Below are 110,405 nucleotides of genomic sequence, written 5' to 3'. Positions count from 1 at the left end.
ATATGTGTATACACACACATATGAGAGAGAGAACCATAAAACAGGAGTTGTTTCTTTGTATAAAGGCTTTTATTTTTTGTATGTTTCTTTTGGCAGCATGCAATTAGGTGAGGATACCATTGTCATGACTGCCCTTGCTTGGAGCAAGCTTCACCACTCCCTCTGACTTCTTAGAACACTACCACTCTCTTGAGACTCTAGTATGAAAAGTTCATTTTAAACTTTAGTAGAATTTGACTATATCCCCGCCCCACCCCTATTTCCTCCTAGATAACCCAACATCTCCAGCATTTCATGCTATTTCTTCTGTAATATTGTCACCAATTAATTGCCCTGAGGAACTCAAGGGTGGGTTTGGAAGCATCTAACTCTTTTTCCAAATTGTTTTTTTTCCCTTTTATTATGTTAAGGAGACGCAATCATCAGCTACCCTGAACCAGACCAAGCCTCACCAGAAGAGCACTGCCTATGACATTTGCCTGATATATTTTTTTAAAGATTGACACCTGAGCTAACAACTGTTGCCAATATTTTTTTTTTCTGTTTTTTCACCCAAAATTCCCCCAGTACACAGTTGTATATTTCAGTTGTGGGGTCTTCTAGTTGTGGCATGTGGAACACCACCTCAACATAGCTTAATGAGTGGTGCCCTGTCCACGCCCAGGATCCGAACTGGAGAAACCCTGGGCTGCTGAAGCGGAGCGTTTGAACTTAACCACTCAGCCGCGGGGCAGGCCCCCTGCCTTATTTTTAATGCTGAGATCTCTCCAGGAGGAACTTAGGCTTTATTACCATAACCTGCAGTGTACCTGGATGCATGTTTTCCAACTGAGCCTGCACAAGAGAATACCCACCTTTCCCTTTTGAATATTCATTCCCCAATTGAATAAAAGGTCCCTACTTCCCTTTGTTCAGGGACCCCATGAGTTTGGAAATGATTCCACATGGTCTCCTATTTGCTGCAAATATACTCTACCTTAGGAGGCAACTACTTCTAGTAGAGAGTCTGATTCAACTCACCAGGAGGCAAACCCACTTTGGTTTCAGTAACAATATTTCTCTTACAGAAAACACAGATGGTTTGCCTACCTTGCTACTGCAAACTTTGATTCCTTGCCTACCTCACTCTCGCAGAGCTTTGTTCCAATATTTAATTCATCTTCCATTAAAAAAACTCACAGTCAGAGAGTAACATACCAATTGAGGTTGTTGCCAAAGTTCTTTCCAAGCAAAAGAAGAGAACTATGCTAATAATTTGCTTTCAGAAATATGAGCCCTAATCATAAGAAGGGAGGCACGTGACTCTTTGGGTAACAGTGTCAAAGAAAAAAATAAAACAAAAAAGAACAAAAATGGAACTTCTATGTTATGTAACCAGTTTCCTAACATACTGTATTTTAAGCTCTCGAAGCTTGTTTCTACATCTATGAATCTATAGAGATAATGAATCACTCTCAGAGGGCACTTACAAGGACTGAGTGAAATAATCCTTTCAAAGGACTCAGCACAGTGTCTGGCTAATAATAAACTCAGCAGATCCTTGCCTACTATCAGGAGCTGGATAAGTGAGCATTACTTGGTAATTTCTAAATTTAAGGACTTCCGAAACAATTTCAATTTTTACACACTTGGTTCATTCTGCAGAATAGATATTTATCATTGTTCTCATTTTTCTTAGCCCTTGTTTGTTTTCTTTTTAAACCATAATTTTGTTCATTTAAATTACAACCTATTAAAAAAATCGTAAAAAAAAATTCACAAACTACTACAATTTTTCCCCTGACTATCACCACCCTTACTGCTGCTTTTCTATCCAGAAATAACCATCAGTATTAATTTAAAAAATGTTTTGATAGGAGTGACATCAGCATCATGGTGGAGTGAGCTTTCCCAGTAATCTCTCCTTTCCACCATACAACGAAAAGGACATTCATACTTCAACAGAGAACATCCAAACACAACACAAAAAAAGTCTGAGAGGGGCCGGCCCTGTGGCCCAGTGGTTAAGTTCATGTGCTCTGCTTTGGCAACCCAGGGTTTCGCCAGTTCGGATCCTGGGCACCGATATGGCACCACTCATTAGGCAATTTTGAGGCAGCGTCCCACATAGCACAACTAGAAGGACTCACAACTAAGATATGCAAATAAGTACTGAGGGAATTTGGGGAGAAAAAGCAGGGGAGAAAAAAGATTGGCAACAGTTGTTATCTCAGGTGCCAATCTTTAGATAAAACAAAAACAAAAATACGTCTGAGAGACCCATGCAGCCATACAATGGAGGGCCAAGAGGCTGGAGTCCCCCTTGGAGGAGGTGGAACAAAGTAAGAGAAAACTTTGCTCCCTCCCCTGAAGATTGAGATCTGGGACCACAGGAGGCCTCTGAGAGGAGGGGACATTCGTTGGCAGGAACATCAAGGATCCCCTTGCAGACTAGAGGGAGGCCCTCTACCAGGGCGAAAACTTTTGCAGGGAGTGACTTCATCAAACCAACACCCCAGGAGAGCAGATAGCTAGAGCAGAGCAAGAAAACCCTGAGAGCATGCAGGAGAAACACCCCACGCCCCACCCACCCAGCACCAGCTGCAGCACCTGGGATCTCTGGGGAATGCAGAAGGCTCAGAGTACGTGGCTCTTGACCACCACCCAATGGCAATAGGCATTAACTGTGACAAAATAACACCAGGATGTGAAAAACAAAGCCACTCCCTCTAGCAATATCAAACATTATATTAGATCTCCAGACTAGAGAGAAAATGACAAGTAGCCAGGAATCAGTCCTGAGGACACAGAAATATGTAATCTACTTGACAAAGAATTCAAAATGGCTATCATCAAAAAACTTACTGAGTTAAAAGAGAATGTAGAGAAACAATTCAACGAGCTCAGGAGCTACTTCACAAAAGAGATTGAAACTATAAAGAAGAATCAATCAGAAATATTAGAGATGAAAGACACAATGGAAGAAATAAAACAAAATATGGATTCCCTGAACACTCAAGCAGACATCATAAAGGAGCATATCAGCATAATTGAAGATAGACATGTTGAAGTGCTCCAGATAGAGGGGGAACTAGGACTAAAAAGAAATGAAGAAAGTCTTCGAGAAATATCCAGCTCAATTAGGAAATACAACATAAGAATTATAGGTATTCAAGAAGGAGAAGAGAAGGACAATGGAGCAGAAAGCTTGTTCAAAGAAATAATAGCAAAGAACATCCCAAACTTAGGGAAGGAGATGGAAATCCATGTGGAAGAGGCTATCAGATCTCCTAAATATGTCAATGTAAAAAGACCTACAGCAAGGCATATAATAATGAAACTGACAAAAGTGAACGACAAAGAAAGAATTCTAAGGGCAGCAAGACAGAAGAAAGTAACCTACAAAGGATCCCCTATCAGGCTTTCAAAGAATTTCTCTGCAGAAATCTTACAGGCTAGGAGAGACTAGACTGACATATTCAAATCTTTGAAGGACAAAAACTCACAGCCAAGAATACTCTATCCAGCGAACATATCCTTCATATATGAAGGAGAAATAAAAAATTTCCCAGACAAACAAAAGCTAGGGGAGTTCATAGCCACGAGACCCCCCTCCACCACAGGAAATCCTCAAGAAGGCCCTCATACCTGAAAAAAAAAGGAGAAAGAGGTTACAAAGCACAGAATAAGGAGATAAATAGGTAGACAGAATTAGAACAGGTTAGCAAATACTCAAGTATAGCATTAAAGACAAAGGGAAGGAAAATGCCAAAAACAAAGATAACCTTGTCATTTTAACCACAAACTCACAACGCAAGATGGAATAAGATGTGAGAAAAACATCTTAGGAGGGGAAGAGGAAAGGGACTGAATCGTTTTAGTCTAAGGAAATAAGAGGCCATCAGAAAATGGACTGTCTTATCTTGGAGGTTTTGAATACAAACTTCATGGTAACCACTAAACAAAAAAGTAGAACAGAGACACAAATTACAAATAAGGAGAAAACAAAGAAACACATCATAGAAAACTACATAATTCAACTAGTATACCAAAATACACAGGATGAGAAACAAAGGAAATGCAGTAGAACCGGGAAATGAGTGATAAAATGGCAGCATTAAGCCCTCATATATCAATACTCACCCTAAATGTAAATGGATTGAATTCTCCAATAAAAAAACACAGATTGGCGAGATGGATTAAAGAGCAAGACCAAGAAATATGCTGCCCCAGGAAACACATCTCAGCTCCAATGACAAACACAGGCTCAGAATGAAGGAATGGAAGATGATACTCTAAGCTAATGGCAAGCAAAAGAAAGCAGGTGTTGCAATACTTATATCAGACAAAGCAGACTTCAAGATAAGACAGGTAAAGAGAGACAAAGAGGGGTAGTATATAATGATCAAAGGGACACTCCATCAAGAAGAAATAATGCTTATAAATTTCTATGCACACAACACAGGAGCACCAAAGTACGTAAAGCAACTATTAACAAACCTAAAAGAAAATATTAATAATAACACAATAATAGTAGGGGACCTTGACACTCCACTCACATCAATGGATAGATCATCCAGACAGAAAACTAGCAAGCAAACAGTGAAATTAAATGAAAAGCTAGACCAGTTGGACTTAACAGACATACATAGCACACTCCAACCAAAAATAGCAGAATCCACATTCTTCTCAAGTGTGCATGGAACATTCTCAAGGTTAGACCATATGTTGGGAAGCAAGGCAGGCCTCAATAAATTTCAGAAGATTGAAATAATAACAAGCATCTTTTCTAATCACAATGCTATAAAGCTAGATATTAATTACAAGAAAAAAGCTGAGGAAGGGACAAAGATGTGGAGACTAAACAACATGCCATTGAGCAAGCAATGGATCACTGAAGAAATTAAAGGAGAAATCAAAAAACATCTGGAGACAAATGAAAATGAAAACATACCATATCAACTCATATGGGATACAGCAAAAACCATATTAAGAGGGAAATTCACTGCAATACAGGCTCACTTTAACAAACAAGAAAAATTCCAAATAAGCAATCTCAAACTACACCTAACTGAATTAAAAAAGAAGAGCAAACAAAGCCCAAAGTCAGTAGAAGGAGAGAAATAATAAAAGAGCAGAAATAAATGCTATTGAAACAAAAAAGGCAGTAGATAGGATCAATGAAACAAAGAGCTGGTTCTTTGAGAAGATAAACAAAATTGACAAACCCCTAACCAGACTTACAAAGAAAAAGAGAGAGAAAGCTCAGATAAATAAAATTAGAAATGAAAGAGAAGAAATAACAATGGATACCACAGAAATCCAAAGGATTATAAGAGAATACTATGAAAAACTACATGCCCACAAAATGGACAATCTAGAGGAAATGAATAAATTCTTAGACTCTTACAACCTCCCAAAGCTGAATCAAGAAGAAATAGAGAATCTGAGTAGACTAATCACAATTAAAGAAATTGAAACAGTAGTCAAAAGCATCCCAAAGAATAAAAGCCCAGGACCAGACGGCTTCCCCTGGGAATTCTACCAAACTTTCAGAGAGGACTTAATACCTGTCCTTCTTAATACTTATTCCAAAAACTTAGGGAAGATAGAACACTTCCTAACACATTCTACGAGGCCAACATCACTCTGATACCAAAGCCTGACAAGGACAATACAAAAAAGGAAAACTACAGGCCAATATCACTGATGAACATAGATCCAAAAAATCCTCAACAAAACATTGACAAACCTAATACAGCAATACATCAAAAAGATCACACATCCTGACCAAGTGGGATTTATACCAGGGCCACAGGGATGGTTCAACATCTGCAAATCAATCAATGTGATACACTACATTAACAAAATGAGCAATGAAAACCACGTGATCTCTCAATAGACGCAGAGAAAGCATTTGACAAGATCCAACAGCCATTTATGATAAAAACTCTTAACAAAATGGGGATAGAAGGAAATTACCTCACCATAATAAAGGTCATATATGACAAACCCAAAGCCAACATCATACTCAATGGGTAAAAACTGAACGCCGTCCCCTGTGAGAACAGGAACAAGACAAGGATGTCCACTATCACCACTCTTATTCAACATAGTACTGGAGATTTTGGCCACAGCAATTAGGCAAGAGAAAGGAATAAAAGGAATTCAAATAGGAAGTGAAGAAGTGAAACTCTCGCTGTTTGCAGATGACATGATCTTACATATAGAAAACCCTAAAGAATCCATCAGAAAACTATTAGAAATAATTAACAACTACAGTAAAGTTGTGGGGTACAAAATCAACCTACAAAAATCAGTTGCATTTCTATACTCTAATAATGAACTTACAGAAAGCTAACTCAAGAATATAATTCCATTTACAATCACAACAAAAAGAATAAAATACCTAGGAATAAATTTAACCTAGGAGGTGAAGGACTTATACAATGAAAACCATAAGACATCACTGAAAGAAATAGATAACGACATAAAGAGATGGAAGAGATTCCATGCACGTGGGTTGGAAGAATAAACATTGTTAAAATGTCCATACTACCCAAAGCAATCTACAGATTCAATGCAATCCCTATCAGAATCCCAATGACATTCTTCATGGAAATAGAAAAAACAATCCTAAAATTTATGTGGGGTAATCAAAGACCTCGAATTGCTAAAGCAATCCTGAGAAAAAATAACAAAGCTGGAGGCATCACAATCCCTGACTTCAAAATGTACACCAAGCCATAAGGATCAAAACAGCATGGTACTGGAACAAAAACACAGATCTATGGAACAGAACTGAAAGCCCAGAAATAAAACCACATATCTACCAATAGCTAATCTTCAACAAAGGTGCCAAGAACATGCAATGGAGAAAAGATAATCTCTTCAATAAATGGTAGTGGGAAAACTGGACAGCCGCATGCAAAAGAAGGAAAGTAGAGCATTATCTCACTCCATACACAAAAGTAAACTCAAAACGGATCAAAGACTCGAAGATAAGTCCTGAAACCATAAAATTCCTGGAAGAAAATATAGGTAGTACACTCTTTGACACCGAACTTAAAGGATCTTTTCGAACACTATGGCTTCTCAGACAAGGGAAACAAAAGAAAAAATAAACAAGTGGGATTTCATCAGACTAAGAGCTTCAGCAAGACAAAAGAAACTAGGATCAAAATAAAAAGACCAATTGGAAGAAATTGGGTTCACCAATTGGGAGAAAATATTTTCAAATCATATATATGACAAGAGGTCAATCTCCATAATATATAAGGAACTCACACAACTGAACAATAGAAAAATAAACAGTCTGATCAAAAAATGGGCAGAGGATATGAACAGAAATTTTTTCCAAGAAGATATACAAATGGCCAATAAACACATGAAAAGATGTTCAACATCACTAATCATCTGGGAAATGCAAATCAAAACTATACTAAGATATTACCTTACACCTGTTAAAACGGCTACAATCACTAAGATTAAAAATAGCAAATGTTGGAGAGGGTGTGGAGAAGAGGGAACCCTCATACACTGCTGGTGGCAATGCAAACTGGTGCAGCCACTATGGAAAACTCTATGGAGATTCCGCAAAAAACTAAAAATAGAAATACCATACGATCCAGCTATCCCACTACTGGGTATCTACCCAAACAACTTGAAATCAACAATCTAAAGTAATATATGTACCCCTATGTTCGTTGCAGCACTAGTCACAATAGCCAAGACATGGAAACAATCCAAGTGCCCATCGATTGATGACTGGATAAAGAAGATGTTGTATACATATATACAATAGAATAGTACTCAGCCATAAAAAAAGAGAAAAATCATCCCATTTGCAACAACATGGATGGACCTGGAGTGAACTATGCTAAGCAAAATAAGCCAGGCTGAGAAAGACAAACATCAGATGATTTCACTCATATGCGAAATATAAACAAACATGTAGACAAAGGAAACAGTTTAGTGATTACCAAGGGAAGGGGGGTGGGAGATGGGCACGGGGGTGAAGGGGAGCACTTATATGGTGACAGACAAGAAATAATGCACCACTGAAATTTCACAATGATGTAAACTGTTATGAACTCAATTAAAAAACAATAAAAAATAAATTTTCAAAAAAGTTAAAGTTAACTTTCTGCTCTTTTAAATCAACTAACGAAAAGCTTGAAGAATCAAAAAAAAATGTTTGGATATACACAAAGTCTAAATTTGTTTTTTTTCCAGTTTTTCTTCATGCTCCTTCATCCTCTTCCTCTCTGCATATTGCCCTCTGCCCCTCTCCGGGATATTCATGTTAATTACCTAAGAAGCAGCCTTTCTTGCTGTTCTAGGGAAAAACATATTTTCTCATGTAATCTCATACAGACACACAATACATAATAAAATCATATTTTGGTTGTTTTCAATCATTATTTTATAAAATTAGGACCATGTTATGTACATTTTTCTGCATTTCTGTTTGCTCATTCAACTATGCCTCAGGAAAACATATCCAAGACATTTGTTAGAGCTATAATTCCTTATTTCACATGGATGAATATTTCCCATTCTGTTAATATATTAAGTATTTAGCAAATTTTCTATCAAAGCATGCTATATTTTTCTCCATCTTTGGCCATTAAATCATTTCTACATCAAACATGATTGTCCATTTGTCCTTATATACTGTTAGATTCTTTTCTATGGGAAAGATTCCTAAGAGTAACAGCTCTAGGTCGAGAAAATATGCCATTTTTAGTAGCCATTGCCATATTTTTCCCCAGAAAGCCTGTAATACTTTGAATTTCCTCCAGTAATCTCTGAGTAGCCTTTTACCTTCATTCTCATTAGCAATAGAATTCCATTATCCTTTTTCTTCCAATCCGGTGAAGAGTTTTATCGTTACTTTAATACAACCTTCTCTATTTGAGAATTTTGTCATATTTTCTATACCTATTGGTCATGTGGATTTGCTGTTCTCTATATTGTCTATTCCTATAATTTGTCATTTTCCTATTGGGCCATTTGTGGGGTTTTTTTTTTCAAATTTGTTAAAAAATTGTTTTTTCTATTTAATAGATCCTTATCTTTTTCAGAATTATAAATAAATGTCTTCCAAATCTACTCATCTGGAAAAGAAACTGAAATGAATTTGCATATTATAGGACATAAAAAATAAATATTTATTCTGGCAGGATTAGAGACGCTAATATAAAAAGAAAGAAAAATTTAAATCTTACAAGAGTATATACACAACCTTGAGTTGAAGAGAAGCTTAAGGAATCAAGCCTAGAAATATAAAAAACCATGAAAGAAAAGATGGATCTATTGTCTCTATATTAATTTTTTAAACTGTTTTACGTGAAATGTATCATAAACCAAATTAACAAGAGATTATCTTAAGGTAAATTAAATAGAAGTCTATTTTCTGATACGGAAATATAGAAATATAGAGAATGTTACATGACCTCAGATGGATTCTTAGAGAATTTACACATGGAATAAAGAATTCCTTCCTGAAAGAAGTGGCTTTAGAGAAGTCAATGAGTAGTTTACAAACGAATACTAATCTCAATTCAATAGCACAAAATTCAAACTCTGTTTGATGTTTTAGTCCCCATTGTCCTTCCTATTGTCTTAGAGTTGTTGAAGATTCAGTCCCTGGAGGAAGAGTTTGCTGAGCAAATCAACGGCAAAGAGGAATATCACTTCAGAGATCTCCTCTCTCCTCCCATTGGGTATGCGGTGAATTACTATAAACTATGGGGGAAGAGTTTGCAATTTATTGTTTAAGATTTCTGCCAGAGACCAAAACCAACAGCAATAGTGTTGATAGAGACAGTGTGCCATACTTTGATCCATTTTGCGAAACTGGTTGGAAAAAAACCTCTGAAAACAGCAGTGGATGCCCTAATTCCAAGTGATGTGATTCCAGAACACCACATTCTGGCCATCTGTGACACCGTCATTCTAGTTGTGTCTGAATGGAGACCTCATGACTTGCCATAAATTGAGTGTAATTAAAAGAAGTTGAATGAATTTCATCAAACCAGTTCTACAACTAAATAATATATGATGACATTATTGTATCTGTGAACTTTAAATTAGTCTTATTCGAATTCAAGGCTTCTTGGATATAAAAATAAATTGAGCTATCACCAATGCTTAAAATGGAGGTAAGTAGAACACATTTCAAAAAATCACTATGCAAAATCTGAGTGCTTTAAGCACTCAATTCATGTTCTGTATATGTTTTAAATCTAAGCAAAGACAAAATTATCTGCTAGGAAAAATCTGATTCATTCAGCTTCAGCTTCTATGAATATATAAATATATACACTCTTCATATATATATATGTGTATTATATATAATGTTATTTTGAATGTATTTGTATTCTCTATGGGAAATAAGAACTTTATAGCAGGTCAGTCTTAGGTTCTAGTCTTCAGTCTGCTACTTACCAGCTCTAGGACCTGGGGAAAGTAACTTCTCTGAACATATAAATTCAGTTTCTGCTCACAAAATTAATCTTTCATGAACAGGAAAATTTCCTTTTACAAACTTTCTTGTATTGCTAAGCTAGGTTACAATGTATCAGCTGTGACAATCACTCTTATCGTTCATCCTTATACTCCAGCAAGAAGACGGTATCTATGTGAAACTTAGAAGTCTATGTCATAGGGATATGAGATAATTTGAGAAAACCTAAAAGTAAACAGTTTTTATGCTGAAAGGAAAATATCAACCCCATCATGTTACAGAAGATAAAAGTGACATCCAAAACTTTTAGCTAATTTGTCCACTTAATGACTCTCTGGCAGATTTGGGCCTAAAACTCTTGTTACCTCTTCTGTCTTGATACTCTGTCCATAGTGCAGCTTACAAAGATGCTTCCAAGGCTCTGTTGAACCTTCTCTTTTTGAATGTTCAAGTTCAGATACGGAATGAGAGAATTCAATAGAGAGATGACAGACATAAGGTCAACCAATATACAGGTTTAAAAGGTGGTGATGACGTGTATTCACCTAGGCAAGTATTCTAAACTATGGGTTTAGAAATTTTAGAAATATAGTAGAACGTTTAAAATGTGTAAGAGTAACAGAAACAGAATACAAGAGAATAAGCAAAGTTGATACTTTAGAGTCAATAAACTTTCAGGCAAGAAAACTGAAAATCACATGTATACATATAATTCTGTCAATTCTAAAATGCCATTAATTGCAAGATTAGTAGCTTTTGATTATGACAGCTTTTTGACAAGATGCAATATCACATTAAATGTGTGCATTGATTGCTTGACCTATCCAAATATCAAATATATTAAAATATGAATAATGGAGTTCAGAGAATTTACTTTACACATACAGAGGAACATTTTCCCTGTACAATATGCGCATTTGCCTGTAGGTATGTGTGTGTGCCTGCACATGCCTATAAACACACTTGTCAATAGTTTTTCAGCCAATTAGATGCAAAATGCCCCATCATCCTTTAGAAAAGTTCCTTACAGATTCAGACTTGATGTTAAGAAAGTATGAAGTTAAATTTCTTTTAAAGGTTTGTACCCTCGGGGATCAAAGTCTTAAACAAAAGCAATGCTAATCTGAGAGCAGGGTACAGACAGTAAATTGGTGAGTGGGGAGATTTTAAACAATGTATTATGAGAGTAATGTCTGCTTATTAAAAATTAGAAAGAAGAAAAACAGGTAAACTTACAAATAACGCCTCGTTTACTCCTACTCCTCCCCATTTCCCAGGAGTAGTACTTCCTTCTCTATTCTTCAGCGTAACTTTTGATTATAAATTAGTACTTCTCTCTGTATGTATATATAAAAATATGCTTTATTTCTTTTTTAAATTGAGGGTATCATGCTTTACAAATGTTCAATATCTGCCTTTTTTCATGTAAACATACATTTGAACATCATCTCCCAGCTGTATCTGTGACTATGTATCTCAGATTTCTTAGATGAGAGCAAGGGGACATTTTTTAGGGGACTAACAGTTCTAGAATAAGTTCAACAAAATTAAAAGACATTGCTAACGTTTTGATGAACATGAGTTATAGTGAAAAATGTATATTTTCATACTGATAAAATAATAAAATAATTTAGAGTGTTCTGTTAAGATTTCTTTGGAATGAATACATTTCAGCAGGTAGAGTTGACAGATTGGTACCTCCAGAAAATGCAGGGCCCTTAATAGCCTTTGCCCAAAGCACTCCAGAGTTCTTGCATCGATACCACTATTTACAAATGAGGAGCTTGAAGATCAGAGGATAAAAAACACTCCCAAGGTAACGCGACTATGTAGGCAGACTAGACATATGAGCCCAGGCCCATCCACTTCAAATTTCATGTTTACTCCATAAATAATCCTATAAGAATTCTGAGTTTCCAAAAGAAAAAGGATATATCTGTTTAAATTGTGTCTGATAACTTACTAGATTCTGTCTACATTGTTTTTTTCAAGAGGGGGAGTAAGATTTAAACAATTTTAACAAATTCATACAAACAGGTAATCTTATTGGCATTAAGGAGAAATTAGAATGAATTCAAGTGACAGGAACTGTGTCTATGTCTACCTAATAGTAGGGATCTAGGTAGAAGGAAATGAGAACAATGAACTTAGAAAATAACAAAAGGTCAAAACAAAACAAAAGGTCAAGGGTCAATTCTGTGAATGTGGAAACTGGCGATATGCTTTAAAATTTTTAAATTCATTTTGCTCACGTGCTATTATACAGAAACACTTTTGAAATACTTGGAAAGATATTTATTTTGTTATCAATACATTTTTCACATTATTAATAGCATCAGTCTGTAAATCTATGCAAATTCTTGGCAAAATGATTATAACTGACAATAAAGAAATATGTTTATGAACTCACTGAGTTTATATTTCAGGGAACCAAGAGTTGAAGCATTTAACATGAATCAGGTAAATGAGAGTGTCCCACAAGAGTTCATCCTCTTAGGCTTCTCAGATAGACCGTGGCTGGAGCTTCCACTCTTTGTGGTATTCCTGGTTTCCTATATCTTGACCATCTTTGGCAATTTGGCAATAATTCTCGTGTCACGTCTGGATTCCAAACTCCACACCCCCATGTATTTTTTTCTGACTAATCTCTCACTCCTGGACCTTTGCTATACCACAAGTACAGTTCCACAAATGCTGGTAAACATATGCAACAGCAGGAAAGTAATTAGTTATGGTGGCTGTGTGGCCCAACTTTTCATTTTCCTGGCCTTGGGTTCCACTGAATGTCTTCTCCTGGCCGTCATGTCCTTTGATAGGTTTGTAGCTATTTGTTGCCCTCTCCATTACTCAGTGATCATGCACCAAAGACTCTGCCTCCAGTTGGCAGCTGCATCCTGGATTAGTGGCTTCAGTAACTCAGTATTGCAGTCCACTTTGACTCTTCAGATGCCGCTTTGTGGCCATAAAGAAGTGGATCACTTCTTCTGCGAAGTCCCTGCTCTGCTCAAGCTGTCATGTGTAGACACAACAGCAAATGAGGCTGAACTATTCTTTATCAGTGTGCTATTTCTTCTAATACCCGTGGCACTCATTCTTATATCATATGCTTTTATTGTCCAAGCAGTGTTGAGAATAAGGTCAGCTGAAGGTCGACGAAAGGCATTTGGAACATGTGGCTCCCATCTAATTGTGGTGTCACTTTTTTATGGCACTGCTATCTATATGTATCTGCAACCACCATCCCCTGCCTCCAAGGACCGGGGAAAGATGGTGTCCCTTTTTTACGGAATCATCACACCCATGTTGAACCCCCTTATATACACACTTAGAAACAAAGATGTAAAGGGAGCATTTAAGAGGTCGATTGCAAGGGCCTCATCAATCAAGAAATGGGAATATCCAAATAATAGGCCTCGTTAAAGACTTGAAGTTTACTTATTTTAAAAATGTAATTCTCTCCACATTGCTTTATTCTCACTACTCTTAGAACTATAATGGCGATCTTCCTCAAATAAAATGTCATTGATAGAAAACTACATTTATTTTCTACTGTCTAAATATATTGATTGCACAAGTCCTGAGAACTGGTCTGTTATGACCCCCTAAAATAGTGTAAACTTACAAGATCTCAAGCTTTATACCACTGGTTGGTACACTTGGAGAAGAGTCTTAAACTTCTGTGAGACCATAAAAAAAGCTGAAGAAACAAAACATTTTTATACACATGCAAATGCATTCACACACCATGAACTTTTTTTCAACTGTAGGAGTCTAACAGAAGTCCCTAAAACCATCCGTACTCCCCTCCTCTTGATTATAAATATAAGGTCCATAGCCCTAGCTTAAATTTTTAACACCGTTCCCACATCAGCGTAATACTAAAATCCACAATGATTTTTCCTCCACAGTTTTGCCTAGACCTTTCATTCTCTTGTTTGTATATTTTCCACTCCCAAATTGAAACATGCTATTCTATTTTATCTACCAGATAAAATTGTAGCTACATTTTAGACCTGAACCAAATCTGTGTTTTTTGAAAATTTTCTCATGATTCCCCTATTGTCTGTGTTATTTCTCTCCTTTTAACTCCTAGAGCACTTAGAGTTTAAATCGTAAAAATAGCACATCATATAATGATTTCCATTGCTTGTTTAATGCATTTTTCTTGTGCAAGAAGAACAACTTATTAAGTCCCTTTTTGTTCCCTTGAGGTAGCATAGACTGTAATTTGTACTTCTTCCATGTGGCCTTCAGAGCTCACCAAAGTGCTAAGGAAAAAACACACTGAGTTGGTTATTTTGTTGGTTTTATGATTTGTCACACTGTAATCATTTTAACTGTTTTCTTCACTATCCTTTTTCGCATTTTTTTCTTCTGCTAAATATATTGCAAAAGCAGAAAATACAATAGCTGAAATATACAATACACACATTTCTCCTTAAGACCTTACAGAAACAACAGACCTTGCTGCCTCAGTGTAATTCTAACACAACACAATGGATCTTGAAAGTTTAACGTGCATCAGACTCACCTGAATGGCTTTTAGCATTCATATCATTGAGAGTCACCCCACCCCCACGCCCAAAGTTTCTAAGGCAGAGGGGGCAGGGAGGGCTGGGAATTTGCGTTTCTAATTTCTAATTGAATTAATGCTGACAAGGGACCACACTTTAAAGACTGCTATGCTAATAATTAAAATAAATAAAGATGCCTTGTTGAGTTCCTATCTTTTATCTTTATCAATGACAATTATCATTAAAGGGAAAATAAAAACAAACACTGAAAGAGTGCATTGAAATTTGAGAGGACATTCCCCAATGAAGAAGTGTTCATATTTTGAAATCCAAATAAATCACATACTGGACCTCCAGAGATATATTTTGATGTGATCAAAGTCAGCGTCAGTGACCGTTAAAGAATTGTGAGAAAATAGCAATGAAACTAGAGTACTGGAAATCAAGGTATTTTACATTTTTTAAAATGATCCACTAATTGATTCAACTTACCACATTATTTACTGGGAAGTTTTAAAATGATTTTAACAAAATTCTACAAATATTTTACTATCAGTTGCTTTGAGATTTTTAAATGTAATATATAAAAATATATGTGTTATATATAATTAGAGTGTTTTATATATTTTAAAATATGTTTTAATTATTAAATATATTATTTGATGTACTATGTTATTTATTATTTAATGTAATATACTATTTAATATATTATTTAATGTACTTGATATATCATTTAAAAGTATACATTTATTATATATATTATATATAACTAGAATCTACTCTGGATTCATTTAGGTCAACAAATAATAACCTCACTTTGTCTATTTTCATAGAAGTACTAGACTGAAATAGTAAGGAAATGTTATATATGTATAATACATCTCAATTTCTGAGAAGAATTTGAAAACAATTACTATCATATAGTTTTGTATAATATGGAGCAATAATGACTAAGATGGTAAAGTAGTTCTATTTGTTCTTATCTGCTTGTAAAACCTTCACTCAAAAGGCAATTGATAAAATGTTATCACTCTGGAAGGAAGGTACTATTGTTACAGGACTTATATTTTTTCACCCTACTAGAATATGCACTTATCAATAACTTGTATGAACTTAAAGACGACGGGCATAATAGACCAAAAGAGACACTAAACTGAGAGAAATTGATAATTCTATAGAAGTCAGAAATAAAGTTTAAAAATAAAAGTAATAAAAAATGAGTGAAATTTAACATAAATTAATACTGTATAAATTAATATAATTCATATTCTATACTACAGGATAGTAGAAATATGACTCACAGTGAGTTCTATAAAATCTCAGCTGAGAACATACTGATGGTAAAACATGTTGATTTTTAGAGGCTGGCCCTGTGGCCTAGTGGTCAAGTTCAGTGTGCTCTACTTCAGTGGCCTGGGTTTGGTTCCTGGGCTTAGACCGACCCCACTCATTGGTGGCCATGCTGGGGCAGCAACCTACATACAAAATAGACTAAGACTGGCAACAGGTGTTAGCTCAGGGCAAATCTTCCTCAGCAAAAAATAAATAAATAAAAATGCATATTTTTGGCTTCAGTTCTAGAATTCACATTTTAAGAGATACATTGTAGAAATAAAATGCTTCTGCAGAATAATGACCAGAGAATTGAGGAATCAGAACATCATTCCTCTTGATGAATTATTGAAGACATAGATTTGTTTAAACAGAGTAGAAAATGCTTTGACAAAGCATGATACAATAGTTCTCTTTAAGTATTTAAAGGGCAGTCATGCACAGAGTATAATTTGTTCCATAAAGGTTAGAATTCCTACTAATGGGTAAAAATAAAACAGATTTTAGCATGATATAAGAAAGAACTCACCAAAAAATTAACATTATACCATGATGAAATAGTTGAACACTTCTGGCGATGTGGGAAAATAGAAACCTATATAAAATAGAGATCAAATTAAATAATCTATCTAACACCTTCTCTCTTTAAATTCTGTTTAGGAATTTCCTATAGTTAAATCACATTTGCCATAACTATTTCTGTTAATGACCAAAGGAACAAAAATAGACATAGAGAAAGTGATAGATATAACCAAGCCAAGTTTGGGGAAATGTCATGTAGAAGAAATTGAGTTGATTCTTGTGGCTTCTGAGGAAGGAGCTAGGCAGAAGTTTCTCTGATTCAACATATGAAAGTCAACACTGGAAAAAATGGAATAGCTTGAATCGGTAAATATCTCTGTGGAGATATAATTTTCAAATCCTGGAGGGAAGTTGGACTACATGACTTGTAAGATCCTTTTTAACCCAAAAAGTCTACAGCTCTGTCAATAACAGTATAGGAGGGATTTGGTTAGATATAAAAAATAACTTCCTAAAGATAAAATTTGTGATATAGTGAAATATTTAAATAAAGGTAACAAGGAAGTAGTCAACTGTATTAGTTCCCTAGGGCTGTCATAACCAATTACCACATAACTCATGGCTTAAAACGACAGAAATTTATTGTCTCACAGTTCTGGAGGCCAGAAGTCTGAAATGAAGGTGTCATTGTTGTCATACCCCCTCTGGAAGCTGTGGGAGGTAGGGAAAAGATCTGCTCCTTGCCTTTTTCAGTTTCTAGTAGCTGCTAGACTGCCTTGATATTCCTTGATTTGTGGTCGCATCGCTCTCATCTCTGCCTCCACTTTCATATCTCTTTCTCCTCTGTGTGTGCCCCAGTCAAATCTCCCTCTGCCTCTCTTATATACATATGACGGCATTTAGAGCCACCCAGGTAATCTAGGAAAAACTCCTCTCCTCAAGCTGCTTGACTTAATCACATCTTTTGCCACATAAGGTAACGTTCACAGGCTTTAGGGATTAGGAGGTGAACGTATCTTTGGGGAGAGTCATCATTCAACTTATTACGCCATCTATAACCTTCAAGACTATGTAGCCCAGCATCCCCTGAAGAAAGGAGGATAACGTTAACTTTTAAGAGGGGTTTTTTTTTAGATTCTTAAGCAAATTAGCAAGAAGCAAACTTTATTCCTACTGCTGGCAAACTCACTATCTTATTATCATTAGAATTTTTAAACTATATACATTTTCCTCTTTAAAACCATAGAACAGACAGATTATATTTTTTCAGTACATACATTGAATTGGCCATTGGGGAAAAGTTGGTGGAAAAATAAAACTCTTGTGCAGATATGAGAAATTAATATAATTGATATTGTTTTTAAAAGTTTTATGAACATTAGAATCATATAGATAGCAGTTATTAAAAAGATAATAGAATTTGTGTATTTGTGTATAATTTAAACATAGACACAAAATACACTGTTGTATTTACACTTTCACTTGTCTCCATTATGTATGTTAATAATAACAATCATAGTCACTGTAGGGACCTGGAATTGGCCACACCAAGATATGTGTCTTTGGCATCAGGATTATTTGAGGCTGATTGCTTTTGATAAACTGGGACAGGGAAGGAGGCTCTGAGGAATGGAACTTGCCCTTTGTTAGGACACATTTACATTTGTAAGGTAAATCTCTATCTGTAAAAGGTGCCTCCCACTCTGTACTAGGAAGAAGAAAGGAGATGACCTTCTCTCTAGAAACTCTTAATCAATACCAAAGGCAAGGACTTAAATCTGCATTTTATTGTGCTTCTCTGGTAACCTCCTGTAACTGACTTCTCTCCCCCTCCCAACGTTGGGCTCTCCTTAAAGATTAAGCATCTTTTTTTCAGGCTGGGAACCGATTGTGGCTCTCATCTGTGACCCCCCCAGCCTGAGGCAACACACCTGCCATCCTGAGGCGTTCACTGGGACAGCAGACCTATCTGTCGTTTCCATCCAGCGCTGTGCTGACAGAGCAGCCTCGTGACTATTGTAAAAGGGACATTTCAATCATATGTGAAGCACCCTGTTTGGGGGTATATAACCACTCTGTGCACCCTGATGCGGGGTCGGTGAGCCGAGGAGTCGAAAGAAAGATTTCTTAGACTCTTAAGATCTGGCAGTAGTGCTCTTTTATTTAGAGACTAGAATAGCATAGGGACAGGACCCATGAGCAGTCAGAGCTTCTGCTGCTGCCATGGGAACATGACCCATGGGCAGTCAGAGCTGCTGCATGGGGACAGGACCCACGGGCAGTCAGAGATGCTGCTGGCATGGGGAGCTGCTGCTGCCACCGCTGGCATGGGGACAGGACACATGGGCAGGCAGAGCTGCTGCCAGCATGTTGCTGTTGCTGCTGCCACTTCTGCTGCAAAGTTGGGTGGAGAGTAAGGCTAAATTTAAGGCATAGGTATGTGAGTTATCTCTTTACAAGACAAAGGAAAGAATATGTAAAAAAGTTAAAATGGTATCAGTGCCTGTAGGGTCCGGCCATTTGGCGGTCCCACAACTTTTAGATAAGAATCAAACCGGATTGAGTAAATGGCAGAAGTCACCGCTTGAATATTATCCTCAGCTAAAGACAAAGGAGGATTTGGGGGGGCAGGGGTCAGTTACATGAGGTTGCCAGACAGTAAACGACTTAAGTCCTTGCCTCTGGCATTGATTAAGAGTTTCTAGAGATAAGGCCATCCCCCTTCTTCCTGGCACAGAGAGGGAGGAATCTTCACAGATAGAGGTTTCCCTTAGCAAGGTAAATGTTTCCCAACAAAGGGACATGCAAATTCCACACCTCGAGCCTGCTTCTCATCTGTAGTTTTAAAACTAACCAGCCTAAAAATCCTCATCACACCCCACTTCTTCGGTGCCCTTTCTTCCTTTGGGAAGAAAGGCCCCGGGCCATGGTTCCTCATAAAGCTTTGTTTAATTTTCTCTTGCTATTCTGTCTCATGTGAATTTAATTCGTTCTCCAGCCAGACGAACCCACATTTGGGAAGAGGAAATGTCTTCCTCCCCTACATCCCACAGACATATAATAGGTTTTTTTTACTTCATTTTCAGTACCAAAGTTTGCCCAATGTTATACTCCAAGGAAAAGACACAGATTGTTAGGTTGAATTTAAAAAGCAAGACACATTGTATGCTGCCTATAAAAAATATACTTTAAATAAAAAGACATAGGTAAGTAAATAGTAAAAGATTGGAAAAAAGAAAACGATGCTAACACGAGTCAGAAGAAAGCTGGATTGGCTATATTATTATAAGACAAAGTAGATTTCAGAGCAAGGAATATTTCCAAGAGCATAGAAAATCATTTGGTAATAATAAAGGAGTCAATTCATCAAAAGGACATGTGAATCCTAACATTATATGTATAACAGAACTTCAAAATTCATAAAGAATAATCTGATAGAAATGAAAGAAGTAGACAAGTTCACAATTATAGTTGGAGATTTCAGCATCCTTCCCTCAATGATTGATAGAACAAGCAGAGAGAAAATCAGTAAGCATATAGAAGGTTTGAACAATACTATTGTAGGGGAGGAAGACACTTCCTCTTCCCAAATGTGGGTTCATCTGGCCAGAGAACGAATTAAATTCACATGAGACAGAATAGCAAGAGAAAATTAAACAAAGCTTTATGAGGAACCATGGCCTGGGGTCTTTCTTCCTGAAGAGCACCGAAGTGGGGTGCACAGAGTGGTTATATACCCCCAAACAGGGTGCTTCACATATGATTGAAATGTCCCTCCCACAATAGTCACAAGATTGCCCTGTCGGCACAGCGCTTGATGGACACAGCAGGTAATGGGTCTGCTATCTCGGCGGGTGTAGCCGGAGGCAAGTCTACTGTCTTGAGCTGGGTGGCCACAGGTGAGCGCAGCAATCAGTTCCTAGCCTAAGGAAAGATGCTTAATCCTTAAAGAAATGCCAATCTTGGGAGGGGGAGGGAAGTCAGTTACAGGAGGTTACCAGAGAAGCACAATAAAATGCAGATTTAAATCCCTGCCTTTGGTATTGCTTAAGAGTTTCTAGAAAGAAGGTCATCTCCTTTCTTCTTCCTGGTACAGAGAGGGAGGCACCTTTTACAGATAGAGATTTACCTTACAAATGTAAATGTGTCCTAACAAAGGGCAAGTTCCATTCCTCAGAGCCTCCTTCCCTGTCCCAGTTTATCAAAAGCAATCAGCCTCAAATAATCCTGATGCCAAAGAGACATATCTTGGTGTGGCCATTTCCAGGTCCCCTACACTATCAACAAAAGTGATCTGTTTAACATTAATAGACAACTCCACCCGACAACAGCAAAATATACATTATTTTCAAGTGCACACAGAACATTTACCATGATCCAAATGTGTCAATATATTAAAAGCATTCAAATCACACAACATAGGTCCTCTGACAACAATAAAATTAAATGAGATATCAATAGGAGGAGGATATCTGGGAAATCTCCAAATTCCCAAATATTTGGAAATTAATAACACATTTCTAAATAACACATGGGGCAAATAGAAAAATTAAAATGGAACTTAGAAAGTATTTTGAATTGAATGAAAAGGAAAATACAACATATCAATGTTGAGACATGCAGATCTCTTTTTTTTAAGAATGAGAGAAAGAGGGCGTAAAATTTTTGCCATCTTCATATTTGCTGCTTTCTGTAAAATCTGCACCGTAATTTTTACCATGTCACTACTTTTCTAGACTAATATTGGCAAGTTTAGAACACATTATCTAACTCTTGAATATGTTAATGACTGTTACTAAATATTTTAGAATAAGTTTGTAAAACTAGGAAAAGATAAAGCTTTCTGATATGTGAACAACCCATTTCACAATTTTCCTCAGTGTTGAAGCATGTTCTTCAGTTTTGCTATAATACAATTTGTTGCTATGAAAATCTGCTTAAGACCATTTCCTATAATAGCCAATATAACCCAACTCATTACATCTAACAGAACCTCAGAATAAGGTTCCTTTTCTGAGTTTATCCAGATGGATGGTCAAGGGCAGAATGGTAAAGAAGTGGCATGTTCTGCAGAGGTTGACTGTGGCCTTGGACATGTTATTTAACCTGTCTGTTTTCTTGTCCCTAAAAGGTTGCATTATGTATGATGTGGTTTGTTGATTGAGCTCAATTGTTCATAGATATATATATGTAAAGTTTTCTTTATAATTTTTTGTCAGCTGCTGAATTTTTTTAGGTTACATTAGAGTTTTAATTAAATAGGTTACTTTAAAGTTTCAAATTTTTTTCTGAGGGCACATGGTGTATTTATTACCTCCTGAGCATTTGCTGATTGAAGTACAATAATATATCTCTTTCTTCTTCTCTCTCCATGTTTTAAATAAAAATATTCAGGTCTGGTTAACAAGGGGAAATTTTTTTGTAGCTCACCCAAAACCAAGAGAATGGATCTTAACTACTGAGCAGTGCATTTGTGGGGACCTGGAATTGGCCGCCCCAAGATATGTCTCTTTGGCATCAGGATTATTTGAGGCTGATTGCTTTTGATAAACTGGGACAGGGAAGGAGGCTCTGAGGAATGGAACTTGCCCTTCCTTAGGACACATTTACATTTGTAAGGTAAATTTCTATCTGTAAAAGGTGCCCCCCTCTCTGTACCAGGAAGAAGAAAGGAGATGACCTTCTCTCCAAAAACTCTTAATCAATACCAAAGGCAAGGACTAAAATCTGCATTTTATTGTGCTAGTCTGGTAACCTCCTGTAACTAACTTCCCTCCCCCTCCCAACTTTGGCATTTCTTAAGGATTAAGCATCTTTCCTTAGGCTAGGAACTGATTGCTGCGCTCACCTGTGACCACCCAGCTCCAGACATAGACTTGCCTCCTGCTGTCCCCACCGAGATAGCAGACCATTACCTGCTGTGTCCATCAAGCACTGTGCCGACAGGGCAATCTTGTGACTATTGTGGGAGGGACATTTCAATCACATGTGAAACACCCTGTTTGGGGGTATATAACCACTATATGCACCCCACTTCTTTGGTGCCCTTTCTTCCTTTGGGAAGAAAGGCCCCGGGCCATGGTTCCTCATAAAGCTTTGTTTAATTTTCTCTTGCTATTCTGTCTCATGTGAATTTAATTCATTCTCCGGCCAGACGAACCCACATTTGGGGAGAGGAAATGTCCTCCTCCCCTACACATTAACGAGTACATAAATGAATGAAAGCTAAATAAATTTTTAAGGCAAAGAGGTTTAAAAATTACAAGATAATTCCACTTATAAATATTTATGAAATTATTCATATAGCTTACATGAAATATCTTTTGTAAACAATAAACAATGTTATGACTTCCAACACTCCCTCACATTTCATAAAAATCACAAAGCTCATGAAAATCTCTATTCAGGCAACAGAGTTGGTGATAATATCATCCTGGTGCATGATTTGTCCTACTTCATCTTCAGCTTTTTGAAGGGCGTTGCCCATAGGCGCAGTGACTATGGGAAAACACGTATTAGGTGTTGTAAGCATAAGAGAATTTTAGTTCAGTTATAGATGTTTGTTTCCATGGCCCCTAGTTTATATCCCTGAATTTCATAAATACCCACATGCACAATTTTTCATGTTTAACTTCTCTAAAAATTATGGTTCATCTCATAATCACTGTTGGCCAGGAGGCAGTCATGACACAGTTGCTATCGCAATTGTGAATTGCAATACGTGAATTTCATTGTTACTCCTGAAAGCCTAACTGGATAGCCTCACATGTTAATAGGAGTGGGCTTACCTTAGACCAAGATTTATTAACTTTGGGTCCATGGAACCCTACAAGGCCCATGAGTGGACTTCAAAGGGTCAGGGAAACCCTCAAAAGATGTGCACACTTTTATGTGTAGTTAGAGTGACCAACAGTCTCAGTTTGCCCTGGACTCTCTAGGGTTTAGCATTGAAAGTTCTATGTCCTGGGAAACCATTTGGTCCTGGGAAAACGGGGGTAGTTGGTTACCCTATGTGTAACTAGACATATCTCTGGAGAAAACATCAATAATTTTCATCAGATGACATCAAAATAGTTTAACTTTTTACTTAGGCTCAACCCCTGGCTACTATTCTTCAGGAAGAGGTTGGATTTTTCTGATTTTCAAGTTACCTCTTTGGTCAGGGCCAGCTTCAGCCATCTTTGATAACTGACATTCAAATAGGTATACTTGTATCTGTTTCTACGTACATCCTTCGCAGATACCTCTAACCTCCCATACACACACACATCAACTTATGAGTATTTAGACTAACTTATGAATATTCAGTCTCACAGATCTGAAACCTGAGTGCCTTTACTGAGAATTAGACTGGACAAGAAGATATTTGACAGATACTTTGTAATCCAGTTGAGTTAGTAGTCAAATTTTAAAAAGTCAGCTGAAATCTAGGAAGAAGAAATCACATATAATATATAACCAGGTAGGTGATGGAAAATCCATCCAAGGTCACCTTTATGACCTACATTAAGTGAGGTCATAAAGGTGGGTGGGGCCCTGATCCAATTGGATTGGTGAGGTTGTAAGAGACACTAGAGTTCTCTCTCTCTCGACACACACGCAAAGAGGTCATGTGAGCACACAGATTAGGTAGCTGCCTAAAAGCCAAGAGAAGGGACCTCGGAATAAAGCCTACTTTACTAGCACCTTGATCTTGCACTTCCCAGCCTCCAGATCTGTGAGAAATAAATTTCTGTTGTTTAAGCCACCCGGTCTGTGGTATTTTGTTATGGCGGCCACAGCAGATTGATACAATGTTCAAGGTCTGCCCATCCTTCTGTATTCCCTGTCCCTGAAAACGGAAGCGGTTTCCTCTCAGTGGCCCCCGTAGGAAACTTGAAAGTCAACCTTTACTGGTTTCTGCAATTTAATTTTGAAACTGTCTTTTCCAGAGTTTTGGCCTCTCTTGACTGACCAGCTGCCCCTATTCTCCATGAATTTCTTCTTCTGAAGTCAACACTGGATGATCTTAAGGATATAATATGCCGATTTCTTGTGGGAATAATGGAAAGGGACATAAGAGATAGTCTATAGTTTAGATTCTAGACCAACTTCCAAACGGTATGGTTGCGGTAACCAGAATCTAAAAAGAGAAATGAAGCTATTCTAAAGAGAAGCACCAGGATTTTCTTCTCAGTGTCACCCCTTAGGACCCAATGATCTGAGTCAGGGTACTTAACTTTAGCGAATCCTCGTCTTTTCCTTTTGTTTATTTTGGTCATCTGGAAAATGGAAGTAATATTTGTGTTTCAAGGTTGCCGTGAGGATCACGTGAGGAAATTACCATATATGTGATTTGCACACAGGAGTGCACGAGAGAAGTCTAGAAGGATAAACAGCAAAATAACTTTAGTAATGGTTATTCCTGGGTGGTGAATTTCCAGTCATTTTGGGAGTAATTTTATCTCTTAAAAGATGTTTTTCTGTAGTCGATATGTGTTACATAATAAAAAAATAAAACAATAAAAGAAAAAGGAAAAGTGTGCAAGGGATATGATCAAAGTTTTCTCAAATTATAAAATGTTTTCTAAGAAAGAGAAAAAATGTTTAACTTCATGGGCAAGGAAATGCAAGCGATGAAATTCTACTTTTTAAAGTTTTAACTTAGCAAATATATTAAATGTGAAACCCTATGCAGAAGAAGCTGCACTTGACATAATTACCAAAAAACATGCTGTTGGGGCCTTTCTTGTTCAAAAGAGAATGCTCACTCAGATCCTCTTGACACTAAACACAAACAAAACATCTACACACTGTCACAAGAAAGTTCTCAAATGCCCTTCAGATTGATTTCACCTCCTCTGTAAAGACTTCTTCCTCTACCCTTGTTCACACGCGGGCATCTCGCAATACTTTACACTGTGTCTTTTAAAATACTGCATAGCCATCACTTCCCAGATGCCTCTTATCCCTAAAACTGAAGTCACTTGAAGTTGAAACTGTCTTCTCTTCATCACTCATTTTGTGACTCCTCTGTGCCTGGTACAGGGCTTCAGACACCCTGGATCTCCATAAAGTTGAGTGGCAATTATGTATTTTTATATTAATAAGTGTCGACACAAAATAACCAATAACCATTCTACAGGTAAGAGAAATAAGGTGAGTTTATTATGAGCCAGAGTGAGGATTATAACCCAGGAAGGCCTCAGAAAGCGTTCCAGAGAAGCATGGTTTTCAGCACAGTCTTATATTTTTTAGAACAAAAAGGATACATTAAATACACCCAGGATACATTTTCAAAGCTTCAAAGAGGTCTTTAGTTGCAAATTAGCAGGTCAACATGACCCTGATGTTGGGAAAGGGACTGATACAGGCATTACCACAGGGCATAGGAGGGGAGGTATGGTTCTCACGTTAAGAGAGTGCATTCTTTACTTTAATGGTTAAAGCAGATCTACAACCTATGTTTGATAGGCCATAAGGCAGCCTTCTTTAGTTCAAGCTGAATCAGTTTGAACTTGAATAGTTATCCCATATACCTCAATATGTGAAAATCTCTTGACATAAGGTATAAATATTCCTATATTCAATTCCTGATTTCATTCATTATCATTGAGTGACTGAGGACAAGTGACTTAACCTCTCTACTCCCTCAACTGAAAAATTAGGACAGCAATCCTGGCTTTGGAGGGTCTTTTAGAGGTGCTCAGGGAAGTACGCACTGAGTGTATTTTACGTGGCCAGAACTTCAATGGCATTTTCCTTTTTTTTTTTTTTTTTCACTGAATAGTATGCCATTTTATGGATGTATTATCATTTGTTTATCCATTTTCCTGTTGGAGGACATCTTGGTTGCTTCCAGTTTTCGGTGCTCATGAATAAAGTTTCTATAAACATTGATGCACAGGTTCTTTTTTAAAGCTCCAGTCACCCTGGGGATGTCAACCTAAATAAAGAAGTAAACTGAGGCAAGCCCAAATTACCAGAAATTGAGTTTACTTGGGAATAGCAGAGGAAATTGATGTCAGGAAATGTATGCTGTAGCAAGCTACAGGCAAGTTCATTAAGGGTTTAGGGTGGGCTGTATTTATAGCAAGGAGGGCAAAGAGGAGGAAGTCCAGCCAGAGTTCAAGCAGTAAGTTCACTGGTTTGAGGATGGGGAGAGATTCTTGGCCAATGTTCATTGGTCAGGAGATAAGTCTTGGTCTTCTTCAATCAGGCATTTATGGGAAATCAGTCTTTCCATTCTTAAATTTCCTTCCTCTGAAAGTGTATGCATGAAATTCTCCATTGCATATCCTCTGGCTCCATTTTAGATTGAAATCCTCTCACAGGGACAAGGATTTGAATCTCACCACCGCCCAGGGGTCCTGGGACTAAACATGCACATTCCCTGACCTCTGGGATTTTCACTTCTTAGAAATTTTCTCCTTGTCCATCAGCTTGTTACTGAACCAGGTTCATTTTTGCCCACCTCCCAGAAAGCCAAACACTGAGATGACGAGATTGCAGCAGAGAGAGGATTTACTCACATGGCAGCCACATGAGGAAGCGAGAGCATGAGCCTCACATTCACTTCCCCGAAAACAGGGACTCAGGGATATTTATGGGATGGGGACAAGGTGGTCTGAAATGTGGAGGTAGGTGATTGGAGGTGAGAGGTGAGGTAACTGATGATCTGAGCAAGCGTAGTCAGACTCCAGGCCTCTTCAGAGGGCACATGCTCACAAAATGGTGGCGTTAGCATGATCTGAGGGTGGAGTTTTTAGCCTGTTGACGTCAAAAGGCCAACTATCAGACCTCTGTGTGGGCCCAGTTGATGAGTTGGTGGTCTCGCCTGGCCTGAAGTGGACAAGCAGTTCTAATTCCTGAAAAACAGGTCATACATCCATTACCATGGTGACCCAGGCTCCAGGAAGATGTTATCCAAAGGAGCCTAGTGGGAGTCAGATAGCATATTCCTAAACAACACAGTTAACAATGGGCAGATTAAACAGCTAAAAGCTATAATCAGTAATTGCAAAAAGGAAAAAAACTTCAGTTCCTAGCTACTTAATCATCAACGGTTATTTGCCGGTTTCAAGCTTACCTCCTCAGATTAATGAAGACCAAGCCTGCCCCAGGGAGAAAAGCCCAAGGCATCCTGTCCTATATACTGATCTATGTCATCCTCCTGGGAAGCATAGGATGTCCTGACCTGATCTGATCTGATTCTTATCCAAAGTTATAGGACCCCTGATAACCAGACCCCACCTGCACTGATCCCATTTTAAAGAATTTTTTACATGATCTTTCCTTTGTCTTCTAAAGAAACAACTTGCATACCTATGCCTTATAAATTTAGCCCAACCCTCAACTCATTGCAGCTCTTCACTGCCCATGGATCCTGTCCCCATGTTACTCCCTGCTACTCTCTGAATAAAGGAGCACCACTACCAGACCTTGAGAATCCAAGAAATCTTCCTTTTGACTCCTCGGCTTGCTGAGCCTGCATCAAGATGAGCCTCCCCCACACCTGTAAATTCACTGTCTTCCACCTTTGAGCACACTTTTCTCTCTCCCAAGGGAACTTCCTATTCAGCATCCAACAGACAGCAAAATTATTTCCTCCACATTTTTGCAAACCTGGTTTCCACTGCCTGGATGCCTCTGGGAAAGAGAAAGAGGCAGAGCAGGGTTGGGAACAGGAAAAGCTCCTCTTTCACCCTCACGGAGTAGAAGTTACTCTTTCGTAAGAGAAATTTACATTTATAAGATAAATCTCCATTTGTAAGAGTGTCTCCCACTCTGTCCCATGAACAGGAGAATGACAAAAATCTCTGGAAAGTCTTATCAATGGAGAAGGCACCAACATAAATCTGCATAACAACCTTATCCTTCTTTATTGTGCTTTGCCTGAAAATCTCCCATAACTAGATTCCCATTCCCCCTCCAACATCTTTCTTTTGTCGTTAGCTGCAGATGGTATTTAAGGTGGTGGCTTGAGTCACTTCTGGGACTTACTCAGTTTTCCTGGGTCTCTCCCCTGTATACAGGAGGTATACATGTTATTAAACTTCTGTTTGCTTTTCTCCTGTTAGTCTGTCTTTTTATTACAGGGGTGTCTCAGCCAAGAACCTAGAAGGATAGATGGAAAATTATTTCCGCCCCTCTACAGGTATGACAGCAGGGAGGCTGGTGTGCCTTAGTGAAGTGAGCAAGGGAGAGAAGAGTAGGAGGCAGACTAGAGGTAGAGGTATGAAGATGTTGATGCAAAATAATCAATAACCATTCTATAGATAAGAGAGGTAAGGTGACCTTGACTTGAGCCAGGCTGAGGACTATAACCCAGGAAGGGAGTCTTCACAAAGGAAGAAAGCATTCTGGAGAAGCATGGTTTTCAGTACAGTTTTATACCTCTTTAGAACAAAGAACATACATTAAACACTCCAAGGATACATATTCATCAAAGTTTCACAGAGGTATTCAGCTGCAAACTAGCAGGTCAATATGACCCTGATGTCCAGGAAAGGGAACTTACCTTCAGGAGTATTAATACGGGCATTACTGACACTGGTGGGCATAGGAGGGGAAGTATGCATCCTTATCTTCAAAGAGGGCATTCTTTACTTTGAGATAATGTTTAATGCATTCTTTACTTTAATGGTTAAAGCAGATGTACAATGTATGTTTGATAGGTCATAGTCAGGCTTTTTAGTTCGAGCCAAATCAGTTTTGAACCAGAATAGCTACCTCATATACCTCAATATGTGAAAATCTCATGTCAAAGGGAATCAGAATATGCCACCTCAAAATACGCCACTTTAGTATATGGATTATTTTGTGCTGAAGGCAATGGAGAATCAACAGATGCAGAAAGAAACCTTGGAGTTTCCCTTAGCTGACTAAAAGCAGAAAAATCTGAGAAATGAGGACTGCCATAAAGCTCTACTCTGGGGGAATTTTATGGCCATGAAGAAGATGGAAAGTCAGCACCAAGATGAGTCTGCACAAACAAACGTTACTAAAACAACCTTTATCTTCTGTTAATTTCCCCATATATTTCCTTTCCACAATTTATCACTCCTACAAGCCCAAACCTCTCTTTCGTTTGTCAAGTTATTTCTCCACCATTTTTCACCCCTTTTGAAATGATATATCAGCTTCCATGTCTAGCTACTTCCTTGGCTTTTTCACTTATTTTCTGTGGAGCACCTGTGCACATAAAATTAAAAATAAAATCTGTGTGCCTTTTCTCCTGTTAATGTCTTTTGTCAGTTTAATTCCATCTTTGAAGATAAAGATGCATACTTCCCCTCCTGTGCCCTCCAGTATCAGTAATGCCCGTATTAATACTCCTGAAGGTAAGTTCCCTTTCCTGGACATCAGGGTCATATTGTCCCAGTTACTGAACATAAGAGGGTAGAGGGAAAGCTTTTTCCTCCCCTTCAGGTAGGATGGGCCACTGTAGGATTTGTCTTTCACAGTGGGTGAGAGGGTGCCACTGGAAGTTATGAATAGAGCAGGGACATGACAGATTATAATACAAACAGGGCAGAAGCAGGGAGAGAAGTCAGGAGAGTATTGCAATAATTTAGGTAAGAGATGCTGGTGGCATGGACCAGGGCGGTAATGATACAGATGGTGAGCAGTGGTGAGATTTGGGGTACATTTTGAACGGAGAGCTGACACTGCTGAAAGATTAGACATGGCCTATGAGAGAAAGAGAGGAGTCAAGAATAATTCCAGTTTCCAGATATCCTCTTCTCAAGTCTGTGGGGATGACTGAAGAGGAGCAGACTATGCCAACCCAAAATATGCCAGTTTGGCATATGGATTTTTTTTTTTTTTGAGGAAGATTAGCCCTGACCTAACATCTGCTGCCAATCTTCCTCTTTTTGCTGAGGAAGGCTGGCCCTGAGCTAACATCCGTGCCCATCTTCCTCCACTTTATATGCAGGAGGCCTGCCATAACATGGCTTGCCCAGCGGTGCCATGTCTGCACCTGGGATCCGAACCAGCGGACCCCGGGCGGCCGAAGCGGAACGTGCACACTTAACTGCTGCACCACTGGGCTGGCCCCATATGGATTATTTTTAATTAAAGGTATTTGAGAAACAGCCAGTGGAATAAGGACACTCCTTTTACTCTGTCTCATGTCATTTTTACTGTTAGACCAGCAACAGAACCTAGAAGGGTAGAAAGAAAATTTTTCCTCTTCTACAATCATTTCGAATTAAAGTTAATTAAGAAATAGCCAGTACAAGAAGGACATTCTCACACTCCTTTCTCCCCCTGAAAGCAGGAAATAAATCTCCCATGTGAAAGATACCCTCCTTTGTACCGGAAGAGTAGAAGGCATCCTTATCACCAGAAGCAGGGAATTTAGGGCCGAGAAGGTTGTATAAACGCACCTTGTTACTTCGTTAATTTACTACCCCAAGCCCAAACTCTTTGTCTTGTCAATCTTCACAAATGTATTGTTTCTATTGTCTAAAAGATATAAAAGCTGCCTGCTTTGGTCATTTCTTTGAGTCTTATATCTTTATGGGGCTCCCACATATAAGAAATTAGTTTTTCTCCTGTTAATCTGTCTTACGTCAATTTGCTTATTAGACCAGCCAAAGAACCTAGAAGGGAAGAAGGGAAAAGTTTTCCACCCCTACACCTGCATCATGGCTCACGTCCAGTAGAAGAAAAAGGAAATCTCTTTCAGTTCTTCAGTAGAAGTCCTTATCTTCAAGGTGAGTAGGTCGACATGAGTATGTGCCCATTTGGACCAAAGACAATACAGCCGGGGGAAGCCCTGCATCGAGTAGGTTAAGCCTGGATTTCTGAAGCAATTACTGCCAACAGGGTATGGCAGTGCCCTGATTATGGTTCTTTAAGTGTGGTATGACCTGAGAATTTGTTACAAATGCAAATTCTTGGGCCCTACCCCAACTTACTGAATTAGAAACTCTAGAGTTTGTGGCCCAGCAATCTGTGTGTAACTGATACCAGCTCAACACAAGGTTGACATAAGGGAAGCCACATTATAGAAAAGAGACCATATTGTAACTTTGAGTGACCTCTGACTAACTAACCCAACTGGATTGGCACCCTCCAGGAGATATACATGCTCTTTAGATTTCATGGCCCCTCCCAGCTGCAATAAGGTGATCACTTTGTTCTTTTGAGTTCCCTGGTAATGTGATGACCCCCAGACAGAGATTCTATGCTAATATCCAGGACAACTGAAAGATCTGGTGTGGCCACTCCCAGTCTGCAAAACCAGAGGGTCAACATTCCTATCCCCCTCCCCTATAACCCACTGGCCTATATAACTGCTTCAAGATCTGTGGACCCCCTTAAGGTGGCTCTGAGTTAGTCCCCCATCTTCCTCCTTGTTGGCAAGCTATAATAAAAACCCTTTCTCTCCTACCACCTTGCCTCTCAACTGTTGGCTTGTCTTGTGCTGAAGAAGACCCCCTTTCATGGTAACATAACAAGCCCTCTAGGGGATTCTGATGTATGCTGAAGTTTGAGAACCACTGGTTCAAACTAATTGGAAGATCTTGAGGTTGGAGCTTTGTATTGTTAATTTGAAGAGGCAAAAGATGAATGCTGAGGAGTCAATCAACATTGTGCCCCTCAAGGGTGTACTATATGTACTGTTGGGGAAGTGGGAGTACCCCCCCCCCCAACTTTTCCTTAAGGTTCTTATGGCTGGTCAAATAATTAAAGAGGCAGGTTAGCAGGAGAAAATCAAACGAAGTTTAATAGCATGTATACATGGGAGAAACCCAGGGGAAACTGAGTAACTCAGCCATCTGGCTAAGGGTGCTTGTTTAAATATCTTCAGCTACAGACAAAGATGATATTGGGGCTAGTGATTTGGAATTTCAGAGGGGAAGCCAATTTACATGGAGATGGAATGCAAATGTTTGTTAAACAGGTTTTTCTGGGCCCAAAAACGGGTTTGTTAGTGTCTTTTTATCACATCTATATTACATTATACTATAGCCATCATATGGTATGAGCTCCTTCCTGGAACAGGCCTTCTATGTTAAATTCTTTTAGGTAGTTTTTGGGGGGAGGTCGGATGCTCTTCCTGAGTCTTCTGAGCTTTTATTGTCTTCAGCTCAACATAATGCGCATACATGAGTGGTACATCTTGGGGCAGCCTGCCCTAACGACATCATACAACACCAAGATAAGAGGCGCAAATTCATTCATTTGTTCAACTGATAAATACTTACTGAGCATCTAGTAGGTGCCTGCATGGTTTCAGGCATTGTAGATACACCAGGCATCTGTTTGAGGTCTCTAATCTGGTAAGAGGACAGAAAATAAAAGTAAAACTTATGGTATGTCAGAAGGAACTAACTGCTATAAAGAAAAGCACAAAGCCAGAAAAAGGGGAGGATGTGTATGTTTTTCTGAGGGAGGGTGTTGTCTGTCAAATAGAGTGTTCAGGAAAGCCCTCAAGGATAAGATGACATAATTCATAATAATAATGACATAATAATAATAATAGACACTCTTAAAGAGGAGAGAGACTGAAGGAGATGAGAGACCTGGCTAAATATCTGGGGGAAGAGCTTTATGGGCATAGGGAAGAGACACTGTAAATGCTTGTTCTGGGCTTGTGCTTGGAGGGTTCTGAAGAGCTGCATGGTTCCTCATGGTTGGAGCCCAGTGAACAAGGCCTGGAGTGAGAAGAGATGAGGTGTGTGTCGGGGGAGGCAGGCATGGAGTGCCTTGTGCATGACTTTAAGGAATACAGGTTAACGTATATCCAGTTACACATTATCTCCTCCTCTCCCCTAATCTAAGCTGAGGCCCCATGTGTTGCCTTCATACAGGAGAGGCTGCAGCTCCTGAAGAGGGTAGGAGTGAGAATGAATGAATGAGCAGCACGGGGAGGATGGTACTTAACGAAGACAACCTTCCCAGTTAAGAGGGAGAAGAGAGACACCAGAGCTACTGGAGAAGAGATTCATCCTCGGCCCAAAGCCTGAAATTGAGTGTAAATGCATGTGTGTGTGCACAAGCTTCTGGGGAGTGTGTCCAGATCTTTTATCACATTTTTGCAGGGATCTGTGTACCCACATGTTAAGAACTTCTCACTCTAAGGGAAGATGATCAGAAGCAGCAGACCAGCGCCCTTGGCTTTGAGCAATGGTGAGCTTTTAAAGGTGTGTTTAACTTCTGAGTTTAGCCCTTGTGTTTGTACTCAGAGACGGCAGAATTTCCCTGAAAAAGAAAAGGATTGCTGGGAAAATTTGCACTTCATGGGAAAATTACAGCATACCCTTCTGTGTCACCTGATTCTGGTTCTAGGGGAGCTATTTTACAACTCTGTAAATTGTAGGTAACTGACAGCAATAGAAAATAATTCGTGTCTATACACATGCAAATTAATTCTGTCCCGTGATGGGACATTTTCCCCCTTCCCAGCTCCCTTGGGCCCCCCTCCCCGCTACTGAAAAGCCAGTTTTGACCTTATTTACGCATTCTTTTCAGTATTCCTGATGTATAAATGACACCCATTCTTTGCATTCTCCTGTGAACTGGTAGGACCACCTCATCGGTTACCCCATTAATCAGTAAAGTAAAATCTTGTAAAAGAGGTTCCTTTTTATATTTGTCTGAAAGTCATGATCGTACCTTTATTGGGAAAATTATCTTTTAACGAGACTTTTGTTCGCGATTTGACTGGAAGGAGTTTCTCGTGCCACCTCCATAACCGTGGCAACCGAAGCAGACGGCAAACCCACAGAATTCCTTAATCCCCAGTGATCAACAGACAACAACGCTGGGCTCCAGTTTCCCTTCCCCTTCCCTCTGGCTCCTCCCCTCCCTTTGCTCCCCCTTTCCCCTCCTTCTTCCTCTCCTCGGGTCTCTTCCTCTTCGATCCTCCTCTTCCTTTTCTTCTTTCTGTCCCGCCCTTGTTCCCCGTTTCTTCTACTCTTCTTCCTTTCAGGAGCTGCCCGGGCGTGGAGCCTCCTCAAAAACACAAAATATTCCCCGCCTCCCGAGCAAACTAGGGAATTAGGCATCCAAGGCTTCCGGGGATGCTGAAAAGTCCGGAGCCTCAGAGCACTCCGCAGTTAGATACCCAGGGCCCTCGAGCGGCGGCGGAAAAGATGCCGAGGGTGCTAGATGCCTCGCTAGTTGCGGGGCCGAGGGGCTAGTGTCGCCGGAGTGGTCCGAGGGCGCCGCTGAGACGCGCCAGGGACTGGCCGCCCACGCCAGGGCCGGTCGACCCTGTCGCGGGGGACGCTCCGAACTTGCAGTGAAAGGGGGATTTTCCTGAGAAGAAACGAAGAAGGAGCATTATGAGGTTCTAGTGAATAAGAGCGAAAAAGGAAGCATCTTTTTGTAAAGGAAATATGAATATTTCGATAAAAATAAGAAGGAGAAAACATTTCCATTCTTAGCAGGGAGGTCCCCTCGCCGAGCATTGGTGGTTCAGTGGTAGAATTCTCGCCTGCCACGCGGGAGGCCCGGGTTCGATTCCCGGCCAATGCAGCGGTGTGTTTGAGACTTTTTTTTTTTTTTTTCCCTAATTCTCCCAATCATCTTGGAAAGGCTCCAGTTTAGAAGACGAATACTTTTTACATTTGAATTTTGACCTAATCTTACGTTCTGTGACAATAAGACCTGGCTCGATTCTGCCAGGTGAAAAGGACAGGTTGGCGACGGGCTGTTTTCCTAATAGGATGGTCGAAATTTTGCTTTCAGAATATTTGAAGTCAATGTACTCTGGATTTATCTACCTGTTTGAAACATGAGTATAACCAATGAATGACGTCTGAATTAAAAAAAAATCATTTTTTCACATATGGAAGCAGCAACCTTTAAAGGAACATAGAATAAAAGACTTACTTCAAAGCCACTGTCGCGTGTCTAGCAGAGTGGCGCAGCGGAAGCGTGCTGGGCCCATAACCCAGAGGTCGATGGATCGAAACCATCCTCTGCTAGTTGTTTGTTTTCCCCCTGGAATATATTGGAAGTATTTAAAATGTAATCGTCCCAACTCTGTACCTAAAAAGACCTTGGGCAACCGCAGGGCAAGTATATTCAGCCCACGGATGGCTTGTGGTCAAAATAATTCACAAATCGGAAAGTTTTTAATTAAGAAATGTCAAGTGCTCCGTCTCAGAAAGCAGAGAATTAATAATAACTCATCAGCTGCAAGGTCTCCATTTTTGCCTGCTCCCATACTGTAAACAAGAATGCACATTTAGAGTTCAAAAGAACCGTATATCACTAATTTCAGTTTTAGAGACTCAGTTATAGGGAGTTGGGAGTATTTAACGACTCTCCCAACAATCCCTCCCTTTTTGTTCCGTTTTCCTCCTTAGCACTTATCACTATGTAGTATACAGTATATTTTATTTATCCATTTAGTATTTTCTCCCCCATGGGACATAAATTCACAAGAGCAGAGATTTTTGTCTGTTTTGCCACTGTGGTTGCTATAGTATCCAGAACACAGTGTGGCTCATGTTAGGCGCTGGTGATTTGGTAAATATGTTAAAAGTTGCAATTTCTAATACACCAAACACCAATTTTGACATTATTTTTCACCTTCTTCTTCTACCTTTTAAAAAATTACAGAAGAGTACAAAAATGACCACACAGAATTGATCTACTATTTAACATTATGGCATATTTGCTACAAATCTCTCTTATATTTAAAGAAAAAATAAACCCACATAAAACTGAAGTACTCTTCAACTGCTTCCCCACTCCTAATATCCCCTTTCTCAGGGCAAATCTCATGAATTTGATGTGCATCTCTCCCATTTCATTTTTTTTTAATGACTAATTTTCATTTGCAAAGAGGCTAGGAACACCTAGCATGAATGCTTTCATTTAAATAACACAATGTTTATGTTCAAAAACATTTATTTTATGAATATCCACATCAAAGGCTTTCCTTTACAATGCTGTTGATATTAAGTCTATTTCTGTGTGTTAATTTATGACAGATTACATACAAGCATACCTAATGTTTACACAGGTGTCTAGAATGGGAGGTCAAAGGGCTATATTTGATTTTCAGTCGGTTACAAAATGGAGGCAACGTCTTTATCAACTTGGCAATACAGGTTTTAGAAATCCTGTCATTAAAGTTCTTTTATTGACTGTATTTAATTGTTTTGTCACATGAAATTCCCATCACAGTAAAGAACCACACTATTCAGTTTAGGTGCTAGGTGAGACCCCATTCCATTTTCACTTTGCCTACATAATATGCCCATATAATTCCCACCTGAAATGAATTTTAAAACACTATTCTCAGTGAGAAGCTTTCTACTCTCACAGATCACCAGAGGCACATGTGATTAATCTAAAAGAAAAAAATTGCCAAGAATGATGAAATATTATTCGCTATTTTCTCCTGGGTTCTTTTTAAGAAATGGATTTTCAGTTTGTTCTTGGATAATGTAAAAATAGATTGAGCATCTTCTCAAAGAGGTAAATTATTTACCTCCTAATCTTCTACAAGGCACTAATTCTGCTCTCTAAGAAGAGTTTCTTATTAACAAGCATAAAAATGAAAAGAGAACACCTGTATTAAGATAGTCATTTTGAAAAGAACCAGAGACCGTGGGGCCTCAAAGCACACTCTCTGTATATAGCACTGCTTTTTCCCAAGATTGAAACGAAGCTCGCCATATGTTACATTTGCTAGCGACAGTTAACAAATAACCCTCATGAGATTGATTTATGTTTACCACCAGATTATTTCTGCTAGAAGAGACTTCTAAGATCACTTTTAGTTGAGGAACAAGGGACCAGGAAGATCAGACAACCCCTTCCTTGCAGCTGCAGAGGAACAGATCCTGTAGGGCTTCATAAAACGGACCTGGCCACTGATGTTTCTGATGAAGGATTTTCAAAGACATCAACTTCAGAGATTGTTACTATGACCTATGGAAGTAACATTTAAATTCTGTCTGTACGTGATTGTTTTTCTCTTTAAAAATATATTGCCCTAGTAATAAGATGCTAATTGGCATCTCCTTTTTGCCTCAAGATCATTATCTTTGTGATATTTCTTTGTTAAATCAGAAGAAGACAATTGATTCTTCCTACTTCACCCATATGTGTGGAGGTAAAATAAAAAAAATTAAATAAAATCAATGACTCACTAGATAGATAGCTGATTTAAACAGAATTCGAGAGTAGAATTTGAGAGCATATGCTTCATTTAAATAGACATAAGGGGCTAAAAAGGGAGGAAGAGAAGCTGGGTTCAGGGAACAAGGGTAGATCATTTGCGGCAGGCAGGGATACTAGGCAGGGAAGAGGCGGAGCTTCAGTTTAAGATCCTTGTGGCCTCTACCTTCCTCTTTCCTCTTACTCATTTTGTTCAGAAGAGATGGGCAGGAACACTAAAGAAAAGGGAGGGAATTTTGAGACAGGACCAAAGAAAAGTAGGTAGAGGAGAACATATTACAATAAGACAAATGTAGCATAATTAGAAAAGAATAGGTTTATTTATTCAGATAAGTATTCATCCACAATAAACAACGCGAAACACCTTTCACCATTTTTACCTCATTACTGGTGGTGAGCTTGAAGAATTTTAATTTTTTTTAGCTCACTTCTTTATCCATTTACTTAACTTGCAGAAAGTAGCTCTTGAATGTCTGCTGTGTGCGTGAGCCCGTGCTCTGCCCAGAGCTGCCCAGTGAGGAACAGATACTTTTCAGCTGAGGAGTTAGGAAGCTGCGGACATCTGGGCATTGGACCTGGGCTGTGGTGGCAGGGAAAGTATACTGGGCAGCTTGTCATGGGCACCGAAATCCCTGTTAATGTCCAGAGATCTCCAGCTGTGAGATTAACGGTTTGATGAAGCTTGCAGACATTTTTGGTTTACTCTGCACCATGTTACATATTTTTTATTCATCACCCATATTGAAAATTTAGAATATTCCTTATTAAAATGCATATCCTCTTGGAAAACTGAAAGACTCACTGTCCCTGGGCCTGCAGCCCCACAAGGCAACAGTCAAGAGAAATCGCGTTGCACGGGCTTCGTATTTCTCAGTTCCCACGTGTTAGCTGGCATTTATCAACATCCTTGGCCTCTGGTTGTTCTTACAGCAGTATCAAGATAGGAAACTATGCTATTAAAATGGGGAAAATGAAATACAGTGTCGAAAGTCTGTGTGCTTCAAGAAAAATAGCAAAGAGCTCCTTTGTGGAGATGAGGCATGGATTCTAATATCCAGCCAGTTTTGCTCTTGTCTGCTGGGCCCTTGTGAGCATTTGACTTAACCACCAGTTTAGGGAATATCACAACTATCTCTTTAGCCCCAGTTTAACTTAAATGTAGACATTTTATGAAAGACAATTTGGAATAGAAGGTTGAGATCAAAGCATGGAGAGTGGCCTTAAGTGTTGAACTGTGTTCCCCTCAAATTTATGTTTGAGCCCTAACCCCAATGTGACAGTATTTGGAAATAAGGCCTTTGAAGAGGTAATTAAGGTTAAATTAGGTCATAAGGGTGGGATGCTAATCCACTAGAACTGCCGATGCGCAGACAAAAGACCATGTGAGGACACAGCAGGACAGCCAGCTGCCAGCCAAGGAGACAGGCCTCAGGGGAAACCAGTCCTGCCAACACCTTGTTCTTGGACTCCTGGCCTCCAGAACTGGGAGAAAATAAATTTCTGTTGTTCAAGCCACCTGGTGTGTAGTATTTTGTTGTCGCGGCCCCAGCAAACTAATACATGCATTTTAATAGACGTTTGGACTTGGCTAAGCAGTAGACACTGTCAAAGGAGGACTAAGAACAGAAACATTTGGAAAGGAAAGGAAAAGTCTCCCTTCAAAGAGGGCAGAGCATTAGACTTTGGGGAAAAAACACACACACACACACACACACACACACACACACGGGCAAACACACACGTATTTAAGGGGGAGGGAACCTGCAAAATGACCAAGGTTACCAAGTTTACATTGGCCTGTTTATGGTGGAAAAATTGCAAGTTAGTCACCTCATAATTATAAGCCCTGACATATCTTCAAAGAGCAGCCCAGCAAACATTACGGGTATCATTGTTTTGTCAGGTGTTTAGGTTTACAGGAAACGTTCAAGCGTTTACTACTTTGAGGACCAGAACTAGAGAGCACATAACCCTATCATTTTTAATTTATTTTAGTGTGCACAGTATTTTGGTTTTTGATTTTTTTTATTTGGACAGCTCTGACCAAACCACAAAACTCAACACGGCTTTCACCCTCTCTCACCCCCTCTCATGCCCACGAGTCAGTCTTGGAGAAAATGAACTCCAGTGGTTGAAGGGAGACAGAAATGGCAACTCTCACCTACCCCAACTCACTGATTGTCAGCGGAAAGTTGCTGTTAGGAAGGAAGCGTTTCGATTGGATCTGGAAAACACAGCGCCTTGGACCTGTGCTTCTGCCTTTTTGCCACAAGATGGCAGAAGAGGGCAATAGTTCTATGCCGTCCACACTGAGTGTAATGATCTCTCATGATCTCTCAAGGACGGAGGGAAAAAAATCTGTCAGAAAGAGAGCAAAGAACAAAAGGAGGAGATGAGTATGATGCCGACGAGTGCAGGAACACGATGAAATTAGGGGACTGCTCTCCACCAAGTTGGGTAGCTGTCGGTAGGCTCTGTTGTCAACCCCCAAGCCTTAATGACTGGCGCAGGGACAGGGGAAAGAGAACTCCATTCTAGGGAAGTGAATGACAAAGCCCCTGACCTGTTGGCATGACTTCGGGGAGGTTTGTTGCCTGCGACAGGAACAAGACTGTTCGTCTGAGATTGAATCCATTCCCACAGCTTAAAGGAAAGTGACAATAGAGAAATACAGGGAAAATTAAGGGATAATTTTGAAGCCTGGAGTAGGGATGCGGGTGGAGGGCTTGTTATTTTGTGTTAATGAAAAAATAGATTTACAATACCAATCACTTGCTCAAGGGAGGGGATGACAGGGTGGCAGAGGATGTTAACGCTTTGAAATGCAAGAAAGGAGAATTTAGGCACTATTGAAAGATGCAGGGGAGGGGGAAATTGAAGGACTTTCCTCTTTCCACAGTGCTTTGGAAGTCTGCACTCCCTGGAATTGCTAGCTAGCCCACGCTTTTAGACCATTTTCTGTCTCTGTGGTTTTTTTCTGCTTTTCTTTAAACACTGGGTTCTCTGATTTCTGTCGCAGGATTCCTAACCGTGAACTCTCAAATCTCATCCTGAAAACTGCCCTCCTGCCCCTTCACCGATGAGGCCAGGCATACCTCCCAGCCAAGGCATTCTGATTAAACATTGGGAGAACGCGGCTTTTCCAAGTTGCTGGATTCCTTGTCAAATATTTTATGCTTAAGGAGCTTCCTCGACCTTTAATGTTCCCGCTGCTCTTTGACATAAATAATTTCAATTCACCCTAATATCTCCGTAGGGTACGCAGGGTTGATGTTAGTGACTATTCGGTGGTGTGTGGGAAATGGGCACACACAAGTTAACTTCGCTCAGTATCCGACTGCAGAAGACAGAATGTTAATTTTCAGTTTATGACTCTGGCTCCGGAGTCTGGTGCACTCCCGCGGATAACGAAGTCATAGTTTTACTTTCCAGAGAACCTCTCAGAACAGCACAACCCGACAACAGACTATGTGGCAAATGGCAGCCCATGGCGGGCTTTTCAAATAGTACCGCTGCCCAATCAGGAACTGGTACGTCAACTTGCATTGATACAGTGTAGGCAAAAGCGAAAGTTTTGCTATCGTAGGACAAAATTGAAATTCTTTTTCAAAGGGCGTCAAAGGAGCAGTGACATTTGCATCCCACTGCGCCTAAATGTTTAGCCAAAACGCGCGTGGCGGGCTTTTTAACATTTTACCCTCCTTTCCAGTTTTCTTCTGCTCCCAAACCAGCCCCCAACCCTTCTAAGAGAAAGTAGACTACAGACAAAATGCACCAGCTATTTCTCTGAAAGTGTGGGTGGCTCTGAAAAGAGCCTTTGGGTTGTGGGTAGTTGTGGGTAGCTGCCGGCAGGCTCACTTGGAGCTGGTGTACTTGGTGACGGCCTTGGTACCCTCCGACACAGCGTGCTTGGCCAGCTCCCCGGGCAGCAGCAGGCGCACGGCCGTCTGGATCTCCCTGGAGGTGATGGTCGAGCGCTTGTTGTAATGCGCCAGGCGCGACGCCTCGCCCGCGATGCGCTCGAAGATGTCGTTGACGAACGAGTTCATGATGCCCATGGCCTTGGACGAGATGCCGGTGTCGGGGTGGACCTGCTTCAGCACCTTGTACACGTAGATGGAGTAGCTCTCCTTGCGGCTGCGCTTGCGCTTCTTGCCATCCTTCTTCTGCGCCTTGGTCACCGCCTTCTTGGAGCCCTTCTTCGGGGCAGGAGCGGATTTAGCTGGCTCCGGCATAATAGAAATGAGTTAAGTCCTCTAGAAACAAAGAATGTGCGCCAGGTGGGTCCTGACGTTTTTATTTACAACTGCATATGTAAATGAGATATAGCAAAGTCCTACGTCTGATTGGCAGATACCAGGGATGACGTCCACGTCAATATTGTCCAATCAGAACACGCATTCAAGGAACTGTATTTGTATTGCTTAAAATAGAACTTCAGCTTTAGCCAATGAAGCAGCTTCTTTTTCGCGCCGAGCTGCAGCTATAAAGTGTGCATCTTTCTACTTTCTATTTAGTCACCTCTGGGGTAGATCACAGATATTCCATTATGTCTGGACGAGGCAAGCAGGGCGGCAAAGCTCGCGCCAAGGCCAAGACCCGCTCTTCTCGGGCCGGGCTGCAGTTCCCCGTGGGCCGAGTGCACCGCCTGCTCCGCAAGGGCAACTACGCCGAGCGGGTCGGGGCCGGCGCGCCGGTGTACCTGGCGGCGGTGCTGGAGTACCTGACGGCCGAGATCCTGGAGCTGGCGGGCAACGCGGCCCGCGACAACAAGAAGACGCGCATCATCCCGCGCCACCTGCAGCTGGCCATCCGCAACGACGAGGAGCTCAACAAGCTGCTGGGCAAAGTGACCATCGCGCAGGGTGGTGTGCTGCCCAACATCCAGGCCGTGCTGCTGCCCAAGAAGACCGAGAGTCATCACAAAGCCAAGGGCAAGTAAAGTCTGCATTCATACTTAAGTTTCTAAGACAAAAGGCTCTTTTCAGAGCCACACACCATTTCTGTGGAAGAACTGAGCACTTTGTTCTACCTAAGTTTTTAAAACATTAAGTATCTAATCTCTTTTGGTTTGACCAAGTTAACTCAAGAAGGGTAAAGATCATTCAGTTTGTAGTTCGTTCAATCATAAGGCCATGAAACCCTCACTTTTGTTGTCCCCTCCCGAGGAATACACCGTTCTGGGTAGTTAAAAAGCAGATTTCTAGTGGTTTGCTTCAGCAAATAGTTAAATATTATGCCAATTTTTTTGGTTTTCTTTCTGAGTCTATCACTGGCAGAACTTGAAAGTCCATTGGTCAACTACAACCGTCTTAAATTCCAACGCTCTTTTCAGTGCTACCCCTATTTACAGGAAAAGCTCTAACACTAATCAATATAAATCTATCACCACTCCATACCTGCTGACTAAATTAAGTACACAATTTACATATTTAATAGTCCAATCAGCTGTTTGATTGCATCAAAATCAGTTAATGAAGATGCCATAACCACTCACTGGTATTTAGTCACGGACGTATCAAGCTCCCCGTTCCCCACACCGTGCTGGGCAAACTAAAGTTCTGATGTTCCAGGGGGCCGGTGTGCCAGAGGCTATTTGAGAATTTTCTTTGTTCTAGGTCTTGGTACAGTTATTAAAAGCAGAACTTAATGGTGCGGTTACGAAACGGTACTACTTTTTAGAGAGACTAACGAAGATATTCTGCTGTAAATCTTTTCCACTTTGAAAAGGGAAAAAAGCTCCAATGAAACTGCATTTCTTAAAGGACAGTTTAGGCGCTGACTTCCACAAATTCCAGGTCAGATTCCCTTTTCACTGGTGGAATCTTAACATTTTGCTCGAAAACAGTAAACTCAGACACGATGGAGTACAGCATGGAAAACAAAACCTTTTCCGCGGTGGTAAGAACCAAATGAAGATTAGATTAAGAACCAATCAGGTTACGCCTGCAACCATTCTGACCAATCAGGATCGGATCATCAGTATAAAGCCTGGTTCGGCATCAATTCTCCAGTTGCTCGTTTCTGCAGCATAAGTTCTCTAGCTATGGCTCGTACGAAGCAGACAGCTCGCAAGTCCACCGGCGGCAAGGCGCCCCGCAAGCAGCTGGCCACCAAGGCGGCCCGCAAGAGCGCGCCGGCCACGGGCGGCGTGAAGAAGCCCCACCGCTACCGGCCCGGCACGGTGGCCCTGCGCGAGATCCGCCGCTACCAGAAGTCCACCGAGCTGCTGATCCGCAAGCTGCCCTTCCAGCGCCTGGTGCGCGAGATCGCGCAGGACTTCAAGACCGACCTGCGCTTCCAGAGCTCGGCCGTGATGGCGCTGCAGGAGGCGTGCGAGGCCTACGTGGTGGGGCTCTTCGAGGACACCAACCTGTGCGCCATCCACGCCAAGCGCGTCACCATCATGCCCAAGGACATCCAGCTTGCGCGCCGCATCCGCGGGGAGAGGGCCTAGACTGTCCTTCCTAAGCTTTGTGGGGTGAGCATTTGTCTTTTCCCTAAAGGCTCTTTTCAGAGCCACTTCCATTTTCATTCAAAATTGCTGCTGCACTACTCGTTTGGGTATTTAAAATGTAAGCTCGGGGAAGTGTTGAGGAAAATTCCGAAGAAAGAACGGAGTTTTCTCCAATAACTAGGGCATCTTATTTTCCCATGTGCAAAATATGTTCCATAAATGTGACTGCTAAGACCGTATGTGCTGTAGAATTAGCTTCTTAAGCAAGGTAACAGCAGTCACCCTTTAAATGCAACAGTGTCTCTGCACGGTCGTCAGTTGGACCCTTGCGACCGCTTTGACTCAAATAATCCACATGTAAAGAATTAAAGGGAATCAGTTAACAGGAAAGGAACTTTGCCAATGCCAATCAAGTAAAATAGGGTTCACAGCAATAGACAATTGGCACCTCCCTCCCTCCCTCCCTCCCTCCCTCCCCCACCGCGGGTATAAACAATCTGGGAGAAAATTTCTGGTTAAGTTTGTTCTCCGATGTATCCACACCACGTGGAAAAGCACCTTGCATGTTGGATCGTTCTGTAAAAGTAAACTGATTTGAAATGGACGGGTTTCTTCTAGGTTAAGTTGGACAATGTTGGGTTTTTGCCTACTATCTAGCAGTATGGGCAGACCTCCCATTCTCTTACTGATACTCAGTTTCTTTTATACAACTCCAATAAAAACAAAAACCTAGAATTTGGCTGAAACTAGCTCTTTACCAAGAAAACAGGCTAGTGTTCAGACTGAGCGTTTTTGTTCTGAGAATTGAGTTCCTCGTTGTTTAGCAGTAACACCTGGTAACTCTATAGCATAAAGCAATGAAATGTCTACTCTCCTTCACAACCATTCTAAGATTGTGACATAAAATTAGCAAATTAGCCCTCTTTTTTGTTTCCCAGCTTCCAGGAGCCTGTAATGCAGATGTGTGCGTGAGGAGTCATCCACAGGCACCATGCCATCAACATCTGGATGCTGAGCCCTGGAAGCCAATCATTTGACATACTGGTGACTTCCCTGAGGTAGAAGCCACAGTGAGACCATTTGGGGTAGTGACACCCACTATCCCACCTGAGAGCACCCCTATGACTCATATCCCTTACATGACGATGCTCACGTTTGCAATACTAGCTCCGGGAGAGTGTTCCCTCCAACTCTGTGTGAACCTATGTTTTAAGTCAAATAAGTTTTGCCCCATTTTCTCTCCCAATAGACTGTACATGTCATAAGGCTAAAGATTTTTTGTTCTGTTCACTGTTGTATATCTAGAATAGAAAAAGCCTGACACTATATTCTAGTTGAATGAATGTATTGTTAATTTTCTACCTTTTAGACACAAGGTAGCTCCCAGGCAGCCTCAGGGAGTTGCTGAGCACTTCCCACCTCCTGCATTAGACATTTCATCCAGATAGTTTTTGTCGCCACTATTTTGATTCCCACGGTAAGTAGATAAAATATCAATGACAACTATGTAAAGCTTTACAGTTTCCAAAGTATTCTCACATCTTTTTTGTATGTGAACCTGACAGTAGCTCCTGGAGTTTAGACAGGACGTATATTACTCCCTCAGTAGCTCTAGAAGTATGTTTTTGCCAAAGTGTCCAAGTATTAGGGGACAAAGACGGTAGATCTCAGTTTGGGATTCTCTCAACAAATCCTAAAAGGGAAGGAGGAGATCTGGATAAGCCTTCAATGGTTGTAGGAAAATAAAGAAGAATTAGTTTAAAAAAAACCAAGCTGGCCAGAGGCAGAAAGCCCTGTTTTCCTTTAAGTGGACAGCAGAAGTTAAGCTGTTGTCTTCCAACTCCTCAGCAAGGACATCTGCTGGGTTTTGTGAGGCTTTTGAGATCCGAACTTCAGATCTCAGGAGTGTACTATGACTCTGTAAGGACATGTTCTATTTGAAGCCTAAGTTTGGGCATATATAAGATGGTTTTTGGAAATGATCAAAAAGTCTTTGATAATCTTCCCTTCAAAAAAGTGGGGCCTAATTCCTCTCCCCTTGAGAGTGGGCTGTATTTAGAGACTGGCTTCTAGTGAACAGAATAAAGCAAATGGCATGACGTCAAAAGGATGGTGAGCTACTGCAGAGACGAGGTCATAAGGGGTACTGCGCTCCCCACTTGCGCTCTCTCAGGTGACTTGCTCTGAGCAAGCCTGGCTGCCATGTTGGGAGGACACTCAGGCAGCCCTGTGGAGAGGGCTGCGTGATGAGAATCTGATGCCTTTTCCAACAGGCACTGAGGAACTACCAACAGCCCACGTGAGAGAGCCATCTCTGGCCCCAGTCAAACCTTGGGTCACCACAGCCCCTGCTGACAGCTTCACTCCACTTCTTGAGAGACCCTGAAGCAGGCCCATCCAGCTAATCACTTTCTCATTCCTGACCTTCAGAAACTGTGTGAGATAATATATTTATTGTTTTAAGCTGCTAAGTTCTTGGGTAATTCATTACACAACAATAAATAAAGGATGCCATAGAAAAGACAAGAATAGTTAGGAGACAGCAGATAGACTCCACTGGTCTGGGTGAGACGGCCACATCCCGCAGTGCTGCACCTCCCCACAGGGAAGGCTGGACTCACAGGAACTTGCCTTAGTCATTGCTCACGAAGTAGCAGGATTCTCTTTTCCTGCTGTCCAGAGAGGCTGGAGACCAGCTTAGGACTGCTAAGGATCTAGAAAGAGGATGAAATCTATTGGCTGTTCAGGTAGGGCTGTGTTGCAGGTATGTACCTGGTATGATCACTTCTAGCTATCAACTTTGGAGGGGAAAAAAAAATCTCACTTTTTTTTCTTTTAGTTCACCTAGCAAAGAGTAAGACTCCAAGGAATCAGATTCCACGTGACCAGACGTTGACTTACAAATCACCATTCAATATTTTTTTTAAAAAATTTGCCATTTCCCAGCAGAATAGCTAACAATTAAAATTTGTATGTCCTTCACTTTATAAAGCTTTTTTACATTTATTGTCAAATTTGATTATTAAAAGAAAATTGTGAAGTAAGTTGCAACTGGGAAACCCTAATTAAGGCCCAGCTATTTCACAAAGAGGAGTTCTTGGCTTGGGAAGGATGGCATTAATGCAGCCTGGGCTAGAGACTACAGCTGAATCCTTCCTGCTCTCTCTCAGGAGCCAGCCCTTCTTTATGGAAAACTTCTACTTGTCAGAGGTACCATTTCTAACGGTCAGATATACTTGTTAAACAAACCATTACACATCATTATTCTGTGACTCTCCTTTTTCCAGACCCCACACCAATATAGGTTAACAATCAATTAGATTACAGGTTATGTTAGATGCCATTTTCCTTAACTATGAAATGAATGCTTTATTTCCTTGAGACTTGCTAGCAAGGTTAAGTGCAGTAATACAAGAAAGTGTCTAGCTCAGTGCCCCAGAGAACATATTAGTTACACAATACGTACTCATTGAACCTAATTTCATCTCGGAATCTTAGTTTGGTGCACTTCTCATAGAACTGGGGAAATACAACCAAATCCTCTGATAAGATTAGATTGAGGAGTCACTGTTGTCATTGATTGAGATTTTAGAAACAATCCAATTTGATCAGTAACACATAAGCAAGTCATTTTACTGATGTGACTTCTGCTGATGGCCAATCCTATTTCTTTGATGATATCTGTTAGTTTCTGTCTCACAAGTTGAAATTTCTCCATGGTCTCTTCCAATTCTGGACACTATTTGGAACACAGGAACGATCTCTGCTTAGCAGGCAGGAAAGATGTTGACACAATTAGATGAGAAAAAATGCTTTCAGAACTGCTCTCCCCCAAACACCCCTCCAGAAAGCTTGAAGCTCTGAGAGGACATAAACAGGAAAGCAAGCAAAGTCATGAAGAATTCATTATAAATGAAGCTTGGATGATACTCACTCTGCAATGGGATCTGCAGCCAAAAGTCTTTCCCACTGATGTGGTTCTCGTTATGAAAGAGGTTCTGAAATGTAAAAAATGGATATTTTATATATCTTTGCCAATGATAATAAGGTTTCTGATATGGACAAGATTAGAAATAGTATAGGAACTGGTAGAAGCTACATTAATTTTTTTTACCTACATTAGTGGCCTGGAAGAGGGTTTATAGGAATGATAGTTCTGTGTAAAGAAATATGCCTTGAGTGTATTTATCTCTTATCTTGAAGAAAAAATCTCAGGTTTTAAATGAAGATACGTGAATGGTTAATAATTATATGAAAAATTTTTAACTCCACTTGTACTCAGATAAACGCAAAGTAAAACAACAATGATTAACACCCATCAGATTGGCAAAATCAGAAAGCTGGGTATAGTATAACCAAGTGTGGGTATGGGAGGTAGAACTTACTTTCATGTGTTGGTTTACTGATGATGGTTTTGCATGAGATATTTTGAAGAACTGGCTAACTTACTTAGTACAACTGGGTGCACCCAGGATGATGCCCCAAGGAAACTCTCCTATAGACCCATAAGAGGACAAACCAAGAATATTCATTAAAGTGCTATTTGTGATAGCAGGAAGATAGACATAATTCAAGAGAATGAATAAATAAAATATAATGGATGCATAATAAGAAATACTCTTTCTTCGAAGGTCAAGAAACAAGTAAATGGCAAAAACAAGACTTGAACCCAAGGCTCAGTCAACCTTGCCACTGTCATTCAGTTTATTCCTGAACACACCTGTGCAGGATCTCCAACAACATTTTCTCACTCTACTTCCAAATAACTGGAAATAACCACCAAAACCAAAGGCACCAAATCTAAGTACTTCTTAAAGAACATGACTTCAGAACACCAGTGGCTTAGTCTGCTTGGGCTGCTATAACAGAATATCATAGAATGGGTGGCTTATAAACAGGAGAAATTTATTTCTCACAGTTCTGGAGGTGGGAAGTCCAAGATCAAGGCACTGTCAGATTCAGTGTCTCCTGAGAGCCCACTTCTTGGATCACAGGGGGCCATCTTCTTCTCGCTGTGTCCTCACATGGTGGAAGAGAGGATGGATTGCTGGGGTCTCTTTTATAGAGGCATTAATCACATTTATGAGGGCTCCTTGCTTATGACCTAAGCACCTCCCAATGGCCCCACTTCCAAATACCGTCATATTAGGGATTAGGTTTCAATATATGAACTTTGGGGAACAGAAACATTTAGTCTATGCCAACCAGTCTGCTTTTAAGAATAGAAGCTTAGGAACTGTGTTCTTAGCCTCTGTCCCTGTTCTGAAGCCAGGAGGATGAAAGAGTGGGGGACCCCACACCAGGGACCCTCACCTTCATTTTGACTCTTGTTCTCTCAATAACCAACCCTGGAAATGTTACTAAGGTGAGGTGAGTGAAAGAGAATCAGAGTTCCTGGCAACTATTGTTTGATATATTTCAAATATGGAAACCAGTTAAATTAAGAGAAACTTAGAAGGGAATATGAAAACCATCATCGGTCATATGGTAGTAAGAAATTGAGGAAACAAGGCAGGGCATTACATAAAACAAGGAAGGAGTGCCAGGCTGAAAAGCTGTGTATTTTGGAGAACACATTTAGGTCTTGAGAGAGTCTGAGGAGAAAGTAAGGGGTTTCTCTGATAAAAGAGTTTTGCAAATCAGGTTTCCAGCTATGAGGAGACAAGTATGGCAGAGTGAACTTCAGGAAAGAGGGTGTGGTAACACGGAGAGGAAGAGGCCTGGGAAGACAGTGGATTCTGTGTCTTCAAACTTCTTTAACTGGTCTTAATAGCACGTGGAGGCATAGAAGCTTAAGGCAGCTTAAGGATGAGAGAAGGGATGGTGACTGCTCTGAGGTGTGATGCTTCCATGCTTCCATCCTTCCATGTCTCATATTTAAGGGTCTGATCTGGTAAAAGGCCAATATATGTGGAAGGGTGAGACGCTACGGAATGGAAGAGAAGATTTGAGAGGATAAGTTCATGGAGTGGAAAACACTCCAAAGGGCTAGTGGTGTTTTGGATTAGTATATGTGTGTTTATGCATGAGTGTGTATGTGTTTTGGGGACAGGAGAAACGAGAATTAGGAGAGCTACTAATTACCAGTAAGCAAATTAATTTTATGAAGAACAATGAAAGAAAGGTGAAAGAGCTGTAAAACACAAGGTACCAGCCAATTCCGAACCTTAATCAAAACAAACCAAACAAAATCAGGTGTCAAGGAAATAATATGTAGCATATCAAATTGAAAATATAACAATAGTGAAAAGGCTTGAACCCAAAACTTGAAACTAATAACGTTAAGAAATTGTCAACTAAACAAATATGGATCAGTAAGAAACCCCCATAACACTGGAAAGGCAAGTACACCCCATTTATTCTTCTAATTAAGGAGGAAAGGAATCCTGGGGAATTTAAAACTCTATCAATATTTCTTTTGGAAAAGAATCTCTCTCCTAAAGTGAGAAAAAAGGATCCTGATGCGGGGTCGGTGAGCCGAGGAGTCGAAAGAAAGATTTCTTAGACTCTTAAGATCTGGCAGTAGTGCTCTTTTATTTAGAGAATAGTGTAGCATGGGGACAGGACCCATGGGCAGGCAGAGCTGGTGCGTGGGGACAGGACCCACGGGCAGTCAGAGCTCCTGCTGCTGCTGCAAAGTTGGGTGGAGAGTAAGGCTAAATTTAAGGCATAGGTATGTGAGTTATCTCTTTACAAGACAAAGAATATGTAAAAAAGTTAAAATGGTATCAGTGCCCGTATGGTCTGGCCATTAGGCGGTCCCACAACTTTTAGATAAGAATCAAACCAGATTGAGTAAATGGCAGAAGTCACCGCTTGAATTTTATCCTCGGCTAAAGACAAAGGAGGATTTGGGGGAGGCGGGGGGGGGGGGGGGCAGTTACAAGAGGTTGCCAGACAGTAACCAACTTAAGTTCTTGCCTCTGGCATTGATTAAGAGCTTCTAGAGATAAGACCATCCCCCCTTCTTCCTGGCACAGAGAGGGAGGCATTTTCACAGATAGAGGTTTCCCTTAGAAATGTAAATGTTTCCCAACAAAGGGGCAAACAAATTCCACTCCTTGGAGCCTGAATCTCATCTGTAGTTTTAAAACTAACCAGCCTAAAAATCCTCATCATAAGCCATTTTAAAATTAAGCAGCCTAAAAATCCTCATCAGATCCTAAGTATTTATCCCAATTATTCGACAAGAATTTTTTGGGCAACTCATGTCAGTTAGCATTATTATTTGCTAAGAAAAACAAAAAGGAAGCATTTTCATAGTACTTAATTTAAATGGAAGAAGATTCTTAAGTTCTTTTTAAGCTAAGAAACACACAGAGTCAGTCTATGTGTTTCCTCTGCAGGTGGGAGAAGAGAATTAACAAAGTATCTAATTTAACAAAACGAGTTATAACTTTTGAAAGATAGATGTGAATATCAATCTTTCCAGGGCAAAGCACTGTCAAAGCAACCAAACCAAATTACAGATCTTTCAGAGTATGTTACCTTCACCAGATAAAGGAGCACTGATAAGTTTTTTTCAGTGTTTCAAGACCTTGTCCTGAAAAGATTGGCCTTAACATATTCAAGAACAGCTGCTAGCACGAAGCAAAATGCTGCCTGGTTTTTCTATAGTTGCAAGGGAAGAGGATCTCTGAGATTATTCCACCAGCTGATACAAGGTTTACACCTTCAAGGTTAAGCACTCAGATGCCAATATGACCCAGGGAGAAAAAGAGGCCAGACTGCAAACACAATAAAAAATAGATGAATAGAACATGGGCATGTAATGTTTTGCACATACAGTAGTCATAAAGACCTTGGAAACTGACTCCTAGAATAAAATTAGATATTTGTTAAGGAGCAAATAATCAATCACTCACTTTGAAATAGAAAGGGTAAACATTACTGTTGCTGGGGAAAAGAGAAAGGTGAACGTGGGTGGAAGAAGGCAAAGTTTCCTGGGAGAAATGGAATTTGATACCTGGAAGACAAACCAGGGCCAGAGGGAGGTGATTCCAAACAGCTGGAGTCATGGAAATCATCCACCGCTCGATCTTTCAGTTTCTTTTCCTGGGACAGAGTCGTTCCTGATCTCTACTTTATGCACTTTATTTGAAAATTGAAGGTACAAGGTTTCTGGGTGTTGATTTCCCCGTTCAACAAAGAAGGGAAGGGGGAAGAGGGAGCTCTGAAAGGCGTTTTCACTAGCTCATCGACTCGTCAAGGAACTGGTGGGTAAAGCTGATCTTCTTCAAATTTCCTAAAGTGTTTCTAAGCCGGATGAAGAAAATTTGAAAAACCCAGTTCTCTCCCCAAAATGTGGCAGCGAGAGAGGAAAGGGAAAGCTAGACGATAGGATGACTAAAAGGTAATGAAAAGTGTAGAAAAGTCAAGTTGAGAAAGGTGAGGAACTCCACCTTGAGGCTATCTATAATTAGGCAGCATTAATTGCAGTCAGCCACTTCTCAGGCTAATCGAGATTATACAAAGGCACTTTGCATACGAGAAGGTTTCACAAACGCTCCCAAATGCCTGTAATCACAGCTCTCGATGGGCCACTCAATTTCAGCAGCCACAAGGCGCTAGAGCAATCGATTCTAAGAGGTGACAGGAACAAAACAGACAGCAAGGCCTGACCCAGACAAAGGAATGGCTTCCAGCAGTGGGAAAGCGCAAAACACTGTAGGGGGAGAAATTAGACAGAAATTTTTAATTAGGCATGTCTTTGGGCCAGAGTTTAAGCACCGCCCTTTCCATTTTTCCTGAAAACATGGGCAGGGCTTCGGGTCTGTGAATTCACTGAGCGGATATAGCTGGCTCGGGGCAGTTCTCAAACAGGTCCGACATACCACTATATAAAACACTGCTGCAGAGTCTTGAAAGGTTGTATTTGCGTCAGCTGCAGACATGTCAGGTCGTGGTAAAGGCGGCAAGGGTCTGGGCAAAGGAGGCGCCAAGCGCCACCGTAAGGTGCTGCGGGACAACATCCAGGGCATCACCAAGCCCGCCATCCGGCGCCTGGCCAGACGCGGCGGCGTCAAGCGCATCTCCGGCCTCATCTACGAGGAGACCCGCGGGGTGCTCAAGGTCTTCCTGGAGAACGTCATCCGGGACGCGGTCACCTACACCGAGCACGCCAAGCGCAAGACGGTCACCGCTATGGACGTGGTCTACGCGCTCAAGCGCCAGGGGCGCACCCTCTACGGCTTTGGCGGCTAAATTTGTCTTAACTCACTGTTTTGCTACTCAAAGGCCCTTCTTAGGGCCACCCACAAGATCTGTTAAAGAGCTGTAGGCATTTTTCAAGTGCTCCGTTTTTCAGCAGGCAACAGCTTCGGGTTGCTGTTTTCCGGGAATTTATGATCTGTAATAGTAATGTCCATAAAACATGGCTTGCGTTTCGGTAGCCTCCCACCTCAGCCCCCGCCCCTCCAGCATCTTCATCACCTAGCAAAGTGACGTTATCCAGCCAATGTTAAACATACGCTACCTGTTTTTACAATGATTAAGCGACAGGCGAGCTCATATTTACTGTCGACAACATTCGCGCTACAGTGGCAAGGGCAGAGTAAAGACAATACGGCCCTCTGCCTAAAATGCTATGACTTTTTAAAGGTAAAAGTTGCTTAACCCTTGTTTTAGTAAGCTTTGGTTCCTAAGCACTCTGAAATTTCAGAATACTGGCGTAGCTCATAGTGGCTAGAATTTCAAGCCGCTTCAATGCTTTCATGTAACATTCTCAGTTCCCTTTCATGTTATGTCTTTTTGTCAAGAATCCAGTCATGAAACCTTTCGTTTAAAATTAGTGCAAGGTACTTTCAGATTCTGAAGACAACATTTTCTTGAGAATCTTGATGCATCCTAGAGGCTTTTTAAAAAGCCAGGAAGATACTTTGCACATTATCTTAGGTGAAGTCGAGGCGGGAAAATGCTTCCTTTCTTTACTGAATTAAACCAAGAACCAATTCTGTGGGCGGGGCAGGGTGAGGCAGCAGTCTGCTGTCGAATCAGAACGCGAGGGGCATTATAAATACTGGGACGGCTCGCTCTTACTCTCATTAGTGCTAAGTAGTTGGCTCTGCTTCACTATGGCTCGCACAAAGCAGACAGCTCGCAAGTCCACCGGCGGCAAGGCGCCCCGCAAGCAGCTGGCCACCAAGGCGGCCCGCAAGAGCGCGCCGGCCACGGGCGGCGTGAAGAAGCCCCACCGCTACCGGCCCGGCACGGTGGCCCTGCGCGAGATCCGCCGCTACCAGAAGTCCACCGAGCTGCTGATCCGCAAGCTGCCCTTCCAGCGCCTGGTGCGCGAGATCGCGCAGGACTTCAAGACCGACCTGCGCTTCCAGAGCTCGGCCGTGATGGCGCTGCAGGAGGCGTGCGAGGCCTACCTGGTGGGGCTCTTCGAGGACACCAACCTGTGCGCCATCCACGCCAAGCGCGTCACCATCATGCCCAAGGACATCCAGCTCGCCCGCCGCATCCGCGGAGAAAGAGCTTAAGCTTTCCTAGTGCTAATTTGACATGTCTACCAAAAGGCTCTTTTCAGAGCCCCTCAGTTGTCACCAAAAAGGAGCTGTTCTGAACAACATGCAGTGGCCCCATATGAAAGAAAATGCGAAGTGTTTTGATGGGATAGTTATTGTGGGTTCAGTTACTTGGGAGAATAGCCTGTGGAGGTGGCTGTGTATTGTGTAAACCCAACAACTTCATTCCATGGGAACTCCTTGCTCATACTCTGCGCAGTGAGGAGCTGTTTTCTGGATAAGCATTCTTAAAATGGTACAACCATTTCATAAACACTGGGCTACACGAAGTTACTGAAGGGAAGGGGACTCATGCCTTTAGGAAAGTTGTAGTTCAACTTACTGTGGATAATGGTGCAAATGACAAGTGTAGCTTAATTTTGCCAAAATATCCCTGTAATTTGACTTAAAATGTATCTCTTAATCTTTTCTGTGACACTAAGAAATAGAACAAGTATTGTCATGAGTGTTTAAAAAATTTGGTAGCTTTTTTGTTGCTTTGTAATGTTTAATAAAGCATTTGTTCTGGGCTCTGCATGTGTCTGATTATACGGTACATGGTGGGCCCACAAAGGCCTGGATGCTTTGACTTGCAGGTTGTCGACTGCAAAATGAGCTCCCATTAGCTAAAAAAAAAAAACAAAAAATTTGCCCAAGTGTTTTCAAAATGTGTCTGTCAGTTTAGGAAGTTGGATTTTCATATTTTAGATGTTTTTCTCCAAATAGAGAATAAAACGGAATTAAAGATGTCATTTTAAAGTTTTTCATTGTTTGCACACTTAAATTTTAGGTTTTCTAACCAAATTGGAGTCCTTATTAATGTTGTCCAAAATGTTCAGCTTTTTAAAAAGTCTCTTCACTTGCTTTTCATGTATGGCTATCATTGCCTCATTTTGCTGTTTACCTTTTTGGGGTACTCATCCTAACTCCAGGAGGTAGCAGTTATGTGGAGGCAAGTTTTCTCCTGAGTGTTTGCAGGCAGGTCAGCCACCTGGGCCTGCCTTTCTTTCCCCTATGTTCATATTTGCCCTTCCAGAGAAGCATTTTGGAAACTCTTGGACCTGATTCAGCAAAATGGTTCTGATCCATGGAGCCAGAAGCCTACAGACTAATTTAGAGCTCCTTTAGTGGCTGGCTGTTAGGTGTGGGGACAATATGATGCCGCCCCTTCCAAGCTTCAAAGATGCTTGTCTCTCTCCACCCCTTCTAGGATCTCACCATCATAACAGAGCTGAGGCCAGGTGTTCTAGGTTCAAACTCAGAGCTGCCAATTACTAGCCGTATAGGCTTTGGCAAATTACTCATCCTCTTTCTGGGACTAAGCTGGTACAGCTGTAGAATGTGACTAATTGAAACTTGTAGAGCATCTTAGGTTAGTTCCTGGCACTTAGTAAATGCTCAGTGAGTGTTAGTTCTTATTGTTATAACCCTCTCCTGCCCCTTAAACATGGAGGGTTTTTTCTCTCCGGAGCTTCTGAAAGGTTTGTGATAAAAACAGAGGAAATGCTTGATCAGAACATTTTCTTGTTAAAATCTTTTAGTTCTCAATTTGCATTGTTCTGAAAAAGGCAAATCTGTAGCAATATATCAACTGTGTCTACATGGAGGAGTTCAAAATACAGCAAAAGGGGCAGATAGTAAATAGTTTAGTTAGGTTTTGCAGGCCACATATGGTCTCTGCCACATCTTTCTTTTCTAACACAATTTTAAAATATAAAAATCATTCTTAGCTTGAGGGTCATACAAAAACAAGCCACCGTCCAGATTTGGCCATGGTTAAATAAAATTTCAACTCCAGGAGCTCCTGGAGAGAAGATGGAGTGTGTTGGTTAACAGTTTTTCACAGGGAAGCACTGACTGCTGATTGCATTAGAGATCCTAGCTATTACCTCATCTACTGTTGTCCAGGCACAAAATCCTGTCCATTCTCCATCCCACCCCCAAATAAATAGCAAACTTCACTCTCCATTCCAACTTATGATTGTTGCCTCAACTCCCTCAGATGTTAGCGTTTTCCTGAATTCTTCAGAACCTCTGTATATAACCTCCTGTCCTTCAATACCCAATCCACCCTTCTCATAGTCAGTAGTCAATTATTTTTCTAAAATACACATCTATCTTCACTTAAGCACATAAAAAAAATCCACGTTGATGTCTTCTGGTTGTTTACAAAAGAGGGTATTCCTAACGGTGCAATTTGTTCAGTGTTGATGGAGGCAAGGAGTTTGAGTGAGAGCGTTGGGAAGAGCACCTTGAAAACCTGACAAAGTCCCATGTCATCTAAACAGTTTGTGCTCTTGAGGGCTACTGGAAGAAGGTTTCAGAGTTTTTCTAAAGCGCATTATCTGGGCTAAGCATTTTTCATCCTTATTTAATGGATTTACATAGGAACTAAAGGGACAAAGCATCTCAATCAAAAACATACCGAATTTAAGTTTGAATTTGAATCCAAGTCTTCAGATCCTGAAGCCAAAGCAATTTCTATTCTTCCTGCTGCAAAGTGGAAGAAATCACTCTGGCAATTGAACTTTTCCAGGGTACAAAATACTATTCTCTAAAGACATTGGCATGTGGAAACTCCCAGGAGGCAGAACCGGTTTTTAAAGTAAGGTCTATGTGGTTAACTTGGAGCTGTAGGCAACCAGCCACCCTATGCCTGTGTTACTTGCTACAGTTTGAAACAAAGTTTATGCCCAAACCAAGTAGCCTAGTGTCTTTCCTCCTGCAAAAATCAAAGGCCTAATTTAGGGACAAATCCTTTTAAAAAACGTTCGCTTGATACTTAATAGAAATTTATCGCAACGTGCAACTAACTAGCGCGATGCCTGAAGCCAGGTGGATTCATATGAAAAGCTGAAGGGATTTTTAAAAATATCTCTCATCAACTGCGCGTGACTCATGAAAACACAAACAAATACGTGAACCTGAAGGCTGTTTTCCTCCTTTGGAGCTTCAAAGCCTCAAATTTTGTACTATTATTTTCAGCATTTAATCAAATTTTGGGGACTAAGAAACACAATTTGGGAGTCCAACCGGGAGAGGCGGCTGCCTGAGGGCGGTGGATTGGCCGCTCCACCAATCACAGGGCAGCACCGGCTTATATAAGTCCCGGGCCCGAGCACTACAGCATTGCAAAACTTGCTCTTTGGATTTTGAATCTCTCTTCCTCTAGCGGGTACTCTCATCACTATGTCGGAAACCGCTCCTGCTGAGACGGCTGCCCCGGCGCCGGTGGAGAAGTCTCCTGCCAAGAAGAAGGCAGCCAAGAAATCCGCGAGCGGTGGCGCAGCTAAGCGCAAGGCTACCGGGCCTCCAGTCTCTGAGCTGATCACTAAGGCGGTGGCCGCCTCCAAGGAGCGCAATGGCCTGTCTTTGGCTGCACTGAAGAAAGCCCTCGCGGCTGGCGGCTACGACGTGGAGAAGAACAACAGCCGCATCAAGTTGGGCCTCAGGAGCCTGGTGAGCAAGGGCACCCTGGTGCAGACCAAGGGCACCGGCGCTTCGGGCTCCTTCAAGCTCAACAAGAAGGCGGCTTCCGGGGAGGCGAAACCCAAGACCAAGAAGGCGGGGGCAGCAAAAGCCAAAAAGCCCGCAGGGGCCACCCCTAAGAAGCCCAAGAAGGCCGCGGGAGCCAAGAAAGCTGTGAAGAAGACCCCCAAGAAGGCCAAGAAGCCCGCGGCCGCTGGTGTCAAGAAAGTGGCTAAGAGCCCCAAGAAGGCCAAAGCTGCCGCCAAGCCGAAGAAGGCTGCCAAGAGCCCCGCCAAACCCAAGGCAGTGAAGCCGAAGGCGGCGAAGCCCAAAGCCTCGAAGCCTAAGGCAGCCAAGCCCAAAGCTGCAAAGGCGAAGAAGGCGGCTCCCAAGAAGAAGTAGGTAGTCGGCGTTTAGGACTGACAAAACCCCAAAGGCTCTTTTCAGAGCCACCCAGAGGTCTCCGAAAATAGCTGTGCACTGAGTCACCTATGCAATCATTGTCACGTTCTCACCGGTTTACACAAGAGCTGTGAAACAGTACATTTTTTTTCTTGACGTGACATAGGTATTCGCAGCTTTTCTCTTGCTTGTGGTCGTTTTAAAGCGAAACTGTTGATGTTCGCTAATGGCATAGTAAGCAAAGTTCAGGCGTTTAAATCCTAAACCCATAGGAGTTAGGAGCCGTTGCCAGTGGCACCCCCTGTAAAACTGTCCCAGAAATCTTGTATGAGTCGGTGACGGTCGCTTTTTAAGATGTTTGAATTCTCGGTGCGTAACAAGGGAGAGGCTGAAATTTGAAAATCCCGCGCCGCGTTACCATTGGGCAATTCCTGCCCAATCGGCAGTCCTACTTAGATATATGTGCCACCTAAATGCCAGTTAATATACTACTTTAGGTGATTGCCTGGCAGTATATGCATCCATATAAGCCACAAGATCTAACCAGGGGAGGAGAGGGGCAAATATCCTATACGTGAACGCTATGGTGCATTTAATATTTTAAAACTAAATCGACACAGAATAGAAAGTTAGCTGGTACAGCTGTGGAGGTATATACTGAATTTTGCTTTTTCTGAACGGATATGTAAAATTGAATTTAGTGCTTGGACACATAAATTGTAAGCTCAACAAAACATTACGTGTTGGTCATTTTTCTTTGACTTTTAAAGTCTATTGCAGTAATCAAGATAAATACCAACTTCTAACTACCCTTACCCATTTCAGGGCCTAATACTGTTCTTTCCTAACAAAATTCCTGTTTTTTGCAGACGCTCCAAGGAAAGCACTATAGTAGGGATCCAAGAATCCTAACATGGCATGTAAAATCTGAATATGAAAAGTTACTCCTTAAAATTACTTGCTAAACTTGTAGAAGAAACGATTTCCTTCTCCCAGTCAACAGTGACAACCAGATTAAGTGAAACTATTGTCCCAGCTCTTCTGTAGAAATAGTAGGTGGCTCTGAAAAGAGCCTTTGGTTCGGAAGAGGTTGTTACTGAGGCCTTACTTGCCCTTGGCTTTGTGGTGGCTCTCGGTCTTCTTGGGCAGCAGCACGGCCTGGATGTTGGGCAGCACACCACCCTGCGCGATGGTCACTTTGCCCAGCAGCTTGTTGAGCTCCTCGTCGTTGCGGATGGCCAGCTGCAGGTGGCGCGGGATGATGCGCGTCTTCTTGTTGTCGCGGGCCGCGTTGCCCGCCAGCTCCAGGATCTCGGCCGTCAGGTACTCCAGCACCGCCGCCAGATACACCGGCGCGCCGGCCCCGACCCGCTCGGCGTAGTTGCCCTTGCGGAGCAGGCGGTGCACTCGGCCCACGGGGAACTGCAGCCCGGCCCGAGAAGAGCGGGTCTTGGCCTTGGCGCGAGCTTTGCCGCCCTGCTTGCCTCGTCCAGACATCGTTGAACAGCACTAAGCAGAGAAAGTAAAATCTGAATTAAACCACTCAAAGCTGCAACACTTATAGTCTTTACTGGGCGCGAAAAGGAAGCTGTGTCATTGGCTAAACTTACGGTTTCACTTAAACCAATGGAACTGTGGTTTTGAAATACTTTATTTTCATTGGACAAATATGTGACGTCATCCAGATTTCACCACCAATCAGACACGTGATTTTGTCAATCACCCTATTTGCATAAGAAACTGTAAATAAAGGGGATACCTACCACCCCACACTCATTCTTTCTTACTTTTCCGTGTCTTTGGCAGTTGCTTTTCGTCATGCCAGAGCCCGCCAAGTCTGCCCCTGCCCCGAAGAAGGGCTCCAAGAAGGCGGTGACCAAAGTCCAGAAGAAGGACGGCAAGAAGCGCAAGCGCAGCCGCAAGGAGAGCTACTCCATCTACGTGTACAAGGTGCTGAAGCAGGTCCACCCCGACACCGGCATCTCGTCCAAGGCCATGGGCATCATGAACTCGTTCGTCAACGACATCTTCGAGCGCATCGCGGGCGAGGCGTCGCGCCTGGCGCATTACAACAAGCGCTCGACCATCACCTCCAGGGAGATCCAGACGGCCGTGCGCCTGCTGCTGCCCGGGGAGCTGGCCAAGCACGCGGTGTCGGAGGGCACCAAGGCCGTCACCAAGTACACCAGCTCCAAGTGAGCCTGCCGGCAACTACCCACAACCCAAAGGCTCTTTTCAGAGCCATCCACGCTTTCTAAAGAGAACTGGCACCCAGTTTATCCCGTTTTAGAGGAAGACAAAGGCAGGTCTTAATCCGAACCCTTTATTGTTCCTAATTTTGTACAAAAGTTAATTTTTGGTCTTGTGTGTTTTAAGTAAGATTTTTTTGTGTGCATTACAAAGATCAAATCCAAAGTGAATTTTGTTGTGCTTATTTCACTTAGTATCCAGACTCAGTGCTGAGAGTCACTGATTAAATTTGTGGCTAAAAGATTTCAAATGCTCTTTCATGTGAAAAAAAAAACCCCTAACAACTCTTAGTGAAAATCATTGGATGAACATCTACTTCCTTTACAGGTTACACCACCATTTTTCATCTCTACCCACCAACAGTAGGATGCCCTGAATATCACACCAGTAATAATTAGTATACTTTTAAAAAATTTTATCCTTGTGCTTCCTGGCTTTTTTTGTGTGTGTATGAGGAAGATTGGCCCTGAGCTAATACCTGTTGCCAATCCTCTTTTTGCTTGAGGAAGATTGTCACTGAGCTAACATCTGTGCCCATCTTCCTCCGTTTGTGTGCGATGCTGCCACAGCATGGCTTGACCAGCGGCGCTCATTCCTCGGTCAGGATCTGAACCTGTGAATCCAGGGCCACCGAAGAGGAGCACAAGAGCTTAACCACTATGCCACTGGGCCGACCCCTTCACTTGCCTTTTAATGTTTCACCACTTTTCAGGATGGCATTTCTGTACACTGATTTTTACATGGTCAAAATTTTTCTTGGGAAAAAAGTTTTAAAATGTAGGTCAGTTTCTTTTCTGAGTCAAGTCAACTCCATGATACATTTCATTGTATTCCCCCCCTCACCTTTTTTTTTTTTTCTATAATAAGGGAGACATTCTAAATGAAATGGCAATCTTTTTGAACTAAGAAAGAGAGAGAGTGGCAGGAGGGCATTTTCCCCCCGAGGGAAGCACAATCTCCCATGTTTAGGCAGGTGTTTTAGAGCTTGTTCAAGAATCAATGTGGGAATACAAGTCCCTACGACTCTAGAGACCATCAGATATTAAGATCTTAAAGTCCAGCATCTTTATTGTCTTTCTAGCTATTACTCAATCTTTTTCCATTAAAGGACAGTAGGCCCTAGAAGGGCTTGTGTGAATAAAAAGCACAAAATTTTGGCTGAACTCTTTGAGCTCAGAGAGCAAAAGACAGAGTTAAGAAACCAAATCCACTGACACAGACTGTGGCTGTCTTCCCTCCAGCCTTGATAAAGTGGCTGGAAACACTTGGATAATAGTAATGAGGTTTAATATTAGTCCATTTCCTTACTACATCAATCAATATCGAATATAAAATTACTACTATTACTGATGCAGTGAAGAAATCAACTAAATTAGGCTCACAAAGGTACAATTATTTCCTGAAATGTACCTTAGAGCTGTTCTCTTGATGTAAAGTCCCTGTTCGTCTACCATCCAAATCCTGTCTTTCCTTCAAAGCCAACCCCAAATCTAATATCCTCTGAAATCTTCCCTGATTATTCCAGTTTGCATTTGTTTCCCTTCTTGAAGCTTCTCTAGAGTTTTTTCTTTCCTGTTTCCTGTTTCAACCTCTTCCACATCCATACACCTTGCCTATGTGCAAACTGGGACCTCCCTCTCTTTCCCGTATCTTTGCAATTTCATCTCCATTAGACCTAATAATTTCAGAAGTGTAATTTATTTCTAAATAGTCTTCTTATAATACTTAACATTTTTGTTTTTGTTTTATAATCCTTTTTTTTCCTTTGGTGAGGAAGATTGCCCTGAGTTAACATATGTTGCCAATCTTCCTCTTTTTGCTTGAAGATTGTCCCTGAGCTAACATCGGTGCCAATCTTCTTCTACTTTGTATGTGGGATGCTGCCAAAGCATGGATTGATGAGCAGTGTGTAGGTCCGAAACCAGAATCTGCACTGCCTGAACCGCAGGTTGTGGAAATGGAGCACGTGAACTTAACCGCTATGCCAATGCTTTTTTAACTGACATTACCTATCTCCTCTATTATGGTTGGTCTATGAGACCTATAGTGGTACCCAGTTTTGAAATTAGGAGACCAATTCCTAAAATATTTGGCCACTTACTTCAAGAGGCCAGCATTTTGACTTCTCTGAAACCCATTTTCAGTATCAGTAAATTGGAGATAACAGCAATTCATAGTCACATGACTATTGGGAGAATGGGTGAAAATGCTTTGTGAGCGCTTTAAGAATTGTGGATTATTATGCACAAATATATTTTTATATATTAAAAATGAATCTTATACATTTATTTAGTATTTGAAAGGGTTAGGACATTTTCACTTACTCATCGAACTGAATCTCAAAGTTCAGCCCATACAGTGTTGACTATAGTTGTTTCCTAGTTCATTTTTAAATTCAGTAAATATTTGTTGGCTACATATTATTTCCCAGAAACTTCTCTAGGCACCGGAATTATAGCAGTGAACTAAACAGAAAAAGAGTCATGGATTCATAGAGTTTATTTTCTCTGATATGTCAATATGGGAACAGACGAACACATAACAAAAAGAGTGTGAGAAGATATTAAATGTTTGGGAGGAAGACAGAGCATAAAATGAAGATAGGGAGTGGTTTTGTGTTTTCCCCTTTAAATAATATAATCACAGAATGCTCATCAAAAAGGTGAAATTTTAACACCTATGAGATGAGGGAGTGTGCCATTGGGGAAGATTATTCTAGGCAGAAAGAAGAAGGAACAAGTAAAGAAGCTCTGTGGTATATCTGAAGTGGGGAGGTGGCAGTGTTGAGGGGTGAGGAATACCTGGTTTTAGTCAAGGCACAGCAGGTGGCCAATGTGGCTGGAATGGAGGGAGCAAGGAAGAAAGTTGTTGGAGGTGGGGTAACTGAGGTAGGAAGGGGGCTTTCCAGAATGTGTAGGACCCTATATGACAGAATAATGGCTTTGGATTTTATTGTGATATATTTCAAATTCTTAGTAGCTGCAGAAAGCTGTGGATTTGGGGTGATCAGCTGTGACTCATCTCAACCCATGATTAAGGACTTCAAAGGGACAACATGCAAGGTGCTCTGTGTGTGAGCATCATTTTGCTTCTTGGCTAAAACCTCCTAGGGAGGTTAGAGGAAAGGAGGATTCCTAGGTTAAGTCAGGGCATCAGGGACCCCAGAGAATTACCAGACCCTTTCCTACAGATATGAGCTCTAGGCCCTTTACTCACAATATTTACTTTTTGTTCCAGAACAGTATCCTTCTCCACAGCCTCCTGAACTGAGCAAATTCTTGTGGGAAAATCACCAATTTTGAACCTGCTTCCAGCTGGGGTCACCAGGGACCACACAAACCGAGGGCCTCTGGCAAATAAGACTGTCTTTCAAATACTAAATGCCATGCCCACCATTTAATACGTATGTCCACTCCTGAATTTTAACTTTTCTGCCACTTTTTTCTTTAACTTTTTCTGGCTGACCTTATTTCCACCTTGTCTCAAGCCAAGAGAGCAAAATCTCTCATATTTCTTGTCATGGTACATTGTCCATAAAACTAGCTAATAATCAAATGACCGCTCTCACTGGATCAGTTACATATTCCCAGTTTCTCATTCCTCTTGCATCCAGTGGTTCATTGGTGGTAGAACTTTGGAAAAAAATATGTCATTGCCTTGCTTCCACCTCAGAGATTGTAATTTAATTGATCAGGAGAGAGGCCTGGGCATCTAGTCTATTTGAAACTCCTCAGATAATGCTAATGGCTATGGGGGTGGAGAGGAACACTGTGCCAACCATTGGAAGTAGCCTCTAAGGTCGCCCAGTGACATCCTGCCTTCTGATATTTGTGCCTTTGTGTAGCCCTTCCCACATTGTACTAGGGTTAGCCAACAAAATATGGCAGAAGTGATGGCACGTCACTTCCAAGGTTAAATAAGAGACTTCCATCTTCATCCCTCACACTCTGTCTTGGATCACTTGCTCCTGAGGAAGGAGAAGGAAGCCAGCCCTTGTCGTAAGTAACCCTACGGAGATGCCCACATGGTGAGGACTGAAGCCTCCAGCCAACAGCCATATGAGAGAGCCTTTTCTTGGACCTTGGGAGGGAGCTCCAGTCCCAGTCAAGCCCTTCTTCCCAGGTTGAACCTCCTCCAAGAAACTTTCCTGATTGCCATGTTCCAGAATAATATTTACTTCTCCAAATTCTTACAGCAGTTAATATTAAATATAGTTTAATGTTATGTTATTATTATTACTTATATACACAATATTATATTTCATATAACTTCACTTATATATTTATAATATATAAATTTTCTATATTATCTAATATAATTAGCATTATATTAATAAGATATAATTTATATATTTATATACCATATCTAGATATATAATTTATTTAGAAATATAAAATGTCATCATAGTATCATTTTGCTATGTACTGTTTTGACATTGCTTACATTGTTTTATTCAGTAGTGTTCACACTTGAGTCATTTGAGTGCCACTTTTACAAATTTTTTTCTTTTTGTTATATCTAGGTACAATCCATACTATTATTTACTTAAGATTTTTCTTTAAATATACTCTTTAGAAGATGAAATCAATTTATTTTAAAAGACAACTTTACATCCCTACTCTAGTGGAAAATTTCTACCTCTGACCATAAACAGAAGGTCAATGTAAAACAATATTTTTAAAATATACATATTATTTAATGCCAGTTTTATGCTGTTTGCTGCCTACTACTTTGAGCCTGAGAGTCGTTCTTTGTCATACAGTTAGAAAAGGGGGGTGAGGAGGTGTTAAAACATGATAGTCAGGCCTTAAAGACCCTCCGCACGAAACTGGCTCTTCTCCAGTTACTTGAAGATTTAAATAGAGTAGGAAAGAGAATGATATATTCACTCTCTGTTGCAACATTTCAAACACCAAAGTCCGGGGACTAGCCCCAGGGCTGAGTGGTTAAGTTCGTGCGCTCGGCAGCAGGCGGCCCAGTGTTTCGTTGGCCTGAATCCTGGGCGCGGAGATGGCACTGCTCATCAAACCACGCTGAGGCAGTGTCCCACATGCCACAACTAGAAGGACCCACAACGAAGAATATACAACTACCTACCGGGGGGCTTTGGGGAGAAAAAGGAAAAAAAAAAAAATAAAATCTTTTAAAAACAAAAACAAAAACAAATACCAAAGTCCACATACTACTTACAACAATTTCCCATGCCCCCAGTGGTACTTCATACAGATCTGGGAAAATGCCAGTTTAATTAATGTATTATTTAATTGAGCCACTATTATATGCCTAACTCAGGAAATATAAAAATATACAACCCAGAGAAGCTCACATTGTGGTGGAACACATAAAAATTATACTTATTTTTATTTCTCACACTATTTAACAAATACTTATTTTCTTGAAAGAAAAAAATCTATACAATGCCTTTTTCGTAGTAACTTTCACATAGGAACCTCATCCAGGTCCAAGAACGTGCTCGGAAGCAGTGTACGTCATCTCATAAAGTCCTTCTGAGAAAACTGGGGCCTTATTATTGGCTCCATTTTGCAGAAAATCAAGAGAATCACAGGCTCGTTAAATTTTCCAAGATACCCAGCCAGCAACCATGGAGTAGAGCATCAGTCTCCAAAGAGTTTCCAGGGCCTGTGCTCCTTCCATCTGTTTAGGCTGCTTGAGTAGCTTCTTTATTAATGTGGACTATCAGAATGACCTGCTTTGGTGCTCTACCCAGTTTTTATATTTTCAGTATTTTATTCTCATTCTTGTTTTTCTCTTGCTTATTGCCCTATACATCTGGAAATTCTTGATTCAGTTTTCTCTAATACATTGCTATTTGTGGGACTACTGAACATCAGAGTTTACAGTATGGCTCTGCACTTAAGGATCTGCCCTCAAGGAAAAAACTGTACAGCGCTTACATCTTGCTTTTGGAATATGGATGAAAAATAACTTTATCAGCTGGCATTTATTAAGTGTGTACTATCTTCTAGACACTGTACGTTCTCTAATTTATTTTTCCAATCCAATGAGGCAAGTACTAGCAGTATCTTAGGTTTACAGACAAACAGACAGATGATTCAGAATGTCACATTATATTAATGTGTTGGCTGCTATATTAGTTTGCTATGGCTGCCACAGCAAGTTACCCCAGACTGGGTGGCTTCAACAATAGGAATTTATTTTCTCACAGTTCTGGAGGCTAGAAGTTCGACATCAAGGAGCCAGCAGGTTTGCTTCCTTCTGAAGGCTGTGCGGGAAGGATCTGCTCCAGGCCTCTCTCCTTGGCTTACAGACGGCCATCTTCTCCCTCTGTCTTCACATGTCTTCCCTCTGTACATGCCTATGCCCAAATGTCCTTTTCTTTAAAGGACACTTTTCATATTGGAGAAGGGCCCACCCTCAAGACCTCATTTTAATTTAATTACCTCTTTAAAGACTCTATTCCCAAATACAGTTACTGTGGCACTGTGGTTAGAACTTCAACATAAAAATGTAGGGGCGGCATGGATATAATTCACCCCGTATCAGCTGCCTTCCTTTAAGTAGAATAGCCATAGAAATCAGGGGTGCTCTGGACTAGGCCTAGCTTTGGTTCTTTGACAAAAAGCAATGAGACTGACAAGAGGAACTAAGAATAAGGAAAAGTTAATGTTTAAACTGCTATTTCAAAAAAATCTATTGAAAATAATTAAACAACATTCGTGTGTCATCTACAGTGATACCTTTTAGTCTTCACGTGCGCAAATCTGGACCGCTACCCTCTGGGAGCGAGAGCATAGAGGGTCTTCCCATTGGGGCTGCTGCTTCAGAGAGATGACTCTCATGGTCTATTTCATGACAGCCTTGAAGGCAGAAATTACGGTTAGATGTGAGATATACTAATAGCTCCATTCAGGGGCCTGGCCCGGTGGTGTAGTGGTTAAGTTCGTACACTCCATCCCGGAGTTTGCAGTTTCAGATCCTGGGTGTGGACCCACACACCGCTCATCAAGCCGTGCTGTGGTGGCAGCCCACATACAAAAAATAGAGGAAGGTGGGCACAGATGTTAGCACAGGGCCAATCTTCCCCACCAATAATAATAATAATAATAATAATAATAATAAAATAATAATAACTCCATCCATTGGGCAAGTTTCTCTCTGCTCTTTGGCAGCACGATTTAGCTGCAAATTGGCACACATTTCAGACAAATGATATACAGGGTGTCTGCAAGCACTATGTGATTGCAATTTTTGAACGTTAACTTTTGGAAAAGTTACATATAGATTTTAGTTTATCTTAATTTCAGTACAATATTCAACAGGGAGACTTTGCTATACATGCTTGTTGCCCTCAGGAAAGGAAAACATTATTAATTGTATGATGATAGGGAGGAGTTATATGACCCTCCAAAGAGAATTTGACCAGAGTTCCCCAAGAAAAAGTTTCCATTTTATTTTTTTCCTGTCCTTGGGAACAAAAGGAGGAAAAACATTTTTTAAGTAAAGAATGGCATCTTATTTGTGCTATTAAAACAAATATGAACAGCTCATCTCCATTTATTTCAAAAGAATTTAGTTTGATGGTATAACAACAGACCACAGAATCTATCATTTTTACAGTGAAGGTCACTGCCATGAGGTTCATAAACAGACTCTGTCATTGATCCTCCAGCTACTTAGACAAAGTACTCCCCTTTTCTGTGCATCAGTTTATTCATCTATAAAATAGATACAGAATGATAGCAGCCTTAAAGGTCTATTGCAGGCCATTCATCACCTTCCTGCAGAGAATGAACTGACGGCAGGGATACTGGAGCAGCAGGGCACAGTGCAGACGAATTTGTATGTATTCTTCTATAGTTCTTAACTCCATCAAATTACAAGTGAAAAGTTATTTAAATTATGGTTTGTAGCTTGTAGAAGTCTGTGGGTGGGAGTAAGCAACTACTGCAGGTTGATACAGCTGAAGAATTAGGCATCCCAACTTAAGAAGTCAGGACGGTATTCAAAGATTTCCCTCCATCTAGATTTTCCAATCCAACAAAAACACATTAGAGGATCATCAGGGCGGCAGAACTGGTGAAGCCATTGTAGATGTCACTCTTAGCTCTCTGATGAACTCAGTGTTCTGATGGCTTGAGAAGAATCGTCTTAGTGCAAGAAGTGGTGGATGTAATTGTAGAAAACAGGGTGGAAGTGAAAGTTCAAGGAAGAAAGATGTGATTAGCAGATAAAAATGTCCTAGTTGGTGAGGTGAAGATGTTTGAGTGGTTGAATGTTAAGCTCCTTGGTGTGGACCCTGCAAAAATATAGAGCCAGAATGAAATGCCTATACTTCAAGAAATTTGACTCAAATATGACATATACTTTTTTAGGTACATCCTATTTCCTTTACCAATAAGGTGGTGGAATTAATCTCTGTGTTTTTAAACTTTGTACTTCACAGACACTTTAACTATAAAAGTTACTGATTTCTTTAAATTTATAAACATGACTTCTTGACTCAACAGTATAGTGTTTAGTCTCTTCCTCTAGTCCTATGACCAGTTATTTATTTACATTCAATTGGCCATCTCTTTTCTTTGGTCATTCACAACTAACTCACCATGGCAACTGATTTGCTAACTTGAGCATCATTAGTGAGAACTTGAGTTAGTACATGAGGAATCCATCCCTGGACCAGAGGGAATGACTGTACCGGCCCATATCAATTTTATACAACTGCATTTTAAAGATTTTAAGGATTGGAAGTCCTAGAGAAATTTAGGTGCTGACGTTCAAAAAGCATGTTAATGACTACTATACTATTGATTATATTTCCAGTAATGGTAGACTAGACAACTCAAATCAACCCTAATGCTTAAAACAACTACAAAACAATCTGATTGAAGGGATCAGGCAGCTATCAAGAGAATGAAGAATTACAGAGCCAAGAATCGGAAAAAGAAGAAAACCCAGAGTATTATGCAGCTGGAAAATAAGACAGAAGGAAAAGCTTCATATGCTGTTATGGAATGATCTTCAAGATATATATTGTCAGTGAAAAAAGCACGTTAGAGAAAATGGTGTGTAAGATGTTACTGTTTATCTAATAGAGGGCTGTTAAGAATACATGCATATATTGCTTATAATTAACAAACAATGGAAAGATAAACCATAGTATGAAAAGTTGACCTTGGGACTACGTAGAATATTTTATGTAATAATAAAACCAAATTTTAAAAGCCCAATCCTCAAACATAAACAGCAAAATGAAGCAAATGGATCTGTGTATCCAGATGGCAACATAAGCACACAGGAAGGAATGTTCCAAATACTTTTAAAAAACAGTAGTTCCAGCATTCCTAGTGTGACATACCCTAAGGCAGAAGCTCTCAAACTGTCCAGTCTCATGACCCATTTACACTCTTAAAAAGTGCTGAGGATCCAAAGACATTGTGTTTCCACAGGTTATAGCTATTGACATTCACCTTATTAGAAATTAAAACTCGGAAAATATTTATCAGTTCATTTTAAAATTACAATAATAAAGCCATTTTAACATATCTATTCTACAAAGATAGCTATATTTTTCAAAATAACAAAAGATTTAGTAAGAAGAGTAGCATTGTTTTACATTTTGCAAATATCTTTAATGTCTGGCTTAATAAAAGAAAAAGATTCTTGTATTTGTTTCTGCATTCAATCTGTTGCAATATAACTGTCAAGTGAAAATGACAGTGGAAAAGGAAAGTAAGTTTCAAGATAATTATGAAAACAATTTTCTCCTCACAGATCCACCAAAAGGGTCTCAGGGACTTTCAGGGTCCCCAGACCACAGTTTGAGAATCACTGCCTTTAGGACAAAAAAGAAAGCAAACCTTTCATTTATTTATTTAGTAACCATATTGTTGGTGGTACCATTGGGGTGGCTGTGTCAGAAGCTGATACACAGGATAATTTGAGAATGCCTCAGGAATTAGAGTTTGGATTCCCAACAAAGGCAGTCATTAAACTGAAATTTGCTCTTCTGAAATGAAATTTCAGTGAGTGAAGCATCAGTGGGTTTCTCAGGGAGCTCTTTTTTGAGCCTTGATCTATAGGACTGCAGGAGGTGGAGCTTTCGCTAATGTAAGTACAACAGAATCTTAATAGCGAGAGAATGGGTGCTCTCTGGGGCGCATGATGCTGATCTCAGCCATGTAGGGATCAATGACCTGGGAAAAGATGAATTGTGAGATGTGCAGTGTGAACTTCATATTCAGTTCATCATAGTATTTGTTCCAATTGATTGTTATCATGGATTCTTGGCTTTTTACATGCTGAATCTATTCCAATTAACAGCGATTTTTCTGTTTAATCTTAATTCTCAGATTAGCACTACTTACACAGTGGGGATTCTTTCAGTCTTTCTTGCCTCTCTCCTGCTCTTTTTTTTTTTTTTTTGTATGGAAGATTGGCAACAGATGTTAGCTCAGGGCCAATATTCCTCTATTTTATGTGAGAGGCGCCACAGCGTGCCTTGGCAAGTGGTGCTAGGTCTGTGCCCGGAATACGGGAATCCCCGGGCACGGAAGCAGAGCCTGTGAATTTAACTACTCCACCACTGGGCCGGCCCCTATTGCTCTAACTCTTTTTATTGTTAATCCAGAGATCTGAGATCATCCTTGCTTTCAGTCAGTATGATGTCCTAGACTCATCGGGAATTCCCTTGCCTCAAAACTTGTAATCAGTTCCTCTTCAAGGACTTTAGCTTCTTGCACAGAGAGAGAAATCTCCATAGCAGGGTTTATGTTCGATTATTCTGCACGAGTGCTGATGTACCCAGCTAGCTCAGGGGACTTTGAGACCACTTTAATGACAGATTAAAAATACTGTTTGTAAAGGCTAAGTGCATGTTACCCTTTACACTGAAAGTTTTTTATCTTGTCCTAGCATAAAATACTTTTTTAATCTAACTCATTTTTCTTCCTGAGCTAACAGCTTCGAAAAAATTTTAGAAAGCATACAATGGACTCTTATCCAGGTACATATTAAAAGAATTCTCATGATACATTAAGAATTTTAATATTCCACTTTGATGGGCTAGCCCAGTGGTGTAGCTGTTAAGTTCCAGTGCTCACTTGGGGGCCCTGGGTTCTCCAGTTTGGATCCCGGGTGCAGACCTACACACCACTCGTCAAGCCATGCTGTGGCAGCATCACACATAGAACCAGAAGGACATACAACTAGGATATACAACTATGTACTGGGGCTTTGGGGAGAAAAAACCCCCCAAAACCATTGCCATAATATTCCACTTTGAGCTTTTGCAAAAATTAATATAGTCCACAGCTAATAAATATGAGAATACTCTTACTATGGTGGGGTTTTTTTTCAATGTATAGTTCCAAATGATTCTCCCTGTCATTATCATCTGCACACCAGTTATTTCTAAAAAATGGAATTTTAACATTTCTAACCACTCTTACTCCAAGAGGACACCAAAAAATACAAAGGCCTTGAGTGTCCTGTTTCTGATTATTCCATTAATTCCACTAAATATGTATATGTAAAATATATGTATAATATCTATATTTCAGTGTATGTTTGAATGCATAAAGTGCATTTTGCTTCATGGACTATATAGCTAAAATTTGGAAGGATAGGATCTATCTATACTCCCCTTCTCCCTACTGTTCTGTACCATGAGCATGAAGTATTTGGAGACTGGACAGACTATGCCTCTGTGTTTTTTGGCACCTTCTTGGAATAAGAATTTTGTAAAAATTATAATATAAAATATTTTAGTGTATATGTCTACAAATAATACATATTTTATATGTATATATTATATACATCATAAATATATGCACATATATAAGCACATATGCACTCATAATGATTTTAATTGCAGGCAGCATTGAATTTCAATTTCTTAAGGCTTTTGCCAAATACAAATACATTAACACATACAGAATACCTTAATATTCCACTGATTTATTTTCAAGACGTCAGTTAAAAATGTTGGAAACAAACAAGTAAATTAAGATGAAGCTACAGTGAAATCAAATTAATAAAGAATTATTTTTAAAAGGCTGGTGTTACATTTATACAATGGTATCTTTCAAATTTGAGTGGGAGAATTTTATATGGTTCCATATTCTCAAAACACTGTTTCACAAGAACCAACTGGTAAAAGACACTGGTATATTTGGATTATAACATATTTTAGATGCAGCTCCATATTTACATCACATATACATACCCCTAATATTAATTAAAGTGCAACTTGATAGTTTTCTTTTTGTTAGACAAGCGCGGGAACTTCAGACACTCACCATCATCAAACATTTAGTTCTATGCTGATCCTGAATATTTGCATGAATAGGCCATCCTTATACTCTCAATTTTATACTCTGTATTGCTTTCACAATTAAAGCAGACATGATATAAAAAATCATTTTTAAAGAATTAAAACACATCAAAAATGTCAATTTATTAATGGATCTGTTCTTCATTCTAAGCATCTGAGGAAATCCTCTGGGAAATATTTTGTTTCTATGTTTTATTATAACATATGTTAAAATTATTCTTTTTAAAGTCATGTCTAATATAAAAATTCAGAAATTTGGAATTATAAACAAATTATAAAGGAATATTATTTATTTTAATAAGCACATTAATTAATAATTTAACTGTTACATTAATTGATTTGATTGAACTATCAATTTAATTAATTTATTGAGATAATTAATATTCATTACTTTGATATAATATACATTTTATATAATATTATATATTATAAATAATTATAAATAAATTATAAATACAGTTTCCAAAAAGATATAGTCCAGACCTATTCAATCTGAATGTGAGACGAAGATTCAAAGTAGTGTGCCTCTTCCCCGGTCTCAAGACCTTAGCCTTGAGAGACTTTTCACGGTAGGCAGTCATTTACATCTTGCCATATGGCAAATTAAACATATTAAGTCACCTATATATTTTCATAGGCAGTTTGAACAAACAGGAAATTTGGCATCAAGTGGTCAATTGGTAGAATAGCATATGTTTTGTTGTTCTTGAGTGACAAGATAGTTCAGAAGTCAACTAGCTAAATACGTAAGAAATGCATAAACAACTATATGTTGCTTTATCTTTGCCTTTTTTTTTAAGACTTTATTTTAGGTTCACAGCAAAATTAAGAGGAAGGTACAGAGATTTCCCATATACTTTTTGTCCCCACATATGCATAGCCTCCCTCATTATCAACATCTCTCACCACGATGGTACATTTGTTATAACTGATGGACCTACGCTGACACATCACAATCTCCCAAAGTTCATAATACATTAAGCTTCCCTCTTAGTGTTGTACATTCTGTGGTTTGGACAAATGTATAATGAAATGTATCCATCATTATAGTATCATATAGAATTTTTTTTCTAAAGATTGACACCTGAGCTAACAACTGTTGCCAATCTTCTTTTTTTTTTTTCTGCTTTTTAATCCCCAAATCTCCTCAGTGCATAGTTGTGTATTTTCACTTGTAGGTCCTTCTTGTTGTGGCACGTGGGATGCCACCTCAACGTGGCCTGATGAGTGGTGCCATGTCCGCCCCCAGGATCCAAACCAGCGAAACCCTGGGCCGCAGGAAATAGAGTGCGCCAACTTAACCACTCGGCCATGGGGCTGGCCTCTCATATAGAATATTTTCACTGCCCTAAAAATCTATTCTCCACCAATTCATCTCTCCCTCCCCCCAAACGCCTAGTAACCATTGATCTTTTCACTGCCTCTATAGTTTTTGCCTTTCTCAACATATCATACAGTTGGAATCATATAGTATGTAGCATTTTCAGATTGGTTTCTTCCACTACTAATATACATTTAAAGTTCCTCCATGTCTTCTCATGGCTTCACATCTCATTTCTTTTTAGCACTGAATGATACTCCATTGTCTGAATGCACCACAGTTAATATTTATCCATTCACCTACTGAAGGACATCTTTGTTGCTTCCAAGTTTTGGTAATTATGAATAAAGCTGCTATAAACATCCACGTGCAGGTTTTGCATGTACACAAGCTTCAACTCCTTTGGGTGAATATCAAGGAGCACACTGCTGGATAGTATTGTTTAATAAACTACATTAAGCATTGACCTCACAGGTCATCCATGAACACAGGTTGCAACCCCCACTGCTTCTCCAAATGGCTGCACTAGGACCTGGCCTGAGTCTCTGCCCTTGGGTCTTGAAATTTAAAGGTTCGCCTCAAATTAATATCCTTGGCATCCCAGTGTAACCTTACAGCTTTTCACAATTTCTCCATCAAAAATAATTGCTTATTTCTAATGTAAACACAGACCTTTGGCTGAGGCTCTTAAGTTATTCTTCCTTCTATCAGGTGTGGGAATTGTTACAAACCTGCAGTGGGTGGGGTTATTTGTCCTCAGAGTCTATCCCCATCTAGTTCTTAGCATTGTTCTTTGCATTTTTAGGCCCTTAATAAACCCTTAATTTGAATCAGTCACATCATTGACCCCTAGGAATACTTATGTGAGTGTTCAACTCTATAGGAGTTGATAGAAATTTTTTTTTTTTCCTTTTTCTCCCCAAAGCCCCCCGGTACATAGTTGTGTATTCTTCGTTGTGGGTTCTTCTACTTGTGGCATGTGGGACGCTGCCTCAGCGTGGTCTGATGAGCAGTGCCATGTCCGCGCCCAGGATTCGAACTAACGAAACACTGGGCCGCCTGCAGCGGAGCGCGCGAACTTAACCACTCAGCCACGGGGCCAGCCCCTGATAGAAATTTTTTATCACTATTCAGGTCTGGAAAAATTTCCTTGTGTTTTTGTTAATTTGTTTGTTTTTTACTACCACACCTCTTCTTTACTTCACGAAGTCTCCCAACAGGCAGCATTTTTATGATTTAGTGACAATATCAGAAAAGGTGAACCTCTGAAATAGAAGTTAAAAGGTGTTAGGAAATGGATAAACTAGTCATCTGTAGAAGCAATACCCATTTGAGAAGGTTTGGATATTTTTGGAGGATGAGATGCGTGCGTGTTCCGCATCAGGGAATCTAAAATGTAACTAAGATAAGTGGTAGCCAAATTAAAGTGCCCAATATAATGTCATAACTGAAGGATGGTAAACTACATGGAATCTAGACAGGAGTAAAAAAAGAGTTAAGCTTTGTCAGTACATTTTGAACAATCTCCGTGGAAGGAAGTGCTGTTTCCAATGACAAAAACATAAATTTCTCTAGGCTGAACAAAGGCCATTTTCAGGTGACATAACTTGGAAAAACTGTCCTTCAGAGTCTCTGATCTATTTCTATGCTCCAATCAGTTCCCTTTCTGTTCTATAAATTGTTCTTTAGGGAAAAAAAATAATTGACCTAAAATTATTTGGGGCAAATCACATGAATTCTTGAAGATACTAAGTATAAACCCCAGTGTAAAACAATAAAGTGACATCCAGGTTTGGATTAGCTCAAATCAATTTCCCAAGGCTGATCAATGATGGCATAAATTAATCAAGATAACTTCAGCAACAAAGGGTTAGACCCTTACCTTAGCTCACCAAGGTGCAAATAACCCACAAAATCTAGCTTTGAGTTTTTTTTTTAAATTTTTCTCACCCTCTCTTTTAGAAATTTTAACTTTCTAACTACTGGAGTGTAATGAACTTGACATGTAAACCTTGTATAGAGGGGCCACCAATTTCTTCTGCATGCTCCTTTCTATTCTGCCCACAGGCTTTAGCCGGCCCCTCCTTCATATTCTTCTAGACATCTTCCCCGCTGACAATTCCAAGTCATCAAGCACTCTCTGATAGACCAAACTTATATATATATGTGAATATATGTATATATGAATACCTATATATATATATATATATGACTATATGGAGAAAATATATATATATATATATCCTGGGCCTGGAGAATGTGTTTAGGTAACTTAATCTCTCTAAATGCTCTTCCCATTTCCTCTCCTGAATTTCATCTGCTGTTTCCTCATTCTGTAAAACAAAACAATATCAGAATTTTCTGCCAATGATCTGAATTAATGGATGAATGGACAGGATCAAAGGCACATGTACTCTGAAAAGTAGTGATGAAAAAAACCCCAAATGTATGGCGAGTATACTGTCCTCAAATATCTTGAGAGGGACATGGTAGGAGAGAAGATACATAAATGAAAAAGTATAATTTCTCTTCTAACAGAATTGAGGGAGGGATATACATACATATATATTTAAATACATAAAATATATACAAAATACACACATGCACATGTATATATACACACCGCCATCAGGGAGCTGTCACAGAGATTTTGAGAAGCTGTATAAACAGGAAGTTTACAAGAGCTAGAGGAGCTGGAGGAGCTGGAGGGGGCAGCTACTGACTCTAACTGTAGCCAAAATCTTGAGTGTTTTAAGTCCACAGGCCATTTTAATGACCTCTGTCTTCCTTTTCTCCTACTCTTTAAAAGAATGTTAATATTATCTAGAGAAACACTATTAGGTTCTCACGTATGAACTTTCCTTTTTGACAAATATACGATGCCTAGAAGTTGTTTCTATACACAGGTTGTTTCCCTCTCTATTCTATTTTTCAGCACAGTATCTGATACATAAAGGGAATCCATGTAACGTCCACTTAAAGTATAAAGCAAAGTACATAAAACACTCATGATAGAACTGCTAATCCCAAATCTAGAATGTCGGCGTATTTACTGTTTTTTCCCTATCCCCTTGCTCTGCCTTTATCCCTGAGGTACCCACTGCCTGATATTTTAAAAAATTTATTCATGAAGTTCTCTTTAACAGATACTTTGGTTCTATTTTTGAGCTTTATAAAATGTTATATATGAAACTTCTGAGATTTATGTTTCTGAAATTCAGCCAAGTACTGTGTATTTCAATTATTTTCTCTGCTATATGATATCCCATTGTGTGAATATACCTCAATAAATGTGTTTGTTCTTTTGGCCATGAACGTGTGGTTGCTTCTATTTTGCTGTTAAGAATAACGCTACTCCATTTTGTATGTCTCCTGTTGCGTGTGCACACAATATTCTCATGTAAACACCTCAGAGTGAAATTATCAGTGGAGTGTTGTAACTGGATAAAAGGTATCGTCAAAAACCTTCAGCTGATACGGTTCAATGTGGAAGCGTTTCCATGCCGTTTTCCGGCAAAAACCCAATAGTTTTAAATATGCCATTCCTGAGGGCTTAAAATGGAGATGGATTTTGACTTCCTGAATTGGCGAGGGGGTGAGGGAACAGCCCTTCTCCTGCTCTACTTCCCAGTTTCTTAAAATTTCTTCCACTTAATAGAGAAATAGTAAATGCAAGTCACACAGAGAGAAAAATATGCAGCAGACCCTGACACAAAGGGTAGCGAGTAAAACCTAACCCCTTTCGTAGGGGAATTTCACTCAGAGAAATGAGGAGAGGGTGAAATGGCAGATTTCCTACCACAAAGCCACACTTCCCAGAATTCTCCCAATTAGGACAGACTCGCAAAGGGAAATCGGTGGTTAATTTCAAACTGCCCGCGCAGCGTCTGGATTGGCTCTCGGTGTCAACGCGGCGCCTGACTGACGCGTAAATTGGGTTCACTTCCATTTTTTTTCTTCTGCCTTTCTAAGTTAGTATGTGGCAAATACAAAGTCAGGGAAAGGGAAGAGAGCCACCACAGCCCCCAAACGTAAACTCAAATAATTGAGACGATCTGTATGTTTCTTAGAGTGTGCCAAGCGCTTCATTAGTTCAGGCACGCGGCAAAATGAAGGACAGCGCTCAAGGAATTGCTGGCGAAAACTTCTGCTAGGGTAACATTTTTAAAGGTGAGCGGATTTTGTTTGGGGACAAAGGGTACATTGTTTTTCTTTACTACATTTATCTAATGAACGCGATGCTTGTTCATAAATGTCTCGAGCGTTGCTGCATCACGTACATTGTAGTGAAAAACTCGAACAAGATCAAGATGTGGAAACGCGGAAACGGTTCCTCTGTAGCAAATAAGAAACACTTACCGCTGTAAAAAGCGAGTGCCAGTTCTCTTTGGAATACTGAGTGGCTCTGAAAAGAGCCTTTGGGGTGTGGGCCTAGCTTGACGAGTCACTCCGCTGCAGACGGGCTCACTTGGAGCTGGTGTACTTGGTGACGGCCTTGGTGCCCTCGGACACGGCGTGCTTGGCCAGCTCCCCGGGCAGCAGCAGGCGCACGGCCGTCTGGATCTCCCTGGAGGTGATGGTCGAGCGCTTGTTGTAATGCGCCAGGCGCGACGCCTCGCCCGCGATGCGCTCGAAGATGTCGTTGACGAACGAGTTCATGATGCCCATGGCCTTGGACGAGATGCCGGTGTCGGGGTGGACCTGCTTCAGCACCTTGTACACGTAGACGGAGTAGCTCTCCTTGCGGCTGCGCTTGCGCTTCTTGCCGTCCTTCTTCTGCGCCTTGGTCACCGCCTTCTTGGAGCCCTTCTTCGGAGCAGGGGCCGACTTAGAAGGTTCAGGCATGGTCGACAACGATGGCAGGAACACCAGAGGGTAATAAGAAGAATGAGTATGAGACTGTAAATGTCCTCTTCATTCACTGCTTCTTATACAAAGAAGGCAGTGAATAAAGTCCTGTCTCTGATTGGTGGAGAATCCTTGAAACGTCATGTTGATTTTGCCCAATCAAAATAAACGTATTTCAAAACCACGATTCCATTGGTTTAAGTGAAATTGTAGTTTTAGCCAATAGTACACTTTCATTTTCGCGCCCAGTAAAGACTATAAGTAATGTAGCTCTGGTTGGCTCAATTCAGACATTAGCCTGGTCAGTGGTTACACCCTCATCATGTCCGGACGAGGCAAGCAGGGCGGCAAAGCTCGCGCCAAGGCCAAGACCCGCTCTTCTCGAGCTGGTCTGCAGTTCCCCGTGGGCCGAGTGCACCGCCTGCTCCGCAAGGGCAACTACTCCGAACGGGTGGGGGCCGGTGCTCCCGTTTACCTGGCGGCGGTGCTGGAGTACCTGACGGCCGAGATCCTGGAGCTGGCGGGCAACGCGGCCCGCGACAACAAGAAGACGCGCATCATCCCGCGCCACCTGCAGCTGGCCATCCGCAACGACGAGGAGCTCAACAAGCTGCTGGGCAAAGTGACCATCGCGCAGGGTGGTGTGCTGCCCAACATCCAGGCCGTGCTGCTGCCCAAGAAGACCGAGAGCCACCACAAGGCCAAGGGCAAGTAGAAGTCTGGCATAGCGTGCAGCTTATATCTCCTGTCCAAACCAAAAGGCTCTTTTCAGAGCCAACCACTTTATCACAAAAGTGAGCTGTGTCTTCAAGTGACATTGTTCCAGGATAGCAGCGAGATGTTGAATATGAACTAATACTATAAAGAAAGTTTGACTAAGTCATTTAAAAAGTATATTGTTTTATTTTCCTAAGGCCCTGAATTAGTTTGCCTTGTAAAGAACAAAACCTTTACTGAATAAATACAGCTTGAATTTGATAGACCCGCTAGGGCAAAATTTGGATATCCTGGTGATAACCTGTGTAGGATTAAATGTCCATCTGGGACAAAAATTGAGCACCCTATGATTTGGTCTTTGAATCTAAGGACACCTCACCCTCCAAAATGGGGATGCTGTAGTAATCCAGGCAGGTAAATTCCTCGTTTCGGTATCAGTTCAGGCAGAGAATACAATTCATAAAGGACTGTTTACATAAATGGTAGTGAAGTAAAGGTGGTGTGGAATTGATTAGGAAGGTCGTGTGCCTTAACAACAAATATTACGAAAGGTGGACATTGTAAATCAGATTCTTTACCTTACCACATCAGGATCATATAGTCCTGATATTGCCGATTTTTGCTGTCCCCTTCCCCCACCATCATCACTCACAGCCTTCTCAGATCACCAAGTCACCCCAGCTAGAGAGCCTTCAATTCCTCTCCACCTAAGTGCACATCAGCTAGTTTAGTTTTTCCTCATGAATATATCTTAATGGAAATGAATTTCTATGGCATTTCTAGTCCATTGGAATAAACATATTTTCCAAGTCTTGAAATATTTGTATTTCCTATATTTAAATCTCAACTACAATCACATGCAAATAATATTCCTTGGAATAAAAGTGATTGCAGCAATCACAAAAAGGAGGTAAATACTACCTTTCTTTCCTTTTCTTTTTAGTTTATGATTATTTGATGTTGCAGTACCCAAATCCTGATTTCTGTGAATCTTATTATTCAGTTTTTCCCTCTTAAAAAGTCATCTGCATTATTTGTGTAAGTTTTAAACAACTATTTCTCTTAGAACTAGAAATGTCAAGTAGAATAAGTGAAATAGCTCCAAAGGAGACCCCCTTGACTTCTTTCGTTTTTAATAATATAATATTATGTTGTTCTTATTATTGATGTTGGTGATGCAATTACTAGCACTTGCTTTATTGCATTGTTTCTGTTCCCCCCTTTAAGAACCACCACATTGTTAAAATCATACCATTATAATTATTGTTGTGGTTTTGATTTATCAAATCAATGAACCTATAATCAAATAACTGACAAATGAATATAAATTTTTATATTTTAGGTAAAATAAAATATTCAAGTGTGATATGTATATCATTGTTTATAATTCCACATTTTTTGAATTAATTGACTATTACGCCAATCTCATTGGAAAAAGCACCTACGAGTTTACTTGATACATGAACAGAAACTATCCGCATAATCAGAAACAAATTAAAACTTGGATTTAAAAGTGAAGATAACAAAACTTTCAAAAAAATCTTGCTGGGGCCGGCCCAGTTGCCGGGTGGTTAAGTTTGGTGCACTCCACATTGGTGGCCCAGATTTGGTTCTCTGGTGTGGACCTACATCATTCATCAGCCATGCTGTGGCGGTGACTCACATACAAGACAGAGGAAGATTAGCCACAGAGGGTAGCTCAGGATGAATTTTCCTCAAGCAAAAAGAGGAAGATTGGTGACAGATGTTAGCTTAGGCAAACGTTCCTCAGCAAAAAAAAAAAAAAAAAAGTCTTGCTAAAATAATTTAGATATTTTTAATTGCAATTAAATCCTGAAGAAGTTTTTAGAATGTCATGGTTTATACTTTAAAGTTATTTTCATAAAAGGAAAAGTTCAATTTCAGTGGCAGAAGATTTATGAAAGTATTATTTAAACTTCCTTTCTGGAGTTAGTCTTCTTATTAATTTCTCTCCTTACAGACTCTGGACAACTACGAAAGCACCCCACAGTGTCTTTCCATATTAGATTTATTGTGCATCTTATCCACTAATTTACAAAGTCCCTTAGAGACTGAGTTTTATTTATATTTACATCTCCCTAGACCCTAGTTTAATGACAAGCCCATAAAATACGGTCAACAAATTTGTTAATTTCATAATAAAATTAAGTGATATAAAATAAGAGCAAAAAAGAAGTTGAGGTTAAATGAGGATAAGATTGCATACAGGAAAATGTAGGGATTGTTAAATGAATATTCAAAGTAGTTAAAATGGAGGAGGCCGACTTAAGATCAGAGGGGTCCATGGCGCAAAGACCAGTTGGAAAGACTTATCCTGCCTTATCACTTCACGATAGTAATTTATCTGGAAAAAGGTTGATCTGGATGACCTTGTTAATTGAGTCTACCTCCTGCTTCTTCCAATCTATCAACAACCTCATATTTAAATAAATGCTACTGATTTTAATGAAAATTAATTACCTACCGGAATAATGAAAAAGCTTGAGTGACTTTGGGGTCCAGTAGTTTGGAGGAAGGCAGGGACACTGGACAAGGGGCAAAAACTAAAGGCGGAGAATTAGGGAGCTCCCAACAATACACATTTCTGAGGCTCCCAAATAATGCCTTTCTCCTAAGATTGTTTTTTGTAGTTTTTATAAGTTTCTCCTTTTCCAGACTTTTATCTCTGCTTACTACTGCAACTGTTTATATAAAAATATTAATTTTACTGCTGTAGTGGTAGTGTCTGAGGGTGGGGTTTTGGTAAAGATGGAGCAGGAATGGGTCCTTTACTGTGACTATCCTCCACTTATATTTTTAGTTGTTAGGATACTAATTAAAAACTGTTTCAAAATAGAGAATACTTGATAAAAATTTACATCCATATATCAGAAATTTGCACAGAAGAACAAGGTAATAGATGTTTATTTTATTCAGGCTAATAAATATTAAAATATACTTTGACCAAAAATAAATGTCAATAAAAATCTATAAATGCATGTTTAAAATGACTCTGGACTTGGTGTTAATAACAGATATGTAGTAAAAACAAATGTTATTTAATATATTATTTAATATGAAATATACAATATTTTAATGTATCTTTTTATTATTTATTAATGTAAATATATTTTAATATATTTGATAGATATATAAACGAAGAACCTAGGAGGGTAAAGGAAAATTTGTCCCTCCCCCACACTTTCCAGGTTCTTTTGACTGGTCTATTAATTAAATTAACATAACACAGATTAACAGGAGAAAAACAAATTTCATTTCTTATGTACTGGAGCCTCACATAAACATAAGAGGTTCCAGGGCAGTTAGGCAATTGAGGATTATATGCCATCCTGAGATTTGGAGAAGGGGATGGGGGCCTGAGGCTTCAATGGGAAGGAAGACAATTCACAGGAAGAAGGAAAGAGCAAATGTTTGATAAACAAATGTTTGTCAAGCTATGCAGAGACAATGGGACACAGAGAGGAATTTGAAGAAACAGGCCCTGCCAATCTCCCCCACAGTTTACCACACTAGCCCATAATTTTCGTAGTTATCTCTGGTGATAGCTCTCTTCCTGGACCAGGCCCCCTATCTAAATTCATTCAGGCAGTTAACAAGGAGGTAAAAAGCTCTTCCTCAGTCTCCTGGGCCTTAATTGTCTTCAGCTTAAAATAATCTACATGCCAAAGTGGCACATTCTGGGAATACTGGTTCTGAACCCATTCAATATAAATACAGAATATTTTAAATCTAGTTACTAAAAATAAAAATTACTTATTATATTAAATAGAGGTAGGCTCTATATTCAGTATTTTATAACAGTTATCTCCATTAATTCTTACAGTAACTTCATGAAGTAAGTACTCTTCCTACTCCAATACAACTTTATAGATGAGCAAAGATTTTAGACAGCATAAGCAAGTCAGCTAAAATTTGGTCAGTAGAGAAGATTTAATTTAAGACCAGGTTTTTCTAACTGCAACGTTTCAGCTTGTAACCACTTTTCAAACAAACAATTGAAGAATGAGAGGTTACGTTAAAATAGTTATTGGAGTTTTAAAAATTACATTAGTGTTGAAACAATTTCAGAGGATAACCCTATATTTGTTGGGGGGGAAATAAAAAAGAAAATTCACTGTATGAATAAAAGATTATTCCATTTTAAATATTGTATGAAAATCAAATCTTTAGTTTGGTCACTAAAAAATAAAAGGCTTTTAAAAAAACTAGAAACACCAAGTTTCTGGATATGAGAACTTGATTTTTAAAGGATTTTAATTCTATTCCAATTAATTTATAAAGTTAATGCAATTATGATTAAAAGCCCAAAGGAAATTGTTTTCAAAGTCCACAAAATGATTGCCCAAAAGAGGAATCTTGTGAAACTAGATTAGGAAATTTTGAAAATAAATAATGAGAACTGCGGTACCAAATTATGATCTCTAATACAACTACAGTTTAAATTTTTTGATGTAATAGAAAAGAATAACTTGGGGGAAGGAAAATTATTTTCCCTCCACCCTTCTGGTTTCTGTGACTGAGACACTCTCCCACCCTGGTAATAAGTCCGATTAACAAGAGACAAACAGAAGTTTAATAACATGTACATCTCATGTACATTGTGGGAGATCAGAATTGGCCACCCCAAAATGTATCTCTTTGCCTTGCCTTGATTATTTTTAAGAACAAAAGACTCTGAATGAGACTTTGACCTTCCCCCTAACTGCCTGAAAGAATTTAAGAGAGAAGGGCTTCCTGTCCCCGGGACAAGCCATCACCATAGATAACTCTGGGTATCCATAGACCGTGAGGGTCCTTGTTAAGCCCATTCTTATCAAAGTTCTGTCTACCAAACACTTGCTTTTCCCTTTCCGTGTGAATTGCCTTCCTCCCCTTTGAAGCCCCAAACCACTATCCCCAACACTCTCCTCTGTCTTTAGCCAAAAATAGTAGTTAAGGGAACAGCCTCCCCCATTTTGGTGAGTTGCTCAGTTTTCCTGAGTGTCTCCCATGTATACAGCTTTGTTTGATTTTCTCCTGTTATTCTGTCTCAGATGAATTTAATTCATAGCCCAGACAGAAGGACCTAGAGTGGGTAGAGGATTTGTCTTCCTCCCCTACAATATGTGCATGGGAGACACCAAGGAGAACTTAGTAAAATTCCCCTAAATGCCCCAAGCCACCACCTTAAAAGACATCTTCAGCTAAAGACAAAAGAAAGATGTTGGGGTGAGGGGATGAAAGGGAAGTGGGGAGAGGGGGAGACCAGTTATAGTGAGGCAGGAACCAGCCTAATGAGACAAGGCCATCTGCAAGGCCCCAGGCCTAATGAGATAAGGCCCTAACAAGATGGGCCTTAACCAATAGGCAGGCTAGGAGATTCAGACAGAGGCCACCAAGATCCCCATTCCACAGCCTCAGGGCTTTCCTGGGTTTAGGCATGTGCCCCAGCACCCAGGAGTCCACTGAATGTGACCCTAGGCCCATCACCATAGTAAAAAGCACACCCAGGGGTAGAGAGCTAGCGTGTTAATGATACATGCATCACATGAGGTGGCATATTGAACAACAGCACAGGTGCAGGGAAAGCCCACCTCTACATGCCATCACAAGGCACTCCTCCCCAGCCTTGGCCTAATAAAATCCCCACAATCCCGCTCCCTAACGAGCTGGCCAGCTGCCCCTTTCCTTTCTGTACCTGCTTTGTTGTGCCTCTCCTGTGCACAAGCTAATAAAACTTTTACTTTTCTGCTCCCATTGGTTGTCTCTCTTGATTTCTATCCTGGGAAACAACAAGAACTCAATGTTCTGGTAACAATAGGAGGTTGCTAGGAGAAGCTCAGTGAACAAGGGTAAAGTTGTTAGGTAGATTTAAGTTCTGTATTTTCTTCACTGATGAGAATTTCTTGTGATTTAGAGTCATCATTCTGTTCCTGGTACACAAAGGGAGATACCCTTACCAATGGAGATTTCCCTTATAAGTGTAAATTCCCCTTACAAAAGGCTAAATTCTAATGTTTTTAGAGCTTCTCCTGTATATTTTTTCTCAAAAACAATCCTTATGAGAAACAGGCATATTTTAGAGTGGCACATTTTGCTACCCTTCATTAGAATTTTCAGTATAGTATAGTATACCCAAGTATAGTGAAGAAGTAAACTTATGTTAAATGTGGAAAAAGTGAATTATTTAAAAAACTAAAACTGGCTGCTAGGGAATTGGTTAAAATTGTACTATGGAGAATTCATAAGAAGGAATAATAAGCAGACACTAAAAATAACTTTTTTCACTCTCTGGGCTCAGAGCTACTTTGCAGTGACATGGCTAAACATACCAAACAGGTAGGAGTCATTGGTAAATATGCTGTCCATTATGGTGCCTCTCAGGAAAATGGTGAAGAAAATTGAAATCAGCCGTCACGCCATGTACACTTGTTCCTTCTGTGGCAAAACCAAGAGGAAGAGACGGGCTGTGGGGATCTGCCACTGTGGTTCCTGCATGAAAACGGCAGCTGGTGTCACCTTGACCTGCAATCCCTCTTCTGCAGTCACAGCAAAGTCAGCCATCAGAAGACTGAAGGAACTGACAGACCAGTAGAAGCTTTGCCGTTTCAAACATTGTTAGCCTATAACAAATGGGTTCATTTAAGTAACAAGAAAAAAATTCTTTTTTCTCCTTAGATAAGGGAAATTGAGTAACATATAATGTGTAAAGAGGTTCCAAAACTCCAAGTCTGCCATTGTGCAAATTTTCTTTGAAAAAATATGTACATCTATCTCTTCACCAAGACATTGAATTAGCTAGCAGTGGTGATCTCTGCATGGTGGGATAACGGGTTGTTGTTCTTTTATTGCTTATCCTTTTTTGTATTTTCCACAACATCAATGTTTTGCGTTCTCATTCAAAAGTAATTTTTAAAGTCTTAAGACGTGGTAACAAAATAGTTACTACGGTTCAAAACAGTACAAGGGAACATAAAAAGGCCTGTGTGTTGCCAGTAGATGCCCCTCCCCCACTCAGGGGAGAATTCCCGCCTCCTTTCTTGCGTTCTCAATTCGGTCCGCCAACGGACCTATAAAGGCCTGCATCGGCCGGCGCGGCGACAAAGCGTTGTGGGGTTTTGTCTCTCACCATGTCTGGTCGTGGCAAAGGCGGCAAGGGCCTGGGCAAAGGCGGCGCCAAGCGCCACCGTAAGGTGCTGCGGGACAACATCCAGGGCATCACCAAGCCCGCCATCCGGCGCCTGGCCCGGCGTGGCGGCGTCAAGCGCATCTCCGGCCTCATCTACGAGGAGACCCGCGGGGTGCTCAAGGTCTTCCTGGAGAACGTCATCCGGGACGCGGTCACCTACACCGAGCACGCCAAGCGCAAGACGGTCACCGCCATGGACGTGGTCTACGCGCTCAAGCGCCAGGGGCGCACCCTTTACGGCTTCGGCGGCTGAGTGTTCGCTCTGTCAACTCCGTTCACGTAACAAAAGGCCCTTTTCAGGGCCCCTCACCCTGTCATCTGAGGAGCGGTGACGCTGGCTTGACATTCATATTTCGTGGAGCTAAGTGTCCAGACCACAACAGGCTGGAGTGGAGTCACTCCTCTGCGTCGCCATTTAACGCCGGGCGGAGTCGCCTGCGTGCTCCACCGCACCCGTGTTCAGCAGAGGTCCCCACTGCTGTTTACCAGCCTTTTAACCAACAACTTTTACAAGTGCAGTTAGTAGGGGATCTTGATTTAGTTTGCTCAAGGAGATAAGCTTGTGGGGAGTCTTTAGAGGTTGCTATGTTCCGTCTAAATGTAAAACGTGTCTAGTCGACTCAGGAGGTCACTGGTATATTCAATGTGCCTGGAGGAACAGTAAATAACCTATTGCTGGTCTCAGTCATGTTTACCACAACGAGTGGAGAGAACAGTTTAAATTACTAATAGACTTGAATGTGTAAAAGTATTGAACAATGACGCTCATAATCGGCACTCGCTAATTTACGTGGTGAAATGTCATTGGTGATTACAAACTCGTCAGAGACAGTTACAGGAACTGATTCAGATACAGCAAAAGTACAAAGTTTATGCACCACGTGTGGAGGGCAGATGTGTTCTGAGACATTTTTTTCTTAATTTGAGTTTATCACTAATGTAAACATGTGTACATGAGAAATGCATTTATTTTTAGCTCTTGAAAAATTGTCAGATCTGGCATCGATGACCAGACCCATGTATACTTGGGACATAAAGAATAATCTCTTCATTTAGGATGTAAAAAAGAAAAAAATAATTTAAAAGTTAAGATGTAAATATCTTGTTTTACAACTTTACTACCAAAGTGATGCAAGATGGTAAAAGGTTTAAGCACAACTATTAGAAGCCGATGGCTTGGGATCAAAGCTATGCCTACAGTTTCTAACTGTGAGAACAGGCTAAATTACCTATCTTTTCTGGCCTCAGTTTCTTCATTTAAACAATCACGTGATGACGATAGTAATAACTAGCTCAAAGGATTGTGAGGATTAGTGAGTTGATAAATGAAAAGTGCTTAAATACCAGTGCCTGACACAGTAAGTGCAACATGAAGCATTTATTATTACTCATTTATGCCTCAACTCTAATTGCATCTGACTTTGTGACCACTGGGTGTGAGCAACTGTATTTAACCATCACATTCCAGTCAAGATTCAGCTAACCATTGCATGATTAGATTAGGAGACATTCTAGTCTCCGTTATGGTGCTATTGGAAATACCCTAATGTCCGATGTTTTTTTCAAACAATTTTTGCAAATGGAGATTGAAGAGGTTCAGAATAGGCCTCCCCAAGATGTGCTACTTTGACATGTTGAATGTTTTGAGCTAAAGGCAATGGAGACCTGGCAGGCTCAAGAGAAACTTTACCTCTCCCTTAAAGAATTCAAATTGAGAAGCTTGCCCATAATGAGCTATTACTGGAAATAAATTTTTTCTGACCTGTCTGTATGGCGTCTAATTACTGAACATCTGTTCTTATTGTTCTGTGAATCACCCTCATCTCTGAAGCACCAGGTCCTCTTGCCTCAAGATGGCATAAATACCTCATTTTACCCCTCTGTGTTCAAACCTCTCAAGTATGTGGGGTCTGTGACTCTCTCATGCATGTGGGGTTCTCTTATGTATGAAACTAAATTTTATTTTTTCCTGTTAATCTATCTTATTTTGATTTATTAGACCAGCTGAAAGAACCCTGAAGGGTAGAGGAAAATTCTTCCTCACCAACAAGGTATTATCTTGATTATTTCTACAATATCATAACTGTTTGTATTCACAGTCTGGGTGGTAAATGAAGGACAGGACAAGCCTTCCTTCGCTTTCCAAGAGTGCATTCAGCATAACTGGATAGGTTTGCTGTGACTTTTGTTTTCCCCTAACTCCATGTTCTCACTAACTTTCTATTAATCTCATCTCATTTTTCTGAATAGAATAGAATTTAACTGCCAAAAAGAAACCCAGACATCATGTGGACCAGAGATCTCTTATGTGACAACATGTAAGAATTACGTGGAAAAGTTTTTCATTTGTTTAAATATCAATTACTAGTTCTTTCTCTAGACCAATTCAATCAGAATTTCTGGGGTTGGGTTACCTCAGATATGACTCATTAGTCCTTCCCATTGATACTGGTCCCACAGATCTTTTCCAATCTAGGAGGACATCTCAGTCTTTTAAAACCATTGTTTTATCAATTTCAACTTTAAATAAGAGAACACACTCAAAGGCTGTAGAACTGTAAGCCCCAAAGCTCTGAGCCACATTAAGGGACAAAGGATCAATCCTTTGGTGTAATGAGAGGCTACAGGTTCTGTTCAAGAGTTCAGGTTCTTACCTTTCTCCCAAGAGAGGATTTAGTTCAAAGCTCACAGGTTTATTTTATATATGGTTAATGCATCAAAGTTTGTTGCATAAAAAGATCTTGCTATAAACATCTGCTAGGTTCAGTGGTCAGAGACAAGACATCAAAAGCCTAAGACAACAGCTTAGCTTTACTTTCCAGCTGTACTGGGAAAACTACTTCTAAAAAGAAACCGTAGTCTTTACTCTAAAATCAAACCAAAAGTGTAATGACTAAATGCCCTGAGATTTAGCATGTATTACTTAACATAGATTTGTTAAGGACTCTACCTTAGAGAGTATACCTTAATAGAGTCAGTTAGGAGGGGTCTCTGTTGATAGCATCAGGAACATTACTTAATTCATTTAGTCACTAAATATTACTGATTGACTGCTGGCTTCAGCCACTGTGCTTGGCCCTGGTGATACAGCAAAGAAAAAAATTCCTGTCCTCATAGTATTTATTTTTTACTAGGGAAAGACAGAAAATAAACTAATACAAAAATCACTTTGCTGCATACAGTGGCCGATTACTAGCCTTCATTTTATTTGACCTATTGGAAACATTGACATAATTGACCCCACAATTTCTCTGTGATATATTTTCTTCACCTGGTTCTATTTTACCGGAGGCTCTGTATCTATTGCTGGTTCATCTTTTCTCCCAAAACCCTTAAGGTTGGGGGACACAGGGCTAAGTTTTTACTACTTCTCTCTCTATGCTCACTCTTTGGAGATCTCACCAGGCTCAGGCTTTAAATACCATCTGTACATCAATGACTTCCAATTTTATATCTCCAACCCAGCCTTCTCTCCCAAACTCTAGACTTGTACCCAACTCCCTACTTTCTTTCTTCCTGTGGATGTTTAATAGACATCTGAAGGTTAACACGTCCAAAATAGAACCAATATTCCCCCCTACTAATCTCCTTTCATGAAAAGACTTCTCCATTCAGTTAATAATAACTTCATCCTTGTCCTTTTTCATACTTACATTCAATTCTTCCAGAAATCCTCTTGGTTTTGCCTTCAAAATATGTATGGAAACTGATCAATTCTCAATACCAAAATGCTACCACTCTGGTGTGAGGACTATCATCTTTCCCTTAGATTACTGGCTTCAGTCTCCTCAGCGGTTTCCCTGCTTCCACTTTTGATTCCCCACTGTCCTGTGGGAAATTACCTTGGTGCCCTGGTAGCCTTCAAATACTACACTACCAGGCGAGCTCCCCGGACACAAAAAGATTCAGATAAAATGCTGGGGATGCATGGTTTTTAAAGTCAATTTAAACACATAGCATGAAACAAGGGGAAAGACCTGGGGTAAGATAAGACTTAGGATAAGGGTGCAAGGAGATGAACCACAGTAGCTGAACCATGGGTTAAATAACGTTCAGATATGTTTCTCTCTGCTGTATGAGCCTTCCTGACGGTGTGCAAGCAAGGTGTGATTATGAAGACAGGAGTCCAGGTTTGGGCAAGAAAGTCCACAAACACAGGGTACCCTTGGCCAATGACAGGCATTTAGTCTATTGGAGATGATTATGGCTGGCCACAGTTGTTGCTCACGGTCTGCCTGTCCGATAGCCATGGGTTTTAGTTGTGTATCTTGGGCAAAGGACACATGGGGCCAGAATGGCTATCCCAAATATATTTAGTGTATCATGAATATTTATTGCCTCCAGTATCTCACGTGTCCAGGTTATCAAGTACAGCTAGTGCCTCAGGAATATTACGCATCTCTCGGTCCTTTATTCCTTTCTCTGTATACTTAACACACACATGCTCTACTTTCTAACTACTAATATGTATTTAATGCATCTTATGAATTTCAGCCATCACATTTCTTTCTCCGTAGCAGAAATAAAACTCTGCAAATAGTATAAGAAATACATATTTCAACATGTTTAGAAAACCAAGATCAAGGACTTATCAAATATAATCAGGCCATTAGGTATTTTATAAAACAGTACTTTAAATTTTATCTTTTGTTCAAGTTGCTCTGTTTTAATGACATAGTTGTGAAAAGGGATAAAGGCCTACTTGTTTTAAGGAGGATCAATTAGTTTTAAGCCTATGTTAATAATCACATTCCTGTGAAAAAGCATTTTGTATAAAATCCAATCACTCTTCTGTGTTGTTTTGTACACAGGCCAATCAATATGTATCATACTTTCTACAGAGTCATTATTCCTAAGTACTCCTGACAATTATCAGAAGTTCTTCTAATAGAGTATCTTTCTAAAATTTTAGGAATCAGTTTGAAAAAGACAGCAACTGAAAGTATAAGAAGGCTTTAGTAAAGAAACTTTAACAACAATCAAATCAGTTCATTCATCCTAAGTCATTAATTCTTACTTTTCTGATCTTGGGTTAGGTAGCCTGCTTCTAATATGGCTTGGAAAATCTTAAATCAGTTCTGTGGTAGAGTCTGACAGGTACCTGGTACGGTTATTTATTAAAGTTCTTTTGATGCTCTGGAAAACTCAATTTCAGATCTGTATTTTGTAGCAGGAACGTTTAGAGATAAGTGTTTGGAGAAACAGTAACCATCTGTTGATGATAAGAGAGAATATATCTGGTTAATTTAGTAGATTAATCAATATTATAATATGGAGTAAGATAGAATCCTCTATTTAGGTCTAGTGAAGACACTGACAAATCTCCAAGGGCCTTCTGATATAGCCCATAAAGTATTTGCTATTATTGCCACCAAATGAGAAGGGCATTTATACCCAGGAACAAAATCTGTTGGCAGTTTTCTGTTAGTATTTCATATGAATATAAGTATGCTCTATCCGACTTAAAAAGTATAATTGCTAAAAAAAAAAAAAAAAAAAAAGGGAGAAGGCCGGCCCGGTGGTGCAGTTGTTAAGTGCCCCCATTCCGCTTCAGCAGCCCGGGGTTCGCCGGTTCAGATCCCAGATGTGGACATGGCACCACTTGACAAGCCATGCTGTGGCAGGCATCCCACATATAAAGTAGAGGAAGATGGGAACGGATGTTAGCTCAGGGCCACTCTTCCTCAGCAAAAAGAGGAGGATTGATAGCAGATGTTAGCTCAGGGCTAGTCTTCCTTAAAAAAAAAAAGGATACTTGTTAAACATTTATATTAACATTTTATAGAGTTAACTTAGGGATGTGTTTCCTTTTTTTGATTTGCCCTCTTTTTTTATATGGCACAATATATAGCAGAACAGTTCTCATAATTGTATACAGCTAATTACAAACATAAAGTAAATCTTTGCTTATAAAATGAGAGAGCAAATATTATGTGTGGCCTAGTGGCCACTTGGGAAACTACAAAAATAGTTTAGATATGAGTAACACCTTAACGGTTTTATTATTCAAAATTTGAGGCCTGGATTTAGAAAAGATAATATCAAAAATTTTCTAATATTTCTTTACATCAGGCTAAGAATGGAGGTCATAGATTTCTAAAGAAAAATGCTAAAATAATAGCTGTAAAAATAGCACTTAAATTGTGCACAGAATACTTCAGGATTTTTTTGGTGCTTGTTTGGTTCTTAAGAATCAAGAGATGTCAAAGTTATTCAAGAAATCAATGAAAAGCCACAAACAGATAATAGACCCTCAGAAGGTGACGGGAAAATATAGTTAAAAACAAAATCTCCTGATCCAGAAAAACCTCTCCACAGAAGTAATAGAATCACAAGTTTTATTATTGAACAAGCATCAACCCAGAATGTGATGCACGTCACGGACAGTCTGCTAAAGGGATTGCAAAGACAGAAAGACATCTCTCATACAGCTAAGTTGGTACGTCCCACTCAAAACAGGAAAGTTTTGCAATTTGGCGTCATGTGATAGTTGATAGGCCCACCTCCTCCAAGGAACCTGGGAGATAAGAGTGTTCTCTTCCTTAACGATTCTATTTCAGAGATGCCTCTAGAGTCCTTGAGGAAACATTCCTGAATTGAGAGAGTGGCTAGATGCTGATTTAGCATTTCATTTTACAAAGGTTAACTCTTGGGGGGGCAAGGGAATTTTTAAAGTTTTTAACTTCAGCCTCCAAATATATAAATCTGGTCATTGTCTTCTCTTTTTATGTACATGTGGGCAATTGTTACTTTAGTCTGTGTATCTGCATTCGTCAAGCTTTCCATCAACACCCAAGTTTTCATCTTGGGTTTCTTCCTATGGTTTCTAAGACCTCCTCTGGGAGGATGCAAAGGCCTTCTCTGAGTTTAGGCCTGGATTTATCTCCTAATGTCTTGTTTAATTCCTTTTCCACTCTGTACCAATGGTCTCTTTTGAGTAGCCCTCCTGGGTTAGAGGGCTGCCTTGTATTTTTTTCATCCTAGAGAACATTTCTATAATTCGACCTCATTTCCTTATAATTTAGTTAAAAGCCATTTTAATTGCATCCCACCCTCACCAATTGTTCTGTGGGATGTTACTTAAGTTAGCATGTAATTGCTCTACCAGCTTTCTACACTGAGTGCTAACTAGGACTAGAACAAGGGGCCAATGACATACTTGGTCTATCAAAGAGACATGAAAGGGTAAGTATCATTGGTCACAATTGTAGCTTGCAAATTAGCCTGTTTTACAGCCATGAGTTTTATTTGTTTCTTGAGCAGAAGACAGATGGCACCAAAATAGGTGTCACCAAATTGTGGTGGAATTTTAAGTCCTCATGTCTGACCAGGCCACATCTCAGGAATTAGGGCTAAGGTGTCAGGTGGACTTCTCATTCCTTCTATCCCATTCTAACATACACGATGTACCTTATTTACAAATCAGAGAATACTATTCTGCTCAAACCTAAAACCCATGTACTTGGATGTTTCCTTCTGACTCTGTCCTATCATGCTTTCTATTAAAATGGAAACATCCCACTAGAGTACTGTTACCCGATGAAACACTTAACAAATCTGAATTCAATGCAACTACAAGCAAACCACCAACTTTTGCTTTCTCCCTAACCCAAGAACGATACATAAGATAAAGTCAGCAATTAGGAATGTAAAGCCAGAAATAGAACGCAAAACCCACGGGCAAACTAGCATCACTGCTCCTCAGGTGAAAGGGTGGGGGCCCTGAAAAGGGCCTTTCAATTTGTCAAGGGAAAAGAGACGAAAGCACTCAGCCGCCGAAGCCGTAGAGGGTGCGCCCCTGGCGCTTGAGCGCGTAGACCACGTCCATGGCGGTGACCGTCTTGCGCTTGGCGTGCTCGGTGTAGGTGACCGCGTCCCGGATGACGTTCTCCAGGAAGACCTTGAGCACCCCGCGGGTCTCCTCGTAGATGAGGCCGGAGATGCGCTTGACGCCGCCACGCCGGGCCAGGCGCCGGATGGCGGGCTTGGTGATGCCCTGGATGTTGTCCCGCAGCACCTTACGGTGGCGCTTGGCGCCGCCTTTGCCCAGGCCCTTGCCGCCTTTGCCACGACCAGACATGGTGAGAGACAAAACCCCACAACGCTTTGTCGCCGCGCCGGCCGATGCAGGCCTTTATAGGTCCGTTGGCGGACCGAATTGAGAACGCAAGAAAGGAGGCGGGAATTCTCCCCTGAGTGGGGGAGGGGCATCTACTGGCAACACACAGGCCTTTTTATGTTCCCTTGTACTGTGTTTTGAACCGTAGTAACTAGTTACCAAGCCTTAAGACTTTAAAAATTGCTTTGGAATGGGAATGCAAAATTAAAAATTTACGTGGAGAAAATGAAAAACGTGATTGTCTTCATAATATCCCATCACAAGCATGTTCTATGATACATTTAAAAATCTCTAGTAGTTAACAATAATGTGCTTTCTAATTTTTTTCTGTTTTCAAGGAGACCTGTACATAAAAAACATCGTTTACTCTCTCCTAAGAGGCTTATATCCTTTCTCCTCTTTTCCTAGTAAGATGGTATTTAAACCTAAATTCTAAGCAGCCTCTTTGAGATATTCATTTTTCCTAGGCTATCTCTCATGTATACATGTTAACAAACTTGTTTGTTTCTCTCTTGTTAATCTGTCTTTTATTACAGGGGTCTCAGCCAAGAAGTTAGAGGGGTACTTTTCCCTCTCCTACATAATTCACATTTATTCTATATGCACGTCTTAGTCTAAATAAAGCACCTATAACAATCTTTACTTTGTTTAAACTTCTAATACCTTTGCATAAATCTTTACCTAGAATTGCATGTTTTAAAACAACTCCTAAACAGTATCTTATAGCTAAAATAAGGATATAATCACATAAGATCCTCCTTAAGGCTTCTTCTCAATTTCCCCACCTTCAAATATCACCATTGTATCAATAAAGAGAATATTCCATATATAGAGTTAAAATCAAGTTATAGTAAGCATAGACAAAAGATATGAAAGAAGAAAGGGAGGGAAGTTTGTCATTACTTTTGTTAGAAAGACTTCTTGAAAGCCTCAGGAAGTTTCTTAATCTTGAGCCGAAAAGAACACAGAGTCTTTGCCCTAAACCACTGTATTTTGCTGAGTGTGCCTACCCTTTCCCAAAACATGGGGCCCAAAATTCATCTGACTTTTGCTCTTTTATTATTCCACAAGAAATTCAAGTATATTTAGCATCTCTAGTAGGACTTAGTCTCTTCTAGACGTTCCACAGTTCTCATGAGACTAACAACAGAAGTAGACTTTTCTTTTCAAAGAACTTAACTCCTGCTTCAGAATAATCAGCTGCGACATTTGGATTTAAATGTGAGTTTGTTAACAATCTTGGCACACTGGAATAGAATACACCCAAGCAAACTGAGGGCATGAAGACTGTAGCCGAGGCAAAAATTTCTCCTCTATCAGGGTCTCTGGTTGGCCTAAGACCTCAAGTGACGTAAAGCGGATTAACAGGAGAAAAGCATACAAATTTCATTGATTTTTTACATGTACATGGGAGCCTTCACAAGAGAATAAAGACCTGAAGAAATGACCAGAGCAGGAAGCTTTTATACCTTTTAGACAAAGAAACAATTAAATTTGTGAAGAATTGAGGAGACAAAGGGGTTTGGACCAGGGATAGCAAATGGTGAAGAAGTAACAAGATTTGTTTATTCAGCCTTCTGCCCTAAAATCCTGTCTGTGGTGATAAGGATGTTTCCTTCCCTCCTGGTACAGGGAGGGTGTCTTTCACATGGGAGATTTATCTCCGGCTTTCAGGAAAGAAGTGGAGGGAGACCAGAGTGACCTTCCTCCTTCTGCCATTTTCTCAAACTCCTTCGGCTAAAGATATTCAGTATGTCAAGGCACCATATTTTGGCGTGGTGCATCTTGAAGCTCATCAGAATGAACAATGGCAAGTCTCTGTTTCTCCCAAACTCACCTCCTGAAACCCCTTTCTAGAGCACATAGATTGCCAGGCTGAAAGCTGGACATCATTCCAGGCTTGTCCTTCTTCACCTTCCCCTGTAGGTCAGTCTGCAGCAAGCCCTAATCTTTCTGCCTCCTTTATCTGCTAAATCCCCCTTTCCTGCCCTCTTCCTCCTCTTTCTGACTGCTGTCTCTGTCTTAGTTCAGACCCTCACCACTGGCTGTTTTTTCCAGCCTCTTGAACTTGGATCTCTCCCACTTCCAATTTACTCTCAACAGAGCCATCAGAATATAAATCTGAATCATACATTTTACAAGATTTCGAAATCTGCATAGACTCCACCTTCCCCTGGTAGATAAACTTTATAGCCTTCTTCAAGGTGTACAAAGGCCCTCAGTATCATAAGGTCCCCCTCCCACCTCCTGCTTACCTGTCTACATTTATCTCCAGCCATTCCAGTGTCTCGCAACTCTAAAGGATTACTTCAGCCTACTCTGTGTTCAGATTTCTCAGCCTAGAGTACCCTTCCCCTCCCCCACTACAGGATTTTATCAAATTAGGCAGGCTCCACTTTGCTTCCTTCCCAGTTTCTTTAGAGTTATTTTCTTAACTATTTCATCTGAGGATGCTGGGACTTGCCCATTGCAGGAATATTTCTTAGCACATATTAGGCATTCAAGAGCAGTTTTCTGAATAAATGTGAAGGAGTGAATAATGGTGGATGGATTGAATAAGCAAATCTTGAAGTTTTCCTCAAGAACAAGTACACGCACCACGCTGTACTTTGTTTCCTGCAATCTACACTCTCCAATTCCTTACTCTTGAGTAAAGATAGAACAATAATTCTTCCCCAGGTTTCTGCCACTAGTAACCTAATGCAACCCCCTAAACCAAACATGCTCTTTGGCTTCCCCCGTCATCAATGGCACCAGGCTTTTCTGTGAACATAGAAAAGACACATTGCTTTACTGGATATGTTCATTCAAAGAGAACTGAAGAGGTGGAGAAGGAAAAGAAATTTTGAGCTTTCCAACTCTTCACTCAGCCTGACACAAAGAAAGGACTCAGGTTTACTTTTCAAACCATGCTTGTTACACCACAACTAAAAGCTATTTAATGCCTTTAACAATGCTTATAATTTTACAGAAGGGGATGGAAGGTGGTGGACCAGGGTGGGGTAAATTGTATGGAGAGGTAACTAGGCGAGAAACAGAAAACAGAACACAACCTAAATTATGCTGTCTCATAACTCAAGTCACCAAGTCTTGTCAGCACTGTTATCTTTAAGATTACCTTAACTTCCGACGATAAAGACAGAGATTTTGATATTGAACCTGAAGTGAGGTTGCTCACCTGTTGCACAGCAAGCCAATCTGACACGAGATGTAGTGGAAGAAAGTAGGAATTTTATTATAGCACAGTGCTGAGTAAGGAAAAAGGGAAGTTAATGCTGAAAGCCCAAACTCCCCGAAAAGCTAAAAGTAAGGGTTTTTATTTGGGGCTTTATGTGGGGTGGGGGGGCACATGGCCTTGTTGGTTGGAGCTTTTCCACCAGCCTGTGTTTGGCCTTGAGACTACTTGCAGAGGAGGAAGAAGAGATGAGAATCCAGGTGGTTGTCCTTGGCCATTTGTCTTCACGGCAGATAGTGGATTCTGCAGCCAGGAAGTTAAGGAGTAAGCAGAAAATTAGTGCTTTGGTTTTAATCCCATAGATGCTGAGCTTAATGTAGGGAAACCCATATCAGGGCGAGTGTCACTATTAAAAAGATTGCATAAGGTTGTGAGCCTGCTACATGTTGAGGAGCAAAGCACTCAAACACAGTGTGAAGAGTGCTCCCCGCCTTCTCAACTGAGACCAACTTCCGGATAATGCTCCGACTCCGAACTACAGCTCCAAATGCAATAACCAGCGTTGTCTATCCAGAGAAAAACTGAAAGGAACCCCCAGAAACGGTCCTGACGTCCGGGCTACTCTCACTACACCGCAGGATTTTCAAATACGCAGCCCAAAGGGCAGAGGCATTATTTCCATTTAATTAAGTACAAGAAATTTGAGAATAAAAGGCAACTGGAACTTAAAAGTGGAAAAATATAGATACACGAAGCCAGTCCCAAAGGATACCTAAAAAAATTACTTCACCTGGTTATTTATACTTACATAGTTCAATGAAAAATAAAACCGCCAATTTTGCTTTACACAGAAAAATAAACGTAATAGCGAACAAGCTCTTTCTTGGGAAGTGTTAGGTGGCTCTGAAAAGAGCCTTTGGGTTCGACAGTGCCTACATTGGTCTACTTGGAGCTGGTGTACTTGGTGACGGCCTTGGTGCCCTCCGACACGGCGTGCTTGGCCAGCTCCCCGGGCAGCAGCAGGCGCACGGCCGTCTGGATCTCCCTGGAGGTGATGGTCGAGCGCTTGTTGTAATGCGCCAGGCGCGACGCCTCGCCCGCGATGCGCTCGAAGATGTCGTTGACGAACGAGTTCATGATGCCCATGGCCTTGGACGAGATGCCGGTGTCGGGGTGGACCTGCTTCAGCACCTTGTACACGTAGACCGAGTAGCTCTCCTTGCGGCTGCGCTTGCGCTTCTTGCCGTCCTTCTTCTGCGCCTTGGTCACCGCCTTCTTGGAGCCCTTCTTCGGGGCCGGAGCGGACTTGGCGGGCTCAGGCATTCTGAACAGCTGCAAAGGTAAATGTACAAGCAGAAAAACCACAAGAGGCACCTCTTTAATTACAGTCTCTTATGCAAATGAGGTGGAGTAAAGCTCTCTGGTGATTGGTGGTTACTCTTGGGTGACGTCATCTGGTTTCGCCCAATCAAGATACTATTCTGCACAGTCGCGTTTCCATTGGTCTAAATGAAAATGAAACATGAGCCAATCATACAGCTTGCTTTTCGCGCCCAGCAGGGCCTATAAAATATGCACTTCAGCACTTTCGTTTCAGTCAATCCTGACAACAGCTGCTGCATTCTTAACGATGTCTGGACGAGGCAAGCAGGGCGGCAAAGCTCGCGCCAAGGCCAAGACCCGCTCTTCTCGGGCCGGGCTGCAGTTCCCCGTGGGCCGAGTGCACCGCCTGCTCCGCAAGGGCAACTACGCCGAGCGGGTCGGGGCCGGCGCGCCGGTGTACCTGGCGGCGGTGCTGGAGTACCTGACGGCCGAGATCCTGGAGCTGGCGGGCAACGCGGCCCGCGACAACAAGAAGACGCGCATCATCCCGCGCCACCTGCAGCTGGCCATCCGCAACGACGAGGAGCTCAACAAGCTGCTGGGCAAAGTGACCATCGCGCAGGGCGGTGTGCTGCCCAACATCCAGGCCGTGCTGCTGCCCAAGAAGACCGAGAGCCACCACAAGGCCAAGGGCAAGTAGAAGTCGACTCGTTTTGCAGCAACTCAAATCTCCCAGTCAAACCAAAGGCTCTTTTCAGAGCCACCTTCCATTTTCTTGGAAGAACTGAGCACTAGCTTTTAAAGCTTGACTTGTGAAACGCAATATAGTAATTGGATTAGTCTCGTAACTCGTTGTGTGATGTAGAGTCTGCTCACTCTCAGATGTCATTACCCCCCCTTCGCCATCACGAGCCTGTAAGTGAAGGAAAGTACTGGCCGGCGAGCTATTTGCTTTCTGAGAGGCAAATGGGGCAGTTTTAAAACACTTGTTTTCTGGCTTTTATTAAAAACATCCCGCAGATCCAGAGGTCAACTCAAACTTCTATGCTAGGCCAGAGGCCACTTTTGGAGCCTTTGGATTTGTGAGAAAGACCTAGTTTCATGTCTAAATTTGTTTCACATTCTTAAACTAAGGGCATTTTAAATCAGCTTTTTTATTGGAAAAATCAACTGAGGTGCTTGATAAAGTGATCATGTCAGGATAAAAATTCTAAATTCTGCTTTTAAAATGTGGTTTTCTTTGTCTTTTTATTGTGACTTAAAGATCTTGTTGAAACACGCATGGAATTAAATTCTCCTTTTTTAATAGTTGGTAACTTCTAACCCTGGGATGGGGGATTAGGTGTATCAGGTATCATGCAAGGGACCTATCCTATGGGCTTTGCCAGTTGCTAGTGAGAACTATTGGATGTGGATGGAAACTCAGGGAGTGATTCAGCTTGTCCTAACCAGAAGTTACTGGTGATGGAGAATTAGATTCATTAAGAGCTAAGGATTTACAAGTAACTCGTTTAAATTAGAGACATACACACTGCTTCATGACCATGATGAAACCAGCACCCCACTGCCCCAAATTAATGAGACAGTAGATTTCTGTTACAACTTTGAATTTCTAGGATAGTAGAACAAGAAATTATGCTACAGTGAAATTATATTATCTTAAAATGAAAAGAAATCCTTGTAAGGATGCATTTGTCTGTGAAGTTATTAGCCCTAGAATTCCTCATATGCAAATCAGAGTTTTCTTGCTGAAAAATAAAAAAAATTCTTAAACTTTTAAGTGTTCAAAGAATAGAAAATTGAGGGGAGAGGATACAGAATTGAGCTGTCTAGTATAGTAACCTCTAGCCAATTGTGGCTATTGATCACTGGACACGTGGCTAGTCTGACTTAAGAAGTGCTATACATGTATGATACACACTGGATTTTGAAGACTTAGTGCAAAGTAAAAAGGAATTTAAAATATCGAAGAATTTTGTTGATTACATGGGAATATTTTGGGTGTATTGAGTTAAGTAAAATACATAGTATTAAAAGTAATTTCTCCTGGATTTATTTTGTTCTCATGTGGATCCTAGAAAAATTTCTAGTGTAGCTCGCATGTCTACTGGAAATCTCTGGCATAGAGTGAATAACTTTACAGGGAAAACAGAAAAAAATGTTGAGGGCATGGTACCTAAGAATATCAGAGGGTTTAAGGCACAACAAATAAAAATTCCGAGTCCTTTAACCAATCCCGTGACAGTTGGGTAGTTCTGGCCTCCTTTTGTCCAATCAGCTTCTGACTGTCACTATAAATAATGCGGCCAGCCTTCACTTTTTACACGAATCGAACGTTCAGGCCATGGCTCGCACAAAGCAGACGGCTCGCAAGTCCACCGGCGGCAAGGCGCCCCGCAAGCAGCTGGCCACCAAGGCGGCTCGCAAGAGCGCGCCGGCCACGGGCGGCGTGAAGAAGCCCCACCGCTACCGGCCCGGCACGGTGGCCCTGCGCGAGATCCGCCGCTACCAGAAGTCCACCGAGCTGCTGATCCGCAAGCTGCCCTTCCAGCGCCTGGTGCGCGAGATCGCGCAGGACTTCAAGACCGACCTGCGCTTCCAGAGCTCGGCCGTGATGGCGCTGCAGGAGGCGTGCGAGGCCTACCTGGTGGGGCTGTTTGAGGACACCAATCTCTGCGCCATCCACGCCAAGCGCGTCACCATCATGCCCAAGGACATCCAGCTCGCGCGTCGCATTCGCGGGGAAAGGGCCTGAGCCTCAAGGTCTCCCATTCATCCCCAAAGGCTCTTTTCAGAGCCGCCCACATGTACACGGAAAAGGACTGTTTCCTTGTAATCCTTACTGATGCTCGTTTTATCCGTGGCACATAATCCCAGTTTCCTGGCATTTTATAATCTAGTTTTTCAGACTGGAAGCTCCTCCAGCAGGGACTGTATCTGGCAGTTAAGTTCCCTACAGGTGCTCTTCTCTGTCGTGACCGGCTACTGCCCCAATTTACACTACCAGTTTTAGCTGTGGTGTAGGTTAATCCTTTTTCCCTAATACACAAATCTCATCCAAGCATTCAAGTAGACTTTACTGCACATTGACTTGTATAGGTATGTCATCTGTATCTATCAACTTGGAAACAAGTGGAAAGAATATAGTTTCATTCTTAGTACTTTTTAAAAAATTAGATAACTAGTGCAACGTTAAACCATCTACTCGTGATCACCCTCATTACCTTCCTGTGAGTGGGGTCATGGGGAGTAGTAGAACCTATGATTTTCCATGTCTGAAGTAAGGGTGATGCTAATACGTTACCAATTTAAACTGTTTTGATACCTCCTATTTGAATCAGCATCTTAAGCAAAATAAAAGAGTCCCCTTTCAGTAATCAGTCTTCCTCTGGAAAGGAGGATAAAATACTTGGAGGGAAGCAGTGACCTCCCTGCCAGCCCGCCCTCCTTGAGGGCCCTACTGATCCAAACTAAAGCCAGTTTCTAAACAGGTTGGTATTGAGTGTGTAAGCAGTGCCTTCTTTCCTTCTGGGGTGGGAAACAGAGCTAGCTATTTATAAGTCAGGGAGGGTCCACAACAGAGATAGCCATTTCTACACTGATCACTACTTTTGCTGGCTGGATAGGGTACCCTATCCTGGAGATAGGCAGTCAATATATTTCTCTGAATTAATCTTTCAGTTCTGATTTTATGAAGATTTATTCAGTGGCAGTGAGTAGGTCTAGTTATGTGGACATTTCTAAGGATGTGGACACAGATACTTCATGTCTCTCAAACACTCCATGTGTTGAACTGTCTGTTAGCCTTCTACAGGAGCTCTTTCTGGACTTTCAACTTGCTTTCATCACACCATACAAGGAATTATTTTGGTATAGTGATGGCACACAAAAAAGAATATTCAATGACACCAGACCATTTAGGCTCATGCTAGTAGGTAGATGGTGATGCCAAGTACAAAGATAAAAATCATTAGGGAAGTAGTGATGATGAGTGTGGGATATGATTTTGAGTTTTGTGGAGATATTCAAGAATTTCAGAAAGTAGATGAATATTTATGTCGAAACTCAGGAGATAAGTCTAGGATGGACGTAAAGATTTGGGAGTCATTAGTACAGAAAAAGTGTTTAGAACCAGCCCTGATGGCCCAGTGGTTAAAGTTCAGCGCGCTTGGCTTCCACGGCCTGCCTGGGTTCGGTTCCCCCAACGCGGAACCACATTCCTCGTGTCAGTAGCCACGCTGTAGCGGGAGATCAGATAGAAAAACCAGAAAAACTTACAACTATACAAAGCTATGTAATGGGCTTTGGTGGGGGGCCGGGAGGGAGGCGGGAGTGGTTGGGGAGGGGGTGGGAAAAAAAAAAAAGAGAAAGATTGGTAATAGATCTTAGTTTAGGGCGAATCGCCCCTGTGGAAAAATAAAAGGAAAAAAGTATTTAAAACCAAGAGAGCGGCCTACAGATCCCTTCTGGTTTCTTCCTATGTCTTGTAACCTCTTATTACCAGTATCAAACTTCTTGTCATTTGTCCGCATATATCAGAAACCATGAGTCTGGTGATGCTTATTTTCTGCTGGAATCCCTATCCTTTCCTCTAATTCCCAAATCCCTTTAATCCTCAGATCAGACGTTCACCTCTATGCTTTTCTAATATCCTGTGCTTACTTCTCTTGCTACATTGTGTCCTTGTTAATTGTTTACTTTTGTATGTTTCTCCCATTAGACTGAGTTTCTGTAGGACAGGCAGTGTTTTATTAACATTGTATCCTCAATGCGTGATACCTAAGTGTGAAATAAATATCTATGGGAAGCTTAAGTATGTTAGAATGAAAGAGGAAACAAAAGAAATAGTCTTTGTGTCTGTTTTTTGAAATTGCAAAACTGGCAAGCGTCATGTTTGGATCTTTTCCAAGGCCTAGAATAAAAGGACCTTGTTATGCCCAAATAGAAATACGGACAAGATACCAGTCTTTTATCTCACTATGCCTCTTAATGGCCTTTGACATTTTCAGAAGAGGAGTTCATATTTTTTCAAAGTGCAGGTCTCTATCCTTTGCTTTTGGAACCAATTTACTAGCTTCCAGTACCACTGTTGTTATAATCAAGCTTGGACCACTGTACTTGAACATCTGCATATTTGGCACTATGGTAATGTAGTCAGGTAACATATAAATACAAATTACATGCAAGTGCTTTTAGTTAGCTGAGTTCAAAGCAAGTTAAACTTTTTAAAAAGGATTACTAAAACTAAGCTAAAAACTAAAACCCCCAGTGGGTTTCTGTGCTTCATTTATAGAAACTCCTGTGTTCCTCCAAGAGACCCCTCAAAGGTAGCACATCACCTAAAGCACCTACCGCTAACTCCACACATGAGCCTAGATATTCATCTTGGGTCAATTTATTGATCCTGCAGATTCAACTATGACTTCGCAGTTATACTTGTAACACAAACATCAACTTACTTTCTTGGTAAAGGCTGCTAGATCCCAGTACTTATGGACAAGATCAAAGTAGCTAGGACTTTAGCCTAACTAGCAAGAGTGAGTGATGTTCACAAGTTGTAGTGAGTAAAAAACTGAAGCGCAGTGTCACCTTTTTCATGATTATAGAAGTGGCTCTGAAAAGAGCCTTTGGTTTAGTTGCTTCCAATGCTGGTCTTTACTTGGCCTTGTGGTGGCTCTCGGTCTTCTTGGGCAGCAGCACGGCCTGGATATTCGGTAGGACACCACCCTGAGCGATAGTGACTTTGCCCAGCAGCTTGTTGAGCTCCTCGTCGTTGCGGATGGCCAGCTGCAGGTGGCGCGGGATGATGCGCGTCTTCTTGTTGTCGCGGGCCGCGTTGCCCGCCAGCTCCAGGATCTCGGCCGTCAGGTACTCCAGCACCGCCGCCAGGTACACCGGCGCGCCGGCCCCGACCCGCTCGGCGTAGTTGCCCTTGCGGAGCAGGCGGTGCACTCGGCCCACGGGGAACTGCAGCCCGGCCCGAGAAGAGCGGGTCTTGGCCTTGGCGCGAGCTTTGCCGCCCTGCTTGCCTCGTCCAGACATCGTTAAGGATGCAGCAGCTGTTGTCAGGATTGACTGAAACGAAAGTGCTGAAGTGCATATTTTATAGGCCCTGCTGGGCGCGAAAAGCAAGCTGTATGATTGGCTCATGTTTCATTTTCATTTAGACCAATGGAAACGCGACTTGCAGAATAGTATCTTGATTGGGCGAAACCAGATGACGTCACCCAAGAGTAACCACCAATCACCAGAGAGCTTTACTCCACCTCATTTGCATAAGAGACTGTAATTAAAGAGGTGCCGCTTGTGGCCTTTCTACTTGTACATTTACCTTTGCAGCTGTTCAGAATGCCTGAGCCCGCCAAGTCCGCTCCGGCCCCGAAGAAGGGCTCCAAGAAGGCGGTGACCAAGGCGCAGAAGAAGGACGGCAAGAAGCGCAAGCGCAGCCGCAAGGAGAGCTACTCGGTCTACGTGTACAAGGTGCTGAAGCAGGTCCACCCCGACACCGGCATCTCGTCCAAGGCCATGGGCATCATGAACTCGTTCGTCAACGACATCTTCGAGCGCATCGCGGGCGAGGCGTCGCGCCTGGCGCATTACAACAAGCGCTCGACCATCACCTCCAGGGAAATCCAGACGGCCGTGCGCCTGCTGCTGCCCGGGGAGCTGGCCAAGCACGCGGTGTCGGAGGGCACCAAGGCCGTCACCAAGTACACCAGCTCCAAGTAGACCAATGTAGGCACTGTCGAACCCAAAGGCTCTTTTCAGAGCCACCTACCACTTCCCAAGAAAGAACTGCTACACTTTGTCTACCAACTCAAAATTGGGTGTACTTTTTAGGAGGTACTATGGGTGATATCTGCAAACATTTCCGATATCAGCTTTGTTCTTACGTGCAGAAAACTAATTAACATGGAGTTAGCATAAATATACAGGAAATAAAGGAACAAGTTAATATCTGAACAGCTTTTCAGCTCTTTAAAAGGAAGAAAAAGTAGATGGCTCTGAAGCCTCTTACAAGTGAGGACGGAGCTGCAAGATAAAATGGAATCGGCCGCCGAAGCCTTTAGAGGGCGCTTGAGCGCGTAGGCAAAGTCCATAGCGGTGACCGTTTTACGCTTGGCGTGCTCGGTGTAGCTGACAGCATCCTGGATCACCTTCTCCAGGAAGACCTTGAGCACCCCGCGGGCCTTCCCGTAGATGAGGCCCGAGGTGCGCTTAACTGCTGCGCCGGGCCAGACGCCAGATGGCAGGCTTTAGTGGTGCCCTGGATGTTGTCCCGCAGCACCTTACGGTGGCGCTTAGCACCACCACTACCTAGAGTCCCGGTCCTGCCCTTGCCACGGCCGAACAGGAAGTTGAGGGTAGACCAGAATTCTAAGGACAAAAGGAAAACGGCGCATCCGTGAGAGGAAAGAAAAAGAAAAAAAAAAAAAAAAAAAGCCCAGCTTTTTATTTGACTCCTTCGGACCAAATTGAAAACTAGAGGAACGTAGGCGGGAAAGCCTCGCAGTTCTCGATCCGTCCCCTTCCTCGTTCCAAACAAAGGTGGAGGAGGAGGTACCAGCCAAGGCTGCCCCCGAGTCACTGAGGCCGTCTTTGGTAAAGGTGAGGCAGGCTGTTCGGTGGCTTCGCAGGGAAGAGAGGATGCTGTAGACTCAGAGATGTGAATACATTAAGCAAGAAAAAGGGATTAGTCAGTGAATGTGCGTCTCCACTTGCTTGCCAAACTGCAGATGTATGCACAAGGTGTAGTGAAGGTCGCAGACCAAGTGGGATTAGGAATGGAAGGACTGGCTTGGGACCCCAGCTCCATCACTTGCTATGTTACCATAAATTTAACCACTCTTGAGTACTGATCTGTAGAATGAATGTACTGTTAGCAAGCACAGTGTACAGCATGGCATGTTACAGTGCTCAACGTCTGTTAACTTGTTGGAACAGCTCTATTTTTCAATAAGGCAAAACAGAAGTAGTTTACCCAAGGTCACAGCAAAAACTAGGGTGAATGCAATTTAAGCAGCCAAATTTAAGAGTCTATGCCCTTAGCAGTAGAATCTACTGCCTATCGTAGGTCACAATCCCCACCTCTGTACAGGTGGAAAGAGTAAATGAAGCACTGAAATAGGCTTTTGCTTTATCAGTCACTCTTACATGGCAACTTTTCATTTATTCAAGTTTATTGGGCATTAACCACATTCCTAGTGCTGTGCTAGATTCTTAGCCCAACTAGGCCACTTGGTTACGTGTCTTGCAGCAAGTTACATAAGATAGGGATCTCCATATCTTTCCTCTAAAATGGGAATAACTTGAGGATTGCAATGATAAATTTAAAGTTTAGCAGAACTTAATCACTCAATGTTCTTTTGTCCTTTTTGCCTTTGTATCTTTGCATATGTATCAGAATCATATGAGATACTAAATGCGAAGGCCCATTATTACAATAATAAAGCATTGTTTTTACAGGAAAGCCAGTAAATCAATGGGGCTCTGGCTAAATTTCTGTTAACGATCTTCGGCCATCTGGTTGCATTACAGTGTTAACAAAACTTTAGTAATGCTTTTTTTATCACCTTTTCCAGTTTCTAAAAGAAATCTTGGTAACAGTAGACTAGCTCAAAGTGATCAGTAAACGTTAACTATTTCTACCCTGCCTTCTAATAATCTTCAATGGCTTTATTAGGAAACAAGGTGCCAAAGTGGATTTAGAATGTTTTTCTTGCTGCCACCAAAACCCAACTGTATTTCCTAAACCATTCTTCCACCCAATTAACTAACGTTTTATTCAGCATCTATTATTTGCTATAGGCCGGTCATTATATACTAAAATAGGAATGGAAAATCCTGGATAAGGCTCCCTGACTTTAATTCTCAGCCACTGCTGGTGGCCCTGAAAATTAGTAGAACTTTCATGGAGGAAATTTTGGCAATACCTATGAAAATTAAAAATGCATATATCTTTACACCCAGCAACCCTGCCTCTAGGAATTTACCATTCTTGAAAATGTGCAAAATGACATGTGTGCAGGATTTTTCAGCAGCCCAGTTTGTAGTACAAAAGACTAGAAGCAATCTGCATGATCAACAATAAAGCAATAAATTACAGTACACTATCCTACCTGATGGTAAAAGCTAATGAGAAGGCTCTTTTTCGTAATAGCAGCTAGTATTTATTGCTTACCATATGCCAGATAATGTCCTAAAAAGTTCCTTACATGCATTGAATCATTTAATTTTCATAACAACCTTTTAAGTTAAATTACTATCGTTATACCTGCTTCACAGATTATAAAATGGAGGTTCTGAGAGGTTGAGAAAATTGCCTGAGGTTGCACAACTAAGATTAAAATGTCTAGCTTCCAAATCCATATATGTAACCACCGTGTACTATACGCCCTCTCCAGGTATTGATATGTGATGATCTCCAAGATTTACTGTCAAGTGTAAAAAGCAAGGTATAGAATGGTACACAGTTGAATTTTGTATAGATATATGTTTGTATACATGTAAAATATCTGTAGAAGGATACTAGATAAACTGCTAACATTTGGTTGCCTCTGAGGAAGGAAAGCTAGATGGCTTAGAAGGAGGGATGGATGGAGGATCTTTTCGATTGTAACCCTCTTTTGCTCTTTAATTTTGAATCATATATACGCATTGTCCATAAATAAATAAGTAAATAAATAAAACACATAAGATAATAAATGCTTCCATAGAGATGTGTATGGAAAGCCCAAGGAGCACAGAATAAATAATATTACCAGTGGGGGTAGGGGGAGTACAAAATTGCATTCTAGGCAGATGAAGTAAGAAAGTGGGTATCAGCATTCAAGGAATCAGAAATGGTGGGTGGGGCTAAAGTCTACAGAGACAGGCAGAAAGGAGCAGCCCAAAGGGCTGAGCATGTGGTCTGACTGAAAGTTACCCCAAGGGCTTCCTCTGTACTATGAGCAGCCTTTTCAAAATGATGACAGAACTTCAGGATGAAACAACTAGGTATGAGCTGTGAAGAGCTTATCGAGTAAGATTCTGAAATATGCACAATTCTAGATGCCAATTTAACATTGTATGGTTAGTTAAATGGATCAGGCTCTCAGATTATTTGTTAAATTAATCTAGCAATCAGGATTTTCTTTGTTCCTCTGAGCATGAAGGAGAAAAAGAAAGTACCATTGATCTCCTTTGAAACTAGTACATAGTCCTGTTTTAGTAACCAGTTAAAAAGACAGATGTCAAACACAGCATTGTTACCCTCACAGCACAGGATCAAATAAGCCAACGGATAGAATTGCATGCTGCATAGATATCTATCTAAGGGCTGTGCAACAACGTCTAGTGTTTGGATGTCCTAGGAGATCCCTT

General features: G+C 40.8%; 17 protein-coding genes, 1 long non-coding RNA gene and 2 other non-coding genes across 22 annotated transcripts; 13 read left to right on the top strand and 7 right to left on the bottom strand.

Moving 5' to 3' along the window:
- The first annotated feature begins 12,901 nt into the window (after window positions 1-12,901).
- OR2B2 (olfactory receptor family 2 subfamily B member 2) lies at window positions 12,902-13,870 on the top strand. The gene has a single exon (XM_001494303.3). The coding sequence runs from the start codon at window positions 12,902-12,904 to the stop codon at window positions 13,868-13,870; it is 969 nt and encodes a 322-aa protein (XP_001494353.3).
- Window positions 13,871-27,303: 13,433 nt separating this feature from the next.
- Window positions 27,304-34,616, bottom strand: LOC138919697 (uncharacterized). The gene is made up of 3 exons (XR_011430104.1): window positions 34,429-34,616; window positions 33,018-33,089; window positions 27,304-27,665 (listed from the first exon to the last, which is right to left on the bottom strand). It is a non-coding gene; the product is annotated as an uncharacterized lncRNA (long non-coding RNA).
- A 605-nt stretch (window positions 34,617-35,221) lies between these two features.
- Window positions 35,222-35,292, top strand: TRNAG-GCC (transfer RNA glycine (anticodon GCC)). The gene has a single exon. It is a non-coding gene; the product is annotated as a tRNA-Gly (tRNA).
- A 380-nt stretch (window positions 35,293-35,672) lies between these two features.
- On the top strand, window positions 35,673-35,744 carry TRNAM-CAU (transfer RNA methionine (anticodon CAU)). The gene has a single exon. It is a non-coding gene; the product is annotated as a tRNA-Met (tRNA).
- A 4,215-nt stretch (window positions 35,745-39,959) lies between these two features.
- On the bottom strand, window positions 39,960-42,708 carry H2BC17 (H2B clustered histone 17). Its single transcript, XM_070244351.1, has 2 exons — window positions 41,049-42,708; window positions 39,960-40,311 (listed from the first exon to the last, which is right to left on the bottom strand). Exon 1 carries the CDS (start codon window positions 42,186-42,188, stop codon window positions 41,808-41,810), a length of 381 nt encoding a protein of 126 aa, XP_070100452.1. The 5' UTR covers window positions 42,189-42,708; the 3' UTR covers window positions 39,960-40,311; window positions 41,049-41,807.
- Window positions 39,960-87,659, bottom strand: H2AC16 (H2A clustered histone 16). 3 transcript variants are annotated; one of them, XM_070244349.1, is made up of 5 exons: window positions 87,367-87,659; window positions 86,570-86,860; window positions 59,897-60,297; window positions 48,345-48,408; window positions 39,960-40,311 (listed from the first exon to the last, which is right to left on the bottom strand). In XM_070244349.1, exons 2-5 carry the CDS (start codon window positions 86,585-86,587, stop codon window positions 40,249-40,251), a joined length of 546 nt encoding a protein of 181 aa, XP_070100450.1. In that variant the 5' UTR covers window positions 86,588-86,860; window positions 87,367-87,659; the 3' UTR covers window positions 39,960-40,248. The 3 variants fall into 3 exon arrangements, 1 of the variants encoding a protein (XP_070100450.1); XR_011429658.1 differs by lacking the exon at window positions 87,367-87,659 and having other exon boundaries at window positions 59,901-60,297; XR_011429657.1 differs by lacking the exons at window positions 39,960-40,311; window positions 87,367-87,659 and adding an exon at window positions 45,742-48,173 and having other exon boundaries at window positions 59,901-60,297; window positions 86,570-86,729.
- H2AC17 (H2A clustered histone 17) lies at window positions 42,503-42,950 on the top strand. The gene has a single exon (XM_014734287.3). It carries the CDS (start codon window positions 42,503-42,505, stop codon window positions 42,893-42,895), a length of 393 nt encoding a protein of 130 aa, XP_014589773.1. The 3' UTR covers window positions 42,896-42,950.
- On the top strand, window positions 44,000-44,410 carry H3C12 (H3 clustered histone 12). Its single transcript, NM_001369186.1, is given in 1 exon segment — window positions 44,000-44,410. A coding segment is annotated over 1 exon segment (411 nt).
- Window positions 53,303-53,670, top strand: H4C13 (H4 clustered histone 13). The gene has a single exon (XM_023624156.2). It carries the CDS (start codon window positions 53,303-53,305, stop codon window positions 53,612-53,614), a length of 312 nt encoding a protein of 103 aa, XP_023479924.1. The 3' UTR covers window positions 53,615-53,670.
- H3C11 (H3 clustered histone 11) lies at window positions 54,456-55,347 on the top strand. The gene is given in 1 exon segment (NM_001374452.1): window positions 54,456-55,347. A coding segment is annotated over 1 exon segment (411 nt). The 5' UTR covers window positions 54,456-54,483; the 3' UTR covers window positions 54,895-55,347.
- H1-5 (H1.5 linker histone, cluster member) lies at window positions 58,053-58,842 on the top strand. Its single transcript, XM_001505032.5, has one exon. The coding sequence runs from the start codon at window positions 58,108-58,110 to the stop codon at window positions 58,786-58,788; it is 681 nt and encodes a 226-aa protein (XP_001505082.1). The 5' UTR covers window positions 58,053-58,107; the 3' UTR covers window positions 58,789-58,842.
- On the top strand, window positions 60,116-61,036 carry H2BC16 (H2B clustered histone 16). Its single transcript, XM_001494338.7, has one exon. It carries the CDS (start codon window positions 60,607-60,609, stop codon window positions 60,985-60,987), a length of 381 nt encoding a protein of 126 aa, XP_001494388.2. The 5' UTR covers window positions 60,116-60,606; the 3' UTR covers window positions 60,988-61,036.
- On the bottom strand, window positions 68,446-79,573 carry H2BC15 (H2B clustered histone 15). Its single transcript, XM_003363786.5, has 2 exons — window positions 79,032-79,573; window positions 68,446-69,316 (listed from the first exon to the last, which is right to left on the bottom strand). Exon 1 carries the CDS (start codon window positions 79,515-79,517, stop codon window positions 79,137-79,139), a length of 381 nt encoding a protein of 126 aa, XP_003363834.1. The 5' UTR covers window positions 79,518-79,573; the 3' UTR covers window positions 68,446-69,316; window positions 79,032-79,136.
- H2AC15 (H2A clustered histone 15) lies at window positions 79,623-80,301 on the top strand. The gene has a single exon (XM_070244350.1). The coding sequence runs from the start codon at window positions 79,843-79,845 to the stop codon at window positions 80,233-80,235; it is 393 nt and encodes a 130-aa protein (XP_070100451.1). The 5' UTR covers window positions 79,623-79,842; the 3' UTR covers window positions 80,236-80,301.
- On the top strand, window positions 87,361-87,708 carry H4C12 (H4 clustered histone 12). The gene is given in 1 exon segment (NM_001374453.1): window positions 87,361-87,708. A coding segment is annotated over 1 exon segment (312 nt). The 5' UTR covers window positions 87,361-87,367; the 3' UTR covers window positions 87,680-87,708.
- Window positions 87,709-95,140: 7,432 nt separating this feature from the next.
- On the bottom strand, window positions 95,141-95,575 carry H4C11 (H4 clustered histone 11). Its single transcript, XM_003363789.5, has one exon. It carries the CDS (start codon window positions 95,504-95,506, stop codon window positions 95,195-95,197), a length of 312 nt encoding a protein of 103 aa, XP_003363837.1. The 5' UTR covers window positions 95,507-95,575; the 3' UTR covers window positions 95,141-95,194.
- A 4,038-nt stretch (window positions 95,576-99,613) lies between these two features.
- Window positions 99,614-100,067, bottom strand: LOC138919458 (histone H2B type 1-C/E/F/G/I). Its single transcript, XM_070244348.1, has one exon. The coding sequence runs from the start codon at window positions 100,041-100,043 to the stop codon at window positions 99,663-99,665; it is 381 nt and encodes a 126-aa protein (XP_070100449.1). The 5' UTR covers window positions 100,044-100,067; the 3' UTR covers window positions 99,614-99,662.
- A 2,311-nt stretch (window positions 100,068-102,378) lies between these two features.
- Window positions 102,379-102,891, top strand: H3C10 (H3 clustered histone 10). Its single transcript, NM_001377537.1, is given in 1 exon segment — window positions 102,379-102,891. A coding segment is annotated over 1 exon segment (411 nt). The 5' UTR covers window positions 102,379-102,387; the 3' UTR covers window positions 102,799-102,891.
- Window positions 102,892-105,649: 2,758 nt separating this feature from the next.
- On the bottom strand, window positions 105,650-106,222 carry H2AC13 (H2A clustered histone 13). Its single transcript, XM_001494400.7, has one exon. It carries the CDS (start codon window positions 106,191-106,193, stop codon window positions 105,699-105,701), a length of 495 nt encoding a protein of 164 aa, XP_001494450.3. The 5' UTR covers window positions 106,194-106,222; the 3' UTR covers window positions 105,650-105,698.
- A 101-nt stretch (window positions 106,223-106,323) lies between these two features.
- Window positions 106,324-106,820, top strand: H2BC13 (H2B clustered histone 13). The gene has a single exon (XM_023624151.2). It carries the CDS (start codon window positions 106,392-106,394, stop codon window positions 106,770-106,772), a length of 381 nt encoding a protein of 126 aa, XP_023479919.2. The 5' UTR covers window positions 106,324-106,391; the 3' UTR covers window positions 106,773-106,820.
- Window positions 106,821-110,405: the final 3,585 nt, after the last annotated feature.

The sequence above is a fragment of the Equus caballus genome, chromosome 20, assembly GCF_041296265.1.
Source record: "Equus caballus isolate H_3958 breed thoroughbred chromosome 20, TB-T2T, whole genome shotgun sequence".
Classification (NCBI taxonomy): domain Eukaryota; kingdom Metazoa; phylum Chordata; class Mammalia; order Perissodactyla; family Equidae; genus Equus; species Equus caballus.
The sequence above is the reverse complement of the archived record's forward strand: the minus strand, read 5'-3'. Positions and strand labels throughout refer to the sequence as shown.

Excerpts from the sequence above, each read along its gene's own strand:
- H2BC15 (XM_003363786.5), bottom strand. The coding sequence starts at position 79,517 with ATGCCTGAACCTTCTAAGTCGGCCCCTGCTCCGAAGAAGGGCTCCAAG.
- H4C13 (XM_023624156.2), top strand. The coding sequence starts at position 53,303 with ATGTCAGGTCGTGGTAAAGGCGGCAAGGGTCTGGGCAAAGGAGGCGCC.
- H2AC13 (XM_001494400.7), bottom strand. The coding sequence starts at position 106,193 with ATGAGCCAATCATACAGCTTGCTTTTCGCGCCCAGCAGGGCCTATAAA.
- H2BC16 (XM_001494338.7), top strand. The coding sequence starts at position 60,607 with ATGCCAGAGCCCGCCAAGTCTGCCCCTGCCCCGAAGAAGGGCTCCAAG.
- H1-5 (XM_001505032.5), top strand. The coding sequence starts at position 58,108 with ATGTCGGAAACCGCTCCTGCTGAGACGGCTGCCCCGGCGCCGGTGGAG.
- H2BC17 (XM_070244351.1), bottom strand. The coding sequence starts at position 42,188 with ATGCCGGAGCCAGCTAAATCCGCTCCTGCCCCGAAGAAGGGCTCCAAG.
- H2AC17 (XM_014734287.3), top strand. The coding sequence starts at position 42,503 with ATGTCTGGACGAGGCAAGCAGGGCGGCAAAGCTCGCGCCAAGGCCAAG.
- H2AC16 (XM_070244349.1), bottom strand. Across the intron at positions 48,409-59,896 it reads CACCACAAAGCCAAGGGCAA|AACCTCTTTCATAACGAGAA; the intron begins GTAAGGCCTCAG and ends TTTACATTTCAG. Across the intron at positions 40,312-48,344 it reads GCTGCAGATCCCATTGCAGA|ATTTTTTTCCCTCCGTCCTT; the intron begins GTGAGTATCATC and ends TCTTTCTGACAG.
- LOC138919458 (XM_070244348.1), bottom strand. The coding sequence starts at position 100,043 with ATGCCTGAGCCCGCCAAGTCCGCTCCGGCCCCGAAGAAGGGCTCCAAG.
- OR2B2 (XM_001494303.3), top strand. The coding sequence starts at position 12,902 with ATGAATCAGGTAAATGAGAGTGTCCCACAAGAGTTCATCCTCTTAGGC.
- H2AC15 (XM_070244350.1), top strand. The coding sequence starts at position 79,843 with ATGTCCGGACGAGGCAAGCAGGGCGGCAAAGCTCGCGCCAAGGCCAAG.
- H4C11 (XM_003363789.5), bottom strand. The coding sequence starts at position 95,506 with ATGTCTGGTCGTGGCAAAGGCGGCAAGGGCCTGGGCAAAGGCGGCGCC.
- H2BC13 (XM_023624151.2), top strand. The coding sequence starts at position 106,392 with ATGCCTGAGCCCGCCAAGTCCGCTCCGGCCCCGAAGAAGGGCTCCAAG.